The sequence below is a fragment of the Nicotiana tabacum genome, chromosome 1 (genome assembly GCF_000715075.1).
Source record: "Nicotiana tabacum cultivar K326 chromosome 1, ASM71507v2, whole genome shotgun sequence".
NCBI lineage: Eukaryota > Viridiplantae > Streptophyta > Magnoliopsida > Solanales > Solanaceae > Nicotiana > Nicotiana tabacum.
This window is the reverse complement of record NC_134080.1, coordinates 1,521,474-1,665,652: the sequence shown is the minus strand read 5'-3', so window position 1 is coordinate 1,665,652 and position 144,179 is coordinate 1,521,474. Positions and strand designations below refer to the sequence as shown.

The 144,179-nt window shown below is 38.3% G+C and overlaps 9 protein-coding genes and 1 non-coding gene across 16 annotated transcripts; 2 read left to right on the top strand and 8 right to left on the bottom strand.

Annotated features, from left to right (window-relative positions):
- Positions 1-931: 931 nt before the first annotated feature.
- Positions 932-8,265, bottom strand: LOC107769347 (putative late blight resistance protein homolog R1B-17). Its single transcript, XM_016588556.2, has 2 exons — positions 7,113-8,265; positions 932-5,162 (listed from the first exon to the last, which is right to left on the bottom strand). The coding sequence occupies exon 2, from the start codon at positions 5,142-5,144 to the stop codon at positions 3,663-3,665; it is 1,482 nt and encodes a 493-aa protein (XP_016444042.1). The 5' UTR covers positions 5,145-5,162; positions 7,113-8,265; the 3' UTR covers positions 932-3,662.
- LOC107769348 (putative late blight resistance protein homolog R1C-3) lies at positions 2,579-3,178 on the bottom strand. Its single transcript, XM_016588557.2, has one exon. It carries the CDS (start codon positions 3,176-3,178, stop codon positions 2,579-2,581), a length of 600 nt encoding a protein of 199 aa, XP_016444043.1.
- Positions 8,266-30,595: 22,330 nt separating the features above from the next.
- On the bottom strand, positions 30,596-34,931 carry LOC107825303 (putative late blight resistance protein homolog R1B-16). The gene is made up of 3 exons (XM_016652142.2): positions 34,712-34,931; positions 31,583-34,207; positions 30,596-30,906 (listed from the first exon to the last, which is right to left on the bottom strand). The coding sequence occupies exons 2-3, from the start codon at positions 34,191-34,193 to the stop codon at positions 30,896-30,898; spliced, it is 2,622 nt and encodes an 873-aa protein (XP_016507628.1). The 5' UTR covers positions 34,194-34,207; positions 34,712-34,931; the 3' UTR covers positions 30,596-30,895.
- A 3,539-nt stretch (positions 34,932-38,470) lies between these two features.
- Positions 38,471-49,064, bottom strand: LOC107759588 (putative late blight resistance protein homolog R1B-16). Of its 4 annotated transcripts, none has more exons than XM_075225906.1 (5): positions 48,415-49,064; positions 47,473-47,554; positions 43,825-43,948; positions 39,533-42,157; positions 38,471-38,821 (listed from the first exon to the last, which is right to left on the bottom strand). In XM_075225906.1, exons 4-5 carry the CDS (start codon positions 42,141-42,143, stop codon positions 38,817-38,819), a joined length of 2,616 nt encoding a protein of 871 aa, XP_075082007.1. In that variant the 5' UTR covers positions 42,144-42,157; positions 43,825-43,948; positions 47,473-47,554; positions 48,415-49,064; the 3' UTR covers positions 38,471-38,816. The 4 variants fall into 4 exon arrangements, with proteins under 4 accessions (XP_075082007.1, XP_075081998.1, XP_075081970.1 ...); XM_075225897.1 differs by having other exon boundaries at positions 38,471-38,816; XM_075225869.1 differs by lacking the exon at positions 43,825-43,948.
- LOC142161752 (putative late blight resistance protein homolog R1B-17) lies at positions 48,535-51,023 on the bottom strand. The gene is made up of 3 exons (XM_075222212.1): positions 49,221-51,023; positions 48,743-49,096; positions 48,535-48,627 (listed from the first exon to the last, which is right to left on the bottom strand). Exons 1-3 carry the CDS (start codon positions 51,021-51,023, stop codon positions 48,535-48,537), a joined length of 2,250 nt encoding a protein of 749 aa, XP_075078313.1.
- A 4,972-nt stretch (positions 51,024-55,995) lies between these two features.
- On the bottom strand, positions 55,996-90,556 carry LOC107759450 (putative late blight resistance protein homolog R1A-3). 3 transcript variants are annotated; one of them, XM_075226088.1, is made up of 4 exons: positions 90,217-90,556; positions 57,209-59,844; positions 56,708-56,823; positions 55,996-56,164 (listed from the first exon to the last, which is right to left on the bottom strand). In XM_075226088.1, exons 2-3 carry the CDS (start codon positions 59,826-59,828, stop codon positions 56,747-56,749), a joined length of 2,697 nt encoding a protein of 898 aa, XP_075082189.1. In that variant the 5' UTR covers positions 59,829-59,844; positions 90,217-90,556; the 3' UTR covers positions 55,996-56,164; positions 56,708-56,746. The 3 variants fall into 3 exon arrangements, with proteins under 3 accessions (XP_075082189.1, XP_075082149.1, XP_075082122.1); XM_075226048.1 differs by lacking the exon at positions 90,217-90,556 and adding an exon at positions 60,353-60,642; XM_075226021.1 differs by lacking the exon at positions 90,217-90,556 and adding an exon at positions 60,014-60,345.
- Positions 90,557-93,727: 3,171 nt separating this feature from the next.
- On the top strand, positions 93,728-94,417 carry LOC107794420 (serine/threonine-protein phosphatase 7 long form homolog). The gene has a single exon (XM_016616908.2). It carries the CDS (start codon positions 93,728-93,730, stop codon positions 94,415-94,417), a length of 690 nt encoding a protein of 229 aa, XP_016472394.2.
- A 17,582-nt stretch (positions 94,418-111,999) lies between these two features.
- On the bottom strand, positions 112,000-112,073 carry TRNAV-AAC (transfer RNA valine (anticodon AAC)). Its single transcript has one exon. It is a non-coding gene; the product is annotated as a tRNA-Val (tRNA).
- A 137-nt stretch (positions 112,074-112,210) lies between these two features.
- Positions 112,211-115,807, top strand: LOC107794419 (putative serine/threonine-protein kinase WNK10). 2 transcript variants are annotated; one of them, XM_016616906.2, is made up of 7 exons: positions 112,211-112,766; positions 113,364-113,401; positions 113,520-113,747; positions 113,836-114,056; positions 114,152-114,309; positions 114,397-114,799; positions 114,876-115,807. In XM_016616906.2, exons 1-7 carry the CDS (start codon positions 112,668-112,670, stop codon positions 115,619-115,621), a joined length of 1,893 nt encoding a protein of 630 aa, XP_016472392.1. In that variant the 5' UTR covers positions 112,211-112,667; the 3' UTR covers positions 115,622-115,807. The 2 variants fall into 2 exon arrangements, with proteins under 2 accessions (XP_016472392.1, XP_016472393.1); XM_016616907.2 differs by lacking the exon at positions 113,364-113,401 and having other exon boundaries at positions 112,230-112,766.
- Positions 115,808-117,708: 1,901 nt separating this feature from the next.
- Positions 117,709-119,764, bottom strand: LOC107794422 (protein yippee-like At4g27745). Its single transcript, XM_016616911.2, has 3 exons — positions 119,639-119,764; positions 119,389-119,522; positions 117,709-118,143 (listed from the first exon to the last, which is right to left on the bottom strand). The coding sequence occupies exons 2-3, from the start codon at positions 119,479-119,481 to the stop codon at positions 117,916-117,918; spliced, it is 321 nt and encodes a 106-aa protein (XP_016472397.1). The 5' UTR covers positions 119,482-119,522; positions 119,639-119,764; the 3' UTR covers positions 117,709-117,915.
- Between the last annotated feature and the right edge of the window lie 24,415 nt (positions 119,765-144,179).

Below are 144,179 nucleotides of genomic sequence, written 5' to 3'. Positions count from 1 at the left end.
CACCCTTGGTGAGTGTTTTACCGAATGTTTTGACTAATACTGATTTAATCTCCTGCTTAGTCAAATCGTTGCCTTTTACGCCTGTTGTGAATGAAGTTATGTGATCTCGTGGGTCTGTTGTTCCATCGTATTTTGGAATATCAGGCATTTTAAATTTCTTTGGAATTGGAAGGGGAGCAGCATTTGGCTTCCAAGGTTGTTGAGAATATTTATCCATATGTACCTTTGATTACGGGCGGCACCCGGGTATTTGCTATATGTGGTCACTTTGCTCCTTGAGCTGTTTCTGCAATGTTATTACTAAATTTTGCAAATCTGAATTAACTAAATTACCTGGTTCTCCCTCTTGCGATTCACTGGGGTTTCCACCGATACCTGAATTAACAAGCCCGGAACGAGGGTTCTCTAGAGTGTTGTTATTTGGAGTACGTGTGGGTGGTGCAGCAGGTAACTGGCTAACCAAGGCCTGAACGGCTTTATTGACTTGTGCGGTAATAAGTTTTTGCAAAGCCTCATCCATAGCTTCAACATTTTCGAATTGAGCATGTCCATCTGTATGAGATCTATTAGGAGTGCCTTCACGAGATCGCCGAGGAGAGCCTCGTGGAGAAATAATCAGTGCGTTATTATCCTGAGGGTCTCTCTGAAGTTGTTGGTTTGTATGGTTTTCTTGGTTTCCTTGAATGTTGTCATTGTTGTTCAACATAGTTGATGCAACAAGGAAAGTTAAGCGAAAAGAAAATAGATTATCAGATTCTCGGTAACAGAACCAATTTGTTTAACCAAAAAATAAAATTTTAGTCAAAGCTAGAGTTTAGAATAACACGAGTTACTGATAATCGAAAGAATATATAAAAAAGAGTAATTTGGGTAGCAAGAATACAATCAGGAGAAAAAAAGGTAAACCAAAGTATATTCCAATAGTGTTTCGTGTCCCTACAATTGATCAATTATCTCCCTTTTATAGCTATTTGGGAGATATGCGTTTTGCCCTTGTCTTAACAAGGCTATTATGAGTAATTAAAGACATTGAATGCTACGTTACACAATCATTGTATTTAATACAGATTCTCTAACGTATTCAGTATTTAATGCTCATTAAATACTGTATCTGAACTCTCATATATTGTCAGATTCATCCCCCTTGATTCCCTTACCTAAATGACTTAAATAGATACGGGCGCCGAGTCCTTTGAATATCTGTCCGTGTCTCTTCCTTTGCCTTTGCTCGTATCTGTTGCAACTCGTGCCTCTTTACCAGTTGTAACTTTTTGACTAGTCTACATATCTTGACACGTCATCTTTATATGTAAACACAATTTTTCCCAATACAACACTAATAGCAAGTAATAATAAGAAAAGATAGTAAAAGAGAATATGAAAGAAGTACTGTAAAGTGACTATGGAGTAAATGTAAAGTGAAAGTAGCACGAAAATATTAGAGTTCATAGCACTTCTTCTTCATAAGCAAGACATATCCACATAGCTTGTATGACTCAACATATCTAATTTCAACCAAGCAACAATTGTTCAAATTTTTTGTTGATGTGGGGAAGCCTTGGTATACAAGTAGTAGACAACAGATAAAGATATGGTTATCTAAGCAAGACACCTTTCAAAAGGTTTATTGTTCCTAACATATTGAATTCAGGTCTCTTTCTTCCATTGTAGAACTGAAAAGTACAAAATGTATACTACAATATGCAGTCTAAAGAATCGCACAAATTCACCGAGGAATCAGATTCACTGTGAGAGTAAACCTAATATTATTTGTGATTCACCTTTACATGTTTGTCTATTCAATGAGCAGTGGTTTAGTTTTCCTCTGATATCAGGAAGGAAGAACCAAATAATAGCAAGAACAAACTAAAGAAAATTGACAAGGATAAGCAAGCTGTACAAGGATCGACAGAGCAGGAATGGCCAAATTCAGAATATTAACATAGCCAAGCTGTACAAGGATAGTATGAGCTCAACAAAAAATGGCTGAATCACTGCATTTACAGAGACCATCCCCACAAAAAATTTCAGGCAACCAACATTTGTCGAACTGCCAGACATACATGACAAAGTGTAAAATTAGAAATATCAAACAACCACTACAATTAGACCACTTGATGGTTTGACTTTAAATGAAAATAGAGAAAAACATTCGAGACCGAACTGCAAAACAATCCCAACAGCAAATTTTGCAAACAAAACAATGATCTTGTTCTCAGACATTCTTGGAATTAGAGAAAATATTTTTGATTCTTCGAATCAATTGTGAAAGCCCTAAGACAATCACAAGCAACGAATGTAACAAACTCTTATCACAGTCAAACAATGTACTCCAATTCAGCAGTTATGCAGATAAAATCCTATCACTGTCAATAGGTTAATTCTCATCTACTGCTTTAACATAGTTCATCAGAAGTCAAAACAATTGATGGGTATTGAAAGTTCATTGTCGATGACATTTACTTACTGAATCAAATGCAAAAACTTTAAGCATGTTGTTTCCCATTTCCTCATGCGTTTCCTGGATCTGCTTGGCAAAAGTCACAAGAGAATAGCAGCATTTATGCAACTCAATTAGCTACAGCGTCACACTATCTGCAAATTCTTCTGGGATCTTTTGTAAGTTATCGCAATCTCTGATGTACACACGCTCAAGGCATTGGAAACAATCATCGGTGGATGTCCAATAATGAAGATCCAGATACTCAAGGAGTAAGAACTTCAATTTAGGGAATCCTGCCTCTGTTACTTCCCAATCTTCACCTAGGGAGGCAAATTCCTTCAGTTCGAGCACCTCGAGATTGGGCAACTTGCTAAAAATGTTTATGCAGTTCCAAGAAAGTTGAGTGCGGACAAGTTTCAACTTTTTGAGATTTGGTGGGAAAGAACCTATGCTTGGATTTATTAAACACGGCACATTGTCAGAACTTTCGCCGTACCGAACTGCAACAGTTAGTGCCTCGAGCGCTTCTAAATATTTAAGATTATTATGCCATCCAATCTCACTATGAAATTCCCCTGGTTTACCAGCAATTTTCAATTTCTTCACTTTCTTAAACCCTTCAAATATTTCCTTTGTGCAACAAGAAGGTATCAACCCAGAAACGGTTTGTAAATTTTCCAAAACCAAGTTCTTCACCTCATTTTCTGACGCCGTCTGAGGAGAGTACAAATACATACACCAACAATCGAGATGCCTTAACTGAGAGAGGTTCCAAATTCATTTGGTAAGGACATGCTCCAAACATTATTGTATTTTGAATTTGGACGAACAACAAGAGTTTGTAAATTCCGAAGTTCATAAATTGATAATCGTGCAGACTCACCAATCGTCAATGTTAAATACCTTAAAAGAACTAGACCTAGTATAGCTAAGGGAAAATCGGGATATTTATTTTGCTCCACGTATACTCTAAGAAGTTTGAATGAAAAGAATCTTAAATTAAGGTCCGTATCAAATTGGTGGAGAGAAAAGGAACGCAAATAAGGAAGATCATGAAATCTAAGGCGTCCATAAGTGGATAGTTGTCTTGATACCCACCTACAACCTTGAGGAAAAACGCATCCGGATCCTTTAATTTTGGTATTCTCAACATACAAAACACTCTGGCTGTCGGCTTCTCTCAAGCAGAAATCATGAACAAGATCATGAATCACACATGTCATGATTTTACCATCCATACCTTTACCTTTAGGAGTCCCTCTACAACCCATAATCTAATCAACTTTTCCACAGAAATATCGCTAGCTTTTGGAAAAATTCCAAAATACAGAAAGCAACCTTTCAAATAAGAAGGAAGATGATTGTAGCTTAAAGCCAGGATTCCTGAGCATTGTTGATAAGCATCAATTTTTGCTAATGAGCTCACACTTTCAGCTACTTTTCTCCACTCTTCCAATGTCCTCTTGCTGGAGAGAATCTTGGCAACCACAACAATCATAAGTGGTAATCCGTTGCAGTTTTTTGCAACCTCCTTTCCAACATCCTCGAATTCAACTGGAAAACCTTTTCCTACAAATGCTTTTTGGTAAAACAAATTCCAACTGTCATCTGAGTCAAGTAAATGCATCCTGAAAGGATCCTTCCGAGAGCTAGCATATTGAGCAACCTCAACGTCTCGAGTAGTCAACAGTATCCGACTTCTTTTACCATCGTCTGGAAGACACAGTCTAATATCATCCCAAGCTTCCTTGCTCCATATGTCATCCACAACAATTAAATACCTTCGACCCATTAAACTTTGTTTCAAGCAAACGGCTAAATCTGAATCGCTTTTCTTATCAAGCTCTTCTTTTTTCCCAAAATTAGCATCTGTAAGTAGGCCTAAAAGCATCTTTCTATAACTATAGTCCTCAGACACGATAATCCATCCACGGATGTCAAAAAAGCTCAAAACTGAGGGATGAGAAAACAGCCTTTTGGCAAAAGTTGACTTACCAATGCCGCCCATACCTGTAACAGAGATGACTTCCAGTTCAGTTGAGCCTCCAGTAAGTTGACTCATCATGTTTGATTGTTCAATGTTGTACCCCACCATATCGTTCTCAAGGGTTGAAGAATGCAATCGTAGTGAACTTGAATCACCATGCGAGGAATTTCCAGCTTGCAAATTGTTATTCTGAATGTGCGTGATGAGCTCTTCCTTGAGGGAATCAACATTTTCTATAGCTCGCTGTGAGATCTTAAAAAGACTCTCGAGGGCTTCCTTGAGAATATCCTCTTGATATAGTCTGTACCATAGTTCGTCCATAACCACATTTATTTGTGGTTTAACTTCGTCTTCTGCTTCATATGCTATGAATTTGACCTTTTCATACAAATTCTCCATTTGTTCACCATCAGAATGATCAAGAAACTCTTGCAGACAATCAACCTTCTCGTGGAGTAAATTCAAACTTTTCGCATTTGTGTCCCACAGATCCAAGTTTGATTGCATGTCTTCTGCTTCATTTGCTATGTGTTTGACCTTTGTGTGCAAATTCTTCATTTGCTCACCATCAGAATAATCAAGAAGCTCTTGCAGAGAATCAAACTCTCCGTAGAGTAAACTCAAACTTTCCACATGAGTGTCCCACATATCCAAGTTTGATTTCAAAAGCTCTATTGTTCCCATTAGAGAAGTCACTGCAACATAAGCAGCCATCTCTATCTATACTTCTGCCTGCAGTAAAGGACGTCCAGATTAGCGAATGAAGCACGTTGGACTAAGCAGCACTTAGAATGACAAACATGACTAATACTAACATTGAACTGTATCGCATACAATACAATACAAGTTGTCATTTTTTAGGCTTAATACATATTTCACTTCTCTAACATGCACAAAAGTTCCTTTTACATACATTTTCTTTGCAGACAACATATTACATACCTTAGGTTGCAATAGAGGCGGATCCAAAAGTTTAAGGTCATGCATGCACCACTAACCTATTATCCAACACAACCGTGGACTAAAAGTTTGACTATGCCTCATATGTTTAACGCATACCTTTCTATTATTTGGGATGCCCCCGACCAAGAACTGGTGTACTTCTATCATACACCATATAAATATACTAAGAGGCAGACCTATGTGTTTGGAGGAGAGGGGTTACCGGACCCGGTTAACTTCCGCAAAAATTCTGAATATGTGTGTGTGTATATATATATATATTGAAAACCATCATATATTTTACTTGAAACCTTTAAAATCAAAATGCAGAAGGAGGCACAGGTTGAGCAGTTCACTCATGTGTCCTTGCCACCTTTAAATCCTGGGCCCGTACTTATACTATTTATCACCAACTCTATAAGGCAAATTGGACAAATGGTACAAAATACTCAATTATAATTTAATAGAAGAAAATGACTCTACAAAGATCTAATTATTTTTACATTACCAGTCTCCTACATTTTAACACAAAGATCTCTTGTGAAATGGTTCATATCATATACTCCCTCCATTCTAATTTATGCGAACTTGTTTGACTGGACACGGGATTTAAAAAAAATAAAAACTTTTGGAATTTGTGGTCCTAAACAAGTCAAAAAAGGATCCAAAGTATTTGTATGATTATAAAAATTTCTCATTAAGGGTAGCATTGGAAGTTTAAGCTAAATTATTTCTAAATTTAAAAAGGGGTCATTCTTTTTGGAACGGACCAAAAGTGAAATAGGTTCACATAAACTGGAACGGAAGGAGTAACTATTGGACCTGGCAAATTGAGAAAATGGTGCAAAATAACCCATTATAATTTGAATAGACGAAAATGAACACACAACGATCTAATTGGTTTTCTTTTTCCCTTTCATTTTCTTTCTTTCTCCGTTTTTGTCCCCTCTTTTCTTTAATTAAAGTTTTCCTCCATTAAAGACCACCTTCACCAGTTCTCTGCCTGATTTGGTGTCATGTTGAAGTGTGTGACCATCTCATCTAAAAGTTTAAACTGTTAGAGAGAACACACTTTTATTTAGTAGTTAATTTCCTCTTCAATAGAAACCACCAATTAAATCTCCATCTCAACCAATAAATCACATATCTTCACCATTTCTCCATACAAGACACATTGCATAACCCAGGTTTTGGGTAGCACCTTTAGCATTACAATTCTGAAGGATGCATAACGGTGTTTTTACTGAAAATTAAAGTTTTCAGAACTGAATTATACTGAGAATTTGTGAAAGACCCAGTTGCAGATGATAAAACTATTTCTTCTTCGAAAATGATTTTATTCATATCAAACACATTTTTTTCTTCTTTTTAGAACCCAGAAAAACTCGCAGCCGCTACAACCTCTACCACAGCTTCTGCTTTTCGGGCGAGCACTCTGTACACACTAGGTAAACCGCCACTGAGTAACCTGCAAACTATACAGAGGATGTAAACTGCATACACTAGGCAAGCCTATGCGACAGGCTCGACCCAGAAAACATTGAGGGGATCCATCCCAGGTCATCTGTACGGATGACCGCCCTCCAAACGAACTGGGTCATCCCAAAGAGACATATCTAACACATTATAGACATGAAATTGCTCATTTTTTTAAGAACAAGACAGAGAACATCACAAGTCAAACTAGAGCTCCATATATAGCAATGCAATATAGTTTAACATAAACAGAATTTTGAGTACCTTAAAACGGAGATCTAACAGCTCTAGCTTTTTTTGGTTGTCAACCCCATTTGTTTCCCCTAGATGAAAGTCAACTTAAATCTCAGCAACTAATAATAGATATTTAGAAGTAATACCAACTTGTAGCTATTAATTAGTATTAAATAACAAGGGATGACACATAAATAGTAATTCATGATTTTAATTGCACATGCTTTCTTTCCACTTTGCTTTAGCTAGAGTCAATTGCTTCCAACATCGAAGCCAGAAATTTTTCAAAAGTGTTTAACCTTGAAAGAAGAGAAAATAAATTTTACAACAAAGGTTGTTCAATATAATGTTATGAATTTTTACCTCCTATAGCAAAGCTTAAGACCTTATTTATTTTAAATAAATACCATTTAAAAAAATTATATTCTATAGATATCTTTTAAGGTTTATAGCAAAATATTTAATTTTGATTACCTCCTAGCCCTAAGCCACTAAATACACTAATCAGTTACACTATTTTCTTTCTCTCTCTACTTTGATATATCCCATTCTCTTCCTCATCCCATTAAAATTTCCGATCTCCTCCTCCTTCCACCGGATTTGTGCAAAGCCCACTTCAGAAATTGCTCCAGCTCCCGCATCCGACGACTGCAACGGCATATTCCTAATGGTTAATCAATTATTCTTAGTGAAAGAATGTTTACTTTCTGCACACGATCTAGCAGTGACGAGCTCAACTGTGTATGCGATAGATTGGTAATTTGGTATTTGAACTTAAAGGACAACTCCACAAACAGGGAATAGAATTTTGGTTTTTCCTGATTCAATAGCATAGTGGTATTTTTTGTTCAATCGATTCGGGTTAGGTTAAGTCCTTATTTCAATTGGATTGGATCTTTCTCGTTTTCTTTTCTTTCTCCATTGTTGCTTATGGAATCATGGTCGGAATCTGATGAGTAGTCGGAAAATTATAGACTAAAATAGGTCGTTGAAGTTTGGGGTTGAGCAATTTGAAGATTTTGTTACCTTTTTTTTTAAAGCATTTCAATGTATTTCGCTGTATTTCTATCTATTTCATTGTATTCACTATCTTTTTTTTCTTTTTAATTCAATGTATCTCGTTGTATTCCATATATTTCATTGTATTCAGTGTCTTTTTTTCTCATTGTATTTCAATGTATCCCTCTGTATTCTATCTATTTTATTGTATTCATTGCCTCGCTATATGCTATGAATGTATTCGACTGTATTTTTTTAATTAATATAATTTATGTATTCAGATGTATTATATAATTTCTCTGAAGATTGCTATGTTTTTGGGTATTTTGCGGTTGAGAATCTTTTTTATAACTGAAAAATACAAAATTTGTGTGTTATAATTGGGTTTGTAGAGTTATATTAAGAGTCTATTATGTTAATTGATTCACTTTCCGTTTTAAAAACAGTGTCATCCCCTATTTCATGCCGTGAATACAGTTGAATACAATAATATGTCCAGCTGTAATCTCATGTTTCACTCCATGAATACAGTCGAATACACTCGAATAAACAACTGATTAGTTGGACTTCCCTAATTCACGTCTATTTTTGCTACTGTATTCATGAATACAATATCTTAAATACATTAAATACATCTTATAACCACTGTCACACCTCCTTTTTGCGCGCCCGGCCCCGAAGGGTAAAATGCGCGAGGGAGTTTTTCCAATTTAAGTGACAATATTCGAAATGAGATTATTTATTTAATTCAGAGTCGCCACTTGGGAAAGGTTTGACTTTTGGTGTCCCAAGTCACCAGTTTGTCTTGAATCCCAATTCGAGGAAAATATTCGACTTTCCAAATGAAGTCTGCGAACCAGAAATTCTAAGTAAGGAATTCTGTTGACCCGAGGGAAGGTGTTAGGCACCCTCGAATCCCGTGGTTCTAGCACGGTCGCTTAAATTGTTATAATGGCTAAATATCTGATTTCAATACATGTTGTGACTTATGCACTTTTATTAAGTTTAAAACCGCTTTTATTATTATCATTTATTTTTATAGAATTGCAACGTCGTGAAAATGCATCTCGAACCACGTCACAATCAACGCACCCGTAGTTGTTAACATATTTCGACTCTGTTGAGATTTGAATTTGGGTCACATAAATGCGCACCCGAATTTAAGAATGTAATTTAATCAAATCGCGCCTAAAGAGTCTAACGCGTTATTATCTTTGGGGAAGGCAGTGAAATTCACTAAACAGTCCATCCCAAATTCTAAGTATTTATTATGATCAATTATTGAGGGCCCTACAATTTGCATTTTTATTTGGCGAGGCTCGTGTCATTATTTTTAAAAGGATAATCTTAGCATAACTACATTTTCTATTTTTTTGTTTTCTAAAATAAATGAAGATAAGGTCCTACTTTATTTACATACTTTCGAGTTATTATGGTTAAGTTTCAAAAGTGAGTTGTTTAAGGAGTTTGTATGGCAACACATAAAACATTCTACATACAGACAGTAAAAGAAAGAAAACACTACATTAAATTACAACTTCAAATCTTTCTCATTTTTTGCATTCATGCTTCGAGTGGCTTACAAGATGAACCAATGTATCAGTTTGTATACCTGGTATTTGGAAAGCAAGGAATGAAAATGAAGATCAGTAGAAGCAGCGGTAGTGTAAATACACAGCAACAACAGCAACCCAACAACAGCAATTCGAATTAGATTCAAGGCCCAGAAAACTTTGAAGAAAAACCGAACAACTCAAATAGAACAAACCCAAAGTTTGTAAACCAACTAAACAGCAACAAACCACTCGTTTATTAAAACCCGAAACTAAACTCGTTTCTCACTTTGTTTTTGTTTTCTCTTTTTAAACTCTATCACACTCTCTTCAGATATTCAGAATGTGTTCCTCTCTCAAAATAATCCTCAAAAATCTTTCAAGTTTTAGTCTAAGTCTTCCTCTCTCAAGTCTTAGTCTTTTTTGAATGTTCAACTCCTCTCCCCTAAGAATGTGTCAAATGACTCTATTTATAACAAGAACTTAGTCTTGAATCTCCAACCCCAAATATTCCCTCATGGCATGCTTTGTCCCCTACTACCTTAAATAAATACATCAACCTCAACCCATTATATTTTGTCCCCCATGCCTAACATAAACAATTACAATATTTTCCTCCACTACATTATGTCTTGTCCCCCATTATATTAAACAATTATATCACCCACACCCCATTATATTTTGTCCCTCATTCTTAACATAAAGAATTATTCAAAATGTTCAATTACCAAACTAACCCTCCGACCTTATTGCGATTACCATTTTACCCCTGAACGTACTGCAATTTACCAAACTACCCTCATCAGCTCTAAACAAACAATTAATCAAACTTAACCAAAATATAGTCAATATGACCAATTTCTACACAAATTCGAACAACAAATCACATGAACATGATGAACAACACAACTCTAAATTAATGGAAATAAATTAACCATATCGGGAACCAATCCTGATTAACTTAGACCAAAAATGGATGAGCAAGGAAACAACGATATTAACAACACAATACATGATTTATCAATGAATCAAAAACATAAACTCACATTAAATCACTGGATTAAAAATGAACTTCAAACAAAGATGAACATGAACTAAATCTATTTTTAAACAACAAACATGACAGATTAAATGATTCAAACAACATTAATAATTTCTGGAAAATACATAAAACACATGAAACAAATTGAAGAAATAATTAATTAGATTTCAATTTGAATCAAACATTAAACTAACAAATTTTACCTAAACAATAAACAAGAACAATAAAACAAACATGAAACAAACTGAAAAATTCACAAAATAATGAACAAAACAAACATTTGCCGATTTTAGATTCGAGAATATCAAAACGAAATACGGATAAAATAAAACTCAAAATCTACTAACCGGATCGAAACGAAATATGTACGGACTGTTTTGACGACCCCAACCAAAACTCGAACAAACGATGACGAACACGAACCTAAAAAGCAACTGAAGGGACGATGAAGCACATGTGAAGCAGTTCGACGCAGCAGACGCGATGAAACAGAAGCAGCTGGGGTGAGTTTGGTTTGTTTGTGCGAAGAAGATGAAAGCAGGAACGTGAGCAGCAGTCTGGCTGCGTAAATGGTGGACGCGCAGCAAAAGCAGCGGCGAAGCAGACGGGGAGGTCGACGGACATGGCGAACAAAATCAGCAGCTGGACGCAGCTGAAGCAAGCTGCGAATGGAGATGCATCAACACTGTTTGGAGCAGCCATGGTCGTCGACATGTTGCTGCGTTCAACAACTATGGTTGTCGAGGAGGAAGAAAGCTGAAACAGTAGCAGCAGCTATATAAAAAACATGGAGCAGTAGCGCGAGCTGAAGAAGATGAAGTGACGACGCAGAATAGCTGCGTGAACAGCAGCAACAGCGGCTGGACGCGAGGAGGAGGAAGGCAGCCATGGACGTCGAGCTCAAACTCGATGAAGAAGATGAAGACGCAGCTGGGTCGTCCATGGCGAGGGTGAAAATGAAGTCGTGAGGGGTCGTTTGGACGTGAGAATGGAGGGTAGTTGATGAGGAGGCAGCCATGGCTGCTAGGGAGGGGAGCTTGGGGTGGTTTAGTTTTTTTTTTGGAGAAGAAGGAGATAAGGTGGGGGCGGATCTCTTTTTTAGGTTTTAGGGTTTTTTGGGTTTTTTTTTGTTTTTATTTTGTGTTTTGAAAAAATGAAAAATGAAGAGGGGTTAGGTATTGGGGTTATGGGGCGGACCGGGTCGACCCGGTTTGAAGTGGACCGGGTCATGGGGAAGGTTGGACAATTGTTTGGGCCTGGGGTTGAAATTTGAAGAAGTGGCCCAATCCGATTTTTCTTTGTATTTTTGTTCTCTTTTCTTATTTTATTTTTCTAAAACTAAATTATAAAAGTACTTAAATTATTATTAAGAACTAAATTAAGTTATAAAAGCGCAAATTAACTCCCAATAACAATTAACGCACAATTAAGTAATAATTAAGCATAAAATTGTACAATTGGACATTAAATGCTAAAAATGCAAAAGATGCCTATTTTGTAATTTTCATTTTTTGTAAAACAAACTTAATTAGTAACAATTATAGAATTAAATCCTACATGCAAAATGCGACATATTTTTATATTTTTTTGTTAATTTAACAAATAAACATGCACAAACAAATACAAATAATTATCCAAAAAATCACAAAATCTCACAAAATTGCACACCAAGGAAAAATCATTTTATTTTGAATTTTTGGGAGTAATTCTCATATAGGGCAAAAATCACGTGCTTACAGCTGCCCCTCTTTGCCCGAAGACACGAAGGGTTTTCGTGCAAAGATAAAGTGAGCGATTTTTGCCCATCCGAATACTCCGTGTGAAGCATTTTTTTTTTGAAAAAGATTTAACCGAACCTTTGCTTCAAAGGTTTCCTACATATCCCTAGCTAAAGGGGAATTAGGTTAATGTAGTTCGGGAAATTTTGGTAGCTGGGACTACCATGGGATTGCAATGCTTGTTGTTACTGTTGTTGCTGTTGCTACTATTGCTTTATTGATCGCCTTATTACAACCAAAGGAAATTGAAACTGAACTAACTATTTATGCCTGTCAACCGCTAGTTACAAAATTCCTATTTATAATTCTTTTGCAACTTGATCTTGGGTCTTAGCTGATTCTGCTTGTAGACTTCGATCCGAATCTTGATGCTTGCAAGTTGTAGGCGCTTGTTTATTTCTGCAGTATTGAATGAAACGGGATTGGCGGAGCTCGGGAATTTGATCCAATTTTTGAGCGACCTGCCCTTTGTTTGTTCCAATATGTGGGAACATCTTCTTTTTTTTTCTTTTGTTCTTTTCTTCTTTTCTTTATTCTGGATTGAGACTCATCCCGTAGGTCGTCTCGATCCACGCACCTCAGGGTCAGACCTGCTGAAACAACAAACAAACGAACGAAATTTTCTGCCCCAGTTTCACTAGGAAAATTTCGTGAGTTAATTGTCATGAAAATTTACAGCATTGATGAGGGGATTGGAAAAATTAGTCTGCAAAACGCAACTCAGAGGCTGGAGCCCTAATATCGCCAAAGGTAAAAATGCTCAATTCAGGGTTGGGGCCCTAATGCTGGCTAAACGGAAAATAAACGCTCAGTTCAAGGTTGGAGCCCTAATGCTGGCTAACAGGAAAATGCTCAGTTCAGGGTTGGAGCCCTAATGCTGGCTAAATGGAAAATGCTCAGTTCAGGGTTGGAGCCCTAATGCTGGCTAATAGAAAATGCTCAGTTCAGGGTTGGAGCCCTAATGCTGGCTAAATGGAAAATGCTCAGTTCAGGGTTGGAGCCCTAATGCTAGCTAACAGAACAATGCTCAGTTCAGGGTTGGAGCCCTAATACTAGCTAAATGAAAAATGCTCAGTTCAGGGTCGGAGCTCTAATGCTGGCTAGCAGAAAAAATGCTCAGGCAGATTCACGGGTTATGCCGGAAAAGGTCCACGGGTTATGCCGGAAAAGGTCCACGGGTTATGCCGGGAAGATTCATCGGGTTATGCCGGAAAGGGTCCACGGGTTATGCCAGGAAGATTCATTGGGTTATGCCGAAAGATTAATCGGGTTATGCCGGAAAGATTCATCGGGTTATACCGGAAAAGGTCCACGGGTTATGCCGGGAAGATTCACCGGGTTATGCCGGGGAGGTTCATCGGGTTATGCCGGAAGATTCATCGGGTTATGCCGGAAAAGGCTCATCGGGTTATGCCGGAAAAGGTTCATCGGGTTATGCCGGAAAGATTCATCGGGTTATGCCGGAAAAGATTCATCGGATCATGTCGAGAAGATTCATCGGATCATGCCGGGAAGATTCATCGGGTTATGCCGGAAAGATTCATCGGGTTATGCCGGAAAAGGTTCATCGGATTATGCCAGAAAAGGTTCATCGGGTTATGCCGGAAAGATTCATCGGGTTATGCCGGAAAAGATTCATCGGATCATGTCGGGAAGATTCATCGGATCATGCCGGGAAGATTCATCGGGTTATGCCGGAAAGATTCATCGGGTTATGCCGGAAGATTCATCGGGTTATGCCGGAAAAGGTTCATCGGGTTATGCCGGAAAGATTCATCGGGTTATGTCGGAAAAGATTCATCGGGTTATGCCGGAAAAGATTCATCGGATCATGTTGGGAAGATTCATCGGATCATGCCGGAAAGATTCATCGGGTTATGCTGGAAGATTCATCGGGTTATGCCGGAAAAGGTTCATCGGGTTATGCCGGAAAGATTCATCGGGTTATGCCGGAAAAGATTCATCGGGTTATGCTGGAAAAGATTCATCGGATCATGTCGGGAAGATTCATCGGATCATGCCGAAAGATTCATCGGGTTATGCCGAAAAGATTCATCGGGTTATGCCGGAAAAGGTTCATCGGATCATGCCGGAAAAGATTCATCGGATCATGTCGGGAAGATTCATCGGATCATGCCGGAAAATTCATCGGGTTATGCCGGAAGATTCATTGGGTTATGCCGAAAGATTCATTGGGTTATGCCGGAAAAATTCATCGGGTTATGCCGGAAAAGATTCATCGGGTTATGCCGGAAAAGATTCATCGGATCATGTCAGGAAGATTCATCGGATCATGCCGAAAGATTCATCGGGTTATGCCGGAAAGATTCATCGGGTTATGCCGGAAAAGGTTCATCGAGTTATGCCGGAAAAGATTCATCGGATCATGTCGGGAAGATTCATCGGATCATGCCGGAAAATTCATCGGGTTATGCCGGAAGATTCATTGGGTTATGCCAGAAGATTCATCGGGTTATGCTGGAAGATTCATCGGGTTATGCTGGAAGATTCATCGGGTTATGCCAAAAAAGGTCCACGGGTTATGCCGGGAAGATTCAAGAGTCCTCGGGTTATGCCGGAGATTTGGATAGAAAAAGCTCCTTGGGTTATGCTAGGGAGATCCGTGGTTTATACCGGAATAGTTGAGGAATGAGGTCCATGATTTGTTTCTCTTTTGGGGATTTTCATTTTTTTTCTTCTCGTCTCTTTTTTATTTCCTTTTTTATTTATCAAAATGCATGAAAGAGTTCTGGGGAAACTTACCTTCGGTTGTTCTCCCACTACAGAGTTGGTTCAATGCTCGCGCATTTCACTTCTTTCGGGTTGTACCTGCTTCTTGCATGGTTGCTTTGGATTGCACCTGTCTCAATTTTCCTAAACAAAGACAAATTGTCAGTTTGAAAACGGTGGTTGATTTGGTGGCCTTGATCGTTCCAATTGCTTGGTCTTGGACTAATTCCTGTTGAGAACTTTGCCATTGATTGGATTCACAGGCGACTTGTTTTAGACTGATCAGACTCGCATTTCCGGATTTGTGTAAGGCTTTGGTTCTTTCATCCCATTCTGCTTGGGGATTCTTTACGAGGCCAACTCAGTGGGGATTTTTTATTGGGGAGACTCTGTGGGGATTTGTACAAGGCAGACTCGTTGGGGATTTGCTGGGGGAGACTCTTTGGGGAATTGTACAAGGGGAGACTCTGTGGGGATTTGTACAAAGAGAGATTCTGTGGGGATTTTTTTTTTTTTTACAAAGGGAGGCCCTGTGGGGATTTACTTCGAAAGCAAATCAACGACATGATCAGTCGGGTTTGGACTAACGTACCATTAAAGCAGGGTATTTTATTTCTTACTATGGAGCTCCGTGAAACCAGTCCTGCCACCTTTTCTTTCCAGCACATTTTGGAATTTAGGGTTAAACGAAAGGGATTCAAAGAAAAGACAAAACAAAGAGCGGAGAAAAATGAATTTTAAAAAAAGAAATGTCCCTTTCGGGATAAGAAAGACTTATCTGAGGCAAACATGCTGACTTTAAGTTGACATGACATGTTTTTTGGACTGGATGCCCGACCTTCAAGAACTTCCATTTCCTTATGAACCAAAATGAATCTATGTTTTCAAACCCGGGAACCTTGCCAGAACTTTCTGAGGTGGGATCATCTTTTCGGCCGACAACGCCCTTTGCGGGTTTTCGCTAGTCGACCTCTCTCATTTCTCTTCTTACTGTCGCCTGATAGCACTCTTTGCGAGTTTTACTAAACAAGCTCTCTCATTTTCGATTTCTCTACTCGCGTCGCCTCATGGTGCCCGAAGGTTTTCACCGATAAGACTCTCTCACTTTATTCTTCTCAATTTGATTTCTATCAGATTCCAACAATGATGTTTTCCACTTTCCTGTTTTTGCCGATTGATCAAAAGGACTTGGACAAGGTTTGGGGTGAAAAGAATTTGGTATCGAACTACAACTTTGGAACCTTTTGGGCGGAATCCCTGTCGAACCATTATAACTTCTGCCCCAGTTTCACTTTTGGGGAACTTCTTGGATTTTTATTTTGGTGTGACTGAACCCCAAGGAGAGACTGCCTACGTATCCTTTCGGAATCAAGTCAAACATAGTTCAGGCAATTTTTGTTTTTTTGGATTTTTTTTTTGGTGATTTGCTTTGTTTTTCACTTCCCTTTTTTTCATTTTCATTGTCCTTTTTTTTGTATATATATTTCCTTATTTTTCCAATTATTTCAATTTCTTTCTCTCCTTTTTTTTTATTTTCAATAATACTTTAGGTTCTAAAGAGGGTAATCAAAGAAGAGTAACCGGCTCAAATGGGTTTGCAAAGGGTTGATAGTGTTTGGGTAGCGAGAATGAAAGCCTTCGTCATCTCAAACTGTGCAAAGACATCGCCGGAGTGATCTAGACATAGTGCTGCATCTGCCTTCACGCGGGGTTGGCGTCATTTCTTTCGACGTCGCCCAGATACAAATTCTCTTCTTGGCAATATTTTCCAATGACGTATGGACCCTTCTTCATCTGTACAATTGCTCGTGACAAACCGCAGTCATTAAGGTTTACATTCTGTACGGGTCTAAACCCATTTACTGTCCTCAAACTCTGCTTTAGTGACGGACATTTTCCAACCATGAACCAATTTTCTTTAGTTGTCCCTATTTTCTCAGATTCTTTATATTTCAAATTTTGACTCATTATTTGAAGTCTAACGGAGTTCTCGGGATCTGGGCATGAAGTCCGCAAGCATGTCATGTTACTTAAAGCTGCATCATCAGAATTGAAGAGAACAACAAAAAAGGAAAACATAGCAGATCTCTTGAAAAAGAAAGTGAGCGATGAAACATGATTTCATTTCTTGGAATTTCGGGAAGATAAAAAAAAAGGTTGACATTCAGGAAATTAAAAATAGGAAACTAAAGAAAACATCTGAGTCACACCCTAGGGTTGCTCGTGGTACAGAGAAAGTGGCAGGACAGGTCCATTAGGACTTCCGTTTGATCAAGAATGGCGTAGCCTTCCAGTTTTGAAGCTTGGTGCTTGGTCCCATGTACGATACCTCAGCGGTGCTAGTGCCCTCTCCTGGCTGGACCATGTGTGTTTCGCATAGCTTTTTCCTCATCGCCTCACATATTCCCTCACTCTCTTCGAGCGGGAACACCTTATCATCTTCCTCATTACTGTATTTCGGCTTCTGTGGTATGCGTCTAACAACCACTGGCTCGTTCGGCCGAGGTGGTTTGATCGTCCCCCATACCATATAGGCCTGCTTGGATACATCAATTTTCCCTTTTTCTTGCTCCGGGTTGCCTTGGGCTTCCTTTCTGTATTAGCAATAGCAATTATGGCCTTAAGCGCCGGATCAAATTCCTTGTCTTCACAAATCATACCAATTATCGGCCCGTTGTTATGGGCGGGCAACGGATTATTGGTCACATTTGGGACATCCTCGTCTTTCAACACAATCTTCCCTTGTTCCAACAAATTCTCTACGGATTGTTTCAATGTCCAACAGTTGTTGGTGTCGTGCCTTTCTACCCCTGAATGGTATGCACACCTGACACCCTGCTGATATGATGGTGATCCCGTGTTCTGCCTGTTTGGTGGTATGGGCTGCAACAAATTCATCTGGACAAGCTTAGGGAATAGGGTGGAGTAAGGTTCACCGATTGGTGTATAGTTGGGTCTCCTGGGTGGTTCCCGAGGACGGAAATTATTCTGGGAAGGTCGAAGATTGTAGTGGTTTTGGTGAGGAGGCTGATTTCTAGGATGTGGAGCTTGTCCCCGATTGGCTGGCCGCGGCCGCTGGACGTAAGGCTGGGTGCTCATGACCATGTAAGGCTGAGGAGCGTAGGTCACGTTATGGTGGGGGAAATAATGTTGCGGGGTTCTTTCTGGAGAACAAGGCCTGGGATTATGATATTCTCCTGCCTCTGATGCCGCCATAGATGTCTCTTCCTTTTTCTTCCCTCTTGCCACTCCTCCGGTCCCGCTTTGGACGGCTTGGAGGTTGCCCTTATAGCTGCCTGACTCAAAATTCTACCTGTTTTCAAACCATTATCCACCATCTCCCCGATCTTAATCGCTTCCGCGAAAGGCTTTCCCATGGCTGACATCATGTTTTGGAAGTAGTCAGACTCTTGAGCCTGGAGGAAAGTAGTGACCATCTCTATCTCGTCCATGGGAGGTTTTACCCTTGACGCTTGCTCGCGCCATTTGATGGCGTATTCTCTGAAACTTTCCGAGGGTTTCTTCTTTAAGTTTGACAAGGCATTTCTGTCTGGTGCGATGTCAATATTATATTGAAACTGCCCTACGAAGTCTCTGGCAAGATCATCCCATATATGCCAACGAGATATGTCCTGGTCCATATACCACTCTGAAGCGATTCCTACCAAACTTTCCCCGAAGTACGCCATCAACAATTCTTCTTTGCCTCCGGCTCCCTGCAGTTGGTTGCAATACTTTTTGAGATGAGCAATGGGGTCGCCGTGCCCGTCGTACTTCTCAAACTTTGGAGTTTTGAAACCCACAGGTAGATGCACGTGAGGGAACATGCATAGATCGGTATAGGAGACGCTCTTCTGTCCGCTCAAACCTTGCATGTCTTTCAAATTTTGCTCAAGGCTCCTCATTCTTTTGGCCATCTCATCTTGTTTAGCAATTTTGGGGTTTTGGTCCTGCTCAGGTGCAAACTCGTATTGAGGTTGTTGAGGGAGAGTGTTGGTGGTGAACCGAGTTGGTTCCAGTGCTTGAAAGGTGAATGAGGAAGAGTCAAAATTGGGCCTGTGTGTAGTGGGTTGTGCCATGATTGAACAGGGCGGTGCAGTGAAGATGCTTGTAGCGACATCCGTCGTTGACATCCAATGGCAAGACTCAGATGGTGATCCTGCGGAGGGGGCTGAAATGGCCGGGTACCCGAACGGGGTAGCTGGGTAGCTTATGGGAATGTTTGAAGTCCCACTTGTTCTGTAGAGCAACTCAGGGAAACCTGGGATAACACTTGATGGTTCCCTTCCATTATGCCAGTCATCCAACATCTCCATCATGCGGAGCCTCAGGATCCTGTTTTCCTCAGCAGTTGCTGACTCGAAAGTTGGGACGGCTGAGATTGAACTCTCCTCAGAGACAGGAATTGTCGGCAAAGGAATTTCCGAAGACATTGCTATATTCCCCTTCGATCTTGTGAAGTAAGTGTGAATACCCCCTTTTGTCTTAATAACGGGTAACTGAACACTCCCTTTTGACCTCGTGAAATATGAATGCGAGGCCAGACTTCCACCAAACCAACCACCTTTTACAAACCTGGAAAGACTCAGCGATAGACGAACGGTTAGCTCGAAACAAATAACAGATAGGCAATTTCACGTTGGGGCATGGTGCACCTATACAGTTAAGTGAATTCCTACGTGTTTGCAACGAAAGCATGTGTCATTCCGGCTTCTTTTAGGCTCCCATTTATTGTTTTTTTATTATTATTATTTTTCATTATTTGCAGTTAAAAATGTGACCGGATCCGATGAGGATTGCCTACGTATCATGACCCCGCATGAATCAGATCTTGCGTAGTTCGGGACTAACAAGTGCAAAAATAAAGAAACAAGTGTTCATTTTGCATTGTGCTCATCCTGCACATTTATTAAGGTGATTTAAGGAAAAATGATTTGACTCAAAAATGATTTGACTATATTTTAGAAAGAAAGATCCGATTTTCGAACACGGCCTTTCAGCACTTCGGGGATGAAGATTTTAAGGTTGTGAGGGTCAACCGATCAAAACTCTAAAAGATGATCGAAAGCGGCCGTTTATGCAAAGTCAGCCTTCCGCCGTCCCTTTCGGGAACATTTGGCTGTTTTTGACAAAACAACATCACTTGATTTATTTATGACTCTTTTTTTCCAGAATGGTGACCCAACATTGGGAACATGGCCTCGCAGAGCCTCGGGGACGAGGATCCTAAGGCCATTGGACAATTTGGTCAAATTTTTTTTTTAAAAATGACCAAAAATGGCTGTTTATGCAAAGTCAACCTTCCGGCGTCCCTTTCGGGAACATTCGGCAATTCTTGACAAAACAGCATCACCTGACTCATAAATTAAAATTCTGACATTTTGGCTATTTCTGAAAAAGGGGAGGTTGGACCCGATGAGGGTTGCCTACGTATCTCATACCCTGTGAGAATCAAACCGGCGTAGTTCGGTCGATCGTGAATAGAGTAAGTAAACTAACTCTTGTTTTCTTGGAATAATTTTTTTCTATTTAAAAAAAATGCTTTAAAAGAATAAAGGTTTTTTTTTTATTTTTGAACTTGACTCTTATTTTTTATTTTGAAAGAAAGACTTCTAAAAAAAATAATTCCTTTTCTTTGAGAATTTTAAAAGTAAAAGAGAAAATATTTTTGTTTGAATTTTCATTTGTTCTCTCTTTTTCTAAATAAGAAAGAAAATATTTTCTTTGGATTTTGGCTGTCGTCAGAGGCACTTTTAAGAAAATATTTTGGATTTTCGAGTTTTTTTTTTTTAAATTTACAAAAGTACTTATAAAGAAAAATAAAAATATTTTTGGACTTTTGATTTCTGAGTTTTTTTTATTTACAAACGTACTTCTAAAGAAAAGCGAAAATATTTTTGGACTACAAATTTTTTTTTGACATTTACGAAAGAAAGACTTTTAAACAAGGAAAAGAATTTTTTTTATTCTTCTTTTCTGATTTTTTTTTTTGGAAAAAATATTTCAAAATAAAGGAAACACGTATTTTGGATTTTGATTTTTAATTGACTTTTCTTTTTATTTCTTTTTTTTTTTTGAGTATGAAATACTTCAGAAAGAAGGAAACTACCCCTTTTTTTTGAGTTTTAAAAACTTCTTTTTTTTTTTTTTGAATTTTCTAAGGAAAGATTTCTAAAGAAGGAACTAATGAAAAATATTTTTTTGGATTTTTTGAAAATTGGGGTCGGAACCGATGAGGTTTGCCTACGTATCTCACATCCGGTGAGAATCAGACCCGCGTAGTTCGGTACGATCAGGAGTAGAGAAAATAAACTAAACCCCTTCTAAATACAATCTTTTAAAGAAATGGAGAAAAATATTTTCAGGATTTTTATATATATATATTTTTTGAAAAAAGATGAAGACTAAAGAAATATTTTTTCTTTGAACTTATTTTTTTTTTTACCCTTTTTTGAAATTTCGAAAAATCTTTTAAGGAAGTATTCGGACTATTAGTCTGAATTTATAAAAGAGATACTACAAAAGGAACAACATTTTTTTTTTTTGAATTTTGAAATTTCCCTTCTTTTTTACTTTTAAATAAATATATATTTTGGATTTTGAAAGTGATTAAAAGGAATTTTTTATATGTTTTTTTAATAAATCAAACTAAAAGACAAATTTTGTTTTCATTTTTTTTTTTAAGAAAATTCCGGCGAGGTTTTGACACTACTTGGACATTGGTTTTATTTTTCCAAAAGTAATTATCTCCCTACGCTGCTATTTTTCTTTCCTTTTTGATTTTTTTTTGAAACTGGTCAGCATGCAGATCTGAAGCAAATAAATGCGCAAAACAAACGGGATGCAGCAGGATGGTCTTTTCATTTCAGGTTGCCTGTCCTAGACGGACCCAACCCCTGTGTTGAGTCCCCTATGTCAAATGCAACATGATGCAAATAAGCGTTCCTACTAGGGATCCGGCATGAGGTTTCGTTATACTAGGTTTATAACCTGGGTATATGTTCTAGACTGTGTACCCGAGCGGACAACTCGAGTCGAGGAGGGGGCAACTTACCGGGAACCAAAAGGCCATCCGGCTTCGTAACTTGTCCGAGCCTCTTTTTTATTTCAGGGTATGACACTAACAGAATAGGGAGTCTCAACCAGTAAGCACATCCCCGGAGGTGAAGAGAGAAGGGTTCGGCACAGTTTATATATACAGTCAAATAATATCAAAGCGGTAAAAGACAACATTTAGCACGTTATATCAAAACATGTAAATATCAGATAATAAAGCCAAATATAACAATTATTCTAAGCTCGAATTCTTGAACCCTGAACCAGTGGTTCTGGGTTAATTCCCCAGCAGAGTCGCCAGAGCTGTCACACCTCCTTTTTGCGCGCCCGGACCCGAAGGGTAAAATGCGCGAGGGAGTTTTTCCAATTTAAGTGACATTATTCGAAATGAGATTATTTATTTAATTCAGAGTCGCCACTTGGGAAAGGTTTGGCTTTTGGTGTCCCAAGTCACCGGTTTGTCTTGAATCCCAATTCGAGGAAAATATTCGACTTTCCAAATGAAGTCTGCGAACCAGAAATTCTAAGTAAGGAATTCTGTTGACCCGAGGAAAGGTGTTAGGCACCCTCGAATCCCGTGGTTCTAGCACGGTCGCTTAAATTGTTATAATGGCTAAATATCTGATTTCAATACATGTTGTGACTTATGCACTTTTATTAAGTTTAAAACCGCTTTTATTATTATCATTTATTTTTATAGAATTGCAACGTCGTGAAAATGCATCTCGAACCACGTCACAATCAACGCACCCGTAGTTGTTAACATATTTCGACTCTGTTGAGATTTGAATTTGGGTCACATAAATGCGCACCCGAATTTAAGAATGTAATTTAATCAAATCGCGCCTAAAGAGTCTAACGCGTTATTATCTTTGGGGAAGGCAGTGAAATTCACTAAACAGTCCATCCCAAATTCTAAGTATTTATTATGATCAATTATCGAGGGCCCCACAATTTGCATTTTTATTTGGCGAGACTCGTCTCATTATTTTTAAAAGGATAATCTTAGCATGACTACATTTTCTATTTTTTTGTTTTCTAAAATAAATGAAGATAAGGTCCTACTTTATTTACATACTTTCGAGTTATTATGGTTAAGTTTCAAAAGTGAGTTGTTTAAGGAGTTTGTATGGCAACACATAAAACATTCTACATACAGACAGTAAAAGAAAGAAAACACTACATTAAATTACAACTTCAAATCTTTCTCATTTTTTGCATTCATGCTTCGAGTGGCTTACAAGATGAACCAATGTATCAGTTTGTATACCTGGTATTTGGAAAGCAAGGAATGAAAATGAAGATCAGTAGAAGCAGCGGTAGTGTAAATACACAGCAACAACAGCAACCCAACAATAGCAATTCGAATCAGATTCAAGGCCCAGAAAACTTTGAAGAAAAACCGAACAACTCAAATAGAACAAACCCAAAGTTTGTAAACCAACTAAACAGCAACAAACCACTCGTTTATTAAAACCCGAAACTAAACTCGTTTCTCACTTTGTTTTTGTTTTCTCTTTTTAAACTCTATCACACTCTCTTCAGATATTCAGAATGTGTTCCTCTCTCAAAATAATCCTCAAAAATCTTTCAAGTTTTAGTCTAAGTCTTCCTCTCTCAAGTCTTAGTCTTTTTTGAATGTTCAACTCCTCTCCCCTAAGAATGTGTCAAATGACTCTATTTATAACAAGAACTTAGTCTTGAATCCCCAACCCCAAATATTCCCTCATGGCATGCTTTGTCCCCCACTACCTTAAATAAATACATCAACCTCAACCCATTATATTTTGTCCCCCATGTTTAACATAAACAATTACAATATTCCCCTCCACTACATTATGTCTTGTCCCCCATTATATTAAACAATTATATCACCCACACCCCCATTATATTTTGTCCCTCATGCTTAACATAAAGAATTATTCAAAATGTTCAATTACCAAACTAACCCTCCGACCTTATTGCGATTATCATTTTACCCCTGAACATACTGCAATTTACCAAACTACCCCCATCAGCTCTAAACAAACAATTAATCAAACTTAACCAAAATATAGTCAATATGACCAATTTCTACACAAATTCGAACAACAAATCACATGAACACGATGAACAACACAACTCTAAATTAATGGAAATAAATTAACCATATCGGGAACCAATCCTGATTAACTTAGACCAAAAATGGATGAGCAAGGAAACAACGATATTAACAACACAATACATGATTTATCAATGAATCAAAAACATAAACTCACATTAAATCACTGGATTAAAATGAACTTCAAACAAAGATGAACATGAACTAAATCTATTTTTAAACAACAAACATGACAGATTAAATGATTCAAACAGCATTAATAATTTCTGAAAAATACATAAAACACATGAAACAAATTGAAGAAATAATTAATTAGATTTCAATTTGAATCAAACATTAAACTAACAAATTTTACCTAAACAATAAACAAGAACAATAAAACAAACATGAAACAAACTGAAAAATTCACAAAATAATGAACAAAACAAACATTTGCCGATTTTAGATTCGAGAATATCAAAACGAAATACGGACAAAATAAAACTCAAAATCTACTAACCGGATCGAAACGAAATATGTACGGACTGTTTTGACGACCCCAACCAAAACTCGAACAAACGATGACGAACACAAACCTAAAAAGCAACTGAAGGGACGATGAAGCACATGTGAAGCAGTTCGACGCAGCAGACGCGATGAAACAGAAGCAGCTGGGGTGCGTTTGGTTTGTTTGTGCGAAGAAGATGAAAGCAGGAACGTGAGCAGCAGTTTGGCTGCGTAAATGGTGGACGCGCAGCAAAAGCAGCGGCGAAGCAGACGGGGAGGTCGACGGACATGGCGAACAAAATCAGCAGCTAGACGCAGCTGAAGCAAGCTGCGAATGGAGATGCATCAACACTGTTTGGAGCAGCCATGGTCGTCGACATGTTGCTGCGTTCAACAACTATGGTTGTCGAGGAGGAAGAAAGCTGAAACAGTAGCAGCAGCTATATAAAAAACATGGAGCAGTAGCGCGAGCTGAAGAAGATGAAGTGACGACGCAGAACAGCTGCGTGAACAGCAGCAATAGCGGCTGGACGCGAGGAGGAGGAAGGCAGCCATGGACGTCGAGCTCAAACTCGATGAAGAAGATGAAGACGCAGCTGGGTCGTCCATGGCGAGGGTGAAAATGAAGCCGTGAGGGGTCGTTTGGACGTGAGAATGGAGGGTAGTTGATGAGGAGGCAGCCATGGCTGCTAGGGAGGGGAGCTTGGGGTGGTTTAGTTTTTTTTTTGGAGAAGAAGGAGATAAGGTGGGGGGCGGATCTCTTTCTTAGGTTTTAGGGTTTTTTGGTTTTTTTTTGTTTTTCTTTTGTGTTTTGAAAAAATGAAAAATGAAGAGGGGTTAGGTATTGGGGTTATGGGGCGGACCGGGTCGACCCGGTTTGTAGTGGACCGGGTCATGTTGAAGGTTGGACAATTGTTTGGGCCTGGGGTTGAAATTTGAAGAAGTGGCCCAATCCGATTTTTCTTTGTATTTTTGTTCTCTTTTCTTCTTTTATTTTTCTAAAACTAAATTATAAAAGTACTTAAATTATTATTAAGAACTAAATTAAGTTATAAAAGCGCAAATTAACTCCCAATAACAATTAACACACAATTAAGTAATAATTAAGCATAAAATTGTACAATTGGACATTAAATGCTAAAAATGCAAAAGATGCCTATTTTGTAATTTTTATTTTTTGTAAAACAAACTTAATTAGTAACAATTATAGAATTAAATCCTACATGCAAAATGCGACATATTTTTATATTTTTTTGTTAATTTAACAAATAAACATGCACAGACAAATACAAATAATTATCCAAAAATTTCACAAAACCTCACAAAATTGCACACCAAGGAAAAATCATTTTATTTTGAATTTTTGGGAGTAATTCTCATATAGGGCAAAAATCACGTGCTTACAACCACAAAAAAAGATATCTATATTCCTTAATATAGCTAATGGTATCTATAAATTGCTAATTACTACTAAAAGATAGTGTTTTATGAAAATTTCTCTATATGTTACATACCTCTAAAACCTAATATTTTACTTATATGCACAATATAATTTGTCGATGAAGGGTGGTTAATTGACCTCCCTTAACCCAAAGTAGGTCCGCCCCTCTACTACTATTATTGTATTTTCTTATTCTTGGTTTTTTATTATTACGTATTGTGTCATTTGCTTCCGTTATCCTATTAAAAATTGTTGTTGCTACTGTTTGTTACTTTATTTTCGTTATTTCTTGAGCCGAGGGTCTATCGGAAAGGTTTGAGTATACATTATCCTTCTCAGACCCCACCTATAAGATTACACTAGGTGATTTGTTGTTGTTCTTGTCAACTAACAAGATAAGTCCCGACTGCTATAATGGTACTCCCTCCGGTCTACTTTAATTGAGTTTTTGGCTATTTTCACATATATGAAGGAATTCATCTTTTAGCATTAATTAATAATAAAATTGGCCATATTAACCTTAATGTGTTCATTGTAAATAGAAAAAAAAAATATTCCTTGGCTCTTTACTCCAAGGACTATTTTGAAAAAAAAAAAGAGCTAATTTCTTCTTGATATTTGAAAAATCAAATATTGTGGGCAAAAAAAATGCCAAAAAATCAATTAAAGTAGACCGGATGAAGTATACGACTGTCATTCTACCAATTGGAACACTAATTAAGAGGAAATACTCTTATGAAAAAGTTTTAAGATTTTAATAGAGGTTTTGACACCGTTACCCACAAAAATAAAATTATTTACCTTTGTCTATCCATTTGTTTTTCTACCCATAGTAGTTTTTGTGAAGAATTATTTCTTTATTCTCCAATTCTTTTTTATTTCTATGCTTTTTTTCTTTTTCTTTTTTCTTTTCTCCTTTTCTTTTTTCTCGTTTTCTTCTTTCCTTTTCTAATTTCATGTAACTTCTTTTTTTTCTATATTCTTTTTCTCTTCATAGTCTAATTTCATTTACTTTTTTCACTATTTTTTATTATTCTTTTTTTATACTATTACTAAAGAAAAATCAAGTTGTGTACCAATTAAATGTAGCTAATACAATCAACAATTTTAACTAACATATGATACCAGTATAGTATATAGATATACCAACAGGGTATATAATTGTACGTAAATAGTTAAAAAAAAATTAATTCAATTATTAAACTGAAATAATATCAGTTGTCAATAAAAATTTTAAAAAAAATTCTAAAAGGATCTAATTGTAAGAGTATACTATTACATTATATAATATATTGTAAATAATATCGCATTTTCAATGTGCCCCTCACTTTGGGTAAAAACTTAAAGCAAATTAAAAAGAAAAAGGCAAGTGAATTTAGGAGTAATAAGTATATTATTATAGTATATTGTATACTATTACAACATACTATTACAGTATATTGCATATTATTATAGTATACTATAACAATATATTGTATACTATAATAGTATACTGTTACAGTATAACTATATACTCTTATAGTATATTATATACTGTAGCGGTATACAGTTAGGTAATTGTGTTCTTCTTCGATTATTACAATATACCATTGTAGTATATTGTAAACTATAATAGTATACTGTTGCAATATAGCTATATACTCCTACAACATATTGTATACCGTAGCAGTATACTATTGGGTAGCTGTGTTCTTCTTCGATTTTCAGCTGAAAATTTCGATCTCAATCATCTCAAATCAGCTCCAAATGCTATCAAATTTCAGTATGAACTTCCAGAAGGTATTATAAGCAATATTTAACCGCACCCACTTTGAATCAAACAAGAAATCTTCAAAATAAAAATTTTAAATTCAAGGGCCAAGGCAAGAGCGAGAGCTAGAAAGAACAATCAAGAAAAAATGAAGCAGAATTGAAACTAGCCAGAGGTCAACTTCTCAGATAATCAGATCTAATTTCTTTTTGAAGAAGGATATAAGGGAAATAGAAGAACAATTTTGTAAGAACAAATTACAAGTCAAGAAGTAGCAAACAAGGAAATAATCCAAGGATCCGGAGTTACTAAATTAAGACCAAGCCTTCTTTAATCTTGAGTTTTCACCCAAATTTCTACTAGGGGTAACCTGAAGTTGTGCCCTCGTCCAAATTCTCAGTGTTGAAAGAAGAGCTATTTTAATAGAATAGAATAAATGAATAATCGGGTAAATAGTTTGGGCCACATGGGTAGAAAAAATGAATAGTTTGGGCCCAGAGATTAAAGAGTAAATAGTTTGAAATTAATGGGTATAAAATTAGATTTTCTCATTTTAATATAGTTTCTTCCAATTCTAGCTTAGCTAAAGTCAATTGGCGAACTAAGTCTTAACTGCTACTCCCCATGTCCAAACAAGATACAATAGCTTTTGGATTTCAAGAGTTAAACTTCTTAACTTTGAACATAAATTCGAATTTTTAACTTATTTTAAGTAAAATTTACATATTCAAAAATTACATTAAAAAATACTATAAGTCACAAACTAAAAATTCAAAATATTTAAAAAGGTATATGAAAAAGCCGTGGTCAAAGAATAACTCATTTGACTCTCGAAATCCAAAAAAATATCAATCTTTTTGGAACAGAGGGAGTTATCAATTTAACATTTATTCATGATTGAATTGCACATGGCCTTTTAAACTATGGCTTAGGAGATGATTTCTTAAATGGTCCTCCACTTAAATCTAGCAAGATGTATTTGAATGAAGCTCCTTTTTAACATAAGCTTTTAACATAAGGCGATCTGCACAGATAGCCACTAATCGCTCATGTCTTTATTTTAAAGCCAACGTTTTAAATGTCTTTAGTCTTTAGCTACTGGTTTAATAAACTTTAACTGCTCGGACGAAAATACCCTTCTGCTCATGTCCTTAACTTAAGGACTTCAGGACTACATGTCCTTAACTTTTGAACTTGAAACTCTAAGTTCAGGACTTCAGGACTACATGTCCTTAACTTTTGAACTTGGAACTCTAAGTTCAGGACTTCAAGGTTACATGTCCTTAACTTTTGAACTTGGAACTCAAACTTCAAGACCAAGCGTCCTTAACTTTTGAACTTGTAAGTCAAAGTTAAGGACCTATTGTCCTTAACTTTTGAACTTGTAACTGTAAGTTAAGTACTGCTTGTCCTTAACTTTTGAACGTGTAACTGTAAGTTAAGGACTGTCTGTCCTTAACTTTTGAACTTTAAACTCAAAGTTAAGGACAGACAGTCCTTAAGTTTTGAACTTGAAACAATAACTTAAGGACTGTCTGTCCTTAAGTTTTGAACTTGAAACTATAAGTTAAGGACTGTCTGTCCTTAACTTTTGAACCTGAAACTCAAAGTTAAGGACAACAAGTCCTTAAGTTTTGAACTTGAAACAATAACTTAAATACTGACTGTCCTTAAGTTTTGAACTTGAAACTATAAGTTAAGGACTGTCTGTCCTTATCTTTTGAACCTGCATATCAGATTTAAGGATTGTCTGTCCTTAACTTTTAAACCTGCATGTCAAACTTAAAGACTCATGTCCTTAACTTTTAATCTTTGAACTCAAAAGAAACAAAAACAAGGTAAGAAGAAAGAAATTACTGTACGTAATTAAGACATCTGCTCAAAAATTCAGAACTTGAAAATTTTGATGATGCAAAAGGAATTACTGTACGTATTGGTAAAAGAAATAGTGAAGCAAAATCAGAAGGATCTCGTGATGGACCTGGTTATGTCCTAGTAATTGGGGCTACTAATAGACCCGATGCTATTGACCAAGCATGGAGGAGACCGACCTTGAAATCACCTTGGGTATTCCAGATGAAAATGCAACGCGAAAGAGAGGAAGAAAGGGTAAAATTGTCTTTTTTCTATTAGTAGTGGCTATTTTTGCTGAGCATTATAATTAGTGGATAAAAACTAAAGACACCCTTAATTAGTGGCTACTACACGCCATTTTTACTTTAACATAAGCCTTTGAGTAAATTTGATTCTCCCTCGTCTAATACCTCGTCTTACAAAATTTAACTTGACCCGCTTAACATCTCCCAATGCTTTTATGCGTGAAAATTTATCATGAATTGACTAGTTTTATATTGTTGTAGCCTACCGCAATGTTTTTCCTTCATCCGAAATTGGGACCGCGAATCGGCAATGGAAAAGACTTTGAAAAGACCAAGTATATTTGCATAGGTGTAACTCTAGGCCTGCTTCCTACCTATCTTAAGGACCACACTTGTATGATCATTTGTAAATTAGGAAAGACAACATCTGAAAGACATCGTCACAATATTCTTCAAATACTCATTCAAACAAGCTGAATTTGGCTATAAAATCCAAGGCATTATTACAGAGTCACATTAATATTCAATCTTGAGAAGTTTTGAGCAATACAAATCACCACAATTTTTGCTAGAAAAATGACATGAAAAATTTAAAGAAAAAACAAGAAAGAGAACACAAGCATATCATAAGTTACACAACACTGGTCATATCTTGCTCTTGTTGGAATGACAATATCTGTGTAAATCAGTCAGCTGCAACTTGGTACTAGCAGCTAATCTCTTTTAAGGAAACCAAAATATCTTCCTCACAGCAAAACTCAAATTATGCATCTTCCTCTCAAACTTCATCTGCATGTTCACAAATGTAATATGTTAAAAGAAACTACCAGCTGACTATAGAGTAAATGTTAAGTGAAAGTAGCGAGAAATTGTTCGAGTTCATAGCCCTTTTCAGGAAGGGCTAGTTTAGTTTTCCAGCTGGTTTAGTTTTCCTCTTATATCAGGAAGGAATAAGCAAATAATAGCAAGAACAAACAACCATGAACCCCCCACACCCTAACACACCCAAAATTTTGCAATACGCACAAAAGGGTACTAAAGAAAACTACAGCAATGACAAACACTACGAAGCCCTCATAAAAATGAATTTTTGACAGGATTGACAGAGCAGGAATAGCCAAATTCAGAATATGAACATAGGCAAGCTGTATATGGACAGTATGAGCTCACGAATGAAATAAGATAAACACAACATAAAATGGCTCAATTACTGCATTGACAGAGACCACACTTAGAAGAGTTTCATAGAACCATTTTCTTAAATATAAATATTTGAGTACTTTATGCAATGATTTTTCTAAATCTTTTCACTGACTATGTATATCATAATTAAAAGGCACTACAACAAGCACATGCAACGATTTAGTAGTTATGCAGAAGAAATCCTATTACAATCAACAGGTTCATGATCAGAAGTCAAAATATTTGATGGATATTGAAAGTTCATCGTTGATGATTTACTTACTTGAACCAATGACATAAACTTTAAGCATATTGTTTCCCAATTCCTCATGATTTTCCTGGATCTGCTTGGCAAAAGTGACAAGAGGATGACAACATTTATGTAATTCAATTAGCTGCAGCGTCACACTATCTGCAAATCCTTCTGGGATCTCTTGTAAAAGTCTGCATTCTCTGATGCAGACACGCTCAAGGCATTGGAAATAATCATCGAAAGCTGTCCAATATCTAAGATACAGATCCTCAAGGAGTAAACACTTCAATTTAGGGAATCCCATCTCTGTTATTTCCCACTCATCGCCTGAGAAGGCATCATCCTTCAATTCAAGCACCTCAAGATTGGGCAACTTGCTAAATATGTTCATGCAATTCCATGGAATACAAGTACCGCTAAATGTCAACTTCTTGATATTTGGTGGGAAAGAACCTGGACTTGGATTTATTAAACATGGCAGCCGGTCGGAAACAAAATCAGTCGGAACTGTAACATTTAGTGCCTCGAGCTCTATTAAATATTTAAGATTAGTTTCCCATCCCGTCTCGCTATGAAATTCCTCTGTTGTACCAGCAATTTCCAGTTTCTTAACTTTATTAATTGCTTCAAATATTTCTTTTGTGCAACAAGAAGGTATCAACTCAGAAACAGTTTGTATGTTTTCCAAAACCAAGTTCTTCACCTCATTTTCTGATACTGTCTGAGGAGAGTCCAAATACATAGACCAACAATCGAGATGCCTTAACTGAGACAATTTCCAAATTCCATCTGGTAAGGAACGGTAAGCTTTTTTTCGGAATATTCGGGGCGAAAGAACAATGAGAGTTTGTAAATTCAGAAGTTTAGAAATTGGAAATTGTCCACATCTTGAAATGCACAATGCCAAATACCTTAAAAGAACTAGGTCTTGTATAGCTGTGGGGAAATTGAAGATATTTATTTTCTCCAAGTCCAATACCCTAAGAAGTTTGAAATGACACCTTTCTACATCAACGATTAATGTTTTATGATTGACAGAAAAGGAACGTAATTTGCTATAAGCAAGATCAGGGAATCGACGTTGAGACAAAAAGCCCCATGATTGTTGTGATACCCATCTGCAGCCTTCAGGAATAACCCATAAAGGTCCATCAATATCGGTATTCACAATATACAGAAGATTCTGGCTGTCGGCTTCTTTCAAGCAGAAATCATGAACAAGATCATGAATAATACATGTCATGATTTTACCATCCATACTTCTCTCGCTAACAATAACTAGACTTTTATCGATAAGATAATTTAAATGACTAGCGGCCACTTCTTCCAATCCCTCCATCCCCTTTACCTTTAGGAGCTCTTCTGCAATCCATAATCTAATCAACTTTTCCATAGAAATTTCACTAGCCTTTGGAAAAAGTCCAAAATATAGAAAGCAACCTTTCAGATAAGAAGGAAGATGATTGTAGCTTAAAGCAAGCACTCCTGAGCATTGTTGATAAGCATCAACGTCTGCTAATGAGCTCACACTTTCAGCTACTTTTCTCCACTCTTCCAATGTCCTCTTGCCGGAGAGAACTTTGGCAACCACAGCAATCGTAAGTGGTAAACCATTGCAGTTTTTGGCAACCTCCTTTCCGACATCCTCAAATTCAATCGCAAAATCTTTTTCTACAAATGCTTTTTGGTAAAACAAATTCCAACTGTCCTCTTGGTCAAGTAAATGCATCCTGAAAGGATCCTTCGGAGAGCTAGCATATTGAGCAACCTCAATGTCTCGAGTAGTCAACAGTACCCGACTTCTTTTACCATCATCTGGAAGACACAGTCTAATCTCATCCCAAGCGTTTTTGCTCCATATGTCATCCACAACAATCAAATACCTTCGACCCATTAAACTTTGTTTCAAGCAAACGGCTAAATCTGAATCGCTTTTCTTATCAAGGTCTTCTTCCTTCCCAATATTAGCATCTATTAGGAGGCCTAAAAGCATATTTCTATAACTATAGTTCTCAGATACAGTAATCCATCCACGGATGTCAAAGAAGCTCAAAATTGAGGGATGAGAAAACAACTTTTTGGCAAAAGTTGACTTACCAATGCCGCCCATACCAGTAACAGAAATGACTTCCAGTTCAGGCGAGCCACTCGTGAGTTGACTCATCATGTTTGCTTGTTCAATGTTGTACCCCACCATATCGTTCTCAAGGGTTGAAGCATGCAATCCTGGTGAACTTGAATCATCAAGTGAGGCATTTCCAGCTTGCGAAGTGTTATTGTGACTGTGCTTGATGAGCTCTTCCTTGAGGGAATCAACATTTTCAATACCTCGTTGTAAGATCTCAAAAAGACTCTCGAAGGCTTCCTTTTGATGGAGGCTGCCATGTTGTTCATCCATTACCACCTTCATCTGCGATTCAACTTCATCTTCTGATTCATTTGCTATGTGTCTGACTTTTGCGTGCAAATTCTTCGTTTGTCCATCATCAAAATGGTCAAGAAGTTCATGAAGAGAATCAACCTTCTGGTAGAGTAAATTCAAGCTTTCCACATGAGTGTCCAATAGATCTAAGTTTGATTGCAAAAGCTGAAGCTGTTCTATTGTTCCCATTAGTGAAGTCAATGCAACATATGCAGCCATCTCTCTCTGTACTTCTGCAGTAAAGGAATGAATTATTGGAATAGGTAGACAGATAACTATACCTAAAAACATCTGTAATGGGTCAGATAAGCATTATTGAACTGCGGCAAATTGCCATTTCAATCCGCATAGACATACTAAAAGAAGAACAAAATCGAACTAAATACAGAATCTCCATCATGATATCACATTAACCCACAAAAATGATGCTCTTTCGAAAAATACTAGCAACAAAACACAAGAAAATGACTTTCTGATAGAAAATATTTTCTTAAAAAAAGATTTAATTCATACCAAACACACTGTACATAAACTTTAATTGCTCATTTTTAAAACACAACTAGCATTGCACTCAAGAACAACACAGAAGGTTTAGTATGATCCTTCAAATCATGTAATTAACTAACATGCAATGACAAAATATCATGATCACGACAAATATCAAACTCCCTATGCAGCAATCCAAAAGAGTGAAGCATAAACAAAATGATATGAAAATTGTAAAATAAGAGAAGCACCTTAATTAAAGCAGAGATCTCTGGCTTATGGCTGTTCTCCCCTTCGACTGTGAAGGAATTTTGGATTGAACTGTGTATTGGTGGATATCTCTCTCTTGGAAGTTCTTGAATGTGGTAAATTTGTTTGCCTCACTAATGTTGTGAAAGCTTCTTTATAAGAGAGTAATGTTTTTTCTTTGGGGATTTAATATATTATTCATCAACTGTGTCTGACCTCTACTTAATTAATGCCTCTAACATGGATGAGTCATGGAATATTTTTATTTGCATATCGTTTTCTTAATATTGGGTTAACTAGAACCAGTGCGGAGGTAGAGCACAACTTATGGGTTCACGAGAATGCAGTAGCTTTTGCACTGTCCGCGTATATATATTAAAAAACACTAAATATATGCAGATATTTGACTGTTAACAGGGTTATTATTGTTTATTAACTTGAGATTGTTGTATCAGCCCATAAAACTTCAAATTCTGAATCGACCGTAACGGAAGCAATTAGCCGGTCAAAAATCAACTTAACTCTCAACAGCTATATATAACAGTGAGCATTAATTAAGGAATAACACTTAAATAATGATTATGCATATGTATTTTTAATAGGCGCTAATAGAGAAGGAATGTATCCGGAATTGGGGAATTTGGCGGTGGCGCAGCCGTCGGTAGGTGGAAGCATTGCCGGAGATGGAGTTTCTTTCTTCAAGCAAGTGCCACATATGCCACGTTCATTTAAGTAATTTTTTTTTTTTTACAAGTTTGGGTGTGTAAAAGGTTGAAAGTGATTACCCCTGGACGCTGATGTGGCAAAGAGTGTGGGTGCACTCGCCTGCCACGTGGAATTTTTTGTATATGTGGTATTTTTTTGAAAAATAAAATATATTTTTACCTTTTTAAGTATGTTATTTTTTTAGATAATTTTTTTCTAATACAATTTATAATAAAACTTCTATAGAACTATATTATTTAGACCAAATTTTTTAATTTGGCTAAAAATAATAAAGTTTTAGTCAATTTTTTTTTGAATTTGATCTGAAAATAAAGATTTATACAATTGAAATAAATAGTCAAGGTTTCTAAAAAGTTATAAAAAATACATAGTATAATGTAAGTGATTTGTTTTATTTCTTGCAATTGTACACTCTTTTTATTTCTTCTTTTGATGCAATGACTATTTAATTCAATTGTGTATTTTTACTTTTTCAGGTAATATCTGTAAATATATTTTTACTTTTTCAGGTAAAATCTGTAAAAAAAAAATATTATTTTTTAGAGCACCATAATTTAGAGCTATATAAAATATTATAGCCAAAATAATTAATTTCAAACTATGTATTTTTTATAATTTTTTATAAATTGTATTCGAAAAATATTATCTAAAAAAGTAACATACTTAAAAAGGTAAAATATATTTTATTTTTCAAAAAAATGCCACATATACAGAAAAATTCACGTAGCAGGCGAGTGCACCCACACTTTTTACCCATCAGCGTCCAGGGAGTAATTTCTCTCAAAAGGCCAAGTTGAGGGGGTAATTAAGACCACGAATAGTTTAAGGCTGTAACTAATAATTCATGTCTAAGTTTATGGGGGTTTTAAAGTATTTTGCCTAAAAAAAACTATTGATATATTAGTTCACTCTCAAGTTTCCTAGAACTTAGCTAAATAGAAATTTGTAATTTTAAAAATGGTTATCCTCTACTTAAGTAAGGAGAAAGAAAACACAGCTAGGGAACATTGTCTCATAATCCCTAGTTGTACAGGTAAGGCCGAGGTTCCATGAATGTTCGACTTGTAGCATTTTGTCTCACGATTAATTCTGGATTAGATATTGCTCTACATGACAATTATTATGTGGTAAGAAGTGAAATAAGCCTTAAAAGGCCAAACTCCGGACAAGTCCTCTTTCTTCGCGCTTACTAAAAACCATCCTAATCTCCACTTTACTTAGTTCGGCATTTGAAGCTACCTCCATAGATTTGAATCGTGACATCTTGATGTGGTAGCCTTCTAATTTAATGTTTGATACATCAATTATATGTCACACCCCTTTCTAACAATTTGGCTAATGTTTCAAATAGGTTTTAGTGGATAAAATATTATTGCCCTTATTTATTTATTTATTTTTATCTCTCAATTTTACTTTTTACTTTAGCTCTTTCTTGAACATCTATTAGTAAGAGTAACAATTAAAAAAAATTAATTCTTTCTTGATTTTTCAATTACTTTAAAAAAACAACAAGTAAATAGGACCAGAGAGAATAGATAGATTCCACCAATATAGCCCAATAGAATATAATAAATTAGCTATTGGTTCATCTTAATTAAGTAATTTGGCTTAAACCTTATATTTGTATTTTTAGAAACTCCACCAAATAGCACAAATAATAAATTTCGAACCTAGAGCCATGATAGAATTCTACTCTTTGCTCACTTTTTATCAAACTAAGATGTTGATGTAACACATATCTAGGTGGGCACGTCTAAATATATTTTGTATTAAGAGAAAATTCATCATCAATTAACTACTCCCTCCGTTCACTTTTACTTGGCATGTATACTAAAAATAAAATTTTCATTTTTACTTGTCACTTTACGCATATCAAGAGAAGACAATTTTTTTCCCTGTTATATACACAATATTTATTACTCATTTCAAATCATTTTCTCAAATACAATAAAATATGCATCAATTAATATGGGTATCATAGTAAATTATGCACTTTATTTATTATTTCTTAAGGGGCGTGAAAAGTCAAAACGTGCCAAGTAAAAGTGAACGGAGAGAGTAGTTTATACTAATTGTCAACCAACCTCAACCTTCCTCTTCCGTCCAGACTTGGGATCGGCGACAAGACTTTGAAAAAGGGCAAGTATAATTGCATATGTCGACAATCGTTTTCTAAAATAAAATGAAAGAAATACTTTTTTATATCATTTTGTTAAAATGAAAAAAAAATTACTTTTCTATATCATGAAAAGAAAGTACTACTTTTTTTGCATGAAAAGAAAATATTTATTTTGTTGAAATGAAAAAGAAAGTACTCTTAGTAATATCTCTATTGTGTTGGATGGGCGTTGGGATGGTAGGACCGCAAGGGTGGGTGGGGTAGGGTGGTTTGGGGGGTTTGCGCGGTTCGGGTATAGGGGGCGGGTTGGTGGGGATAAGGAATATAGTGGAAAAGATTGAAAGAGAGTTTTGGAAAATGTTTTCCCTTCTCTTGATAAGGAAAATATTTTCTTCTAACTGAAATATTTTTTCAAAATATTTAAGCCAATCAAATATAGTAAACAGTAGTTGCAATGTTTAGAAGGAAAAAAAAATTACTGATATAGTCAACCACAGTGAGAAGAAACATACAAAGAAAGAGGAGTTGGAATAGTAGCATTTTCAGTTTAAAAAACGATATCATGTATTTTGAGGGAGTAAAAGTTTGAAAGATAACTTACTAGGCTAACCCAAATTTTACCCGCATTTTATCCATGAATACCCATATTTCTACTGGTTGAATATGAGTTGAAGCCCAAATTTTACCCTACTTAAATACCACTCATTTAACCCACTAAAATAGGGGCGAATTGAGCGGGTTGACAAAATATGGGCTGATTTTGGCAGCACTAGTTTGACTCAAATGAACCAATCAAGAATGCCTGCTTCCTACCTACATACCTTAGGGATAACAGGTATATGAACATTTCTAAATTAGGAAAGGCATAAATAACTCCAGCAGATTATTGATATAACATCTGAAAAACAACAAAACATTGTCGGAATGATCTCTAAATACCCGTTCGGACATGCTAAATATGAATATAAATCCCACACATTATTACAGAGCACATTAAAAAAAGATTACCACAATTCTTGCTAAGTATGACTATAGAATCCCACACCTTATTACAAGAGCACATTGAGAATTTGATCTCTGAGAAGTTTTGAGCAAAAAATCACCACATTTCTTGCCAGAGAAATGACATGAAAATTTTAAAGAAAAACCAATAAAGAGAACACAAGCATATAGCAGGCATAAATTACATCTTCCTCTGTATCTTCATCTGTGCATGTTCCTTGAATATTTCTCCACTTCTTACAAGGCCGTGCTTTCTGAAGCTACTCTGTTAAAGAAAAATCGTCAAGATGACTCTTGAGTAAATGTAAAGAGAAAACAGCGAGAAATTTAATTTATATATAAGCAACACATATCCACATAGCTTATATGATTCAGCATATTTAGTTACAAGTAGTAGATAATAGGTAATGATATGGTTCGCTAAGCAAGGCACCTTCCCAAAGGTTTGTTGTTCCTAACATATTTCTATTACCAAATCTACCTATAATTAGATTTAGGGCTCTTTCTTCCATTGTAGAACAGAAAGATACACAATGTACATTAAAATACACAGTTTAAAGAATCGAACAAACTAACCGAGGAATCAAATTCAATTTGAGAGACCTAATATTATTTGTAGTTCACCTTTACATGTTTGTCTATTCCATGAACAGTACTGATTTAGTTTTCCTCTTATATCAATTACTGCATTGACAGAGACCACCCTTAGAAGAGTTTACTAGAACCATGCAATGATTTTTCTGAATCTTTCCACTGACCTTGTATATCATAATTAAAAGACCGTAAAACAAGCACATGCAACGAATGTAACAAACTCTTTATTACAGTCAACAATATACTCCTATTTAGCAGTTATGCAGAAGTAATACTATTACAATCAATAACTTAATTCTTCCCTAATGATTCAACACAGTTCATGATCAGAAGTCAAAATATTTAATGGATATTGAGAGTTCATCCTTGATGATTTACTTACTTGAATCAAAGGCATAAACTTTAAGCATGTTGTTTCCCAATTCCTCGTGCGTTTCCTGGATCTGCTTGGCAAAAGTGACAAGAGGATGATAGCATTTATGTAATTCAATTAGCTGCAGCGTCACACTATCTGCAAACCCTTCTGGGATCTCTTGTAAGAGTCTGCATTCTCTGATGCAGACACGCTCAAGGCATTGAAAATAATCGTCGGTGGCTGTCCAATATCTAAGATACAGATCCTCAAGGAGCAAACACTTCAATTTAGGGAATCCCATCTCTGTTATTTCCCACTCATCGCCTGAGAAGGCATAATTTTTCAATTCAAGCACCTCGAGATTGGGCAACTTGCTAAAAATGTTCATGCAATTCCATGGAAGACAAGTACGGCTAAGGGTCAATTTCTTGAGATTTGGTGGGAAAGAACCTGGACTTGGATTGATTAAACACGGCTGCCGGTCGGAAATAACAGCAGGCAGAACTGTAACATTTAGTGCCTCGAGCTCTTTTAAATATTTAAGATTAATTTCCCATCCCATCTCGCTCTGAAATTCCTTTGCTTTACCAGCAATTTCCAATTTCTTTACTTTCTTAATCGCTTCAAATATTTCTTTTGTGCAACAAGAAGGTATCAACCCAGAAACAGTTTGTATGTTTTCCAAAACCAAGTTCTTCACCTCATTTTCTGATACCATCTGAGGAGAATCCAAATACATACACCAACAATGGAGATGCCTTAACTGAGATAATTTCCAAATTCCATTTGGTAAGGAGTACATTTTCCCTGAACTAGTGTATATTGGATGTGGACGAACGGTGAGAGTTTGTAAATTCAGAAGTTTAGAAATTGGTAATATTCCAGACCTCCTAATCGTCAATGCCAAATACCTTAACAGAACTAGGTCAAGTATAACTATGGGGAAATCGAAGATCATCTTTTTCTCCAAGTCCAATACCCTAAGAAGTTTGAACGGAAAGCTTTCTACATTACGGACTGTTCTAGAATTGACAGAAAAGGAACGTAATTTGCTATAAGCAAGATCAGGGAATCGACGGCGAAAATAAAAGCCCCATGAATGTTGTGACACCCACCTGCAGCCTTCAGGAATAACCCATAGAGGTCCATCAATATCGGTATTCACAATATACAGAAGATTCTGGCTGTCGGCTTCTTTCAAGCAGAAATCATGAACAAGATCATGAATCATACATGTCATGATTTTACCATCCATACTTCCCTTGCTAACAATAACTAGACTTTTATCAATAAGATAATTTAAATGACTAGCGGCCACTTCTTCCAATCCCTCCATCCCATTTACCTTTAGGAGCCCTTCTGCAATCCATAATCTAATCAACTTTTCCATAGAAATTTCACTAGCCTTTGGAAAAAGTCCAAAATACAGAAAACAACCTTTCAGATAAGAAGGAAGATGATTGTAGCTTAAAGCAAGCACTCCTGAGCATTGTTGATAAGCATCAACTTCTGCTAATGAGCTCACACTTTCAGCTACTTTTTTCCACTCGTCCAGTGTCTTCTTGCCGGAGAGAATCTTGGCAACCACAGCAATGATAAGTGGTAAACCATTGCAGTTTTTGGCAACCTCCTTTCCGACATCCTCAAATTCAATCGCAAAACCTTTTTCTACAAATGCTTTTTGGTAAAACAAATTCCAACTGTCCTCTTGGTCAAGTAAATGCATCCTGAAAGGATCCTTCGGAGAGCTAGCATATTGAGCAACCTCAATGTCTCGAGTAGTCAACAGTACCCGACTTCTTTTACCATCATCTGGAAGACACAGTCTAATCTCATCCCAAGCGTTTTTGCTCCATATGTCATCCACAACAATCAAATACCTTCGACCCATTAAACTTTGTTTCAAGCAAACGGCTAAATCTGAATCGCTTTTCTTATCAAGGTCTTCTTCCTTCCCAATATTAGCATCTATTAGGAGGCCTAAAAGCATATTTCTATAACTATAGTTCTCAGATACAATAATCCATCCACGGATGTCAAAGAAGCTCAAAATAGAGGGATGCGAAAACAACTTTTTGGCAAAAGTTGACTTACCAATGCCGCCCATACCAGTAACAGAGATGACTTCCAGTTCAGGTGAGCCACTCGTGAGTTGACTCAGCATGTTTGCTTGTTCAATGTTGTACCCCACCATATCGTTCTCGAGGGTTGAAGCATGCAATCGTAGTGAACTTGAATCACCAAGTGAGGAATTTCCAGCTTGCGAAGTGTTATTCTGACTGTGCTTGATGAGCTCTTCCTTGAGGGAATCAACATTTTCAATACCTTGTTGTAAGATCTCAAAAAGACTCTCGAGGGCTTCCTTTTGATGGAGTCTGTCATGTTGTTTGTCCATTACCACCTTCATCTGTGATTCAACTTCATCTTCTGCTTCATTTGCTATGCGTCTGACCTTTGTGTGCAAAGTCTTTGTTTGTTCACCATCAAAATTGTTGAGAAGTTCTTCCAGAGAATCAACCTTCTCGTAGAGTAAATTCAAACTTTCCACATGAGTGTCCAATAGATCTAAGTTTGATTGCAAAAGCTGAAGTTGTTCTAGTGTTCCCATTAAAGAAGTCAATGCAACATATGCAGCCATCTCTCTCTGTACTTCTGCAGTAAGGGAATGAATTATTGGACTAGGTAGAAATTTAAAATGACAGATATGGCAAACACTAACATTGAATTATTGTATCGCATGCAATAAAAGTTGTCATTGTTTTAACAATTGACGTGCTTCACAGTCTCGTTAGTGAGCTTACTAGGATTCTTGTAGTTTTGTCAGAAACTTATATGATAGTAGAGAATTTTTAAAACTCTAGAGCTTTTTATTTTTATCCTATTTAATATTGGATTAAGACGAGTCCAAATGGACTGATATAGACAATGAAAATTTATATAATGGACTCTAACTTGGCAGGGATTGTTGCAATTGATGTCTGTCACATCAATGCTATTTCTCAAGTTTTGCTAGAACTTAGCAAAGTAGCATGTTACAAAATCCTCCAGTGATTTTGTAAGAAACTGCAAATGCGACTAGTGGTAATAATTAACAAATACTCAATCCGACAAGAAGTTATCTATAATTCTGCATATATATTCAAGTTGTTGTTCCCCCAATAACCTCTCAAAGTATTGATTGCCACCCCACATTTTTTTACCGCCCAATCTCAGTCCAACATATACACACTGAAAATACAGTAGATAGATTTCACCAATGCAACCTAACACGTGCAGGGCTATTGCAGAATATAAACTGCGGATTAATCATATTGATTATACCCAAAATCAGATCTAAGTATCTAACATATTTAACAAGCCCTTCATTTTAACGCATACCTTTATAATTACTCGGGACACCCCAACCAAGAACTGGTGCGCTCCTCCGTACATTATATAAAGAATAAGCTACGTATCACCAAGGCAATCGGAGGAAAAGGTACAAGATATCACATTAACCCACAAAAATGATGCTCTTTCAAAAAATACTAGCAACAAAACACAAGAAAATGACTTTCTGACAGAACATACAACAACAACAACAACAACAACACAGTAAAATCCCACTACTGGGGTCTGGGGATGGTAGTGTGTACGCAGACCTTACCCCTACCCCGAAGGAATAGAGAGGTTGTTTCCGAAAGACCCTCGGCTCAAAAAAACAAAAAGACAAAAGGAGACAATATTAGTATCAGCAAAGAAATCATATGAAAAATAGGAACAACATGAAATTCAGAAGAAAGATGCAAAGCAAAAGCGATAGCTAGTAAATAGTTCATGCGCTGAAAAGTGAAATAGTAACACACAACATTGCCACTAACTATCTTAGACAAAAACCCTACCAGACTGGTCTCGCAATGGTACAAAGTAAGGAAAGACTCAAACTACCTCCTAACCTACAACCCTAATACTCGACCTCCACATTTTCCTTCTAAACAACATGAAATTCAGAAGAAAGATGCAAAGCAAAAGCGATAGCTAGTAAATAGTTCCTGCGCAGGAATAATGTTCTGATAGAACATATTTTCTTTAAAAAAAAAAAGATTTAATTCATATCAAACACACTGCACATAAACTTTAATTGCTCATTTTTAAACCACAACTAGCATTGCACTCAAGAACAACACAGAAGGTTTAGTATGATCCTTCGAATCATGTAATTAACTAACATGGGATGATAAAATATGATGATCAGGACACATATCAAACTCCATATGCAGCAATCCAAAAGAGTGAAGCATAAACAGAATGATATGAAAATTGTAAAATAAGAGAAGCACCTTAATTAAAGCAGAGATTTCTGGCTTATGGCTACTTCTCCCCCTCGACTGTGAAGGAATTTTGGATTGAACTGTGTATTGGTCGATGTCTCTCTCTTGGAAGCTCTTGAATGCTTTTGCCTCACTAATGTTGTGAAAGATTTCTTTATAAGAGAGAGTAATGATTTTTTTCTAGTTTCTGGTGAGACAATAACAGCAACAAATATCATAATCATAATAGTAGTTGTACTTAATTATTTCCTCTCTATTTTATATTATTATTGTTGTTATTATTTATTGAAATTATTTGAGCATTTAAGATTAAAAATATTCCATGAGTCATGTTAGTTGGCTTATAAGTTGAGGCTAACCACAATTAAGGAACAACATTTATATTTAAAATATTATCCATCAACAGTGGATTAAAATATCATTCATCAACTGTGGCTACCCACTACTTAATTAATGCCTCTAACATGCATGAGTCATGGGATATTTTTATTTGCATATGGTTTTCTTAATATTGGGTTAACGAGAACCAATGCCGATTTAGAGCACACCTTATGGGTTCACGAGAATGCAGTAGCTTTTGCATAGTCCGTGTAAGAAATTTACTAAATATATACAAATATTTGACTGTTAATCCAGTTATTATTTTACATTAACTTGAGATTGTTGTAACCAACCCATAAAACTTCAAATTTTGAATCGTCTATGACGGGAAGCAATTAGCCAGTCAAAAGTCAACTTAACTCTCAACAACTATATATGACAGCTTTTTAATACCAACTCGCAGCATTAATTAAGGGATAACACTAAACAATGATTCTGCACATGTAATTTTTAATTCTGCTTTTGCCAGTTCAACCAGCAAGATAAGTCTAAACAAATATAAGCATTAATCAAGGAGCAACACTTGAATGAGAAGTCAGATTTTAACATAAAACTTTTCCCTGTCTAGTATAGCTAAAGTCAACTGGTGAGCTAAGTCTTAACAAGTATTATTAGCTAATTGTAGCATTAATTAAGGAATAATAATTCATGACTTAAATGCAATGCTTCCATATATTGTTGTAATTCCACGAGCACCCATTCTTCACCAAAAAATCAGCTGTCACATTTGCTTCTCTGAAACACTAAACAAATATAAAGTACAGCATAAATATAAGCTCTCTTATCTGCTAAACTGCTATTTTAATTCTCCAAGATGTAATTACCGAATCCTCAATTTCATTACCTAAGAACCTGCAGGAGGCAGATTCCTCAATAATCTGTTTAATACAACTCGAGATCCTATAGATTCGAGTATCATTCTAGTAATACTTTGTTCAACATGAAAATACTGAATACTACAAAGCATTATCATAGTAAATTATCAGTCAATCTCTAGGAGGAAAGTTTCAAGTGATCCTCAGAAATAATCAGCTAACTCCAAGAGGAGTTCATACTACAGAAGATAAAACTGAAAACCTGTTACAGACATGCTAATTGAGCAATATGATCAATCCCTTCACTGAATTGTCATGCACATTGAACCTAATGTCGCAACATTAAGCTAATTAGGCATATTACTGCACCGAGCGACAGCTTTATCTACATTAGATGTTCTAGGCCATAGAGGTGATGCAAGTGCAAAAGTTTAGGCCTCTTGACATGTCAGAACACCAATAACTCTCTCAAGCCTCTGTCTATAGAGTGTATAGTAATTCTACCATAATATGAGAAGTATAACCACATTTCATGTATGAAAAAGACAAACTTTGCAGAACCTTTCGCTTAATCGATCGTGGCGAAATCAGCAATGGATTCAGCGGATCGATGTTTATATATAGCTCTCTCTTATTTTATTCATTGCCACTTGTGGGTAAGGAGAAATAGAAGTACGCAAGAAAGAAATGACTCAACATCAAGAGTCAATTTTCAGAGACTTGCGCTGGCATGATGATTACTTAAGAAAAGTGAAGAACGGTCTGATTTAGCTTCCAATTCTATATGGACAAACGACATATGACTTGGCAATTTTCATACATATTTCCTAGTTGAGGTACTTTATATGAGTACGAAAAAAGGACGCCAATATGTTAGAATTGCCTTTTTTTTTAATCTATGATCATACTCCCTTAAATTCATACCGCGCTGCAATGAAACCCTTCCCTCAAATCGAACTGGTTTTGCCAGTTCAACCAGCAAGATATGGCTAAACAAATATAAGTGATAGAAACTAAGCGTCCACCAAACTGTATAGAGAGCCGGGTTCTCTATCAGTTCCCACTATAAGCAACAAACTGTAAAATTAAACAGTATAGGAAATTAGAGTCCATAGTCCTATTCTTTATAAGCAACATATATATCCACGTAGCTTATATGATTCAGCATATTTAATCTCAACGAAAGGACAATTGTTAAAAAATGATCTCCCCTTCTTATTGATGTAGTAGTAGACAATAGATAAAGATATGCTTTGTAGTTCTCCTTACATGTTTGTCTATTCAATGAACAGTGGGTTAGTTTTCCTCTTATATCAGGAAGGAATAAGCTGCATTCAGAAGTACATAATGTACAAGGATTGTATGAGCTCAACTAATGAAAGAAAATAAACAAACATAAAATGGCTCAATTACTGCAAGTAACACTTTGACAGAGACCACCCCTAAAAGAGTTTTCTGGGATGAAATTGATAAATAGCTACTTTTTAGGTCGGCTATTAAAATTTAGCCGTATTTTAAGTTGTCATGGCAAAGTAGTCACTCATTAATGCTGAGATACAAGTCTGGACAAAAATACCCCTATCTAAAATATGGAAGAACTCCAGGAACGACTAATGGACTTTATATTTATAAGTTCAAAATTCAGGAATTGTTCCTGGAGTTTGAATGACCTGAAATAGTAACTCTCAATTATTGAACTATAATGTGAATTCAAAAATTATGAATCTTTCCTAGATTTTCCTTGATTTTGTACTAGTAAAGGTTCAAAAACCGAGTAACCTATCGTGGATTTTGTATTTAAAGGGAAAAAATTGTGAAATGTAGTGTGAATATGCAAAAATCGTAAATCGTTCTTGGATTTTCCAAGAGTAAAGGTTCAAAAAAAAAGTAATTTATCTTGGATTGTGAATTTTGTACTAGTAAAGATTATTGATAAAGTACAATGTGCATTCAACAGCAAGGAATCATTCATGGATTTTTAACTAGTAAAAGTTAAGAAACCATAAGTCGTTCCTGGATTTTAGGTATTGTACTAGTAAAGATTTAAAATTTATAATTATAATATGAATCCAAAAGCCAGGAATTTTTGGATTTTGCACTAGTAAAGGTTCAAAAACCAGGAATCATTCTTGGGTTTGAAAATTTAGCAAATCTTTGAATTCCAGCATATTTTACTGGGGTTCCACCTGTCAAAGCTTTGAACTCCAACACCGATTGCTGGAGTTGTGTTCCATGTTTTAGTTGGGGGCAAAAACGTCAATTTAACTGGACATGTGGTTCCTTTGCCATGACAATTCAAAATATGGCTAAACTCTAATAGCCGGCCCAAAAAGTGGCGAACCCAGCTAATTTTTGCAATTTTCAGACAACCAACATGTATAGGACTGCCAGACATAACAAAGTGTAAAATTAGAAATATCAAACAACCACTAAAATTTATGAGAAGTGAAATGCGTCTTACCGGCAAGATTCCATTGAATTCCCATTTTACACCATTCTTGATCTGATTTACTTCGAGGGTTTCTTTGGAAAGTATGGTGTGACTGGAATAAATGAAGTAGTTGTATCAGTAAATGGAATTGGACCCCTTTATGGTTTGGCTTTAAACGAAAATAGAGAAAAACATTGGGGACCAAACAACAAAACATTGTTCTTGTTCTCAAGCATATTTGGGATCAGAGAAATTAATTTTATTTCTTAAAAGCAATTGTGGAAACCCTTTGGAAGAAAGCATAGAAAAATGATTTATCTCATTTCTGTTTAAATGGAAGGAGAAAATATATAATTTTCTACACTAAAACGACAAACATCTCGACCAAATCATTTGATTGATTTGGGTAATTGCTATATTAGGTAAAACTTACCCCCATGGCCCCGACATGTATTTACACTAAATCATATCAACTTATCATAGTTAAGTAATTTTATGAGGTAAAAATATACACACATGCCATGCATCTATTGATTTGGTATACACAGTATGAACATGTATTTACCACTACAATATTTTAATTGCTTCATTGTTGATTTGGTTAGTGGACGAAGCCTCTAAAGATGGTAGGTACGATTATCCGCTTATCTATTTGATGAATTTCACTCTTGCAATTGATGAGTCATTCTTACAAAAATGATGAGTTAAATACAAATATTAAGTACTTTGCGCAACAACTTCTTTAAAAACATTCACTGACCCTGCATATCACAATTAAAAGTCTATACAACAATCACATGCAACGAATCTAACAAAATCTTCATCACAGTTGAACAAAATACTCCTGTTTAGTAGTTATGCAGAAGAAATCCTATCACAGGTTAATTCTTATCTAATGATCCAACACAGGTCATGATCAGAAGTCAAAATATTTAATGGATATTGAAAGTTCATTGTTGATGATTTACTTACTTGAATCAAAGGCATAAACTTTAAGCACATTGTTTCCCAATTCCTCGTGCTTTTCCTGGATCTGCTTTGCAAATGTCACAACATGATGACAGCATTTATGTAACTCAATTAGCTGCAGCGTCACACTATCTGCAAATCCTTCTGGAATCTCTTGTAAGTATCTGCATTCTCTGATGTATACACGCTCAAGGCATTGGAAATAATCATCGGTGGCTGTCCAATAATCAAGAGGTAGAAACTCAAGGAGTAAGAGCTTAAGTTTAGGGAATCCCATCTCTGTTACTTCCCATTCCTTGCCCACGAAGGCACGATCCTTCAATTCCAGCACCTCGAGATTGGGCAACTTGCTAAAACTGTTCATGCCGTTCCATGGAAGACGAGTGCCGCTAAGTGTCAGCTTCTTGAGATTTGGTGGGAAAGATCCTGGGCTTGCTTTTATTAAAACGTGCATTGCAAAACTGATAGGATGGTACCTAACTGCAACATTTAGTGCCTCAAGCTCTTTTAAATATTCAAGATTATTATCCCATCCCCTCTCATTAAGAAATTCCTGTTCTTTACCAGCAATTTCCAGTTTCCTCACTTTCTTGATCCCTTCAAATATTTTCCTTTGTGCAACAAGAAGGTGCCAACCCAGAAACAGTTTGTAAGTTTTCCTAAATAAAGTTATTCGCCGTTTTTTCTGATACCGTATGAGGAGAGTCAAAATACATACACCAACAATCAAGATGCCTCAACTCCGATAATTTCCAAATTCCATTTGGTAAGGAGTAAATGTTCCAAGAACCTGTGCGTCGTGGACGAACAGTCAGAGTTTGTAAATTCAGAAGTTTAGAAATTGGTAATTGTCCAGAGTCAGAAATCCTCAACGCCAAATACCTTAAAAGAACTAGGTCCAGTATTGCTTGGGGGAAACAGAAGAAACTATTTTTCTCCACATCCAATACCCTAAGAAGTTTGAAATGATACTTTGCTATATCAACGTATCTATAAGAACGATAGAAAGAAACGGAACGTAATTTGCTATGAGCAAGATCATGGAATTGATAGCGATCACTATCCAAAAGAAATTGTTGTGATACCCACCTACAGCCTAGAGGAAAAACCCATCCGCGTTCATTAATTTTGGTATTCTGAATGTATAAAAGACTCTGGCTGTCGGCTTCTCTCAAGCTAAAATCATGAACAAGATCATGAATCATACATGTCATGATTTTACCATCAAAACTTCGCTTGCTAACAATAACTAGACTTTTATCAATAAGATAATTTAAATTCAAAGCAGCCACTTCTTCCAATCCCTTCATCCCCTTTACCTTTAGGAGTCCCTCTGCAATCCATAACCTAATCAACTTTTCCACAGAAATCTCACTTGCTTTTGAAAAAACTCCAAAATACAGAAAGCAAGCTTTCAAATAAGAAGGAAGATGTTTGTAACTTAAAGCGAGCACTCCTGAGCATTGTTGATAAGCATCAACATTTGCTAATGAGCTCACACTTTCAGCTACTTTTCTCCACTCTTCCAGTGTCCTCTTGCTAGAGAGAACCTTGGCAACCACAGAAATCATAAGTGGTAATCCTTTGCAGTTTTTTGCAACCTCCTTTCCGACATCCTCAAATTCAATCGGAAAACCTTTTTCAGCCAAAGCTTTTTGGTAAAACAAATTCCAACTGTCATCCGTGTCAAGTAAATGCATCTGAAAAGGATCCTTAGGAGAACTAGCATACTGAGCAACCTCAACGTCTCGCGTAGTCAACAATACTCGACTTCTTTTATCATCATCTGGAAGACACAGTCTAATATCATCCCAAGCTTTTTTGCTCCATATGTCATCCACAACAATCAAATACCTTCGACTCATTAAACTTTGTTTCAAGCAAACGGCTAAATTTGAATCACTTTTCTTATCAAGCTCTTCTTCCATCCCAATATTAGCATCTTTAAGGAGGCCTAAAAGCATCTTTCTATAACTATAGTCCTCAGACACAGTAACCCATCCGCAAATATCAAAGAAGCTCAAAACTGAGGGATGAGAAAACAGCTTTTTGGCAAAAGTTGACTTACCAATGCCGCCCATACCAGTAACAGAGATGACTTCCATTTGAGTAGAGCCACTCGTGAGTTGACTCAGCATCTTTTCTTGTTCAAAGTTGTACCCCACCATATCGTTCTCAAAGGTTGAAGCATGCAATCGTGGTGAACTTGAATCACCAAACGAGGAATTTCCAGCTCGCAAATTGTTGTTCTGACTGTGCTTGAAGACCTCTTCCTTGAGGGAGTCAATGTTTCCTATAGCTCGTTGTAAGATCTCAAAAAGTCTCTCGAGGGCTTCCTTTTGATGGAGTCCGCCATCTTGTTCCTCCATTACCACTTTCATCTGTGATTCAACTTCGTCTTCTGCTTCATTTGCTATGTGTTTGACTTTTGCGTGCAAATTGTCCATTTGTTCACCATCGGAAATATCAAGAAACTCTTGCAGAGAATCAACCTTCTCGTAGAGTAAATTCAAATTTTCCACATGATTATTCCATAGATCTAAGTTTGATTGCAAAAGCTGAAGCTGTTGTATTGTTCCCATTAGAGAAGTCAGTGCAACATAAGCACCCATCTCTCTCTATACTTCTGCAGTAAAGGACCTCCACATTAGGGAATGAAGCAATTTGGACTCAGTAAACACTAAAAATGACAGACATAACAAATTCACATACAATACAAGTCATCATTTTTTTTTTTTTTTGGTAAGGTAATAGGTTTTCAAATTTTTAAGGCTTAATACATACTCAACCTTGCAAATTTGGGGCAGAGCCGACGGAAGCGGGAGTGGAAGTGAGGCTTGATTCTCAAGTCATCCCTAAGAGGGGTAGTTTCAAGTACCTGGTGTCGTTTATTCAGGGGTCCGGGGAGATCGACGAGGATGTCACACACCGTATAGGGGTGGGGTGGATGAAATGGAGGTTAGCGTCGGGAGTCATGTGTGACAAGAAAATGTCACTATTACTAAAAGGTAAATTTTATAGGGCAGTGGTTAGACCTGCTATGTTGTATGGAACCGAGTGTTGGCCGGTGAAGATCTCACACATCCAGAGGATGAAAGTTGCAGAGATGAGGATGTTGAGGTGGATGTGCGGGCATACAAGGAAGGATAAGATTAGAAATGAAGATATTAGAGAGAAGGTGGGTGTGGCCCCATGGAGGACAAGATGCGGGAAGCAAGACTCAGATGGTTCGGGCACATTCAGAGGAGGAACACTGATGCACCGGTGAGAAGGTGTGAACGACTGGCGGTGGTGGGTACGAAGAGAGGTAGATGGAGACCTAAGAAGTATTGGGGAGAGGTGATCAGACAGGATATGACGCGACTTAGGGTTACTGAGGACATGGCCCTAAACAGGGAATTGTGGAGATCAAGCATTAAGGTTGTAGGTTAGGGAAATTGTGATGTCTTTTTTACAGCGTACTAGAGTGAGACTAGCCAGTTAGGAGTTAGTCTTAAGATGCTATTGATCAACTACTGATGATGGGCTTTATCTGCTGTGTATTAATACCTTACATCTTTCTCGTATTTCATATATCTCTTATATTGCTGTTACTTTATTTTTATGGTATTTATGTTATGTTATGGATTTAATGGTATTTTATGTTGTTTTATTATGAGTCTATTGATAGTACTAATATAGTATCTATTGTTAAGTCTTTGAGCCGAGGGTCTCCTGGAAACAGTCTCTCTACCCGAGGGCAGAGGTAAGGTGTGCGTACATATTACCCTCCCCAGACCCCACTTGTGGGATTACACTAGGTTGTTGTTGTTGCTGTTGTTACATACTCAACCTCTCTAACTTGCACAAACATTCGTTTTCTACCCACTTTTTCTTTGCGGGTAACACATTACATACATAAGTTTGAAACTTCGGTAGCTAAGACTCCCTGAATGGCCTAAGACTACTTTATTCTTGTTTTCTGCAAAACCAACCATGCTCAACCACAACCCTCAGCGCTCAAAGATTTTGATAAAGCAATCTAATATCAAAACTACAGCAGTTTTCTCCACTCAGAAACTATGGAAAAGCTTTACCTATTCCTTATAGCTAGTAAAGATCCGGCGAAGGTGACAGAAAATTTGGTGGCGAGGTAAAGAGTAAAAAGGTTACAGGTGGATTTGGGATCGGAGATGGTGAGGGGAAAATTTGGTAAAAAAGCTTTTGTCTTTAGCTCCAACGGTCTTTATTTCTGCTTCTCCAGACCACTTGGTTTAAAACATATTCTCACCGTTCATAAACAATTATTAAGCAAATAAGACTAGCCTGGTTTCCATATTCATGTAGGAGAAAGAGATGGAGTAATGTTTCTGGAATTGGGAGGATTTGGCGGTGGTGGACCGTCGACATAGGTGGACGCATTGGCGGAGATGGAGTTTTCGTCGACGGAAACGACGGTGTAGGTGACGGCCGGACCTTTTTTCTGTTTAGGTGACCGTCGGACTTGGGTATACAACAAAAGCCCCAATTTTTAGTAAATCCGCGTACACTTACTAAAACAAGACATAGATTTAAATTCCATTAAAGGTGTGTTACATGTTGGGGGTGTGAAAATGATATTTAAAAAATGACTAAAACCGATCAAATTGTACCGTATCGAATCAAATTTTAGGTTTTTTTAAAAATAAAATTGTAATTTTTTATATAAATTTATAATCGTACCAATAATTAGGATATTTTTTTATTTTATGAAAATAAACTGAAAAATAATCGAATTGTATCGAATAAATTTATAATGTGAAATATATATTTATATATTAAGTTAAAAATAATAAACTATTAAAAAAATTCTTAGGCCTTCGAATTATTTGCAAGCCAACAAGTAATTAAGTCCTATAAAAGTACGTATGTTATTGCATTCTACTTCTACTATTGACTTTTACATGACATTTAAAATAGTTAACGAAAATTAACCGAACCGTACCAATATCGAAGAGAAACCAACATGATTGGGACGGTCTTGAAAATTTAATTTTGGTTATATATAATAGAATAACAAAAAAAATTATTATGGTATAAATTTTATAAAATAACCTACCGAACCATTGACACCCCTAGTTACATGCTATGAAAAATACTTTTCGAGAAAAGAGTTATCTTTTTACTTTGACTTTGAGGAAAAAATGGAGAAAATAATTTTCACCCAAAAAGAGGAAGATGATCACTTTGCGCAAAAGTTATTTTTCTTTACATTATCTCAAGCTTTTATTTCATATCATGCCTATTTTGTATATAAAAATATGGTGAGTTGAGGTGTTGGTTAAACTTTTAAGGGAAAAAATAAATATGTTTGGGTAATAGCAAAAGCTGAATAAAGTAACTTTTTTTTTCTAAAGCACTTTTGGAAACTTATCGAAACACAAAGTATTACTTTAATATTAGCGAAAGTATTTTTTTAAATTAATTAATCAAACATAATTTGTTAATCTCGAAAATTACTTTTTCGAAAATCACTTCGGACAAGAATAACTTTTCAAGGATTTTTGCAGCTTGGGCAAATATATTATTTAACATTATTATCAATTTTTAATTAAAACATAAACAGAATTAATGATATCTAAAAATTAGAGAAGCGCCTTAAACCAGCGACCTTTTGGATTGAACTTGTACGTCTTAATTGGTAGATTTCTCTCTTTGAAGCTCTTGGTATATAGATATTCTTTTCGGGTTGGGAAGGGAATTTTCTAGTGAAGAACAATGTGAATGAGAGCACCCTCGGAATAATAACAACATCAACTACGATCGTAATTATTGTTATTATTTTTATTTTTCAAAGGTTATTTGAGCATACATTAAAATATTCCAAGGTTCATGTTAGTGTCATTTTTAATTTCCAAATGTTGTTCCTTAGTTGTGGCTGACCTCAACTTAGCAACAACAACAACAACGACCCAGTATAATCCCACAAGTAGAGTTTGGGGAGGGTAATATGTACGCAGACCTTACCCCTACCCTGAAGGGTAGAGAGGCTGTTTCCAGGAGACCCTCGGCTCAAAAAAGCAACAGGAACCGATATATTAGTACCATAAAAATGCATAATAAAATACCAGCAATATAAGAGATATGAAATACAGAATACGAAATACGAAATAGATGGTTGGTATAGTACAACTAGCAGGTAAAGCTCTGCATCAATAGACGACCAATGACATTCTTAGTCTAACTCCTAACTGGCTAGTCTCACTCTATTATGCTGTAGAAATATTCACAAGTTTCCCCTAACCTACAACCTTAATGCTCGACCTCCATAATTCCCTGTCAAGGGTCATGTCCTCAGTAATCCTAAGTCGCGTCATGTCCTGTCTGATCACCTCTCCCCAATACTTCTTAGGTCGCCCTCTACCTCTCCGCATGCCCACTATAGCCAGTCGCTCACACCTCCTCACCGGTGCATCAGTGCTCCTCCTCTGAATGTGCCCGAACTATCTGAGTCTTACTTCCCGCATCTTGTCCTCCATGGGGGCCACGCCCACCTTCTCTCGAATATCTTCATTCCTAATCTTATCCATCCTTGTATGCCCGCACATCCATCTCAACATCCTCATCTCTGCTACTTTCATCTTCTGGATGTGTGAGTTCTTTACCGGCCAACATTCAGTTCCATATAACATGGCAGACCGAACCTTGTTCTTAGCGTAAGTACAAATTGTTGCATTAATTAAGAGGCAATACTTTAATAAGTATTCAAGATTTTAACATAGTTTCTTTCAGAAATAAAACAATAAACCTCCTAACGTAGACCTTGTAATTTTTTTATAAAGTGTATAGCATTTTACCAATGTAGTATCAATACAACTGTCACAATATGAGTACTATAATCACGCCGCTTATATGAAAAAATAAGCTTCGCAAAATTCTTTCACCTTATCTATCGTGATAAAGTAAGCAATGTATTCGGTGGATCATAGACCTTAATTACCCTGAGATTTGGGAAAATATTTATGGGGTCGAAGTGATTTCTGAGAGAAAGATGAGATGGCTGTGAGCATGGAAATTTGCATTGCCGAGTAGATAAGAATTTGGTGATGTAGGTAAGGTCGACCATTAGCTCATAAAGCATATAATTTCAGCAATTCAAATATTCATATATGTGATTATTCATGAAAATTATGTGAAGGTGAACACAAAGAATCAAGGAAATGATGAGTTTGGTTGGCTGGCTTATCTAGTGCAACCAAACACCACGGTTGTAATTAAATTTCATCACTGCCCGCTACGTAAATATATAGTGCATGTCATTGATTCAGACTATCCTCTCTTCTTGTAACACCACCATGGTTCGTGTCTTTCTTTGAACATCTACAACCGTGGTTCAGTGAGACCTCTTTATAATAGCATCCCAATATAACAACATTTCAGGAAATATGACATGAAAAGTTCAAAGAGAAACCAAGAAAGAGAACACAAGCGTATACCAGGCATAAGTTACATCTTCCTCACTCGTCTACCGCGAAACTCATTTGCGCATCTTCCTTTGTATCTTCATCTGGATGATCCTTAGGAGCAGAGCTAGCTTCAATATATAGTTTCGGCTGAACACAGTAATTTTGATCCAAACTCTGTATTTATCTTAAGAAATTTATTTAATATGTGCAAATTGTTAATTTAGAACCCACTAGAATTCCGAACTCATAAACTTCAATCTTGGCTCCGCCTTTGGTGTTCCTTGAATCTTTCTACACTTCTTCTCTAGGCCATGCTTTCTGAATGTAATCTGTTTAAAGAAAAAAACCTCCAAGATGATTCTCGAGTAAACATAAAATGAAAACAGTTAGAAATTAGAGCTCAAAACCCTTTTCTTTATAAGCAACACATAACCACACAGATCATATGATTCAAACATATTTTATTTCAACCAAGCTACAATTGTATAAAAACGTACGATCTCCTACTTATCATTGATGTAGAAGACATAATTCCTTCTTTTTTCTTCCAGCCATTTTACCCTCCCCCCCCCCCCCCCACAAATCCCCCACCCTCGTACTTTCACAAATCTCCTTACAATTTAAAATCAGGCCTCTTTCTTCCATTGTAGAACTAATTTATATAATGTACATTAAGAACATAAGCAAGCTGTACAAGATAGTATGAGCTCAATTTATCAAAGAAAATAAAGACAACATAAAATGGCTCAATTACTGCATTGACAGAAAGCAACCATAAAAGAATTTTCAGACAATCAACATGTATCGAATTGCCAGACATAACAAAATGTAAAATAAGGAATATAAAAAAAAACCAGTGAAATGCGTCTTACCGGCAAAGATTCCATTGAATTTCCATTTTACACAGTCTCTCATCTGATTGACTTCGAGCGTTGCATTTTCATTCGAACCAGCTTGAAGAAAAGAGTTACTCCTTCATGCTGAAGAACTGAAGTAGTTGCGTTCAGTAAATGGAATTTATCTAGTGTTTGGGATCAATTAATTGAACCCTGTTATGGTTTGCTTTAAATGAAAATAGAGAAAAACATTGGGGACCGAACTGCAAAAGAATCACAACAGAAAATTGCAGACAAAACATTGTTCCTGTTCTCACTTCTCAGAAAATCATTTGTTTCTTAAAAAACAATTGTGAAAAGCCTATGAAAGAAAGCATAATTATCTCATTTCTATTTGGTGAAAACATTTGACCCTTAAAACAGAAGAAATCCTTAATCTTATCACAGTCATTAGGTTAATTCTAACCTAATGCTCTAACACAAAAAATAAAACACTTAGTGAGTACTGAAAGTTCATTGTCGATGAGATTTACTTACATGATTCAAAGGCATAAACTTTAAGCAAGTTGTTTCCCAATTCCTCATGCATTTCCTGGATCTGCTCCGCAAAAATCACCAGAGAAAGACAGCATTTATGTAACTCAATTAGCTGCAGCGTCACACTATCTGCAAATCCTTCTGGGATCTCTTGTAAGTATACGCAATCTCTGATGTATACACGCTCAAGGCATTGGAAGTAATCATCGGTGGCTGTCCAATAACTAAGAAACAGATGCTCAAGGAGTAAGAACTTCAATTTTGGAAATCCCATCTCTGTTACTTCCCACTCAATGCCAACGAAGGCATGATCCTTCAATTCTAGCACCTCGAGATTGGGCAACTTGCTAAAAATGTTCATGCAGTTCCATGGAAGACAAGTACCGCTAAGTGTCAACTTCTTGAGATTTGGTGGGAAAGAACCTGGACATGGATTTATTGAACGCGGCATAGCGTTGGAACTGAACATGGCAAGACGGTGCCAAACTGCAACATTTAGTGCCTCGAGCTCTTTTAAATATTTAAGATTAGTTTCCCATCCCTTCTTACTATGAAATTCCTCTGCTTTACCAGCAATTTCCAATTTCTTTACTTTCTTAATCCCTTCAAATACTTCCTTTGTGCAACAAGAAGGCGTCAACCCGGAAACAGTTTGTATGTTTTCCAAAACCAAGTTCTTCAACTTATTTCCTGATACTGTCTGAGGAGATTCCAAATACATACACCAGCAATGGAGATGCCTTAACTGAGATAATTTCCAAATATCATTTGGTAAGGACACGCTCCAATCACTAATATATGATAGTGGCCGAACAGTGAGAGTTTGTAAATTCAGAAGTTTAGAGATTGGTAATTGTCCAGACCTTTTAAACGTCAATGCCAAATACCTTAAAAAAACTAGGTCTAGTATAGCTATGGGGAAATCGAAAAAACGATTTTCCTCCATGTCCAATACCCTAAGAAGTTTGAAATTAAAGTGTGCTATGTTAAGGTACAAATCAGAATGGTAAAGAGACAACGAACGTAATTTGCTATGATCAAGATTATAGAATCGACTGCTAAAATGAGTGGAGCGCTCTGATTTTCTTAATATCCACCTACAACCTTGAGGGAAAACCAATCCAGCTCCAGCATTATCTGTATTCTCAATATACAAAAGACTCTGGCGGTCGGCTTCTCTCAAGCAGAAATCATGTACAAGATCATGAATCAAACATGTCATGATTTCCCCATCCATACTTCGCTTGCTAACAATAACTAGACTTTTATCAATAAGATAATCTAAATGACTAGCAGCCACTTTTTCCAATCTCTCCATCCCCTTTACTTTTAGGAGTCCTTCTGCAATCCATAATCTAATTAATTTTCCCACAGAAATTTCATTAGCTTTTGGAAAAAGTCCAAAATACAGAAAGCTACCTTTCAAATAAGAAGGAAGATGATTGTAGCTTAAAGCTAGCACTCCTGAGCATTGTCGATAAGCATCAACGTCTGCTAATGAGGTCACACTTTGAGCTACTTTTCTCCACTCATCCAATGTCCTCTTGCTAGAGAGAATCTTGGCAACCACAGCAATCATAAGTGGTAATCCTTTGCAGTTTAGTGCAACCTCCTTTCCAACATTCTCAAATTCAACTGGAAAACAATTTTCTGCGAATGCTTTTTGATAAAACAAATTCCAACTGTCATCTGGGTTAAGTAAATGCATCCTGAAAGGATCCTTAGAAGAGCTAGCATATTGAGCAACCTCAACGTCTCGAGTAGTCAACAATACCCGACTTCTTATACCATAGTCTGGAAGACACAGTCTAATATCATCCCAAGCTTCCTTGCTCCATATGTCATCCACAACAATCAAATACCTTCGACCCTTTAAACCTTTCTTCAAGCGATCTGCTAGTACTTGATCACTTTTGTTTTCAAGCTCTTCTTCCTTCGCAATATTAGCATTTTTAAGGAGGCCTAAAAGCGTCTTTCTAAAACTATAGTCCTCAGACACAGTAACCCATCCACGAATATCAAAGAAGCTCAAAACTGCGGGATGAGAAGACAGTTTTTTGGTAAAAGTTGACTTACCAATGCCACCCATACCAGTAACTGAGATGACTTCCAATGGAGTTGAGCCTCCGGTAAGTTGACTCAGCATGTCTGCTTGTTCAATGTTGTACCCCACCATATCGTTCTCAAGGGTTGGAGCATGCAATCGTGGTGAACTTGAATCACAAAGCGAGGAATTTCCAGCTTGCAAATTTTCATTTTGACTGTGTTTGATGAGTCCTTCCTTGAGGGAATCAACCTTTTCTATAGCTCGTTGTAAGATCTCAAAAAGACTCTCGAGGGCTTCCTGTTGATGGAGTCCGTCATGTTGTTCATCCATTACCACTTGCATCTGTGATTCAACTTCGTCTTCTACTTCATTTGCTATATGTTTGACTTCAGCGTGCAAATTCTCCGTTTGTTCAGCATCAGAATTATCAAGGAGCTCGTGCAGAGAATCAACCTTTTCGTAGAGTAAATTCAAACTTTTCAAACTAGTGTCCCCTAGATTTAAGTTTGAATGCAAAAGCTGAAGCTGTTGTATCGTTCCGATTAGAGAAGTCAGTGCAACATATGCAGCCATCTCTCTCTTTATACTTCTGCAATAAAGGATCTACAGATTAGCGAATGAAGCAACATGTACTCAATATACACTTGAATTGGCAAGCATGACAAATAGTAAGATTGAACTGTATCACATACAAATTGTCATTTTCTTTGGATAGGTAACAAGTTGTCAACTTTTTTAAGGCTTAATACATACTTTACCTCTCTAACTTGCACATTAGCACTGAAGCTCAAAACTGAAAAGCTTTTGTCTTTAGCTCCAAAGGTGTCCATAGTAAAGGGCAGCCTGGTGCATTAAGTTCCCGCTATGCGCGGTGTCCGGGGAAGGGCTTAACCAAAGGTGTCCAGAGTGTTGTTCCCATAATCTAATACATAAACTTATTTGTTTCTGCTTCTCCAGACCACTTGATTTAAATATTCTCAGTATTTCATTAAGTACTTAGCAAATAACAACACAAGAGTATACGAATACAACAGTGCGCAAAAATTACTTCTTCTAAATATCTTCCCCTTAAAAAGCACACGCAGTTAGGTTCTTACCTTAAGCCAACTACATTTCTTCAATCTCTCCATCGCTCTTTTCCCCTTGTCAATACATTCATGGTTCTGGATACGAATTCAGAGGCGAACCCAGGATTTAAAAATGGAGGGGGCACTACTATCTTTAATTTAGACGGAGGTGAGGACTTCACCTGTAGTTTTTGGGTCTCGGCGGATGCCGGCAAACTTCCGGTGATGACTGACATTGCGTGAGTGATTTGAGGTGAAGTTGGGTTTGAAATTTGTAAAAGGGATTCTGAGTTTTGTTCTTAGGGCCCGTTTGGACTGAAATTGATTTTTTTAAAAGTATTTATGTGTTTGGATACACGTATTAAAACTGACAAAAAGCAGTTGATATGTTTAGTAGAAAAGTGCTTATAAGATGTTCTTTTGTTAAAAAGATTAAAATAACCTTAAATTTTTTTACAAAAAATTATGAATTAAAAAGTTTCTTTGTAGAGAAAATGATAAACAACGAATATGGAACAAAGAGAAAATTGAACATTTTATTTTGGAAAAAATATTATTAAGAATAAACTAGTAAAAATCTTGGTCAAACTAAAAGTTCTTATAAACTGAAAAGTCATAAGTTGGGGGTGACCAACTTATGGCTTATGGCTGATTTTAGCTTATAAACACTTTAGATGTTTACCAAATACATAGAAAGACCAAAAATTTCTTATAAGTTTAACTGGCTTATAAGTTTAACCAAACACCTTCTTAGCAACGGGAAAAAACAAGTGTGATTTGGAGCTTTTTAGGGGAGGAGTTTAATCAAAACTCAAAAAGAAAACAAATTTGGGTTGTGGGGTGTGTTTGGGGTGGGTAGGTGGACCTAAAGTGACAGGCAAAAACAAATAAAAGCAAAATACGTTAAAACATTATTAAACTTGGCACAAATTATTAGTTTCCTTCCCAAATTATATCTAGTCTGAATTACCTCCCTACACTTGAATAAATGAAATTAAATACCCCCTCGATCTCATACACCTTGGTTAAGTGTATACCCACGTAGGCGAAATAATGGGTATATTTTATATTACCTATACTAAAACTAAGAAAAAGAAGAAAAAAATGAAAAAGAAAAGCGGACTAAAACCTAAACTAAAAGGACAGCTAAATTAATCATTCTGTCCAAACTCTTCTCTTTCTAAAATCCCTTAAATGGTTCTCCCATTTTCCCCTTCGATTTTTCAATAAATCTCAAAAAAATTCACTAAATAATTTTCAATAAGTTTCCGTTTATATTTTGTTTGTTTGGGTATTTAATCAGTGTGGGTGAGTTCCAATAAAGTGAAGTAGTATTCTAACTGTGGCGGGTCTTCGATCGACTAAGTGGGTTCATTTTCAATATCTTGAAATAAATTGGAAAGAAAACCAAGAAATGTGTCTAAGAACTTTTGCCATTAAAGAAGAAAAATCACAATCATCGGGAAAAAAAAAGAACACTAATTGTGCTTTAATGGAGAAAGTTATAACGAGGAAGAAATAGGAAGAATAGCCATGGGAAAGATGGAAAAAATAAAGGAAATCGTTAATTTGGGGGCTTTTACCGTTTGAGTTGCGTGGGTGACATTTTTTATACGCTCTCACGCGTCAAAGGTTGTCTCAGACCACTTGCTATGTCATGTGGTAGACCGAGGGGTAGTTAAATTTACTTATTCAAGTATAGGGGGGTAATTAGGAGTAGGCATAGTTTGGGGAGGAAACTAATAATCGGCACCAAATTTTGGGGTGCTTTAAGATATTTTGCCTAAATTAAAAAAATGAAAAGTTAACCTAGAAAGAAAAAATTTGGGTTGCAATTAGTGTTCAACTAAAAAGATAAAAACCTTAAGGAAGGAGAGGCAGTGAGGAATCGAACCCCGGACATTCCACCAAACTGATAAGCAAATAACAGACTCGGCCAGTGCTCCAAGCAAATTTTAGTGTTTCAGGGTGCCTAACTTAGTATAAAACAGTTTCTCCAGGTATACATACATATATATGTAGAAATGTTCCCGAGATTTACGGGGTCCGATGACCCCTTACCACACACATAGGTCCGCCTCTGAATACGATGCGTTGGCATAGGTGGAAGCATTGACAGAGATGGAGTACGTATTGGTGGAGGCGACAGTGTACTGTAAGTAGGGGTGACAAACAAGAGGATCGGGTCGGATATGGGACGGGTCAAAAATGGGTCATGAAAAAATGGATTAATTATCCGTACCAGACCCATATTTAATACAGATAAGAAATGAGTTAACCAACATATAATATGGGTAGCTATATTATCCATGGCTTCATCAATATGATCATTTTTGGGAGAATTACTAGTCTCCCAAAGTTGAGAAATCTTCAATTTGAGGTTTTACAAATGTAAGAGTTGAACTTATTAGTTATCCATTGGTTATCTATTTTCTAAATGGATAATATGTTCTTATCCATATTTGACCCGTTTTTACAAAGTTTATTAACCAACTCATTCTTAGTGGAAAATATGGGTGGTTAACTATTTTTTTAAACAATTTTGCCACCCTAACTTTAAGTGAGCAACAAAATGTTTTCCTTTTTCTTTCTTTTTTTGGTTGACCACGGGACTTGGGCAAGGTAGACAAATTCATGTTTACTGACTAGGAAAAGTAAACAGAATACGATCAGCTATTTATGTAAGATCCCCGTCTGAGTCGACTTAGAAGCTTAAATCAAATGACCTAACATCATACTTATGATACATGGAAAGTCATGGTACCAATAACAGACACAAAAGCATTACCATCCCACATTCAATCCAGATTCTATATTAAATTGAGTTAGCTTATATTACTGTTAGGGCTCCACCTCTTTGAGCTTGGCATGACAACGAGAGCACTGTCATGGGAAGCAAGAATGTTGCCAAGCTAAGGTGTACGAGTAGCACCGAGGCAAAAAGGGAAACATGAAAGTGATGACCAACGCATTAAGGCATCAAAGCATGCAGTAGTGATGCCAAGGCAAGGCAAAAACGAAATGGGCAAAGGCATGCGCGCAAGGCAGACTTATCATGACATTGGGGTGCATCAAAAGGCTATGTGCGTGGGTAATAGCATGGGGAAAATGCGGCTACAAGGCATTGGCGTCTGATTCAGGCCAAGGCACGCACATGGGAAGCAAGCTTCAGATTGGCCAAGTCAAGGGCGGTTACACGACACATGTTGTGCACATGGGCAGCATTTGGCTTTTGCTAAAAGCTGGCAAAATTGTTAGCATGTTTTTGGGGCTATGATTCCATTATTATTAGCATGATCTACATGATCCTAGTAGTTGGGTGATGTCAGCTACACTAGGCTAAAATAGTGGGTTGTGTGAGACAAGTGTCTAAGCCTAAGTGCGACAAGTGTAAGGCAAAGGGGTTGTTTCATGTTTTATAAATGGGCAGCATCCTTATGCTTGTGGGGAAGGAGAGAAAAATATGTATGAGTGCATGTTAAAGTCTGTTTTCAAGATGAAAACATCTAAGGCTAAGAGTAGTTTTGTGAGAAAATCTGAGGGTCAAGAGTGATCTTCTTGTATACGGCATTGTACTTCGAGTTGAATTTCTTTGTATGCGCTAAATACAAAGTTGGGAAAAGAGTTTCATGTAATTGTGCCTTGTGTTCTTGTTAATTTTCTGTTGTCTTTACTAAATTTCATTTCCAAAATCAATTCCTAAATTTTCTATGTTAAAGCTGCCTAAAAATATTCTAAGTTCAAAGTTGCTATAATTTTGGCCGAGTGTTGTGAGAAGACTGAAGTCAAGGTAGGACTTGGCTGCCGCTAAGGCTGGCATGTGGGCCGGTTAGGGCCGAGATCGGGCCAGGCCCACGAGCCCATATGGGTAGTGGGCCTAAACGGGCCTAACCGTTTAAGCCCCGGACCAGAGGTGGGCCTGCCAAGTGGGTCGGTTACGTTAAAAAGCCCGTTAGGACAGACCATTTGGGCCCGGGATGAGGTTCTAAGTGGGCCGGTTCAACCGGTCCCAAACGGGCTCAAGCGGGCCCAAGGGCTAAATTTAAAAAAAAATCCAAAAAATTTTCTGACTGTTGGGGGTTTAAAATATGGTCGTTGGCCTGCAAAAATAGCCGTTTGGGCTTTGTAAAATAGCCATTTAACCCCTCCCCCCTCCGCAACTTTGTTTTAACCCCAAACTTTTTATAATTACACTTTTTCCCTATTTTCAACTATAAATACCCCCTCATTCTTTCATTTTTCTCACAAAATCATCAATCTCTCTCTAATTTTCTTCTATAATTGGTTACTTTATTGTTGCAATTTCTGTGAAAAATTGTGAAGTTGGTGAATTGAAGTATTCAAGTTTTCAATGATAATTAATTTTCAACAAGTTGTTCGTCAATTCGGTAAACTCGTTCCAACTCTTTGGTTTTAATATTATAGTTTTGTTTGTTTTATTTACTTTGGATAATTATAATTAAGATGGCCTATTCCTTAAAAAAATAATTAGTAAACATAAGGAAAAATCCAAGAGTGGTGAATCTAGTGGCCAATCTATTCCTCCTCTAATTCCCCGGGCTCCCCTACCCAAACCCCATACACACCCTCCACCTGCTCCTATTCTTGATAGTGATAATACTTTATTACAATTTAATGAGAGTCAATATGTGCATAATGTTGGAGGTAGTGAACACTTAGATCATGAATATATGAATTCTCTTTATGGTAATCCAACTATTGATGAAGAAGATGAGCAGCAAATAGATTTGGATAAAACGCAACCGGATGATGATACACCTACTAGTCTTGTTGCTGAAGTTAACCCAACTAATCCAATGATGCCCCGGTTGACCCCCTATTACTACCCTTACTTTTTCTAGACAACCTTCTAAACGGGCCGAAAGAAAGGTTCCTAAACCTTGTCCAACTAGATGGAATTACATGTATGAAAGTTTAGTTGTTGCATATGAATATAGAAACACCATAAACTCAACGTTTAATGCTCATGTAAGTGATAATGATGAGCACCTTACAAATGCGGATTGGGATAATGTTAAAATGCTTGTAGATTTTTTAGAAAGATTTCATGTTGCTACAAATGAATTTTCTAGGCAATATTATCCTACTATTTCTAACTGTTTAGTTTATCTTGCAGAACTTGCAAATTTGTTTGCTTATTTTTCAGAGGGTGAAGAAATTTATGAAGACGTTATTAATTCTATGAGAAAGAAATTTAAAAAATATTTTTTCCCTATTCCCCCTATTTATGGTGTTGTTGCCTTGTTAAATCCTACTATGAAATTATGAGGTCCTCAATATTGGTATCAATCTATTTATAATGGTTTAGAACTTGAAGATGATGAGTTGTCTAAACTTTCGGACGCACAAGCCTCAATTAAAATAAATGCTCTAACTATTTATAATGCTTATCAAATTACAATAGATAATGCTAGACCAAATGTTCCAACTCCTTCTTTTTCTAGTTCTCAATGATCTAAAAGAACCGCAGGAGTAAGAGAACTTACTGCTTAGGCCGGGTTTAGGGGTTCTCAAGGTTGTAGCACTAGTGATTGTTTACAACTAAATGAGATTAAAGTTTATTTGTCACAGGGACTTGAGGAAATGAATCCCGACGGCTCATTTAATCTTTTTGGAATGGTGAAAAGACAAATAAAAGCACTTTCCCATACTTTCAAGGATGACCCGAGACATTTTAACCATTCAAGCTTCAACAGTGGCATCGGAGAGCGCTTTCAGTCAAGCAAGACTTCAACTCGGTGATTATAGAGCGTCTATGAGGGAGAGCTTGGAAAAATCAGTACTTTTCGGAGATTGGATCCGTTCGGAACGAAGAAATTTTGGACTTGCTGAATCACACCCATAGGTAGACGAAGCTTACGAAGAAATACTAGCTGAACTTGCGGAGGATGCAGCTTCGCCCGGAAGCGATGATGAACAAGCTTCTTTTCTGCCACCACCAACGAAAATTCCTCCGAACCTTGATGGATTTATGAAATTTGTAAGAGATACCATGTAAAATTAATATGTAACTTGTATTTTTGCACATCTTGATTAATTTTTTTTTCTTCTCAATGGTGGTATTAGCAATTTGTTATGCTCATTCCATTGGGGAGAAGGAAGACTAAGAAAGATTGAGCCATGTTTTGTTAGTGTTGTAAGCACGTGATTTTTGACCCTCCCCGAGAATTTTCACATTTTTAGCGTGAATATGTGAAATTGGGTCCAATATAGTCATTTTAACTATTTTACTTTATTTCGTTGCAAAAAGAAAAATCACAAAAAATATATATATAATTTTAGTTTATGTATTTCTCATAAACTTGAAAAATACAAAAACATTGTACTTTATTTTGGTACTTTATATAAATTCGAAAATTACAAAAAATATAGTTCTATTAATGTTTGCAGTCATTATAATTTTGAAAAATACAAAAAATATTACTTCATATTTTTGTCTTTATTAAAGAACGAAAATTACAAAAAATATAGTTTTATTAATATTCTATAGTCATTTTAACTTTGAAAAATACAAAAAAAATTACTTTATATTTTATCTTAATATTTAAAAGACGAAAATTACAAGAATAGTTTTATTAATATTTTGTAGCCATTTTAAATCCTTAAAAATATTTAAAAAGAAAAAAGATATAGTTTTGTTAAATACTAGTCTTATTTTTGGTAGTTATTTTGCTTACATAGGACTAGTTAAGTAGCGTGTTCCTATTTCTCGGGTCCGGGCAAAAGAATAATATTCGGGTTCAAACTACCCGGTTTTAGGCCTAATTTTTGGACCTAGCCCATGATAAACCGTGTCCAGGACACGTGGGGAACCCCACCACGCGTGGGGGACATATGCCTTGAACCCCACCACACGTGGGCTCATTTTTCTGGGCAAACCCATGCTAAATACACGGATGAAACAAAGGAACAGGGGACTTTTTTGAAAATTTTGGGGTTTGGACACTGTTCACGCTCCTTCTTCTTTAGAAGAAGAAGCAGAAAAACCTACCCCAAAAAGGACTCCATTTCCGGACTTCCCCCCAGCACCGGACCAACACCCCTACTGCCCAAAACCACCATGAACGACCACTAAGCTCCTTCATCCCTTCCGGCACCCCCACGCACCAGCCCCCTCGCCGGATCATCACCAAACGTAAGCTCCAAACCCTCCCGTAAAACCACCCACGAAAACCAGTGACACCACCAGCCCCATCGCCTTCTTCCTCACCACAAAACCCTAGCAAAAACCTAGGAGCCCTCCCCGTCAACCAAACAACCCGTCAGCCACCTTCCTCGTCGGAACTCCATCGTCGACCACGTCCAAACACCAAGCAAAACCCAGCAGCCATCGTCGACCACTATACACGACGACCTCCGTTGTCACTGTCACCCCAGCACCACGACCAACATCAACAACCCCCCAGCTCGTCGTCCACCACTAGTTCCCCTACCCACGACCACCTACTACCCAGCATCGTCCAAAACCCCCGTCGTCAACGAACACCCAAAGCTAAGCCCGTCAGCAGCCCCCCCTGGCGTCGACCTTACTACTGTCGGCATTGTCGAGCAGCTGTTGGTTGCCTCGATTCGACTTTGGTCCGAGCTTTCGGTTTTTCCGGTGAGTTTGCTTTTGCTCGTCGAGGTGTGCTGTCCGAGGTTCCGTCGTTGTTCTTCGTTCAGAGAGGTCCGGCTTGAGTTCCGTCGGAATCGTGTTTGTCGTTCTGAGTTTGTCGAGGTGCAAAGGTTAGTAAACCTCGATGTATTAGATAAATAAACTTTACGTTGAATGTTTGGGATGCAATATAAAAATTGGTATGGAAATTTTCTGCCTATGTTTCATTGTCTGCATTTTGGTTCATTTTCATGTTATGTTATTCTTGTTTATTTGATGTCGTTAATTAAGTTGGACTAGTCGTTCTACGACACAAGTTTGACGTTAATCTGTTCGTCCTTTCCTTCGGTTAGGTCATTCGACGCTCAATAGTATTAGTGCATGTTGTTACTACTACCGAAACACTCATTCACTAAACCCCTTTTATTAAACTTCTAACAAGTCATGGGATTTTAGTTGTAAAGAGGCCGTAAGTTTTAGTATTGTTAAAGACATAAAAATGGCATCCTTTTAAAAAATAAAAAATAAATAATAATAATAATAATAATAATAATAATAAAGAATAAAATGAGACGAGCCTCGCCGAATAAAAGGGACAAATTGCGGGGCCCTCACAAAATATATGTATTAAATACTTAGATTCCGGGATGGGCCGTTTAACAAATTTCACGGCCCTCCCCAACAATAATAATGCGCTAGTTGCTTTAGGCGCGCCTTTAATAATGTTATCTCCCTAAACTCGGGTGCACATTTATGTGACCCAAATCCAAATCTCAACGGAGTCGAAATATGTCTCTAGTCACGGGCGCATCGATTGTGGCGTGGCCCGAGATGCATTTCCATGACGTTGCAAATTCCTTTTAAAAATAAGAATGAGATGAGCCTCGCCGAATAAAAATACAAATTGTGGGGCCCTCAGTATATATTTGCTTTAAAAATTGTTTAGACTTCGGGATGGACCGTTTAGTAAAATTCCACGGTCCTACCCAAAATAAATACGCTAGTCGCTTTAGGCGCGCCTTTAATAATTTAATTTTCTTAAACTCGGGTGCACATTGATGTGACCCAAATCCAAATCTCAACGGAGTCAAAGTGTGTCGATGACCACGGGTACATTGATTGTAACGCGGTTCGAGATACATTTTCACAACGTTGCAATTCTTGATAAAAACAGTAAATGATAAAAGCGGTTAAAAGTTAAATTTTGCACATAAGTTCACACTTGTATAAAACCAGATAATCAAGCCGAATATAACAGTTGAGCGACCGTGCTAGAACCACGGAACTCGGGAATGCCTAACACCTTCTCCCGGGTTAACAGAATTCCTTATCCGGATTTCTGGTACGCAGACTGTAATATAGAGTCATTATTTTCCTCGATTCGGGATTAAAATTGGTGACTTGGGACACCCTAAACCTCCCAAGTGGCGACTCTGAAATAAATAAACAAATCCTGGTTCGATTGTCCTTTAATTGGAAAAAACTCCCCCTACGCCCCTCGGGCGCGAAAAAAGGAGGTGTGACAGCTCTGGCGACTCTGCTGGGGACACGACCCAGAACCACTAGTTCAGGGTTAGAATTCGAGCTTAGATAAATTGTTATATTTGGTTTTATCTGATTTTTACATATTTGAGCCTAATGTGCTAAATGCTGCTTTTACCGCTTTGATATTATTTGAACTGTATATAAACTGTGCCGGAACCCTTCTCTTCTTACCTCCGGGGAGAAGCTCGCTGGTCGAGACTCCCTATTCTGTTAGTGTCAATACCCGGAATAAGAAAGAGGACGGATAAATTACGAAGCCGGACGACCTTTTGGTTCCCGGTAAGTTGCCCCCTCCTCGACTCGAGTTGTCCGCTCGGGTACACTGTCTAGAACACTGACCCAGGTTTTGAACATAGAATAACGTGACTTCATGCCGGATCCCTAGTAGGAGCGTTTATTTGCATCATGTGCATTTGACTTAGGGGACTCAACACAGGGGTTGGGTCCGTCTAGGACAAGCAACCTGAAAATAATAGACCATCTTTTGGCATCCTATGTGCTACATGTTGTATTTATTCAAGGGTGAATGGGTCATTTGGCGGACCAATGATATTTGCGGACAAATGACACTCCTTATCATGCTGATCACGTTAAATAAGAAAGTTGCACGATTTTTGATAAGCATGCTATTATATTAATTAAGCACATGGGGAACATTGTGGAATTCAAGAAGCCTTGGTATTCCACATGTCCCCCACGCTTCGTTTTTGGGAAAAGCACATGGGGAACATTTGTGGAATCCAAGAAGTCTTGAAATCCACTATGTCCCCCATGCTTCATTTTTGGGAAAAAGCACATGAGGAACATTTGTGGAATCCAAGAAGTCTTGGAATTTCCCATGTCCCCCATGCCACATTTTTTGAAAATAATAACAAAATAATAATAAATAAAAAAGAGCATTGGAAAATTCAAAAAGATTTTGTATGTTGAAAAAAAGAAGGAATGTTTTATGTTTTTTGTTAATTTGTTTGTTTGTTATGAATGAAAAATAATAGTCTATTTTGATCGTTGTGAAAAATAAAAAAATAAAAAATATAAAATGGAAAAGGGTCTTCTCAAAAATAGTTTATTGGCCCGAACTACGCGGGTTTGATTCTCACCGGATGTGAGATACGTAGGCAACCCTCATCGGGTCCAACCCCACCTTTTGCTAAAATAGCCAAAAATCAAAAATTTTAATCTTGTCATAAATAAGTCGGGTGATGTCCAACCCCACCTATTGCTAAAATAGCCAAAAACAGATAATAAATAATAATCAAAAAATATATATGTCAAATTTTAGTTCTGTCATAAAGAAATTGGGTGACGCTGTTTTGTCAAAACATAGCCGAATGTTCCCGAAAGGGACGCCGGAAGGCTGACTTTGCATAAACAGCCACCTTTGGGTCATTTTTAAGACTTGGTCCAGTTGACCCACACAGCCTTAAAAATCTTCGTCCTCGAGACGTTGAAAGACCGTGTTTGCAATATTGACTTTTCTAATTTGAAAAACGATAAAAAGAGTCATAAATAAGTCGGGTGATGTTGTTGTCATAAATAGCCGAATGTTCCCAAAAGGGACGCCGGAAGGCTGACTTTGCATAAATGGCCACCTTTTGGGGTCATGTTTAGGATTTTTGGTCTAGTTGACCCACACAGCCTTTTAAACTTTCGTCCCCGAGACGCTGAAGGGCCGTGTTTGCAACACCACGTTTTCATTGTAATTTGAAAAAAAAAAAAACAAAGAGTCAGCGGTCAGGTGAATACCGTTTGAATTTTGTCATAATAAGCCGAGCCAGCTTCGGCCGCGTCTTAAACCGTTCTTGCCGAAATAGCCTTAGAGTATCTTTCAGTTGTCGAAAGGCTATTTTCGTAAAAGAATGGACAAGTTTGTAAAAGTGTCATAAAATAATCCTTCTCGGCCTCAAAATTCATGTGAAAGTTGGAAGGGGCCACGTTTGCAAAAACAACCATTTGGTTAAAATTAGCAAACGGAGGAAGGAAGTTGGCCATTTGTTTTTAAAGTTTGCAAATCTTATGATTAGAATATGTGAGTTGTTTGATTTTCGAGTTTGTAGGTCATCTTCAAACCTTTGAAACCCAGTTTGTTCTAATATGAAAATTGAAATGTTTATTATTGTTTATCTTTTATTGGCACGAACTACGCAAGGTCTGATTCATGCGGGGTCATGATACGCAGGCAATCTCCATAAGATTCGACCACAACAAGAAAATAAAAAAATAAGAAAAAAATTTTTTTGAAAAAAAGAGAAAAAAAGAGAAAACAAAAAAAATGAAAAATCTAAAGAAAAAGAAAATACAAAATATAATAAAATACAGGGGTTCCCAAAGTACTTCAAAGGGGAAAATAAGCAAGCCGGGATGACGCATGTTGTTTGAAGCAAAGCATGTTAGGAACCGTTAACTGCCTAGGGGCATTGCATCCTCAATGTGTTGTTATCAAATCTTTTAAACTCTAAACGCTAACAAGTTTGTTGTTTTCCGAATCTCAAACAGTTAGTTGTTAAAGAATTCTGGCAACACACCCTTACCAAACTAGATCCAAAGGACCGATAATAACAAGCATGACTACTTCAGAGAATAGTACCGAGGAAGAAAGGCTGATGAGCCAGTTGTTAAAGGAAGCGATGGGAAAGATAGAAAGGATGGGACTAGAGATGAATGCAATGCATCTAGCTCTAGCCAAAGCACAAAAGAGCCCTGAGCCATTGGGGCACATGCCGGAATACCCTCACTCCGGCCCTTCAACAAGCCTCCCAAATCCCCATTACCATCAAGAAAGAAGCCCTCATGATTCCCAGGCTCCACCACCCCATCAACCTCTCCCCACACCCGATATTCCCACTCTTGTGGGACCCACACCAGCCCCCTTGCACAGAACGACCAGTGAGCCATTGTTTCAGGCTCACGATACGCAATACTATCCCCCTGAGCCTACATTCCATGCCCCCGAACCACATGCTTACAATCCACACTTGGAGGTACCGGCAGAGATCGAAAAGCCGGTTAAATCCCCTGAACAGGATGAGGTGTTGAGAAAGTTCAAAAGCCTGGAGCAGTCCTTCAGGAACCTGCACGGTTTGGGCAACCAGGTCAGCGTAGCATACAAAGATCTATGTCCTTTCCCAGACGTCCAACTCCCGGCTGGGTTCAAGATGCCTAAGTTTGATTTATATGAAGGGCACGGTGATCCCATGGCACATTTGCGGGGATTCTGTAGCAAAATGAGAGGGGCATGCGGCAAGGATGAGCTGCTAATAGCTTGTTTCAGCCAGAGTCTGAGCGGATCTGCACTAGAATGGTATACCAGGCAGGATTCCAGTAGGTGGTATACTTGGGATGATCTGGCGCAAGCTTTCGCAGGTCATTTCCAGTACAATCTCGAGATAGTCCCGGACCGTCTCACATTGTTGAGGACTGGAAAGAAGCCTGGGGAAAGTTTTCGTGAGTTTGGTTTCCGCTGGAGAGAACAAGCGGCCAGAGTTGATCCTCCCATGAAAGAGGGAGAAATGGTGGACTACTTCTTGCAAACACTTGATCCAACTTACTTTGGTCACTTGGTGACAACGGTTGGGAAATCCTTCAATGAAGTGGTAAAGATAGGGGTCATGATAGAGGAGGGCCTAAGGTCTGACAAAATCCTAAATTACTCAGCGCTCAAGGCAACGACCCAAGCTATTCAGAGCGGCGCGGGAGGTGTGCTCGAGGTCGCATCAGTCGAAGCAGGTACTGGGTCCAAATTCAGAGGTCCTTCCCCTCACTACCAGCCCAGGCCCCACACTCCATACAACCTTCCACAACCCTACTATCCACCATCAGAGCCACTCTTTTCAGACCATCATGCCCAAGCCTGCCCCCGAGCTCCATATAATCCGCCTCAATATTATCCTCCGAACAAGGTCCGGTCGCAGGGTCAACCATCAGGTCACCCCCGCTGGCGAGAGCCAGCACCACGTAATGCATTCTTGCCTTCACAACGTTTTCAAGCACCCAAAGACCCTAGAAAATAGGGGCATGGGGGAAAACAAAGGCAAGGAAACAATTTCACGCTAATTGGGGAGTCCTACGCAAGTTTGTTTGAAAAGCTAAAGCTTTCAGGACTGATTGAGCCGCTCCTTGGCTATACTCCAGATCCATATGCAAAAGGGTTCAATCCTGCTGTACGATGCATGTACCACTCTAATGTCCAAGGACATAGCATTGAAGATTGTCGTTCTTTGAAAAAGGAAATCGAAAGAATGATTCAGGAAGGGGCAATTGTGATCGACGACAGTGACAGGGAGCAGGCGAATCATCTTGAGAACTTGTTGATTGATGTTGATAATACTGAAGTTGGGGATGGTCTTGGCAATGTTGATATAGAGCTCAATGGCTAAAATGTCATGCTTTGCAGTTGGAAGATACTCCATTTTGGGTCAGCCGGAGATGCCGTGCTTGGATAGTTGGAAAGACACTCCATTTTGGGTCAACCGGAGAGGATCTTTGATGGTCTATTTTGTTGTCATTTCCGTTGTTCGGATTATTAGGATTGTAATTCGGATTTGTTTTGTGTCAATGTCTTTCCGCTTATCTTTCCGTTTTGTCATAGCGGTTTGTTTAAGTTTTGTCCAAGTTGTTTAGGATTTTATTCCAGTTTGCTTTGTTTTTAAAACCATTTGTTCAGTCCAATGCAAAAAATTCAGTCTTTGATTATTCCCAGTCATCTTTCTGTTTAGTCATTATGTCATTTTTATTCAGCACCGATTCTAGTGACATGACATGCGTACACAGTTTGGGCCTAGTCTTTAAAGTTAATCATGAAACCCCAGAAAGGCGGTCAAACCATTTAAAGAAAATAAGGACAGTTTGAGATTATTTTGAGCCCGAGTCATGTGGAACTGGGGTAAGTTAAACACAAAGAAAACCGTTAAAGAAAGATTCGCCTAAATTGGCATGAGGGTCGTTCATAATAATGAGAATGAGAGTGTTGCCCAACGGTGCTTTAGAAGTGACAAACGAGCAAACAGATGTTGTATATAATTGTCAAGTCTGGCACCATCAGAAGAGACTACAAATTTAAATTGTGTTGTTTGCACTAAGCATGTTTTGAAGACTGGAATGACGAAGGCATTTTGTTCTGCTACCTAAACACTTTATCCTTCGTTACCCCTTTTGAGCCTTATTTATTTTTCTTTCATACCCCTCGTTCGGAATCAGTAACAACGAAAAAAAGAGAAAGAAAGAAAACAACAACGAAAAAAAGAGGAAAAAAAAGAAAAAAAAAGAAAAGAAAAGTGATAACAAAAAGCAAAAAAAAAAAAAAAAAAAGAAAGTCAAATGGAGAAGAGGAATTGGGAACTACGTTTGACCTGATTCCTCAAAGAGGATACGTAGGCGCTTCACGGCTCGGTCATAGTTTTGAAAAATGGAAAAAATCAATTAAAATATCCCCAAGCAAGAAACTGGGGCAAAAGTTGCGTTTGTTGTAAATAAATCTAATTCCGAAAGTTGTAACTAATAACCCAAAATTAATGTATTTTTTGAGCCTTTTATACCCTTTCTTTCTAGCCTATCCAAAACCCACATTACGGTCCAAAGAAAGACCTTCTGATCAATCTCCAAAAGATGCCAAGTCAGACAAATGAAGAGTCTTACCGGCGAACATAACATTCTGTTCCACAGCAGAAAGGACTCTAATCTCCGACAGAAAGAGTCATACCGGCAACACTCCAAATCCCCCCAGCTGGAAAGTGATACAAATGAGAGAGTCTTATCGGTGAAAACCTTCATAGGCACCATAAGGCGATGAAAGCTGAGAGAAAAAAACAAAAATGAGAGAGACTTGATAGTGAAAACCCTTCAGGCACTACAAGTCGAATAGGATTGAGAATCAGATGGGGAATTGCCAATTGAAGATCTTGAAATATGATTGGCGCTAGAGGATAGGACACATAAGCATGTCATGACCATTAGAGTCGGTATCTGCGTTTGATAGGGTTTTATTCATAGTTTCTTTTGTTAAAGAGTCGTCTTTTTCCTTTATCTTTTTATTCTGTTCCCTTTTATCTTTTTTTCCTTTCATAGAAAAATTCCTCAATAGAGTCTGTTTGGTCAGAACCAGTGGGAAATGACTTCAAAATAGGCCATCATCAGCTTTCCAATCAGGCAAGATGAGATCTGACTAGTACATCCAAGTGGTATAGTCAGCAAGGAACAAGCGCGCGGCTAGTGTCGAAAGATATCCCCAGCAAAGGGAATTGACAAAAGGATTGACAAGTGCCAAGAGGGTACCCTTGTCGAAATCAAAGGTTATAAACCTCAAGACCGAAGCCCCTGGACAAAGCAAGGAGAGCAATGAGCATGGTGTGGGAAATTCATATTAGACCAAGAGGTCAGGGAAATGCCAGTTTCCGAGCTATGCCACAAAAGAAGAGGGATATCCCCAGCAGAAAGGGATTATCCCCAACAAATAATATCATCCTAACAAGTTTTGGAGCGCAGAGCAGGAAAGGAGAAAGGGAAAAGCCATCCCCAGTAGGAGTATCACAACCAACCACCATGTTTTAAACTAACAAATTTTGTTTGATTTGAAACAGGTAAAGGAAATGGCATTGATGCCAAAATGCATGCCGCAAGGGATATTATAAAACTAGGGCAGAAAATTTTCCTTTCATTTAGAAAATTTTCTGAAAGTCAGATACCCATTTGGGGAAGGATAAAGATAACGCCAATCTCAAGGGAAGTGGTATTTGTACCAGTGTTGCCCCCAACATAATAAGTTTAAATGGAGGAAGTTGTTCCGCAGCGGACAACAAAGGGATGAAACTTGAGCTCAGTAAGCACTAGTTCTGAAGGAATCAGAATCCCCCGGCAGTGTTATCCACGACAACGTTATCCCCAGCTGATAACATTTTACCCCCAACAGGTAAGTAAATAATTCCCCAACAGTGTTATCCCTAGCAGTTTCGAGGAGTCCAACACAAGTTTGGTGAAAATCGGTATCCTCAGCGGTTCCTTTCAGGTTAAGGCAAAACAAGTCTCAAAGGAGTTAGTCTTCAAAGGAAGAAGCTAATAATAATAATAATAATAAAAAATAAAAATAAAAAATAAAAAAATAAAATGGGGAAGGTAGAAAGGGAAATCCATCCCAATCCCCAGCAAGTATTCGGGGTAAGACGTTTTCAAGTCTTAAGGATATTTTGGGTTCATCCGCCCTCGAATAGGATATTTTGGGTTCATTCGCCCTCGAATAGGATATTTTGGGTTCATCCACCCTCGAATAGGATATTTTGGGTTCATCCGCCCTCGAATAGGATATTTTGGGTTCATCTGCCCTCGAATAGGATATTTTGGGTTCATCCACCCTCGAATAGGATATTTTGGGTTCATCCGCCCTCGAATAGGATATTTTGGGTTCATCCACCCTCGAATAGGATATTTTGGGTTCATCCACCCTCGAATAGGATATTTTGGGTTCATCCGCCATCGAATAGGATATTTTGGGTTCATCCGCCCTCGAATAGGATATTTTGGGTTCATCCGCCCTCGAATAGGATATTTTGGGTTCATCCGCCCTCGAATAGGATATTTTGGGTTCATCCGCCCTCGAATAGGATATTTTGGGTTCATCCGCCCTCGAATAGGATTCTATTTTTAAAGTTGTTGTCCATACCAGGCACCCACCTGTATAACGAGAGGAATACGTTTCAGTCCTTAAATTTCATACCAGGTGCCCACCTGTATAACGAGAGGAATACGTTTCAGTCTTTAAATATACCAGGCGCCCACCTGAATAACGAGAGGAATACTTTTATGTCTTAGTTTAAACAGGCGCCCACCTGAATAACGAGAGAAATACTTTTGTCTGTGCATTTCATATTTTAGGCGCCCACCTGTATAACAAGGGAATACATTCCACGTCTTTACCCATAGGAGATGCATTTCCTCCTAAGTTTGTTTTAGTTGCACTCATAGAAGATGCATTTCCTCCTAAGTTGGTTTTAGTTTCACCCATAGGAGATGCATTTCCTCCTAAGTTTGTTTCAGTTCTACCGATAGGAGACGCACTTCCTAAGTTCAGTTCTACAAATAGGAGACGCACTTCCTAAGTTCAGTTTTACCATAGGAGACGCACTTCCTAAGTTCGTTTTACCCAATAGGAGACGCACTTCCTAAGTTAAGTTTCACCGATAGGAGACGCACTTCCTAAGTTTAGTTCTACCAATAGGAGACGCACTTCCTAAGTTCAGTTTTACCATTAGGAGACGCACTTCCTAAGAATAGGTTCACCAATAGGAGACGCACTTCCTAAGTTAAGTTTTACCATAGGAGACGCACTTCCTAAGTTCAGTTTATCATAGGAGACGCACTTCCTAAGTTCAGTTTTACCATAGGAGACGCACTTCCTAAGTTCAGTTTTACCATAGGAGACGCACTTCCTAAGCAAGTTTCATCAATAGGAGACGCACTTCCTAAGTCAGTTTCACCATAGGAGACGCACTTCCTAAAGTTCAGTTTCACCATAGGAGACGCACTTCCTAAAGCAAGTTTCACCAATAGGAGACGCACTTCCTAAGCAAGTTTCATCAATAGGAGACGCACTTCCTAAGTTCAGTTTTACCATTAGGAGACGCACTTCCTAAGAATAGGTTCACCAATAGGAGACGCACTTCCTAAGTTCAGTTGTACCAATAGGAGACGCACTTCCTAAGGAGACGCACATCCTAAGCAAGTTTTACCAGTAGGAGACGCACTTCCTAAGATAAGTTTCACCCAGAGGAGACGCACTTCCTAAAAATAATTTCACCAATAGGAGACGCACTTCCTAAGAATAGTTGTACCAATAGGAGACGCACTTCCTAAAATTCAGTTCTACCATAGGAGACGCACTTCCTAAAAATATTTCACCAATAGGAGACGCACTTCCTAAGTTCAGTTTTACCATAGGAGACGCACTTCCTAAGTTCAGTTTCACCAATAGGAGACGCACTTCCTAAAAATATTTCACCAGTAGGAGACGCACTTCCTAAGCAAGTTTCACCAGTAGGAGACGCACTTCCTAAGCAAGTTTTATCAGTAGGAGACGCACTTCCTAAGATAAGTTTCACCAGTAGGAGACGCACTTCCTAAGCAAGTTTCACCAGTAGGAGACGCACTTCCTAAATCCATTGTACCAGTAGGAGACGCACTTCCTAAGTTAAGTTTTACCAATAGGAGATGCACTTCCTAGATCCATTGTACCAATAGGAGACGCACTTCCTAAGAATAGTTTCACCCAGTAGGAGACGCACTTCCTAAGAACAGTTATCCCCAATAGGAGACGCACTTCCTAAGTTTATTGTACCCAATAGGAGACGCACTTCCTAAGTTTATTGTACCCATAGGAGACGCACTTCCTAAGTTTATTGTACCCACAGGAGACGCACTTCCTCAAAGTTTAGTTTTACCCGTAGGAGACGCACTTCCTAATCGAGATTTTATTCATAGGAGACGCACTTCCTAGTTTCTAGTCACTGAAGTTTTCACCCTTAGGAGACGCACTTCCTAGTTTAGCTCATTCCGATTCAACCATAGAAGACACACTTTCTAGTTTGAGTCGTTGAGATTTTTATTTTAGCAGACACATTTGCTAGCAAGAGTTTTGGTTTTACTCATAGGAGATGCACGTCCTAGCCTAGTCTTTAGTTTACTCTCATCATTGCATCAATAGTGTGAGTAAGTTACGATTTTGCTAACGACTCACAAACCTTCCCAGTGCAAACTGGGTTAGGAAATTTTGTTTGTTTTAATTGTCAGGGACCCGCCTGTAGAACGGAGGTTGTTGCGTGTCGAAGATAGAAGAAGTCAGGAGTCCGCCTGTAGAACGGGGAAACATTTTTCAAGATCAAGCAGTGACCCATTGGAAAGTAGAAGGTTACAACAAAAATCCCCAGCACTCAATCCAAGATAGAAGCAACAAGAAGCTCGCCCCAAGAATGCAAGTCAACAGTCTGGGATGATCAACAGAAGCTGGTCACCAAAAAACAAAAAAAAAACAAGAAGAAAAAAGAGAGAAAAAAAGAAAAAAAGAAAAGAACCCAAATTACGGAAGTGGAGAACAAATGTGGTCTGCTCAAGAACTAGCACCTACAACTAGCAAGTATCAAGGTTCAGATCCAAAGTCTGTATGAAGCACCATTCAAGACTCAAGACCAAGTTTCAGAAGACTTAAGAGATAGGAATCCTTGTAACTAGTAGCTGATAGGCTTAGTTTAGTCTTTTTCAGTTTTCATTTTTGTTGTAACGACAAGACCCCAGACCGGAACCTCAACGGAACGGCACCTCGATCGGCTCTCCACCTCGGTACACTTCACTATCTCTCTCATTCCCGAACTACACGTGGCCTGATTCCTGTATAACCAAGGATATGTAGGCAGCTCAGATACCAGGGCTCGGTCACATTCCCTCCCTTTCCTTAAGTGTAGTCCGTCCAAGTAATGGTCGGGTCAAAAACACGTCTAGTCGTTCTTTGTCGGAAAACTCTTCGTGTTTCCAGTCAAAGAGGGGCAGCTGTAAGCACGTGATTTTTGACCCTCCCCGAGAATTTTCACATTTTTAGCGTGAATATGTGAAATTGGGTCCAATATAGTCATTTTAACTATTTTACTTTATTTCGTTGCAAAAAGAAAAATCACAAAAAATATATATATAATTTTAGTTTATGTATTTCTCATAAACTTGAAAAATACAAAAAAATTGTACTTTATTTTGGTACTTTATATAAATTCGAAAATTACAAAAAATATAGTTCTATTAATGTTTGCAGTCATTATAATTTTGAAAAATACAAAAATATTACTTCATATTTTTGTCTTTATTAAAGAACGAAAATTACAAAAAATAGTTTTAATTAATATTCTATAGTCATTTTAACTTTGAAAAATACAAAAAAAATTACTTTATATTTTATCTTAATATTTAAAAAACGGAAATTACAAAAATAGTTTTATTAATATTTTGTAGCCATTTTAAATCCTTAAAAATATTTAAAAAGAAAAAAGATATAGTTTTGTTAAATACTAGTCTTATTTTTGGTAGTTATTTTGCTTACATAGGACTAGTTAAGTAGCGTGTTCCTATTTCTCGGGTCCGGGCAAAAAAATAATATTCGGGTTCAAACTACCCGGTTTTAGGCCTAATTTTTGGACCTAGCCCATAATAAACCGTGTCCAGGACACGTGGGGAACCCCACCACGCGTGGGGGACATATGCCTTGAACCCCACCACGCGTGGGCTCATTTTTCTGGGCAAACTCATGCTAAATACAAGGATGAAACAAAGGAACAGGGGACTTTTTTGAAAATTTTGGGGTTTGGACACTGTTCACGCTCCTTCTTCTTTAGAAGAAGAAGCAGAAAAACCTACCCGAAAAAGGACTCCATTTCCGGACTTCCCCCCAGCACCGGACCAACACCCCTACTGCCCAAAACCACCATGAACGACCACTAAGCTCCTTCATCCCTTCCGGCACCCCCACGCACCAGCCCCCTCGCCGGATCATCACCAAACGTAAGCTCCAAACCCTCCCGTAAAACCACCCACGAAAACCAGTGACACCACCAGCCCCATCGCCTTCTTCCTCACCACAAAACCCTAGCAAAAACCTAGGAGCCCTCCCCGTCAACCAAACAACCCGTCAGCCACCTTCCTCGTCGGAACTCCATCGTCGACCACGTCCAAACACCAAGCAAAACCCAGCAGCCATCGTCGACCACTATACACGACGACCTCCGTTGTCACTGTCACCCCAGCACCACGACCAACATCAACAACCCCCCAGCTCGTCGCCCACCACTAGTTCCCCTACCCACGACCACCTGCTACCCAGCATCGTCCAAAACCCCCGTCGTCAACGAACACCCAAAGCTAAGCCCGTCAACAGCCCCCCTGGCGTCGACCTTACTACTGTCGGCATTGTCGAGCAGCTGTTTGTTGCCTCGATTCGACTTTGGTCCGAGCTTTCGGTTTTTCCGGTGAGTTTGCTTTTGCTCGTCGAGGTGTGCTGTCCGAGGTTCCGTCGTTGTTCTTCGTTCAGAGAGGTCCGGCTTGAGTTCCGTCGGAATCGTGTTTGTCGTTCTGAGTTTGTCGAGGTGCAAAGGTTAGTAAACCTCGATGTATTAGATAAATAAACTTTACGTTGAATGTTTGGGATGCAATATAAAAATTGGTATGGAAATTTTCTGCCTATGTTTCATTGTCTGCATTTTGGTTCATTTTCATGTTATGTTATTCTTGTTTATTTGATGTCGTTAATTAAGTTGGACTAGTCGTTCTACGACACAAGTTTGACGTTAATCTGTTCGTCCTTTCCTTCGGTTAGGTCATTCGACGCTCAATAGTATTAGTGCATGCTGTTACTACTACCGAAACACTCATTCACTAAACCCCTTTTATTAAACTTCTAACAAGTCATGGGATTTTAGTTGTAAAGAGGCCGTAAGTTTTAGTATTGTTAAAGACATAAAAATGGCATCCTTTTAAAAAATAAAAAATAAATAATAATAATAATAATAATAATAATAATAAAGAATAAAATGAGACGAGCCTCGCCGAATAAAAGGGACAAATTGCGGGGCCCTCACAAAATATATGTATTAAATACTTAGATTCCGGGATGGGCCGTTTAACAAATTTCACGGCCCTCCCCAACAATAATAATGCGCTAGTTGCTTTAGGCGCGCCTTTAATAATGTTATCTCCCTAAACTCGGGTGCACATTTATGTGACCCAAATCCAAATCTCAACGGAGTCGAAATATGTCTCTAGTCACGGGCGCATCGATTGTGGCGTGACCCGAGATGCATTTCCATGACGTTGCAAATTCCTTTTAAAAATAAGAATGAGATGAGCCTCGCCGAATAAAAATACAAATTGTGGGGCCCTCAGTATATATTTGCTTTAAAAATTGTTTAGACTTCGGGATGGACCGTTTAGTAAAATTCCACGGTCCTACCCAAAATAAATACGCTAGTCGCTTTAGGCGCGCCTTTAATAATTTAATTTTCTTAAACTCGGGTGCACATTGATGTGACCCAAATCCAAATCTCAACGGAGTCAAAGTGTGTCGATGACCACGGGTACATTGATTGTAACGCGGTTCGAGATACATTTTCACAACGTTGCAATTCTTGATAAAAACAGTAAATGATAAAAGCGGTTAAAAGTTAAATTTTGCACATAAGTTCACACTTGTATAAAACCAGATAATCAAGCCGAATATAACAGTTGAGCGACCGTGCTAGAACCACGGAACTCGGGAATGCCTAACACCTTCTCCCGGGTTAACAGAATTCCTTATCCGGATTTCTGGTACGCAGACTGTAATATAGAGTCATTATTTTCCTCGATTCGGGATTAAAATTGGTGACTTGGGACACCCTAAACCTCCCAAGTGGCGACTCTGAAATAAATAAACAAATCCTGGTTCGATTGTCCTTTAATTGGAAAAAACTCCCCCTACGCCCCTCGGGCGCGGAAAAAGGAGGTGTGACAGCTCTGGCGACTCTGCTGGGGACACGACCCAGAACCACTAGTTCAGGGTTAGAATTCGAGCTTAGATAAATTGTTATATTTGGTTTTATCTGATTTTTACATATTTGAGCCTAATGTGCTAAATGCTGCTTTTACCGCTTTGATATTATTTGAACTGTATATAAACTGTGCCGGAACCCTTCTCTTCTTACCTCCGGGGAGAAGCTCGCTGGTCGAGACTCCCTATTCTGTTAGTGTCAATACCCGGAATAAGAAAGAGGACGGATAAGTTACGAAGCCGGACGACCTTTTGGTTCCCGGTAAGTTGCCCCTCCTCGACTCGAGTTGTCCGCTCGGGTACACTGTCTAGAACACTGACCCAGGTTTTGAACATAGAATAACGTGACTTCATGCCGGATCCCTAGTAGGAGCGTTTATTTGCATCATGTGCATTTGACTTAGGGGACTCAACACAGGGGTTGGGTCCGTCTAGGACAAGCAACCTGAAAATAATAGACCATCTTTTGGCATCCTATGTGCTACATGTTGTATTTATTCAAGGGTGAATGGGTCATTTGGCGGACCAATGATATTTGCGGACAAATGACACTCCTTATCATGCTGATCACGTTAAATAAGAAAGTATTTAAAAAGAAAAAAGATATAGTTTTGTTAAATACTAGTCTTATTTTTGGTAGTTATTTTGCTTACATAGGACTAGTTAAGTAGCGTGTTCCTATTTCTCGGGTCCGGGCAAAAAAATAATATTCGGGTTCAAACTACCCGGTTTTAGGCCTAATTTTTGGACCTAGCCCATAATAAACCGTGTCCAGGACACGTGGGGAACCCCACCACGCGTGGGGGACATATGCCTTGAACCCCACCACGCGTGGGCTCATTTTTCTGGGCAAACTCATGCTAAATACAAGGATGAAACAAAGGAACAGGGGACTTTTTTGAAAATTTTGGGGTTTGGACACTGTTCACGCTCCTTCTTCTTTAGAAGAAGAAGCAGAAAAACCTACCCGAAAAAGGACTCCATTTCCGGACTTCCCCCCAGCACCGGACCAACACCCCTACTGCCCAAAACCACCATGAACGACCACTAAGCTCCTTCATCCCTTCCGGCACCCCCACGCACCAGCCCCCTCGCCGGATCATCACCAAACGTAAGCTCCAAACCCTCCCGTAAAACCACCCACGAAAACCAGTGACACCACCAGCCCCATCGCCTTCTTCCTCACCACAAAACCCTAGCAAAAACCTAGGAGCCCTCCCCGTCAACCAAACAACCCGTCAGCCACCTTCCTCGTCGGAACTCCATCGTCGACCACGTCCAAACACCAAGCAAAACCCAGCAGCCATCGTCGACCACTATACACGACGACCTCCGTTGTCACTGTCACCCCAGCACCACGACCAACATCAACAACCCCCCAGCTCGTCGTCCACCACTAGTTCCCCTACCCACGACCACCTGCTACCCAGCATCGTCCAAAACCCCCGTCGTCAACGAACACCCAAAGCTAAGCCCGTCAACAGCCCCCCCTGGCGTCGACCTTACTACTGTCGGCATTGTCGAGCAGCTGTTTGTTGCCTCGATTCGACTTTGGTCCGAGCTTTCGGTTTTTCCGGTGAGTTTGCTTTTGCTCGTCGAGGTGTGCTGTCCGAGGTTCCGTCGTTGTTCTTCGTTCAGAGAGGTCCGGCTTGAGTTCCGTCGGAATCGTGTTTGTCGTTCTGAGTTTGTCGAGGTGCAAAGGTTAGTAAACCTCGATGTATTAGATAAATAAACTTTACGTTGAATGTTTGGGATGCAATATAAAAATTGGTATGGAAATTTTCTGCCTATGTTTCATTGTCTGCATTTTGGTTCATTTTCATGTTATGTTATTCTTGTTTATTTGATGTCGTTAATTAAGTTGGACTAGTCGTTCTACGACACAAGTTTGACGTTAATCTGTTCGTCCTTTCCTTCGGTTAGGTCATTCGACGCTCAATAGTATTAGTGCATGCTGTTACTACTACCGAAACACTCATTCACTAAACCCCTTTTATTAAACTTCTAACAAGTCATGGGATTTTAGTTGTAAAGAGGCCGTAAGTTTTAGTATTGTTAAAGACATAAAAATGGCATCCTTTTAAAAAATAAAAAATAAATAATAATAATAATAATAATAATAATAAAGAATAAAATGAGACGAGCCTCGCCGAATAAAAGGGACAAATTGCGGGGCCCTCACAAAATATATGTATTAAATACTTAGATTCCGGGATGGGCCGTTTAACAAATTTCACGGCCCTCCCCAACAATAATAATGCGCTAGTTGCTTTAGGCGCGCCTTTAATAATGTTATCTCCCTAAACTCGGGTGCACATTTATGTGACCCAAATCCAAATCTCAACGGAGTCGAAATATGTCTCTAGTCACGGGCGCATCGATTGTGGCGTGACCCGAGATGCATTTCCATGACGTTGCAAATTCCTTTTAAAAATAAGAATGAGATGAGCCTCGCCGAATAAAAATACAAATTGTGGGGCCCTCAGTATATATTTGCTTTAAAAATTGTTTAGACTTCGGGATGGACCGTTTAGTAAAATTCCACGGTCCTACCCAAAATAAATACGCTAGTCGCTTTAGGCGCGCCTTTAATAATTTAATTTTCTTAAACTCGGGTGCACATTGATGTGACCCAAATCCAAATCTCAACGGAGTCAAAGTGTGTCGATGACCACGGGTACATTGATTGTAACGCGGTTCGAGATACATTTTCACAACGTTGCAATTCTTGATAAAAACAGTAAATGATAAAAGCGGTTAAAAGTTAAATTTTGCACATAAGTTCACACTTGTATAAAACCAGATAATCAAGCCGAATATAACAGTTGAGCGACCGTGCTAGAACCACGGAACTCGGGAATGCCTAACACCTTCTCCCGGGTTAACAGAATTCCTTATCCGGATTTCTGGTACGCAGACTGTAATATAGAGTCATTATTTTCCTCGATTCGGGATTAAAATTGGTGACTTGGGACACCCTAAACCTCCCAAGTGGCGACTCTGAAATAAATAAACAAATCCCGGTTCGATTGTCCTTTAATTGGAAAAAACTCCCCCTGCGCCCCTCGGGCGCGGAAAAAGGAGGTGTGACAAGTGTCATAATAATAAAAATTATAACGCATTCCTTTGAATATCTTTTTACAATATTTTGGTCTTTTAAATTTGAATTTAAAAATTTTAAGTCACAATTATATAATATAATTTTCAAGAAATTGCCTTAGATAAATTTATTTTTAAAAAAATAGGCCAGACCCACTTAGGCCCATATATATATATATATATATATATATATGTGTGTGTGTGTGTGTGTGTGTGTGTGTGTGTGTGTGTGTGTGTGTGGCCTATCATGGCTTACAAGAAATTTCCTTAGATAAAAAACCTAAAAAAAAAAGGTCAGGCCCACATAGGCTCGAGACCGGCCCACTTAGCCCGGACCATTAGTTCGTGGTCCCGGTCCTGGTCCGGTTACCTCCAAAAGCCTACAAAACCCGGGACCGTTTAAGCCCTGCCCACAAAGTTCGGGCCCACATAAAATCGGCCCACGAGGCCCGTTTAGGCCTAGCCCGTTTGCCAGCCTTAGCTGCCGCACAGGCTGGTTTAGGTGGACAGAAACCACGTCCATGACAATTGGTATCAGAGCAGAGTAGTTTCGTGACAGAGACACAACGACCAATGGTAGATTTCGTGGTCTTGTTCGAGAACATAGCCGGTGGTAACAACGAACTGCAGGAAAGGCTAACGAGACTGGAGGCATTGATTGGTAATGTTCCTAAAGGTGACGAATTTCAAACTCCAGTAACAAGTCTTGCCTACCTTGAGGTAGAATTGGCAAGGCTGAGTCAAGAGAGTGCGGATCTGAAAAGCGAGACAGTGGTGTTACGACGTGCTGTGGGCGAGGATGCTCCTCAACGTGGTGTTGATCGTCTCATGGTAAAAATTCCTGAACCTAAGGCATTTGGTGGTGCAAGGAGTGCACGTGAATTGGAGAATTTTCTTTGGGGTATGGAGCAGTACTTTCATGCTATTTGTGTGCAAGATGAGAAAGAGAAAGTAACCCTGACTAGCATGTATTTGAGTGAAGATGCTAAGTTATGGTAGCGTACTCGTGTAGCTGAAGATGAAATTCTGGGCAAGCTAAAGATTGAGTCGTGGGAGCGGCTTAAAAGGAGTTGAAGGATCAATTCCTTCCTAGCAATACGTCTTGGATTGCTAGGGACAAACGGAAAAAGTTGTGGCAAACCGGATCAGTTAGAGCATATGTCAAAGAATTCACTTCTTTGATGTTGAACATAAGCAATATGTCGGAAGAAGATAAATTGCACGACTTCATGAACGGGCTGCAACAGTGGGCACAATTGGAGTTGCGTAGGCAGAATATTCAAAACCTCGCAAGTGTTGTGACTGCGGCTGATGCATTGGATGATTTTACTTGGGTGAAGAGATTTGTGCTTTAAAGTCCAATAACAGAAAGAAGGACAAGGCAAAGGAGTGGAAGAAATGTAAAAATAACAATGCTAATGAAGACAAGGGGAGGAAAGAGCAAGGAGAAAGGCAACAAATTCAGTGGTTGTTTCATTTATGATGGGCCACATCGAGCAAGGGACTGCACAAAGAAGGCAGTGTTAAATGGAATGAATGACGCGAATAAGAAGGCTGCATTGGAGGCAATAACCGGTGACAAACAAATGGCTGGTGTCAATGCAATTGTGGCTGAAGAGAGATGGGACCAAGTGGCGTTGCTTGTCAACCCCTTAGGACTTATAAATTGATCCAAATCGACACGGATGGTTTCTTAGGGCTCAGCCTCTTTGAGCTTGACTTGATAACAAGAGCGTTATCATGGGCAGCAAGAGTGTTGCCAAGTTAAGGTGTACGAGTAGCACCAAGAGAAAAAGGGAAACGGGCAAATGATGTCCAAGGCTTTGAGGGAGGCAATGCAGCTTGGCAAGGGCTTGACAACGAGATGCGGGCTGAGGGTGACACTTTAACATGACAAAGGAATCAAGGCATGAGGTAGTGATGCCAAGGCAAGGCAAAAACAAAGTGAGCAAAGGCAGGCCAAGTGCAACGGAAAGCATTCGCGCAAGGCAGACTTGTCATGAGATTGAGGCGCGACAAAGGGCTATGTGCGTGGGCAATGGCATGGGCAAAATGCGGCTACAATACACCTGAGTACAAGGCATTGACGCCTGATTCAAACCAAGGCACACACATGGGCAATAAGCTTCAGATTGACCAAGTCAAAGGCAGTTACACGGCATATGCTGTGCACATGGGCAACAGTTGGCTTTTGCTAAAAGCTGGCAGAATTGTTAGCACGTTTTTAGGGTCGTGATTCCATTATTATTAGCATGAACTATATGATCCTAGTAGTTGGGGGATGTCAACTACACTAGACTAACATAGTGGGATGTGTGGGACAAGTGTCTAAGCCTAAATGCAACAAGTGTAAGGCAAATGGGTTGTCTCATATTTTATAAATAGGCAGCATACTTATGCTTGTGGGGAAGGAGAGAAAAACGTGTATGAGTGCATGTTAAAGTCTGTTTTCAAGAGTGAAAATATCTAAGTCTAAGAATAGTCTTGTGAGAAAATCTGAGGGTCAAGAGTGATCTTCTTGTACACGGCATTGTACTTCGAGTTTGAGTTTCTTTGTATGCGTTAAGTACAAAGTTGGGAAAAGAATTTCCTATAATTGTGCCTTGTATTCTTGTTAATGTTCTGTTGCCTTTACTAAATTTCGTTGCCAAAATCAGTTCCTAAATTTTCTACGTTAAAGCTGCCTAAAAATATTTAAGTCCAAAGTTGGTGTAATTTTGGCCGATTGTTGTGAAAATGTTGAAGTCAAGTGCGGGACTTGGCTGCACAAGCTGATTTTGACGGACAGAAACCACGCCTGTGACAATTACCATCTCAGGCTTCTCAGCCAAACATACACACACAAAAAGGATTAGATAGATTCAACCAATTTAAATCCAGCACAAGCGCAGGCCTAAAAAATGGAATATAAACCGTGGATTTACGCCCAAAATCAGATCTAACATAGTTAACATTTAACAAGTCCCTAATGTTTAACGCATGTTTTTCTAATTACTCAGAACGACCCAACCATCATGTATATATGCTACTCTTTAGTGACCAACTCCATAAGTCAGATATAGTCGGAATCAAAAATATTTATGGGGTTTTAGTGACCTCAAGTTAATATATAATAACAACTAAGTTCACGCTCAAAAACTTATAAATATTTATTAAATTTCTTAATTACATGGTATGGATAAAACTAAAGAATTTACGTGAACCCTTAAACTTACTTACGTGATAGATCCACCCCTTCATAAGGCATATCGCCATCCAAACCGGCACACACATACAACAACAACAACAATAACAAACCCAGTGTAATTCTATAAGTGAAGTCTTGGGTGGAGAATGTGTACGCAGACCTTACTCTTACCTTCAAAAAGGCAGAAAAGCTGTTTCCGAAAGACCCTCGGCTTAGGGCAGCGCACACATACTAAAACAAGATAAATCCATCAAATACAGGATTTCCACAACATGAATCATATACTCATAGAGATGCTGATCTTCCAATTAAGAACACTATACGGACATGAATTCGCTCTCATCTTTAAACAGAACTAGCGTTGTACTCAAAGAACAAGACAGAAGGCTTAGTGTGTATAATCATTTCGATCATACCAGGGGAAAATAATCGGAAATAACCAGATTTATAATTGGTAATTAAAAAATAATCACAATTTCAAAAGTAAACGAAATTTAGTTATGTTTTTATAAAGATAAAATTTGAATAAAACATTCTTAAAAATCCGTAAAAATTCCAGCATAATACGATGGAGTTCAAATTTTTTACGTATAAGATTCCAGCATAATGTACTGAAATTTCATAATATGCTAGAGTTGCAACATAATATATTAGAAGTTTATATGCAGAAGCTCCATAATCCAGCTGGAACTTTTGATGTTTCAGCAAAATAGTAGTAACTATTTTTTAATGACCTTGCAAACTCTGACTATTTTCAATTACCAGTCCGAAAAAACTGGCTAGCCTGTGCTATTTGTCCAACATGCCATGACAAAATTAAATTTCATGATCCAAACTCCATGTAGCAATGCAAAATTTTGAAACATAAACAGAATGATATCTAAGGTTAAGAGAACACGCACCTTAAACCGGAGACAAGCTCTAGCTTTTGGTCTTTAATTCCCACAATTACCTCGTGAAGGAAAGGTGATGGAGTCTTAGGATTGAACTATATATATATAGGTAGATACCGTGGTAAAATGTGTTTGCGTGTGTGGTTTAGATGTGTAATGTGGGTGGTATATATTGTTTTTTTTGGTTTCCCACCCGGTGTTCGGTATTCGTATTGAAGCCCGACTATATCCGGATTCACGCCGGATAGAGCCCCATTCGGGAGATAGCACTTTCTACCAAAGATTTTTCCATACCCGAGCTCGAACTTGAAATCTCTGGTTAAAGAAGGAGCAGCCCCATCCTTTGCTGGTATAAATGGTGTATTTATAAGAGAATGAGAAGTAAAACGATGAGGCCGGAGAGTTGGATATATATATGTATATAATTATATATGTGGGAGGAAATTTCCTGTTAATTAGAACAATGTCAACGAGAGCACTCTCCTGGTTGAGGTGAATTAAAGAAATAACAACAGCATTTAAATATTGTGCCTTAATTGTAGCTGGTTTGGCTTATCTAACAAATTTGGGCAGACAATTTGAAGTGAATACAAAATTACCAAATACCAAAACTTAAAAGAGAGAACTTTGGAACAGTCGTTGGATCGTTAAAATAGCACGGGCTAGCCAGTTTTTGGACTTGTAATTGAAAAATAGCCAACGTTTGCAAAGTCATTGAAAAATAGCCATTATTTTGTTGTAACATGGAAAGTTCCAGCATAATATACTGGAGATTGGAGCACTTGTGTATGAACTTCCAGCATATTATGTTGGAACTCCAACACATTATGAAATTTCAGCATATTATGCTACTAGAGACTGAAGCACATGTGTATGGACTTCCAGCGCATATTATGTTGGAACTCCATCACACAGAAAGTTCCAATATAATATACTAGAGACTGGAGCACCTGTGTATGGACTTCCAGCGCATATTATGTTGGAACTCCAGCACATTATGAAATTCCAAGCATGTTATGTTGGAAGTTTACATGTAAAAAATTCGAGCTCAGCATATGCTGGAATATTTTTCGGATTTTAAATAGTATTTTTGTTCAAATTTATCTTTTACATGAAAAGTGGCTAAATTTCAATTACTCTTGAAACTATGATCATTTTTCAATTATCACTTGTAAATCTGAATATTTTGAATAGTTTGCTAGTATGTACCAACTTGCAGCATTAATCAATATAACACTTAAATAATAATTCAGGATTTTAATTCATGTTTTGTTAAATTCTGGTTTAGTTAACTAGCAAGAGAAGTCTGAACAGCTATTATAGCATTAATCAAGAGGCAACACTTCATGTGAGAAGTCTAAGATTTTTTTCCCAAGTCTAGTTTATGTATATTCAACTGGCCAGCTAAGTCTTAACAACTACCTAGATAATTGTAGCGTAATTAAAGGGATAGCAATGTATTATCAATTCATTTTTAATTGGGCGAAAATTATTTTGATCTCTTAACTTAAGTTTAAAAAGCAAATATTAAACAATAGGCATTTTGCTCCTCCAAAATCAATTGCGTTTTTAAAATACCTATTTTACGCTCAAGCTTATTAATCTTTGTCTGTTCTCTAAATAATAATAATAATAAAATTCAAACACACACACACATACATACATATATATATATATAAAATAGAGAATAAAGAGAAAGTGAGACTTAAATATGTACTTAATGCATAATATTAAACTAATAATCGTAAAAAGCAACGATAAAATTTGTTATGAATTCATAACAGTACAATTCTAGTTAAATTTTATGGACGTTAATTATTAAATTTGTAATAAGATGTTTTAATCGGTAAAACGCTTAGGTAAAGATAAAATATATCTTATATAATATAAGAAAACTATATGCATAGAGGAGGAATTGCAAATGTCAAGCGCAATATAGATAATGCATATGATAGGAGCCGTAGAATGTCGAGTCCGGAACCTAAATAATGTGTGTTTGGACTCAAAATACACAAATAAGTGTATTAAAAAAACGATATTTTTATATATAGCGTGCAACAACAACACGCTATATATTAACGGTAACGTCTGCCATTAAGTATAGTGTGTTGTTGTTACATGCTATATGTGTCAGACGATTTGACTTCTCGTATAGCGTGTTCAAATTAAACGCTATATATAGCATTTTCAAATCATTCGCTATATATAGCGTTTAATTTGAACTCGTCTTTTTCCTCGACAGAACCCTCCCCTATTTTTTTACAAACTCTCCCTTCTCCTTCTGGTCCCCCCATCCCCAACTGCTCGACAATCTAAAAAAAAAATTGTGGGCCCCTCCCGTCACACAAAAGGTCAGGAACGTAGGTCCTCCATTATAATAGAGTATTCTGGACTCGTGGTTTATCTCCTTCGTCTTCAAATTTTCACGCAATACACACACAACATCGAGGTATTTCGATTTATTTTATGTCCAAACTTGTATAATAATGTATATCACTGCCTATTGAATGTGTTTCCATGTTCTTTTGTATTGTATTTGCAAAACTAGTATGTTATATTTATCCGAACTTAGATATTAGTGTAAAATTTAGATTTAATTTTTTATGTTAATATAAGTATTTAGATATTAGTATTTCTATGTCATTATGTGTTTTTTATTTGCGAAACTAGTATTGTTGTAGCTATTTTTTTTAATGTTATGTGATTAAAATATATATGTTGTTTATATTTAGTTTATTTATTAGCGTAGTAAAATGTAGAAACTTTTAACGTAGTAAACTGTATAGTATTTTAGCGTAGAATCCTTGTAGTTTAAGTAATTTTAGAATGGCAGATGAAAATATATACGTTGTACAAATTTAGAATTTAAATTATAAAACAAACACACACAAAATAATCGAAAAATTAAATTTGACATACATAAATATTCACGATAGTTTGGTGCTACTGGGCCTTAAATATCGAGCCTGGAACCCAATTGTTACATATACTTTGTACAATTAAATCTCTAAAAAAATTTAGAATTTAAATTATAAAATAAACACACAAAAAATTATTAAAAAATTGAAATTGACACACATAAATATTCATGAAAATTTGGTGCTACTGGGCCTAAAATATCGAGCCTGGACCCAAATTGTTACATATACTTTGTACAATTTAATAATTAAAAATTTAGAATTTAAATTATAAAACAAACACACACAAAATTATCAAATAATTGAATTTGATACACATAAATATTCATGTAAATTTGGTGCTACTGGGCCTAAAATATCGAGCTTGGACCCAAATTGTTACATATACTTTGTACAATTAAATCTCTAAAAAATATAGAATTTAAATTATAAAACAAACACACACAAAATTATAAAAAAATTGAAATTAACACATATAAATATTCATGAAATTTGGTGCTACTGGGCCTAAAATATCGAGCCTGGACCCAAATTGTTACATATATTTTGTACAATTTAATAATTAACATACAATTAATGTTGTATAATTTACAGTTGACGACATGGACGCGCCTATACATCCCGGCCCTTACTCTCGTGAGCTATTAGTGCTTCAGGGCGATCATAGGTCCGCCCATATATGGGATGGAGAGTTACTTTCCCAGACTCTCCGCGCTAGGAGAGTGGACGACCTGTGGGATTTTCTTCATGACAGAGTTCTCCACGAGCGTGTAGTCCATCGCCTCCAGGCCACGGGATTCTATAGGATTATTGAGATCGGCCGAATACAGGTTGACTGGGCGATGATCACGGCGTTGATTGAGCGGTGGCGACCGGAGACGCATACTTTTCATTTGCCCATTGGCGAGGCTACCGTCATGCTACAGGACGTTGAGGTTTTATATGGCCTTCCCGCTGATGGCATGGCTGTTTCACTGCCTATTGCTATGAGATATATGTCGCGTGATCATTATTTGGACATGCTGCATCAGCTCACTGGTTTCAGGCCTCAGGACGAGGCTGCATCGTCTGGTGCTAGTGGATTGGCTTTGACCCCTATTAGACAGCACCTGGAGCTACTCCACCCCGATATCACTGACGATACAGAGAAGGAGTATATCACCCATTATACGAGGTTGTTGTTGCTTCTTCTATTTGGAGGGGTCTTGTTCCCTAATACTTCAGGAAACCTCGTCAGCCTTAGATTTTTGCTTCATCTTCAGCTGCTGGATGAGTTACCCTATTACAACTAGGGTGCTGTTGTTCTCGGCTACATATATAGGCAGATGTGTTAGGCGAGCATGGCCACTCAGAGAGATGTTTGTGGTTTTATGCCGCTTCTACAAGTGACAACATATTCCAATAAAGTGTTCATCATTTCCAACTCTACCTAGTTAGACTTTATCTTAACCATTACGTCAACTTTGTATGTTAGGTTTGGGCCTGGGAGCGGTTCTTGCAATTTCAGCCACCGCGACCACAATTACCTCCTACTGTAGCACCTCCCTTTCTCCCTCTAGCCAGGAGGTGGGTTCTCCGCCGTAGACTATTACGAGAGTATGATGCTCATCATAATCTCCCCCTCTGCAGGGACGTGTTGGATCTGCTGGAGGGCGCACAGGTAAATATGTACCTAAACTTACCTTGTGTGGATTAACTTAGTGTTGCGCATACTCACGTTTCATGTTCTGAGACTTATTCAGTAGGTCCTCCTTCCCTACAGAATGGAATTCCAGGGCGTCTTGCTTAGATCGCATTTGCTTTCCCTTACTCCTGAATAGTGAAAGATTGAGCCTTTTTTGTTCAACCCAAGTGTTGGAGTTCCAGAGCACACTCTACCTTTGCTTCCTCATTCTTCTGTGCCAAGAATGATCCAATTGAATCTTCTGAAGCTGATATGTAAAATTTGATAGTTCATCTGGATGCCATACAACGAGGATTTGATAGCTTCCCTGCCACCTTATTGCTCGGCTGGTCGACATATTTGGAGCACTTCTGCCCCACTCATATGCCTTGATATTGTGGAGCATCATGCCTCGGAGCGGGTACTTCGGCAGTTTGGTCGCCCACAGTATATACCGAGGGGGCCTATATGGGATACGCTCAAGCTTCCATTCAACAACCGTCCCGGGGTTAAACTGCTGCAGTGCAGCCATGTACCTAGGGAGATCTGCAAATGACTTATCCCAGTTACCATAGACTATTTCAAACGCTCTTTTCCGCTCGAGATATGCCTTTCTTTTAGTAATTGTATGGCCATGTTCCTGGTGGACTGCTGTAATGCACTCTTTGATTTTATACCTTATGGTTGCTTGGATGTGTGGAATAAGAACGAGAGAAATCAAGTCAATATCTAAGTTGAAATGATTCCCGTTGAATGTGTCCATTTCGCATGTGTGGGTGGGAATGTATTTACCCACTTTCCATAGACCTGTCTTCTTCTTCATCGCACGCAACATCCAATGACATGGCCAAAACCACCTGCGACAAACAACCTTGTATACAACCGGACTTGACTCCCATACCGTCATCTTACGACACTCTTTTACGTTGTGCATTATACAAGCCCTGCTTAGGCGCGCTTTATCAAGAAAAAGTATTCCCTTTGCCAGCACCGTTGGTCTAGACTCATCCCATATTGTTGTCCGAATTTCATCAAAATCCCTTGTTAGAGCTTCCACATCCGGCATGTTTGGCAAGTTATCAAGGTAAGGAACCTCCCTTGAATGAAACGACACTTGGGACTCATGCACTCTTCGTCTAGGGGGGTGGAGCGTACTCTCTCGTCAAATCAGGTCCTTCCTTCTCATCCTCCTCATCACCATCCTCACGATGAAAGGGTGTATCGTCTCCAGATTCATCAGCATTGTTGTCGTAATCACTCTTCTCTTCCTCACTCTGTGCATCTGCTAGATCCTGATTTAATACGTCGTCTTTGGGCAATTGAGTGAGTACATTTGCTTCAACTTGCTCGTTTTCACTGCACAATCAACAAATTAATAAGATGCTAAATTTACAAAATACTTTTCATATAGCCGTATCACTTCACTTACAAGTCGTAATGTGATAAAATTCCATGATGGACATTTTCATGTAGGTGATAGCTCCCGGATGGACCACTTTGATCCAACATACCAAAACTTTGCTCGGGTTCATTATTTATAAAACTCATATCCGGCCTGTACCTCATGTTAAATATATGAGCGTTAATACAAATTGAATACAACAAAATTGTACATCGTACCACAAAGGAAAATTGAAGCTTACCACTCGTCTTGTGAATTATGTAAAGCATGAGGGGATAAGTTTAAATCAAGAAAAACTCTTTCATCAGGAACATGTCCGGCAAAAACTCCTCCAGAATAGCCAGCCGATGACTGGGGGTTATCCGGAACATGTCCGGCCACCTCATTGTTTGGAACATCTTGGACCTTGACGTACATATCCAACATATTTATTACAAGATATTCCCGGTATTCATCCGGAGTCCTCAGAAAATCCCTCAAAGTTTCATCATCGTAGATGTTTAACTCCGAGTAAAAACAGCCCCTTGCGGAGTGACGGAATACGGATATCTTTCGGTTACTTTAAGTATCACTGAATATTTCCTCTTTCCCATTTTTTTTGCATAACAACGATATCAATTTATTGTACTCTAGTGTAAGTGGTAATTTAACATGACCCTGTGGAGATAAACTATACCTCACAGAGTTATTCTCCGTCACAACCTCACCCCCCAATATAATGAAACTCTTATTCTACTCTCTTCAGACATTGCAAAAAAAAAATGCTTCAGAGTTTAACAATAAGAAAATATTGAAGAGAATTAGAATTGTATGTGAACGATTTTTCCAAATACTCTGACCATTTTATATAAGAAATGGCTAGTCCGGGAGGTAGAAAATTTTGGATATATAGCGTTTTCTAAACACACGCGATACATTGAAATAATTATGATTGTCAGTTCACTTATTGGTGGGGCCAAAATCAGAGGATATCGTTTTCTGTTTGTGCGCTATACATATAGTGTGTAACAACAATACGCTATACTTAACGGCAGACGTTACCGTTAATATATAGCGTGTTGTTGTTGTACGCTATATATAGAAATGTCGTTTTTTTTAATACACTTATTTGTGTGTTTTGATTCCAAACACACATTATTCAGGTTCCGATTTCGTAGAATGTCTATTGTGCAATATTAGAGCAGAACTTTAATTAATTTTTAAGATAAACTTCTGTGATCAAAATGAATTTTCACCCTTTTTCTTTTTAATTGCACGTGGTCAAGGTTTAGTTAAGAGACTTTCTTTTTACAGGAAAAAGGAAAACATAAATCTCCTAGTGAACTTTATTTAACGTAGCTGTTGTGCTTACACATTTACCAAACTTCAGTACTGTAACAATGAACAAAGATAAATTATAGCATAGGTCTAAAATAAATAAATTATTATGGACTTGAACTTATTATGAGTAATATGATCTTTCCTTCCAATAGAATTGTACTATATCACATTAAACTCTAATGTAGCAACAGTGACGTTAGCCACGTAATGAACACCCTTCGTTAGAAAATTATACTATGCTATATAGAAAATTATACTGTTTAATATATGTAAAAATTATTTTTATACCTATATATTAAACTTTGAATACCTTTCACGAAAGTCCTGGTTTTGCCACTGTGTAACCACATTAAAAGCTAGGCATATTACAACCCCAAAAATGGACAGGGTCTTAAGCAAATTTGTTTACCTTTAAAATTGGATAACAATTGACTTTGTTAGTGATTTTAAGGATACGCAAATTAATGCTCAAATCGGTACCACGTCACCAAAAAATTATAAGAGTCTCCCGAACTAATAATGATGTATTGCTTATGAGTGTAAATTACAACATGTCCGATGAATTGTCAAGTCCTCTTTATATGTTAGGGGAGACCTACCTTTTAAGGTATTATTTTATGTTATATAAAAGACAAAAGTCCTTGATTTGCTGACCGTTGGTCTTTTTTTTGACATATTCCGTGATTTCTGCCGTAATGACCGGTTAGTTGCGGGAATTGCGGACCCCTGTCGGATAAGTTGGCAAGGCTTTCTTTGAGACCGTTAGAACCAGGACCCATTACGCCTTCGATAAACTAGAAGGCAAATATGGTGGTTTCGATGACTAATTTTGAAAATGCTTTGGGTCCGATCTCAATTACCACATTTCCATCTTGGCTGATTGTGTTGGACGTTAGATCGAACTTCGAGCTCAACTTTACCGAATTATAGATATTTCAACCCCGACATACCATTTTGGATGCTCGATCGAACATCGAGCTCGATTTTACCCGTATACAGATAGTCCCCTCGTTTTTCGGAGAGTATGTGACGAGAAACGATCTCAATTCTCACTTCGATAAATCATGACGTAAACGACAAAAGATAGTTGAAACATCCCGTCGGTAAAGTTTTCTTGGCATTAAATGTGTGTTAGTTAATGGTCCGTCACTCCAGGATGTGAACCGTCGTTTGGGAAAACTATAAATACCATTTCATCCATTCATTTGAACTTTACATTCAAACGTTTTGCTCTTGTGCTTTAAGAAACTTCATCACTCTCACTTTCTGGTTTAGATTCAAAACTTCTTCCCTTCTGGTTTTCTGAAAGCTTTCATAATCTATCTGCCAATCACAACTTTTCTTTTATCAACACCTTCTTTTCTCCTTTATCCAGAAGCAATGGCAAACACTTCAAAATCCGTTCCCAAAAAGAAAACCCCTCTTCCTCGCGACCGTCTGATAACGTTTCGCCTGCTGCTATCGAGGAACCGACATCAGAACCTCCTCTAAAAATGTTTGACCCTATGGGGTGCCCAACCAGAACCGATTTCGAGGTTAAGAAAACCTATCGGTATCGGGTCGGTGCGAGCCGATCTCGAGATATATATGCTCGGTCACCGATAGTGTCCTCACCAAGGCCAAGGAAGAGTGCAACTAGGCTGATAAATATGTAGTGGTCCCTACGCCTGAGAAAACGATTACAACTCACTTGGAGGTTTTTTAAGTGTTTACACTTACCCCTTCACGCTGGGCCCCTTAGACCCGATCATTATTGTCTTTTGTAAGAGGTGCGAGGTAACCCTCGGGCAAATTCATCCTTCGTTCTGGAGGATAGTAATTCTCCCCCACTTTTTCATGAGCAAAATCGAGGGGTTTCCCTTCACCATCAACCATTTCATGCGCTTGTATAGTCCCCGACTCTATCGAAAGGGATTAATCAAGCTTGCATGTCTGACCAATAAGGCCCCGTTCTCGAGCATCGATGAATACCGGGACCGAGGCTGGTTGGGCTGATTCGTTCGAGTGAAGACTTCGAATTTAATCCCTATCGAGTACATGCCATTTCTTGAGAAATGACACATGTCACGTAAGTACAACATTAGTTTCAAGGTTTTGTTCATTACTCTTCCCTTCCTTTTCTTTTCTCATTAGTGCCTTGTGGCGGTGCAGTTATCGCTCGGATTCCGGAAGTAGTTCCTCGACTCAAGCATTAGGTCGACGGTATTGCAACACAGAGATCATACTCCAAGTGTTCATAGCGTGAGCTTTCGAAGGGTCGATGGGAGGCCCGTTCCCATGGTGAGATTTTTCTTTAAGTTACATTTGACCTTAATTTCACACTACCGATTTCTAACTTGTTTTACTTTCTTTTTTTGTAGGTTTAACAAAAGATGTTAAAATGAGGCCTCCATCCGGTGATGATGATGTCTTCACAGAGTCCCCCGCTTGGAAGCAGGATAAAAAGAAGAAAAGAAAAAAGGCTCCGAGCTCTCCGGGCCCCGATAAGGACAAACCAAAGAGACGATTGGGTAGAAAACCCAAGGAAAGCAGCAGTGCTTGAGCACTGCCTCCGGATTCACTCCACCGATTGAGAGATGAGTCCGATGGGGGGAAGGAGGGGCCTATGACCTGATGGATAGCGTACCGCCTCAACCCGTAGGGAAAGGAGCTTCCGAGTCGGTGGGAGGGAGGGGGTGAGGCTAACCCTCATCAAATTAGAAAAACTGAGGCGGTCGGGGCCGAAGCCTCACAAGCTGTGGGCAACGCTTCGAAGGAAGCACTTAGCGGAATAGAGATTGCCGAGTCGCCCTCATTCACATAATCGATGTTTAACGAGGTGCTAGCTGCGAAAGAATGCTATGCCGAAGTGAGTCATGAAACGAATGACCTTGTCCGCAGTATCTTCGATAGCATGGACTCAACGGACACGGAAGATGCTACACCGCATATCGAGGATAATCCATTGCCCCGAAGCAAGCATACCCTCTTCAAGCTCGAGATTGGTCGGTAAATTTTCTGCTCCGAGTGCATATCCCGATCGGAAACGTTACCATTAATTTTTCCCTTTCGGAGGATGCCCGAATTTACTCCCCCCATAGGGGTAGCCAGCTATCTTCGGTGTCTGGTGACCGAGGATGATCAAGCTAAGATGAACGGGTGGATGCACCCTGTCTTTTCAACAAAGCGCAACAGGCGTTGAACCGGGTAACTTCATGCTTTCCTCAGTGAATTTTTGATTTACACTTAGAGTTTTTCTACAATTGACTTAGCGTTCCTTTTCTTTCGTAAGTTTCGATGCTCACCGCAAGGCTTTTTTGAGGTATCGGGATGACCTGAAATAACTCGAAGCCGAAGTGCGAGAGCTTATTGAGAAGAGAGACGCCTTTAAACTTCTCAGTGAACAGCTCGAAGAGGAGGCCAAGAACCTCCGTGCCGAGTTAGAAGTTTCCCGGAAGGATCATGCTGACTTGGTCGAGCAGGTAAAAATTTTTGAAGTAAGTATTGATGAATTTGATTCGGTGACTGATGGTCAAAATCCGCAGGTCCAGCAAAAACTCGATCAGATTGATCAACTCCGAGCCGAAATGGATATAGTCAAAGCTGAGAGCGATGAATGGAGAGGAAAAATGGATCGTTTGGCCTCGGAAAAAGAGGCTGCTCGGGCACAATTAACTTCAGCCAAAATTCAGGTAAGAGCGGCAAAGGAAAGAGACGAGGTTTAGACAAAAAAGGTTGAGAAGCTCCAATCTCGGCTTGGTTCGGTCGTCTCAGATCGAGATAATCTGGCCAAGGAGCTTAAAACGTCCAAGTCAGAGGTCGTCGTGGTCAAGGCCGAAGCTGATGAAATGGTGGAATAGTACAAGGCCAATGCTTAAGTGGCTCAAGACCAATCAAAAAATATAGTCGAGCATATGAAGTGGCAATCTCGAAGGTAGGCCCTTAAGGAAGTTCATGCTCGAGGCTTTAATTTATCGGCTGAGATTGAGGATGCCAAGGTGCTAGAAACCGATGCTAAGAAGCTAACCTATCCCGAAGAGGAAGATTCCGAGTGCTCAGTCAGGTCAGGGGGTGGAGAAAAGCTTGAAAATCCCGATGACGAGGCGGGATCCGGCCAAGATCGGGTTGCTTATGTTTGATTTTATTTCATTTTGTACTTAGTACTTTGTGTCAAGGCCTCTCGTCCTCCGTAAAGACAATACTTCATAAATATAATTTTTTTTTTGATAATTCTCGAGTTCTTCCTTTGCTTTTCTTTTTATGTTTTGCAAGGATTGAAATGCCTTAGCATTAATTAGTCATGTTCGGAATTTCGAACAGGCTTTGACTTTAATTTCATTATCTCTAAGGCATCGTGGAATCCGGCATGTCCGAGAAATTTTCCCCGAAACACATATACTTTTTAGAATATGATTTGCCGAGAGTGTGTTTTGCTTTTTCATAAGCTTTATTAACCTCGGGTTTTGTTAACCCGAAAATGGCCTTAGCCTTTAGTTTGGGCAATTCCAAACAAACTTCATGCCCTCGAGTTCTGTTAACCCGGAACGACCTCAACCTTTTAGTTTGGTCAATGCCAAATAAGCTTCAAGCCTTTGGGTTTTGTTAACCTGGAACAACCTTAGCCTTTTAGTTTGGGCAATGCAAAATAAGAATGACCTTGTCCGCAGTATCTTCGATGGCATGGACTCAACGGCCACAAAAGATGCTACACCGCATATTGAGGATAATCCATTGCCCCAAAGCAAGCAGACCCTCTTCGAGCTCGAGATTGGTCGGTAAATTTCTTGTTCCGAGTGCATATCTCGATCGGAAATGTTACCATTATTTTTTCCCTTTCGGACGACGCCCGAATTTTCTCCCCCCCATAGGGGTAGCCAGCTATCTTCGATGCCTAGTGACCGAGGATGATCAAGCTAAGATGAACGGGTGGATGCACCTTGTCTTTTCAACAAAGCGCAATAGGCATTGAACCAGGTAATTTCATGCTTTCCTAAGTGAATTTTTGATTTATACTTAGAGTTTTTCTACAGTTGACTTAGCGTTCCTTTTATTTCATAGGTTTCGATGCTTCACCACAAGGCTTTTTTGATGTACCGGGATGACCTGAAACAACTCGAAGCCGAAGTTCGAGAGTTTATTGAGAAGAGAGACGCCTTTAAATTTCTCAGTGAACAGCTCGAAGAGGAGGCCAAGAACCTCCGTGCCGAGCTAGAAATTGCCCGGAAGGATCATGCTGACTTGGTCGAGAAGGTAAAAGTTTTTGAAGTAAGTATTGATGAATTTGATTCGGTGACTGATGGTCAAAATTCGCAGGTCCAGCAAAAACTCGATCAGATTGATTAACTCCGAGCCGAAATGGATATAGTCAAAGATAAGAGCGATGAATGGAGAGGAAAAATGGATCGTTTGGCCTCGAAAAAAGAGGCTACTCGGGAACAATTAACTTCGGCCGAAATTCAGCTAAGAGCGGCAAAGGAAAGAGACGAGGTTCAGACAAAAAAGGTTGAGGAGCTCCAATCTCGACTTGGTTCGGCCGTCTTAGATCGAGATAATCTAGCCAAGGAGCTTAAAACGTCCAAGTTAGAGGTCGTCGTTGTCAAGGCCAAAGCTGATGATATAGTGGCACAGTACAAGGCCAATGCTGAAGTGGCTCAAGACCAATCAAAAAATATAGTCGAGCATATGAAGTGGCAATCTCGAAAGCAAGCCCTCGAGGAAGTTCATGCTTGAGGCTTTAATTTATCGGTTGAGATTGAGGATGCCAAGGTGATAGAAGCCGATGCTAAGAAGCTGGCCTATCCCGAAGAGGAAGATTCTGAGTGCTCAGTCAGGTCTGGGGGTGGAGAAGACCTCAAAAATCCCGATGACGAGGCGGGCTCCGGCCAAGATCGGGCTGCTTCTGTTTGATTTTATTTCATTTTGTACTTAGTACTTTGTGTCAAGGCCTCTCGTCCTCCGTAAAGACAATACTTCATAAATATAATTTTTTTTTGATAATTCTCGAGTTCTTCCTTTGCTTTTCTTTTTATGTTTTGCAAGGATTGAAATGCCTTAGCATTAATTAGTCATGTTCGGAATTTCGAACAGGCTTTGCCTTTAATTTCATTATCTCTAAGGCATCGTGGAATCCGGCATGTCCGGGAAATTTTCCCCGAAACACTTATACTTTTTTGAATATGATTTGCCGAGAGTGTGTTTTGCTTTTTCATAAGCTTTATTAACCTCGGGTTTTGTTAACCCGAAAATGGCCTTAGCCTTTAGTTTGGGCAATTCCAAACAAACTTCATGCCCTCGAGTTCTGTTAACCCGGAACGACCTCAACCTTTTAGTTTGGTCAATGCCAAATAAGCTTCAAGCCTTTGGGTTTTGTTAACCTGGAACAACCTTAGCCTTTTAGTTTGGGCAATGCAAAATAAGCTTCATGCCCTCGGGTTTTGTTAACCCGGAACATCCTTAGCATTTTAGTTTAGAAACGGTCCCCGAAAATAGTCATTGGAGTCCCCGTAAACAGTCATCGGGGGATGAACCAATTAAGCTTTTGATAAGCTAAACAAAAATAAATTTTTATTCATAAGGCAGAGGCTCTCTTTCAATCTTCGGAGTATATAAAGTTTATTGTGTATTTTATGTCTGGGCTCGGGCGATCTATGTGGGTACGGTTCATTCAACCGTTTGTCCCTTTACAAAGAATCCTACCGATCAAGCCTAGGGAATCATATGGACTATACCCCCTAGTGTTTGATAGAGAAGGCTCGAACATTGTTGACTTTGATTGTAAGTTAGCACGATCACTGTTGCCTAATTAAAAACCTTGCCGAAAAATCCCTTTATTAGAAAAAAATCGGATCAAAGAAAAAAGAGTGCAACACGTGCTTTCAGGCCAAGGAAATTATATCTTGGTACCTGCAAACGTTAGTTCAAAATGTAAATGAGAAGGTGATCGGGTTGTACCATAGCAGTAATACCGTTTTAAGTGAGCTATGTTCCAGTTGTTCAATAGTTGTTCACCACTTACTATCCCGAGTTTGTACGACCCCTTTTTGGTGATCTCGATAATTATATATAGACCTTTCCAGTTTGGTCCCAGTTTTCCTTCGTTCGGATTCCGATTGTTTGACATGACTTTTCTCAATACCAAGTCCCCGACATTGAATCTTCGTAGGTTTGTTCTTCAGTTTTAAAACCTCTCGATCTGTTGTTTCTGAGCTTCCATGCGTACAAGGGCGGCATCACACCATTCGTCCAGTAGTTCCAGGCTTGTGTTTAGGGTCTCATTATTTGTTTCTTTGGTATCATATCGAAACCTAAGGCTTGGTTATCCGACTTCGACCGATATCAGAGCTTCGATATCGTAAACCAGCGGGAATGGGGTGACCCCAGTACTAGACTTCGAAGTGGTACGATATGCCTACAGGACTTCGAGCAAGATTTCATTCCACTTTCCTTTAGCGTCGGCCAACCTTTTTTGAGGTTTTGGATTATGGTTTTATCTATGGACTCCGCATGCCCGTTCCTGCTAATGTGTAGGGTGTTGATAGGATTCTTTTATCTTATGGTCTTTGTGAAATTTTCTTACTTTGCTACCAACGAACTACTTCCCGTTATCACATACGATTTTGACAGGCATTCCTAACCGACATATAATGTGATCCCAAATTAAATTGATGACTTCCTTTTATCTGACCTTCTCGTATGCCTGGGCTTCTACCCATTTAGAAAAATAGTCAGTTATAAACAAAATAAATTGAGCCTTACCGGGTGACCGTGGTAGGGGCCAACGATATCCATTCCCCACTTCATGAACGACCAAGGTGACAAGACCGAGTGCAGCAATTCCCCGGCTTGATGAATCACCGGAGCATGCCTTTGGCATCCATCGCATCTTTGCACAAATTCCCTTGCATCCTTTTCCATGTCAATCTAATATTATCCGGCCCTGATTATTTTTCTTACCAGTGCTTCGGTGCCCGAATGATTTCTGCAAGTGCCTTCATGAATTTCCCTCAGGACGTACTCGGTATCTCCCGGTCCTAAACATATGACGATCGGTCTGTCAAACGTTCTTCTGAATAAAGTTCCATCTTCGGACAAAATAAATCGGGTTGCCTTTGTATGTAGGGCCCTAGATTCCTTTGGATCCGAGGGTAATTTTCCAATTTTCAGATACTCTACATATTTATTCCTCCAGTCCCATGTTAGGCTCATTGAATTTATTTCAGTATGGCCTTCTTTGACCACGGAACGCATTAATCGTATGACTGCCCCTGCTTTGAGTTCATCATCTTCTATTGACGACCCTAAACTAGCAAGGGCATCGACTTTATTATTTCGATCATGAGCCATGTGTTGTAGAATCCATTCCTTGAACCGATGTAATGTTACATGTGGCTTATCCATGTAACTCTATATTCGTTCTTCTCTTACCTCGAACGTTCCATTAACCTGGTTTACCACAAGGAGGAAATCACACTTAGCTTTGATCACCTCTGCTCCCAAGCTTCTGCCTAGTTCGAGACCTGCAATCATGGCATCATATTCGGCCTCATTGTTGGTTAGTTTTACAATTTTAATAGATTGCCTAACCATATTTCCCTTTGGTGGTTTTTGGACGATACCAAATACAGATCCTTTCACGTTTGAAGCACCGTCCGTAAAGAGAATTCAGACCCCCAAAGAGATTTCTGAGTTCAATAATAACTCTTTTTTGACTTCGGGTACTAGAGCCAGTGTGAAATCGGCCACAAAGTCTGCCAAGATTTGAAATTTGATGGCAGTTCGGTACTAATATTCAATATCGTCCCCACTGATCTCGACGATCCATTAGGCTAATCGTCACGAGAGTTTAGGTTTATGCATCACATTTCTCATTGGGTAAGCGATCACAACATATATGGGGTGATATTGAAAATATGGTTTCAACTTCCTAGAAGCGCTCAATAAAGCGAGCGCCAAGTTTTCTAGGTGACAGTACCTAGTTTCGGCCTCTCCCAAGGTCTTACTAACATAGTAAATTAGAAATGCGTACCTTTTTCTTCTCGAACCAGGACCCCACTTACCGCTATTTCCGAGATAGTAAGGTATAGGAATAACTGTCCATCTATCTTTGGCGTGTGGAGCAGCGGCGGGCTTGATAGATATCGCTTGAGTTCTTCCAAGGGTTGCTGGAACTCTAGGGTCCATGAGAAGTTACTTTTCTTTTTCAATAACAAGAAGAATCGATGGCTCTTATCGGAGGACCTTAAGATAAACCGACCCAGGACAACTATGCGCCCGATTAACCTTTGCACAACCTTTACATTGTCTACGATCGTGATATCCTCGATGGCTTTGATTTTATTGGGATTGATCTCGATTCCTCTGTTGGACACCATGAATCCAAGGAATTTACCCGATCCAACTCCAAACATACATTTCTCCATATTCAGCTTCATATTATACTTCTTCAATATATCAAAGGTTTCCTGCAAGTGTTTTAAATGGTCCTCTGCTCGTAGAGACTTAACCAACATATCGTCAATGTAAACCTCTATTGATCTTCCTATTTATACTTCGACCATCCGATTTACCAGACATTGGTAAGTGGCGCTTGCATTTTTTTAACCCGAATGGCATTACGTTATAGCAAATGTGTCGTACTTAGTGATAAATGATTTTTTCCCCTAGTCATCCACGTTCATCCGTATTTGGTTGTACTTGAAGTAGGCATCGAGAAAACTGAGAGTCTCGTGCCCGACCGTGGCATTGATCATACGATCGATATTGGGCAAAGGGAAAGAATCCTTGGGGCATGCCTTATTCAAAATTTTGTAATCTATACACATTCTTAGCTTATTCCCTTTTTAGGAACTATCACTACGTTTGCTAACCAATCCGGGCATTTAACTTCTCGAATAGACCCTATTTTAAGGAGTTTAGATACCTCGTCCCTGATTAAAGCATGTTTGACCTCAGACTGGGGCCTCCTCTTCTGCTTAACTAGGTAGAATTTTGGGTCCAGGCTTAGCTTGGGAGCGGTTACCTCCGGCGAAATTCCTGTTATATCGAGATGAGACCAAGCGAAAAAATATTTGTTAGTTATAAGAAATTGAATGAGTTTTTTTTTCGAGCTCGGGTTCTAGCCCCATGCCCAGGTATACCTTTCGATCAGGCAAGCGTTCACTCAACGTGACTTGCTCCAGTTCCTCGACCGTAGATTTCATAGAGTCGGAGTTGTCGGGTATTATGAAAGATCTGGGTACCCCCTTATCGTTGCCCTAGTCTATCCCTTGTTCCTCCGATTCTGTCGAGTCTTGCATTGGTGATATCTATTTAGTCTCATTTTGTCTCATCGGAATTGGATTCTTTGATATGGAGAGCGTGGATGTCGGGATCGCCTCATCGACCACGAATATTTCCCTAGCAGTCAGTTGCTCCTCGTACACTATTTCGATTCCTTTGGGCATTGGGAATTGACACCTGGTGTAATGTCGAGGGTACTTCTCTCATATTGTGAATCCATGGTCTTCCGAGCAAATCGTTGTACCTCATGTCCTCCTCGATTACATAGAACTTGGCTTCCTGAATAACCCCGACGACATTTGCCAATAGGGTTATTTTCGCTTTGATGGTCTCGCATGATATGTTGAACCCATTCAAGACTCGGACTGCTGGTACGATCTTATTTTGTAGGCCGAGTTGTTCTACAACCCTTGATCTGATGATATTGGCTGAGCTACCTGGATCAATTAACACATGTTTAATTCGATATTTATTTGCGAGTACCGATATTACCAGTGCATCATTATGGGGTTGTGTGTTCCCCTCTGCATCTTTATTATTGAATGATAAGGTTGTTTCCGGTAGGTAATCTCGAGTCCGTTTTTCCCTGGTGGTGGACAGTTTGGCACGTTTCAGCATCGGTCCTTGAGGAATGTCGACACCACCGATGATCATGTTGATGACATGCTCAAGTTCCTCTTCTTCGGCTCGTTTAACAGAATCCTTGTTCCTAAAATGGTTTTTGGCCCAATCACTGCGGAGTTCTCGGAGATACTCATTGTTGAATAACCGGGCCACTTCTTTCCTTAGTTGTCGACAGTCTTCCGTTCTATGACCGCGAGTGCCATGATATTTTCATATTAAGTTGGGATCCCTTTGGGCTGGATCAGATTGCAAAGGTCGAGGCCAATTGATATCTTTGATGTGACGAATGGTGAATACTATGGCGGAAACGTCGATACTGAAATTGTATTCCGATAACCTTGGTGCTTCTTTAGACCCGATGGGCTTGTCAAAATTATTTTTACCCATGAGACCCCAGTTGTTTTGCCTTCGGTCATTTCTTGCAGGGTTTCGTTCAAACCTACTGCTTTTTCTATCCTTATTGTATGGTTGATACCGCTTCCGATTCGATCTTGATTCGTGATTGACGTCTCTTCTGGCTCTGTCCATGATCCTAACAGGGTGTGGTCCGGAAGGGATCCCGAGCTGGTCATCCTCGACCCTGATTTTTTACTGATATCGGTGATGAACATCGGTCCAAGTAATGGCTGGATATTTTACCAAGTTTTGTTTCAACTGTTGTGAAACCAACGAGCTTCGAATGTTAAGCCCCTGGGTGAAAGTCTAAACGGCCCAATCGTCTGCAAATCCTTCCTCTCCATTTAGAATCGGGACACGAACTCTCTGAGCATTTCATTATCTTTTTGCTTTACTTTAAAAGTGTCTGAATTCCTGGTCTCGACCTTTATAGCCCCGGCGTGTGATTTTACGAACGAATCTTCAAGCATAGCAAAAGAGTCAATAGAATTAGGGGGAAGGTTGTGATACCATATCATAGCTCCTTTTGACAAGGTCTCATCGAACTTTTTCAGCAAGGCAGACTTGATTTCATCATCCTCCAAGTTGTTTCCCTTGATGGCGCACATATAGGAGGTTACGTGCTTGTTTGGATCGATTGTTCCGTTGTACTTAGGGATCTCGGGCATGCAAAACTTTTTGGGAATAGGCTTAGGAGCCGCGCTCGGGGGAAAAGGTTTTTGAATAAATTTCTTGGAATCCATGCCTTTCAGTATCAGAGGTGCTCTTGGAATTTGATCAACCCTAGAATTATAGGTTTTCACCTTTTTATCATTAGCCTCGATTTTCTTTTCCCCTGCTTCTACTTGTTTCGTCAATTCTTCAAGCAATTTCATGATCTTGGGGTTAACCCCGATTCACTCTCGTCCGTTCTTTTAGAGACATTTCTACGGATGGCTTCCCGATGGGGCTCGGGTTCTCTCCTGCTCGGTGCTCGACCTGGATCTGCAACTGAGCTATCGCCGCCTGTTGAGCCTGTAGCATTTTGAAGATCATACGCAGGTTGATTCCATCATTTTCGCCATCGTATGTGTCTTGGGCAATCAAACAGACTTCGTGTATGCTATTTTCGGGCTCGGTAGGCTGATTTGCATCGATGGCCACATTTGAACAGGCATCAACGGGAACCACCACCAGGATTCTACCAAGATCGACCAGGTTTACCTCATTACCGAGCACTGCACTATTTTTCTTGCCATGGTGACCAGACTATATGTCCATGTTTTGAGGGACATGTTGTAGGTTTGACATCTCGACCCTGACCTGGAATAAAAAATACTTCAAATAACAAGTGAAAATGGGCTGTGTTATGGTAACTCGTATCAAATTGCCTCTATTACCTTAGCCCCACGGTGGGCGCCAAACTATTTACCCTCAAAATTGATTAACAATTGAATTTGTTAGTGGTTTTACGGACACACGGATTAATTTGATAATGAAAGGTAAATTAAAATGCGATTAAAATAAATAATGACAGAATAAATGCAAATCACACGAATTGGATAACTTCAACCTAGGGAGGTTGGATATCCTCAAGCTGGATAAATGCTCAAATCGGTACAACGCCACCAAAAAATGTAAGAGCCTCAAGAACTAATAATGATGTATTGCTTGTGAGTGTAAATTACAACATGTCCAATGAATTGTCATATCCCCTTTATATATTAGGGGAGACCTACCTTTTAAGGTATTATTTTATTATTATATAAAAGACAAAAGCCATTGATTTGCTAACCTTTGGTCCTTTTTTGACGTGTTCCGTATTTTTTGCCGTAATGACCGGTTAGTTATGGGAATTGCGGACCCCTGTCGGATAAGTTGGCAAGTATTTCTTTGAGACAGTTAGAACCAGGACCTGTTACGCCTTCGATAAACTTGAAGGAAAATCTGGTGGTTTCGATGACTAATTTTGACAATGCTTTGGGTCCAATCTCAATTACCATATTACAATCTTGGCTGATTGTGTTGGACATTAGATTGAACTTCGAGCTCGACTTTACCCGATTACAAATATTTTGACCCCGGCCTAACGTTTTGGATGCTCGATTGAACATCGAGCCTAGTTTTACGTGTATACAAAATTGCAGAGCTGATGCAAGTGCAAAACTAGTGCAGGTGAATGGATGCATTTCTAGCCTGTTTGGCCAAGCTTCTAAAATCAGTTTATTTTGAGAAATGCTTTTCTCAGAAGTACTTTTGGTGAGAAGCAATTTATGTTTGTCTAATTAATTTGAAAAACACTTTTGAACAGTAATTAGTGTTTGACCAAACTTTTGAAAACTGCTTCTAAGTGTATTTTTCTCAAAAGTGCTTTTAAGAAAAGTGTCTTTGGAGAAAAACTGCTTTTTTTCTGCTTCTCAAAAACTATTTTTGCTTCTCCTCAAAAACACTTTTTTTTTCTACGAGCTTGGTCAAACACCTCAATTTTTGGCCAAAAGCACTAAAAAAATCAACGGTTACTTGACCAGAACATATGCAGTTAAGTATCATAGTCGGATCATATCCAAACTAAGTCTCAAACTGAGGAGCAAATGAGTGTAAAATAGAAAATCAACCAACGGAGATTACCTCTACTCATATATGCATATTATCATATGAGGACAAATGGTAAGCTGGAGTAAAGGCCACATGCAATTAGTAGTGTACACATGATATTTCCCACGTGCAATCAGTGGTGTACGCATGATATTTCATAAGCAGTGTCACAATTTGAAGAACTGAACTAATGAACAAATGACGAAGCGGTGTCTCGTGACCAAAGGCAGAGACATTCCGCTAAGGGGTTCAAAAAAGAAAAAAAAATTAAAAATTAAAAGAAATTGCGACCAATGGGAACTGAACTAGTGACCTCATAAAAGTTTTGGATTTCCTTGACCACTAAACTAAGCTTTTAGGTTGTGTCAAGGGGATTCAAAACATAATATATAGGGGTAAAAAACAAATTTTACCTTATATATAATATAATTTTTAACAATGGGGGTTCGGATGAACCTCCTTCCGCCTCTGCCCATGACACCGCATGCAACAACGTACAAATTGTTGTCGTACTCTAAATAAATGAGGTACCCAGATCACCAAAAGTACAGAGATCAAAGCAAGCGAATTGGCTAAAAGATGACAAGTATGAGCTTTCAGCAATTTCGAGTTTTAAAAAAAGATTAAAAACAACAAAATGGCGTCGCCCGGACTCGAACCGGAGACCTTCAGTGTGTTAGACTGACGTGATAACCAACTACACCACGACACCTTGTTGTGCCTTATTTCATATATTCTAATATTATTTACCACTAAATCGTAAATTACATTAAAATCAAGAGTCCTTAGCAGCTTGATTATCAAAAAAGCGAAAGCTTAGTTGTCAAAGTTAACAAACTATTAACCCTTAATCCAAATTGGCTATTTTGGAGCTGCTCCTCTTTTCTCCATTCCTCTCTCTTCTACGCTCTTTAATCACAATCTTCCCGTTAAATTTTTCCCCTAAATTTACCGGTGTCAATCCCCAATTCTTTGTCAACAAATTAGGGTTTCGGTATAGGGCGTTGAGGTTTAGGGTTTGAATTTTTTTTCTTGCCCTAATTAGTCTAGCTATATGCGTTTCAATACTGGGTTCTTGTTTTTGTGGTTAATTACTTGATTTTTGCAAATGGGGGTTCTCATTTTTTCTTTAATTTCCCTTAAAGTTGAGTTCTTTGAACGTCAATTCCGATTTGGAAGGGTTATTGATTCTTATTCAGTTGCCTGTGAAGCATTCTCTGAACCTTTTCTTTGATTTTACCGGATTTTAATCTTTTTTAGGATTTGGGTGTTTCAATTTTTTTGGGTTTTTTTTTTCGGTGGAGAGATGAATTCTTCTACACCATGGATTGACATGTCAAAATTGAAAGGTAAATTTGATGAGCCTGAGGTTGTTGAAGTGTCCCCAGACAAGCGATACATTCGGGTACATATGATTTTTTCTTTCTGGTGTCTGTATTTTTGGAAAGTTACTATTTTTAGGATTATTTGATTAAATCAACTGTTGTTGTACTTTGTTCCTTTAGTTCATCTTAGTTTAAGTTGTGTATACCGTCGTTGTAAAATATTATTACACAGGTTCTCCAAAGAATATCTGTAGGCAAGTCTCCTTAAAATGTGAGGTTTATAATCTTGAAAATAAGACAGGTTACCTGCTACAACAGTGTATATAACTTAAACTCTTGATTTAAAAGTGAGGCTTGTTAAAAATGGCTTACCCCATACCGAGGGTGAGTGTATATGCTTCTGCTTGCATTTCGGCAAAGAGCTGTTGTATCTTTTGATGCCTAGTTGAACTAAAGTGAGTGGGGCTTGCTATTGAAACAAATTGTAATGTAGGTAGGAATTTAGTTGGGTTTTCATTTATTATGATTATATTTTGCTCTTTTGCATTATCTATACATTTTGTTGAGAAATGGAGTGTGCTCGGTTATTACAGGATATTTGTTTCATTCTGTTTCGTTTATGTAATATTGCGGGTTTTGGTGGTATTGTCACCTTCTCTTTGTTTTTCTTCCTCCAGTATAATGAAATCTTGGGAAGTGGAGCATTTAAGACTGTGTATGGCTCCTAGACCCATCTCCTGTTATTTTTCTTGCACTTTAATTATGTTAAGATGTAGTTGGTCATTATACATTTTCAATAATTTAGCAGTTAATTTCACATGTTTTACGTGTAGCTATAAGGCATTTGATGAAATTGATGGAATAGAAGTTGCTTGGAATCAAATCTGCATAGATGATGCTTTGCAGTCACCAGAATATTTGGAGAGGATATATTCTGAGGTTCATTTGTTGAGAATGTTGAAGCATGAAAACATTATAAAGCTATATGCTTCATGGGTGGACGATGTGAACAAAAGTATTAATATGATCACTGAATTATTTAGTTCAGGAAGCTTACGGCAGTGAGTCCAATGTTTCTTGCATATTTCTCCTTGTTATTAACAATGCAACCTCCAGATTTTCTTATTCATATGTTTCTATGGCTTTTAGATATCGGAGAAAGCACAAGACTGTCGACACGAGGGCCATTAAAAAATGGGCTAGACAAATTCTCCGAGGTTTACATTATCTCCATGGTCACAATCCACCAGTTATACACAGAGACTTGAAATGTGACAATATATTCATCAATGGAAACCATGGAGAAGTTAAACTTGGAGATCTTGGATTGGCAACAATCATGGAGCAGCCTACAGCTCGAAGTGTTATTGGTAGTTATTTGGGTTGGACTTGCTGCCTTTGGTTCCATCAAAATTGATATATTAACCCCTATTACCATATTTTCTTTGTGTTTTCTGTTCTTCAGGTACCCCTGAATTTATGGCACCAGAGCTATATGATGAAGAATATAATGAACTTGTCGACATATATTCTTTTGGCATGTGCATCTTGGAGCTAATCACTTGTGAATATCCGTATAATGAGTGTAGAAATCAAGCACAAGTTTACAAAAAAGTCACGTCGGTGAGCTCCACTAGTCCTAAGCTTTACAACTATTACTTTGTTCAACTCTATAATAATTGCAATGCTTAGGAACATGTTTGATTTCAGGGCATAAAACCAGCATCATTAGCGAAAGTAACAGATCCTCATGTAAAGCAATTTGTGGAGAAATGTTTGGCCCCAGTATCTGTAAGATTGAGTGCAGCTGAACTTTTGGAAGACCCATTTCTTTCATCTGAAAGCTTGAAAAAACCCCTATGTGATCCTTTGCAGCACTCAAATTATGTGCCTGAAGCACAGAGTTTGCCAAAGCCGTGTTCTTTTTCCATGGACATAGACCTTTCACAGAAGAAGTTACAAAGTGACATGTCCATAGAAAGCAAGAATGGATGTCCACAGTTTTCTAATCTGGACTTTGTGAGAAGTAATGGGAGAAATGAATTTAGATTACAAGGTGACAAGCATGATGACCAATCAATTGCCTTTTCACTGCGAATTGCTGAATTGACTGGTATGTAGTCATGCTGAAAGAATATACATGGAGTATTTGTTGGCAAATGTTTAACTCTTTTCTTTGTTTTTAACAGGTCGGATTAGGCATGTGCACTTTGTATTTTATCTTGATGTTGACACTGTGATGTCAATTGCTAGTGAGATGGCAGAGGAGCTTGCGTTGTCGAACGACGATGTAGCGACAATAGCTGAATTGATTGACGGATTCATTTCCAAACTCTCAACAAGCCAGAAATATTCTCTTGGGAGTTTCGGTGCCGTGAATAACTCATCCAATGATTCAACTTTGATTAATAGTAACCCGGTGTCTGCAAGTTTTGATCAGGACTATGAATTAAAAGGTGCTCATAACCAGTTTCATGTTCTTTCTCAGACTCCTAAAATAGAGGATCACGCCATTGGAGAACTAGGCGTTACATCTTTGAATCAAAGGGGAACATCAGATTCAGATGTTGAGTATAACAACCTTTTAAGATTGTTCGGCAATGAGTTAGAATGCATCGAGGGTCCCAAGATCCATGTTCCAAGCTACAATGAGGGTAGTATTGGTGATGTTGTAATGAGTGATTGTACCAAAAATTCAGGGATATCCTTTGATAGCTCGCGGAATCTCATATCTAATGATTTGAGCTCTAACCTCTCTTCCATCTCTCTCATCGAAGGAGCAAATGACAAGAATCAATTGCAGGATCTCAAGTTGGAACTTGATGCCATCAATATGCAGTATCAGCAATCTTGCCGCGAACTCTTGAGAATGCGAGTGGAGGCAATTGAAAATGCCAGAAAGAAGTGGACTAGTAAAAAGAATATATGTACATAGCGTGTTTCTTGCTACTAATCTTTGACCTAGCAAGAGAAGTTCCATTTTATTTTAGGGAAACTGTTCATTCTCTTTTCTTAGTTTTACCTTTTTCTTTTTGTAACTGTCCAGTGGTGTTAATGAAATGAATTGTTTGTGTTCTTGCTCTCAAGTGAGCTTCTGCAAGCTTTGGTGCTTGTTTTTGACTTATGAGTTTGTCACAGGGAATTTAGTGCCTTTTAACTTCTTGGTTACTGTGATCTTATGCTAGTACTTCTTACTTTTGAGTGTTATTTCCTCTTCTTGGAATACTAGAGATTGCATTTCAGAACTAGTAAAAAGGGCAGCCCGGTACACTAATCTCTCGCTATGCGCAATGTCCGGGAAAGGGCCGGACCACAAAGGTTTATTGTACGCATCTGCAAGAGGACCACAAAGGTTTATTGTACGCATCTGCAAGAGGCTGTTTTGACGGCTTGAACTTGTGACCTCCTATTCACCTGGCAACAACCATACCACTATGCTAAGGTTCCCCTTGGCATTTCAGAACTAGTATATCACAAAAACCAAATTCAGGTACTCTATGATGGATTTCAAAAGTAGGTTCTAGTATAGTTTTTCTTTTCTTTTTTGGGAAGCAAACAACAAGCTATTAATGAAATCGACGCTAGAACGCCCCAGATATAATGCTGAAGAAATAAAAGAATAGTAAGCAACTAGCTAATATAGCAGGAAAGGACATTAATAGCCTGTTTGGCCAAGCTTTTCAAGACAAAAGAAGTGTTTTTTTTTCTTTCCCAAAAGCACTTTCTTTTCCTAATTTGAGGTGTTTGACCAAGCTTATTTGGGTAAAAAGTACTTTTGGGAAGAAACAGAAGCAGTTTCAGAGAAGCAGAAAAAAGTAGTTTCTTTCCAAAAGCAGAAGCAGTTTTAGCTTTTCTTCTTACGTAAAATACCCTTAACAAAATATAGTATATACCAAAATAACCCTTAAACCTAATACTTAGGATATTAATTTATAAATATTTCTTCTTATTTTTAGGAAACTTTCTAATATATAGTGTCTTTAGGGGTGAATACTTTTATATTTGTTGAAAGAATTTTAATATATTTAACTTATATTAAAAGAATTAAGTACTTTTTAATTTTATTTTCATATTTTACTTAAATAAAATGATTTTTTTTAATTATTGCATGTAATAACAAAATTTTGATATTATTTATTTACTTATAATATTAATTATTAAGTAAATCTATTCATGTCCTTATTCGTAATTTGACACTTAAAAGCACTTTCTAAAAAGCTTGGCCAAACACAAATTATTTCTCAAAAGTGTTTTTCAGACTTATTAGCCAAACACAAACTCATTCTTTCCAAAAGTACTTTTTTCAAAAGCACTTCTCAAAATAAGCTGATTTCTCCAGCGTGGCCAAACAGGCTATAAATCATGGAGATGCTGAGACCTGAAATGGTAATAAAAGCTTTCTTAGGCAGTTCTAAAACAACTCCATAGCTATATCTTTATACTTTGAAGATCTATAGCAGTTCTTTACTTTCTATTTTCTCTATGTTTTAGCTTCAAGATACTAGGAGAAAATTGAAGGGGAGCCTTGGCGTAACTAGTAAAGTTGCTGCCATTTGACCAGAAGGTCACGGCCTTACGAGTTCAAGCCGTGGAAATAGCCTCTTGCATAAATGCATGGTAAGACTGCATACTATAGACCCTTGTGGTCCGGTCCTTCCCTGGACCCCGCGCATAGCGGAAGCTTAGTAGTAAAGTTGCTGCCATTTGACCAGGAGGTCACGGCCTCACGAGTTCAAGCCGTGGAAACAGCCTCTTGCGTAAATGCATGATAAGGCTGCATATTATAAACCCTTGTGGTCCAGCCCTTCCCTGGACCCCGCGCATAGCGGAAGCTTAGTGCACCGACCTGCCTTTTTTATACTAGGAGAAAACTCTTATGTACTTTTGCTTGCAGGACAACTAACCATGTTCACATTGAGATTTCTCATAACAAAATACAGTTAGGATCGCGCAAAAGCAGGCCCTGGACCTTTTGCAATAACTCAGACATCATTTGCTCAAAGAAACCAAGTAAAGAAGATATGATATTCACAAGATTTTATTTTCAAGATAGAATATTAACAGGATTTTTACAGCATCTCAGATATTTCTTCCAATCGCTCAACACACACAAGAAATAGAAGCTGAGATCAGGCTATTGGCAACAATGAATTGACCTTTTGAATTGCTCAGAGTTGATATAACAAAATGAGCATGAATCATCCACACACTTTGACATAGCATGACGGACTACCAATTTTCTTTGACAATCTTCGACTTCTCAAGTATGAATTTGCCTTCCTTGTATTTCTGTGTCTCCTCATAAGCTCGTTCGTATTTCCAACCCAGCACCTCGCGACAGTCAGAGCAATAGACATCAGCAACTGTATGGAGACCAGTCATGAGTTGTCTATCCTCTTTGAGCCCAACAACAACGTTCATCGCGTGAGAGAACAAAAATGCTCGACCATTTCCTCCCTATATGTCAAATTCGACAAGAATATATTGGTGGAAACACTTAAGAAAAATAAATGTAACTCAACTTTTGAAACACCGTATAGCCTCACTTATTCTGTGGCACAGGTGACAACATTCTTTTTTCTTAATCAGGTAAAACACAAAGGGCAGTCCGGTACACTAAGCTTTCGCTATGCGCGAGGCTCGGGAAGGGACGGACCACAATGGTCTATTGTACGCATCCTTACCCTGCATTTATGCAAGAGGCTACTTCCACGGCTCGAACCCGTGACCTCTTGGTCAAATGACAGTAACTTTGCCAGTTACGCCAAGACGTCCCTTCATATTAGACAGGCGACAACATTCTTATATGCAACAAGATCATCGATTTTATCAGAAATATACAAAAGGAATTAGGCGAGACAACAGAATTTTATGTTCTATTACTATCTGTTTGAACATAGTATACACTAGTGGACATTGGCTAATAAGCTGACTGTAGCAAAGAACAAAGACCATAAAACAATTTAATCTGTTTGAACAATAGTACTCCCTCCGTTTCAAATTAGATGAGTTACTTTCCTTTTTAATCTGTTCCAAAATAAATGACACATTTCTATATTTGGAAATAATTTAACTTTAAACTCTTTATTTTACCCATTTTACCTTAATGAAAAGCTTTTATAACCACACAAATGTCACAACCCCACAAAATTTTTACTCCCTGAACTTTTAATACCAAAAGTTTCAAAAGTCTTTTTTTTCTTCCTTAGACTCCGCGACGAGTCAAATTACCCCATCTAACTTGAAACGAAGGGAGTATATGATTAGAATAGGTGTAGCATTCAAAACCCCAAATCGTAATCCCAAGCAGGAGTGACAAACGGGCTGGTCAGGTCACATATGGTTCGAGTCGAAAATGTCTAATAAAAAACGGATAAATTATTTGACCCAACCATATTTAATACGGATAAAAAACGGGTTAACCGGCAGATAATATGATTTCTTGAATATAATCACTTTTGGGAGAATTCATAGTGCCCAAGCTTGAGGATCCCCAATTTAAGGCTTTACAAATAGTAAAATTAAACTCACTCGTTACCCATTAGTTAACCATTTTCTAAATGGATAATATGGTTCATATCAATATTTGATCCGTTTTTAAACGATTTTTTAGTGTATAATATGGCTGATTAATTGTTTTCTTTTAACCAGTTTGCCACCACTAATCCCAAGGAAAAAGAAAAAAGAGCAAAAGTTACTCACTTGAAATGTTTTAGAAATAACATCATCGTGTACCGCAACTTCATTCCTACAATTGCAGCAACTATATAATCTTGGACCAATCACTCCAGCCATTGATGATCAGGATTAAAACAGAGAGTCCAAGTAGCTATATCCTGAGATCATAGTAAAACAGCATTTTCATCTACCAAAACTGAACTATCACACAATTATAAAGTAAAAAAAATGAATAAAGACTCTTTGCAGATATGTTAAGGGGAAAAGCTTGTACCTTTATTGCCAAGAGCCTAAAATCTTTACAATAGTTTCCTCAATTGGGTTGTTTTCTTTTTCTTTTTAATAACCGTGAAGTGCGGACCAGCTCAGTGCATCTCGATACCTACTACCTTTCACTAGCACACGGGGAGGGGAGGGTCTGTCGGGGTATTGTGGGTTTTGATCAGAGAAGATGACAAGTTGAAGTGGAGTTAATCAGGATAAAGTGACATCATTTTTTTGGTATATTATGCTACGGTTTCCTTTTTCTGAATGTAGATGTTACACGTATCGGCCAAAAATTAGTACTCCATCCGATTCAATTCATGTGAACTTGTTTGATTGGGCACGAAGTTTAAGAAAAAATAAAGACTTTTGGAATTTGTGGTCCTAAACAGGTTAAAAAGGGGTCCGGAATATATTTTAAATGGACCAAAAAAGAAATAGGTTCACGTAAACTGGAAGTAGTACATTGCGTAACAAAAGGCCAAAAATGATACATTGCGTAGGCCATATAAGAGAAATTACGACAAGGATGAAGCTCTGTTCAAGATCTCCGTAGGGTCCAAATCTTATTCAATATTTTTTGTTTTGTTTTTTGGTGCGAATCGTATTCAAAATTTAATTGTCAATAAATAAGCGCAGAATAATGTTACCTCACATAACTTGCTATGGTCCAAATCGTGTCTAACTTTATAAGTTAACAAGTGGAGCTGTTATATTGATGAACATTTAGTATTAAAATTCTCTTTTATAATTGATTGATTATGTGTCTCTCCATATTTTAAATAGAAAGGAAATATGCAATCTATTTTTTGGTTCACGTACTAACTATACTAAGATTATAATACATAAATTATTTATATATTAGTAAATTATATTATTGAGACAATTGCGGTTCTTATTTCACCTTCTGTTCCACAATATAATATCCAAATTACTACATGCAAGGTTTAATGAGGCTAGTTAGACGATATAGTGAATTATGCGACTGATTATTTGTTACTGTAATTATTTTTGTGGATCGTACCATAAAGGTAGAAACATGTAAAAATTGTACGGGGCGCCTTATTTGGTCGCCCCCATTTAACCTATACCAACTTTTTAAAAAAGTTTTAACTTGTACCCACTATTTAAACAACTTCAGACCTCTTTCTCATCCTCCTTCTCTTCCTTCATTTTCTGAATGCTAAAATTGAGATATTGTTATGCGTTCTGGCGTGATGATTCATATATATCTGCTTGTCCCATTATGTTCAGTTTGGTCTTATTCACAATAATTTAACCTCTTAGATATTTTAGCTTTACAGGCACATTGATTTTTGGTTCTAATTTATCTGTAGTAACTTGTTTTTATGTCGAAAATATTTTTCATGCTTTAATCTTTGAAATGAACAACATCAATCGTTGCTACTCATGATTTACTAAATTCATTGTTATTTTAGAACTTCAGCTCTAAGAATGCTGAAGTTCAGGAAATATAAACAAAGACTTCAGCTCCTAGGATACTAAAGTTCAGCAAATACAAAATAAGCTTCAACCTTGAAATTTATCACAAACAGATCAAAGCTTCAGCTAAAATATCACGACCCAAACCGATGGGTCACGACAGGTACCCGGTACCTTACTTAACCGAGCACCAACATAACGTATCTTTTCGTATCATACTATCATAGATAACTAAGTCGGAGAGGCTGCCGTGAAATAGGTAGAATACAACATGTAACACCAACTTATACATAAGACATATGACCTATAAGAACAAAATAAGCACTCGTATACTGAACATAGGCCGACAAGGCCATGCAATCTTTTACGTACATGACATCTGTCTACAAGCCTCTAAGGATACATAATTGTCATAAATGTCGGGACAGAGCCCCGCCATACCAAATGTCACTACCCCAGTTCGCCCTCCGTGAACTGTCGTGACGGCAGCTAGTCTCTACGACTAGGTAAGCCTAACAAATGCGGAACATAAACGAAACTTGCAAAAGAATTAATCAAAAAGCCAAAAATAACCGAAGGAAAACAATATTTAAAATGTCGCTCGGCATATACAATACAACTTCTCAGAATCTAATACACTATCCCAAAACTCAGAAACTCACGGAACCACAAGCCTTTGGATATCTAACAATGTCTAACTCCAGAATATCTAACAAGGAAAATAAATACAGAAGGGAAAATGTTTAAAATCTAGAATAGAAAGGGACTCCTCGGTCTGCGGATGCGGCAGATGTACCTCGAAGTCTCTAGAGCAATCGCCTCGCCTCACGGGTGGTAGGACTGAGTCGACGTACCTGGATCTGCACATGAAAAACATGCGCAGAAAGGGCATGGGTACACCACATCGATACTCATTAAGTGCCAAGCCTAATCTCGGTCGGGGTAGTGACGAGGAAGGTCAGGGTCATTGTCACACCTCCTTTTTCCGGCACCGCGAGGTGCGTAGGGAGTTTTTTCCAATTAAAGGACAGTCGAAACGGGATTGGTTTAATTATTTCAGAGTCGCCACTTGGGAGATTTAGGGTGTCCCAAGTCACCAATTTTAATCCCGAATCGAGGAAAAGAATGACTCTATATTACAGTCTGCGTACCAGAAATCCGGATAAGAAATTCTGTTAACCCGGGAGAAGGTGTTAGGCATTCCCGAGTTCCGTGGTTCTAGCACGGTCGCTCAACTGTTATATTCGGCTTATTTATCTGATTTTTAATACAATTATGAACTTTTACCGCTTTATTATTATAATTATTATTTTTTTAGGAATGTGAACATCGCTTAAAACATATCTTTGGATTGTGTCACATGAAATGCACCCACAATACGAAACATATTTTATTTGATGTTTTAGGATTTAGATTTGGGTCGCATGAAATGCGCATCCGAGTTTAAGAAGGTAAAATTAATTAAATTGCGCCTAAAGAGTCTAACGCGTCATTATCTTTGGGGAAGGAAGTGAAATTCACTAAACAATCCATCCCAAATTCTAAGTAATTTTTTTTAAATAATTAAATAAATAAATGAGATTGGAGAATCCTATACATTTGTATTATTTACATCTATTTTTTTTTAGCGAAATCCTTTAATAATATCCTTTAATGACTACCTTTTTATTATTACTAAATTTTTTATAAATATAAAATCAATATCTACATTCTTGAAAATGACATATTAAATAGAAGAGAAAAACAAATATTAGCAGAAAGTAATAAAATTATAATCATAGATACAACATGGAATTATCGAAAAGGAAAAGTAAAAAAAACAAAAAAAAAACTAATTATCCCATAGTTGGATTAAAATTCAAATTGTTAGTAAGACTATCTTATTGAAACTAATTATTTACAAATACTGAAAATTGAAAGAAATAAAAATAAAAACTTGAGTACTAAATCATATTTCTAAAAATTTAAACAATTTAACATTAACTAACTTTGTTTTAATTCATCATGTCCTAATACTTGTTTGCAAACTAATTCATGTTATAACTGAAATTGACTACATGATTCGGATTAACTTATCGTTGACGAAAAACCTTATGAATAAGGAACTTAGTTAATTTTTGCCAAACTGGTTCAATAACGCCATTTTTACGTTATTTCTTCTATTTTTTTATTTAAACAATTTTAATTAATAATCAGGTTCAAATATATTTCCTAATAATCTGGTAAAGACGTTATTTAATATGTCGCTATAATATGCCTAGTTATGCCGATGACAGTGATTTACGGAATAATAATACATGAATAACCTAAATACAATACAAAAAATTAAATTAAACTAAATTAAAAATTTAACACTCCATTCTTCATTTCAGCTTACAAAATGCCAAAATTACAGTTGTGTACCTGATATTGTCAATATAAGAAGAAGAAAGTCAGCAACGTAATACGTAACACAGCAACAGCAACAATAACCAGCAATAACCAGTCAACGAAAATCCCAGTGACAGCTTTGAAAAATTCAAAATAAAATCCAGGAATGCCGAAAATAACGGATAGAAACCAAGGGAAATTTTCAGATTTTTGAAAGGTTAGTTAATCTTCAACCCTTAATTTCTACACCTGTATACCAGAATATTTATCAGGTGTGTACTACTTTCTCTTCTAATTTTCAATTTTTTTTCTTTGTATGTTTTTCTTTTCTTGAGAGTTTCAATTTTTTTTTTCGGAATAAATGTTCAGCTTTTTTTTTTCAATCTTTTTTTTTTCTGTCTGTATTTTTTTCTCCTCTTGTGTTCAAGACTTCACATATATATATCCCATCCCATAAATCAATTAAAATCAATCCCTTTCTCTACCAAACCCATTATCTTCCCACTCATCCCCATTACATTAAATAAATATATCACACCACCCCATTATATTTTGTCCCCCATGCTTTATTTAAAATAATGCAAGATTCCCCTTTAATTTAAATCTTGTCCCCCCTTTATATTAAATAATCATATCACAACCCACCCCATTTCATTTTGTCCCCCATGCTTCAAATAAATAATTTCAAAATGTACAATTCCTAAACTACCCCTTCCGACCTTACTGAAATTACCAAACTATCCCTGAACGTATTACAAATTTACCAAACTACCCATCAGCTATAACACATCAATTAATCAAACTTAACCAAAATATAGACAATATGATCAATTTCTAACAATGTTCAAACAACAATATGAACACGGATGAACATCATAACAACAATATCATATGAACATGATTTTAACAACATTTCAACAACAAATCACATGAACACAAATTGAACAACCAAGAACAACTAAAATTTGATTGAACAATATTTTAGCAACAAACAATCCTATTTTCGGATTCAAACCAACAACAAACAAAGTATGAAGATTTCTAAATTCAATCATATTGAACTTAAAATCAACTCTAACAACATTATAACAAACAATTCTTATATTAAACTTTAAACAAGATTATGAGACTAATTCAAGAAATAATCACAAATGGTAAATAAGAAATCAAACTATACACATTTCGGATTCAAAATCAAATAAACATAATATGAACATGAATTAAATCTAAAAATAAAAACGACGGATTCAAATGACTAAAACCAACATACTTCCCTTATTGCAACTAAATTCTTTTAGGCAAATGACAAAACAAAACTAAGAAGAAACAATTATGAATTTAAACTTGAACTTTAACAATACTAACAATTTCTGGAAAATACATCAAATACATGAAACAAATTGAAGAAACAATTAATTAAATTTCAATTTGAATCTAACAAACATTAAACTAACAAATTCTTACTTAAACAATACAACAAACATGAAATAAACATGAAAACAACTAATTAAACTTCCATTTTAAAATCTGAAAATTGATTTAACAAATAACACATGAACATGAACTAAAAATTAATTCAAACGATAAACAAAACAAACATTTGTTGATTTTAGATTCGAAAATATCAAAACAAAATATGGACAAAATAAAACTCAAAAACTACTAACCGGATCGAAAGACGAACAACGACCAAACAAACAACGAACTTGACGATGAACTTACGACGTATAGTATCTTCACTTGACGAAAAACCCTCGACCTTTGCCGGACTTTAACTGGACTGTCTTGTGTCGTCAACAACAGTACGAAGCGGCGAGCAGCAACACGACGTCAAGACAGCGGTCACGGCGACAGGCAGTAGCAGTCCGGCAGCGACAGGCAACAGCACATCGCGGACAGCCATGGACGACGACATGGTCGACGTCGAAGCTCGTCCATGGTTGTGTTTGTTTGGTTGTTTGATTGAGACAGAAGCAGCAACAGCTGGTCGATCTTGGCAACGACAGTCCATCGAGGAGGATGACGGGAAGACGATGGGGAGCTGCCATGGCGGACAACAGTAACTCGGAAATGACGCAGAAAACTGTACGTGCGTGTGGACTGCTGGACTAGTTTGGGTGGTGTCGAAACAGCGGCAGCTACCATGTGAGAACATCGAAGCTCAGCCATGGTTGGGCATGGCGAAAGCTCGAACGGGGACGATGAAGCTTGGTGAGGGAGGATGTGCTCGTGTGAAGGTGTTGACGCAGCTGTGTGTGCGTCGATGAGGAGCTTGGAGGTGGAGGATGATGAAGCTTGGTGAGGGAAGCAGCCATGGACGTTGGGTTTTTTGAGAGTGTTGGGGAAGATGAAGATGGAGGGGGCGGGTAGGCTAGTTTAGGTTTTTAGGGTTTTCTTACTATTTTTTTTTTGTTTTTCTTTGTTTTATTTTTTGAAATGCAAGATAATAGGGTGTTGGGTTATGGACCGGGTTGACCCAGTTCGAAATGGACTGGGTCGTAGGGAAGATTGGGCCATTTTTTGGGCCTGTGGCTTGAAGTTGAAGAAGAGGCCTAATTCCGACTTTCTTTATATTTTCGCTCTCTTTTCTTCTTTTATTTTTCTAAAACTAAATTATAAAAATACTTAAACTATTATTAAGAACTAAATTAAGCGCAAATTAACTCCCAATAACAATTAACGCACAATTAAGTATTAATTAAGCATAAAATTGTATATTTGGTCATTAAATGCTAAAAATGCAAACGATGCCTATTTTTGTAATTTTTAATTTTTGTAAAACAAATTTAATTATTATCAATTATAGAATTAAATCCTACATGCAAAATGCGACATATTTTTGTATTTTTTATTAATTTAGCAAATAAACACGCACAGACAACTACAAATAATTATTCAAAATATCACAAAATTGCACACCAAAGAAAATCATTTTATTTTTGAATTTTTGGGAGTAATTCTCATATAGGGCAAAAATCACGTGCTTACAGCTGCCCCTCTTTGCCCGGAGACACGAAGGGTTTTCGTGCAAAGATAAAGCGAGCGATTTTTGCCCATCCGAGTACTCTATTGAAGCATTTTTTTGAAAAAGATTTGACCGAACCTTTGCTTCAAAGGTTTCCTACATATCCTGGGCTAAACAGGAATCAGGTCAATGTAGTTCGGGAAGTCTTGGTAGCTGGGACTACCATGGGACTGCAATGTTACTGCTGTTGCATGCTACTTTTACTGTTTGCTGACCTCCTTATTACACCATGCTTAAAAAAATAAGAAGCTAGACTAAGCTAGAAATTACAGAATCTTATCTGTTTTCCCCTTGCTCCGGTTGCCTTGCTTTTTGTCGGTTTGTGTTTCCTCTGGTGCCTTTTTACCAAGACTTCTGGCCCTTGTTTTTTTTTAATACCAGTTTTCGTCATTTTGTTCGGTCCGCTGGGGACATGGCTTTCTTCATTAAGCTTTTTGGCTGTTCCTCTTGGGACACGATTATCTTCATCAGATTCATCAAGACGCGTCTTTTCTTTATTTTGACTCATGCGCTTGAATTTGCGCTGGGACTTCTTGTTGCCACCTTCTGCCTTCCGGTGTTGAGATTTTTATTGTTTCCTGCTGGGGATTCTTGTTGTAACCTTCTGCCTTCCAGTGGGGTTACTGACTTCAAAATCTGCAGTATAAGACTGAAAAGTATTCCTCTCGTTATACAGGTGGGTGCCTGGAAATGGAAAAATGAAATGTACGCCCGCATTATACTGGTGGTCGACCTGGAAATGGAAAACTGAAATGTATGCCTGCATTATACTGGTGGGCGACCTGGAAATGGAAAACTGAAATGTATGCCCGCATTATACTGGTGGGCGACCTAGAATATGGAATGAATAGACAAAATGTATTCCCTCATTATACTGGTGGGCGACCTAGAACTTAAATGTATTCCCGCATTTTACTGGTGGGTGACCTAGAACTTAAAAGTATTCTCGCATTATACTGGTGGGCGACCTAGAACTTAAATGTATTCCCGCATTTTACTGGTGGGCGACCTAGAACTGAAAAGTATTCCTGCATTATACTGGTGGGCGACCTAGAACTGAAAAGTATTCCCGCATTATACTGGTGGGCGACCTAGAACATAAATGTATTCCCGCATTTTACTGGTGGGCGACCTAGAACTGAAAAGTATTCCCGCATTATACTGGTGGGCGACCTAGAACTTAAATGTATTCCCGCATTATACTGGTGGGCGACCTAGAACTTAAATGTATTCCCGCATTTTACTGGTGGGTGACCTAGAACTTAAATGTATTCCCGCATTTTACTGGTGGGCGACCTAGAACTTAAATGTATTCCCGCATTATACTGGTGGGCGACCTAGAACTTAAATGTATTCCCGCATTATACTGGTGGGCGACCTAGAACTTAAAAGTATTCCCGCATTATACTGGTGGGCGACCTAGAACTTAAAAGTATTAAATGTATACCCGTATTATACTAGTGGGTGACCTAGAACATGAAATAAAAAGAGAAATTCATACCCGCATTATACTGGTGGGCGACCTAGAAATGGAAAAACTGAAATGTATGCCCGCATTATACTGGTGGGCGACCTAGAATATGGAATGAACAGGCAAAATGTATTCCCTCATTATACTGGTGGGCGACCTAGAACTGAAATGTATTCCCGCATTTTACTGGTGGGCGACCTAGAACTGAAATGTATTCCCGCATTTTACTGGTGGGCGACCTAGAACTGAAATGAAAACATAAATGTATACCCGTATTATACTAGTGGGTGACCTAGAACATGAAATAAAAAGAGAAATTCATACCCGCATTATACTGGTGGGCGACCTAGAAATGGAAAAACTGAAATGTATGCCCGCATTATACTGGTGGGCGACCTAGAATATGGAATGAACAGGCAAAATGTATTCCCTCATTATACTGGTGGGCGACCTAGAACTGAAATGTATTCTCGCATTTTACTGGTGGGCGACCTAGAACTGAAATGTATTCCCGCATTTTACTGGTGGGCGACCTAGAACTGAAATGAAAACATAAATGTATACCCGTATTATACTAGTGGGTGACCTAGAACATGAAATAAAAAGAGAAATTCATACCCGCATTATACTGGTGGGCGACCTAGAACATGAAATGAAAACATAAATGCGTACCCGCATTATACTGGTGGGTGACCTAGAACATGAAATGAAAAGACAGAAATGTATTCCCGCATTATACTGGTGGGCGCCTAATTGGTAAAGAATAATTTGAATTTGTTTCCTCGATTCTCCGAGAAAATTTCCACTTGTGGCAGAAAATTTTCTGCCCCAATTCTGGCGATCTTTCTTATGGCGTATCTTTAGGCCATCATCGACACTTTATTTTCCTGTTCAAATCAAAGAAAATTTAGTTAGTTTTTTTTTTTTTTTTTTTTTTTTGAAATATGGCGAGTGGTCATGTCACTCCTGATGGGGATGATTGTTCCCTTTCCCTTATTCTTGTTCGGCGTTCTCAAAACTTGTTGGGGATGATGTTATTTGCTGGGGATAACATTCTGCTGGGGATGGTTTTTCCATTTATCCCTTCACCATTTTGTATCTCAAAAATTTCTGGAGGTTATTTTGCCGAAGATGAATTTTCCTTTCTTCCCTTCCCCTTCTGTGTTGTCCGACCACCTCGTAGCTTGGTCGATATTCGGTCGGAGTACTCTGGGGATCGTCTTGGAACTTGGCTTACAATTTCCTCAACATGTTTTTTTTTCCGGCTCTTCCCCGTACTTTCCTTGCCATTTTAGGACAGTATTATTCGGCCTAGCAACCAACGTCTTTTGCCTTATTGCCTTGTCTCTTGCCTGCCCTTTTCACTTTTTATGTTGTACCATTTTGGCAACTGGTAGTAAGCTCTGAAAGACCTTCCTTAAAACATAAATTTCTAGAAAAATTCTTTTAAACAAAGAAATGAAAAGATAGAAAAATGAGAAAATCTTTCCGAACAAATGATGGGGAAAAAATGAACTTATCTGGGTGATATAACCGATTCCAACGATCATGTTGTGCATTCCGGATTTAATCAACCCAGTCTATTTGTGTCGATCAAACTTTCTGATGTCTTCACTTGCTGGGGATAAATAGGTGCCCAATTATTCGCAAAATGCGGATCTTTTCCGTCAATCTATCTTGTCGCCTCATAGTGCCCTTCGCGGGGTTTTCACTAACAAGGCTCTCTCATTTCTCACAACTCCCGTCGCCTTATGGTGCCTGTGAAGGTTTTCACCGATAAGACTCTCTCATTTTGTATTTCTCAGCTTACGTCGCCTTATGGCGCCTGTGAAGGTTTTCGCCGATAAGACTCTCTCATCTTATTTTCTTAGCTTGGGATTGGAGTGTTGCCGATAAGATTTATCTCTGCCGGGAATTCTTTTGGCTATAAATTCTTTCAATTCATGATCCTCATTCAGTCAGGGACCGACGTTTTATTCTTGGTTTTCATTTGCCTATCTTAACACCTCTCGGATACTGATCGGGAGGTCTTTTTTGGATATCAATATAGGTTTTAGAAGAAAAGGATATAAAATTCAAAATAACTTTGATAGGTAAAGTATTACAACTTTTGGAATCAAACTTTTTTTTTCAAAATTTAGAAACATAATTTCTGCCCCAGTTTTCTTACTTGGGGATTTTTCTTTTGATTTTTTTTTATTACTTTATGACCGAGCCGTGAGGCGCCTACGTATCCTCTTTGAGGAATCAGGTCGAACGTAGTTCACTAACTCCTTTGTTTTCTTGCGACCTTCGAAAAGTTTTTTTTTCATACATTTTTTCATTAATGATTCCAAGCGAGGGGTATAAAAAGATAAGTATGGCTCAAAGGGGTAAAGCAAAGGTTAAAAGTGTTTGGATAGAAGAAAGAATTGCCTCCGTCATTTCATTATCCGATAAGCACTAAGTACAAACAAACAAATAAACAACTAAAGAACTTACACATAATATCTTTTGACTGCATCAGAATTGATAGCCATGTCGACGCATCTTCCTTCAACATCCGTCAGACGTAAAGCGCCATTGGATAATACTCTGGTCACAATATACGGCCCTTGCCAATTCGGGGCGAACTTGCCTTTTGCCTCAATCTGTTGTGGGAGGATCCGTTTCAATACTTGTTGCCCTACTTCAAATTTTCTGGGGTGCACCTTCTTATTGTATGCTCTTGCCATTCTCTTTTGATACAACTGGCCATGACATACTGTTGCCAATCTTTTTTCATCCATTAAACTCAGTTGCTCTAGTCGGGTTTTGACCCATTCATCATCGTCAATCCCGGCCTCAACGATAATTCGAAGGGAAGGAATTTCAACTTCCGCTGGTATTACTGCTTCGGTTCCGTATACCAACAAATAAGGAGTCGCACCTATTGAAGTACGAACAGTAGTGCGGTATCCTAACAACGCAAATGGTAGCTTTTCATGCCATTGTCTGGATCCTTCAATCATTTTCCTCAATATCTTCTTTATATTTTTGTTGGCTGCCTCAACTGCTCCATTCGCCTTGGGCCGATACGGGGTGGAATTACGGTGTGTAATCTTAAACTGTTCACATACTTCTCTCATCAAGTTGCTGTTAAGATTAGCACCATTGTCCGTGATTATTATATTTGGGATCCCAAATCTACAAATGATATGGGAATGGACGAAATCCACCACTGCCTTCTTGGTTACAGACTTAAAAGTTTTGGCTTCAACCCACTTAGTGAAATAATCGATGGCTACCAGAATGAACCTGTGACCGTTCGAAGCTGCCGGCTCGATAGGCCCAATGACATCCATGCCCCATGCTACAAATGGCCATGGTGCGGACATTGTGTGCAATTCCATTGGTGGAGAATGAATCAGATCTCCGTGTATCTGACACTGATGGCATTTTCGTACGAAACTGATACAATCATGCTCCATAGTGAGCCAATAATATCCCGCTCGCAGAATCTTCTTTGCCAACACATATCCGCTCATATGGGGCCCACAGACTCCAGCATGTACCTCTGTCATCACTATCGTGGCTTGACCTGCATCAATACATCTCAGCAATCCCAGATCTGGGGTTCTTTTGTACAACATTCCTCCACTGAGGAAAAATCCATTTGCCAGTCGTCGAATGACTCTCTTTTGATCTCCGGTTGCCTGCTCCGGGTATATCCCCATCCTGAGGTATTCCTTGATATCATAAAACCATGGCTCGCCATCCATTTCTTCTTCTATTATGTTGCAGTAGGCATGCTGATCACGAACCTGAATATACAATGGGTCAACATGGATTTTGTCTGGATGGTGCAACATCGATGCTAAAGTGGCCAAAGCATCGGAAACCTCATTGTGAACTCTCGGGATGTGTCTGAACTCCACTGATCGAAATCGCTTGCTCAGATCGTGCAAACATTGTCGATATGGTATAAGCTTCAAATCCCGTGTTTCCCATTCACCCTGGATCTGATGTACTAGGAGGTCCGAGTCTCCCAAGACCAAGACGTCCTGAACATCCATGTCTGCAGCCAATCGTAGGCCCAAAATACATGCCTCATATTCAGCCATGTTGTTGGTACAATAGAAACGTAGCTGAGCTGTAACAGGATAGTGATGTCCTATTTCTGAAATAAGTACTGCTCCTACTCCAACTCCTTTTGCATTAGCAGCCCCGTCAAAGAAAAGCTTCCACCCTGGTTCCTCATTCAGTTCTAACTCCTCTATATGTATCACTTCTTCATCAGGAAAATACGTCCTCAAAGGCTCGTATTCTTCATCAATAGGATTCTCAGCAAAGTGATCGGCCAATGCTTGGGCTTTCATGGCCGTCCTCGTCACATAGACAATGTCGAACTCTATGAGTAATATCTGCCATTTTGCCAATCTTCCTGTGGGCATAGGCTTCTGGAAAATATACTTTAATGGATCCAGACGTGAAATAAGGTATGTAGTATGTGACGACAGATAATGCTTAAACTTCTGTGCTACCCAAGTTAGAGCACAACATGTCTTCTCAAGTTAAGTGTACTTATTCTCATAGACTGTAAACTTCTTGCTGAGATAATAGATGGCTTGCTCTTTTCTTCCTGTGATGTCGTGTTGACCCAACACGCAACCGAACGAATGATCCAGGACCGTTAGATAAAGGATTAATGGCCTCCCTGACTCAGGTGGAACCAATACAGGTGGATTGGATAAATAACCTTTGATCTGGTCAAATGCCTCCTGACATTCTGCCGTCCATTCTATCGCGGCATCTTTCTTCAGCAATCGAAAGATGGGTTCACAAGTTGTTGTGAGTTGAGCGATGAATCTGCTGATATAGTTCAACCTTCCCAAAAGACTCATTACTTCTGTTTTGTTCCTCGGTGGCGGCAATTCCTGGATGGATTTGATCTTTGACGGATCCAACTCAATGCCTCGCCGACTGACGATAAATCCTAACAGCTTTCCAGATGGAACACCAAATGCACATTTGGCTGGGTTGAGCTTAATGTCGTACCTTCGAAGTCTTTGGAAAAACTTCCTAAGGTCTGCTACGTGGTCTTCCTGACGCTTGGATTTGATGATCACATCATCTACGTACACTTCAATCTCTTTGTGTATCATATCATGGAACACAGTAGTCATTGCTCTCATGTACGTTGCCCCAGCGTTCTTCAAACCGAATGGCATTACCCGATAACAATAAGTCCCCCATGGCGTAATGAAAGCTGTTTTCTCTGCATCTTCTTCATCCATCAAAATCTGATGATACCCAGCGTAGCAATCCACAAAGGAGCCGATTTCTCGCCCGGTGCAATTGTCGATCAAGATATGGATATTGGGCAATGGAAAGTTATCCTTTGGGCTTGCCCTGTTCAGATTACGGTAGTCGACACATACCCTGATCTTCCCATCTTTCTTTGGTACTGGCACTACATTAGCCAACCAATCAGGATATCGAGAGACCCGAATAACCTTTGCTTGCAGTTGCTTGGTTACTTCTTCTTTAATCTTCACACTCATATCTGTCTTGAACTTCCTCAGTTTCTGCTTGACGGGAAGACAGGCCGGGTCAATGGGCAATTTGTGAACCACTAGCTTGGTGCTTAAACCCGGCATGTCATCATATGACCATGCAAAAATATCTTTAAACTCAATGAGTGCTTTGATTAATTCTTCCCTGATGCCAGGCTCAATGTGGATGCTGATTTTGGTTTCTCGGACATTATCCGCATCCCCTAGATTTACAGCCTCGGTGTCATTCAGATTAGGCTTGGGTTTCTCTTCAAATTGGCATAGTTCTCGATTTATTTCTTCGAAGGCTTTATCCTCATCATATTCAGACTCATCGTCATAATCGATCTCTTGTATCATTAAATCAGAGTCAGATTGATTTATTAGACTAGGTCGAAGATCCGTCGTGCATGCCATGTCATTAGAACTGGTAAAAAGAGAACTGTTCAGAAAGAGAAAAGAATAAAACAAAATTAAAATGAGACAAGAAAAGAATTTTATTAAAATGCGAGATAACAGGGTTCACACTTTTACAAGATAAAATGAGATTTGGATTACACCCTGAATAATCCGAAAAATAAGAAAGCAAAAATCAAAGCCTACTACCAGGACTCTCCCCGAGTAGGAAGAGGAGTAACCGTCCAATTGTTGGTTTTGGCCTCAGGCCCCATAAACTGTATGTCTGTTCCGCTGGAACCCTCTCCGACTTCTACCATATTGACATTAGTGAACAATCTTTCGAAACTCTGATTCAGATCCCCGTCAATCCCAATCAATGGCCCGAGAACTTTCGGGACTGGTGACCCCTTGGCGCTTGCTCTAACAAAAGATCTTGAGAGACGTGGCACAGGTTTGGGAAGAAACCAAACTTTCTTCTTCATTTTCCGAGCTCGTTTTACATCTGCCGCAGTCGGTTTGAACCCCAACCCAAAGGTCTCCAAATTCTTGGGCAAGGAAACAGGTTGAACAATTCCCTGAAGTTCAGCTCCCAAGCCTTTTCCTGGCATAAACCCATTGCCCAGCATTTCTGAAACCATCATAACCGTTGCGGAAGCTATCCTAGGATGTTGAATGATTTCACCCTCGGGGATCTTGTTTGCCGACACTGCATCAAAAATCTGGTAGACCCAGGGACCTTTGTCATCATTGGTCTCTATGAAGGGTACAATGGCGCCTCCTACGGTGCACGCAGTGTCCTCGCCGTACAACACGACCTCTTGTCTATCCCACTCGAACTTGACCATCTGATGCAAGGTGGATGGCACTGCTTTGACTGCATGGATCTACGGTCGTCCCAACAGAAAGTTATAAGATACCGTAGCATCTAATACCTGGAATTCCATGGTAAACTGGACTGGACCGATGGTCAACTCAAGTACAATATCCCCCACGGTGGCTGTTCCATTTCCGTCAAATCCTCGGACGCAAATGCTATTCTTTTGGATTCTTCCGTGGTCGATCTTCAATTGGTTCAGGGTGGATAATGGACAAATATTGGCACTTGAGCCGTTATCCACCAATGCCCGAGTAACTGCCGAATCTTCACATTTGACAGTTAGGTAGAGAGCTTTATTATGCTCCGTGCCCTCCACTGGCAGATCATCATCTGAAAATGTTACCCTGTTCACCTCGAAAATTTTATTGGCAATCGTTTCCAGGTGATTTACAGAAATCTCATTGGGCACATGAGCTTCATTCAGTATCTTCATTAGGGCCCGACGATGTTCATCCGAATGGATTAATAATGATAGCAGTGAGATCTGGGCCGGTGTTTTCTTCAACTGTTCGACCACGGAGTAATCCTGCACTTTCATCTTCTTTAAGAAATCCTCAGCTTCTTCTTCTGACACAGGTTTCTTTATTGCAGCTGGATTGGGTCTTCTCAACTCCGCCGGAGCAAAACACCGTCCTGATCGAGTCAGTCCCTGCGCCTCACAACTATTCTCCTCCACTTGTTGTCCCTTGTACATCACCACTGCCTTCTCATACTTCCAAGGCACAGCCTTGCTATCAATCACTGGTGTTTGGACTACTGGTTTTATGATGACCGGTTCCCTGCAGACCCCTTTCACAACAACCACGGGTGCAGATGATGCTCCCGTTATTACCAACTTGGCTGGTTCTGGTTTCCTTGTAGCGGCAGATGGATTCTTCCCCAATATCACCACTGGCTTGACATCTTCCCCCTTCAACTGTACCCCTGCTTCCTCATTGATCAATTTTTCTTTCGGAGTGGCACGGATCATCATCACTGTCTGTGGGGGTTTCTTCGGCTCCCCTCCTTCGTGCACAAGCTCGATCATGTGGGCTTCAGGGTGCTTTGGCAATGGGTTCTGGTTAATGTTGGGTGCCTCCGGTGCCTGTACCTCGATCTTGTTGGTATCAATAAGATCTTGTATTGCATGTTTCAGCCTCCAACATTTCTCGGTATCATGTCCGGGAGCTCCCGAACAATATTCACATCTTACCGAGTGATCCATATTTTGGGGTAAGGGATTTGGTAATCTAGGCTCAACAGGATTTAATAAACCCAACTGCCTCAATTTGTGGAACAAGGCAATATAAGTTTCCCCCAACTCAGTAAAAGTTCTTTGCCTCTGCAATCTTTCATTTCTGGTGGCCGGATTTCCCTTGAAACCCATCCCTGGAGGGTTCCTGTAGGCTCTTGGTGGTGGATAGGTGTTTTGTGGGGGTGGGTATGTGTTATGTGGAGGTGGGTATGTATTGTGGGGAACCGGCGCGCGCCATTGTGGGCGAACCGGAGGTTGGGTGTATGTCTGGGCTTGATGGACGGTGAAATGTTGTTCTTGTGGTTGGTAGTAGGGTTGTGGAGGGTAATTTGGAATGTGTGGGTAGTTTAGACGATGGGGTCTGGGTTGGTAATGAGGGGAAGGACCTCTAGATCTGGACCAATTGTCGGCCTCTAATGTCGTGACCTCCTCTCTCCTTTTCTTCCCTAGCGCACCTCCCGTGCCGTTCTGAATGGCCTGAGTTGTTGCCTTAATTGCCGAATAACTCAGGATCTTATTAGACTTAAGTCCCTCTTCTATCATACCTCCCATTTTCACAACTTCATTAAATGATTTGCCAACTGACGTCACCAAGTGACCAAAGTAAGTTGGCTCGAGAGTTTGTAAGAAGTAATCCACCATTTCTCCTTCTCTCATTGGGGGATCAACTCTGGCTGCCTGTTCTCTCCATCGGAACCCAAATTCCCGGAAGCTCTCCCCGGGTTTCTTCTCGAGCTTTAGCAATGTGAGACGGTCTGGGACTATCTCAAGGTTGTATTGGAAATGTCCTGCGAAAGCCTGTGCCAAGTCATCCCAGGTGTACCACCTGCTCGGATCTTGTCTTGTATACCACTCTAATGCCGACCCGCTCAAACTCTGGCCAAAGTAAGCTATCAATAGCTCATCTTTGCCCCCTGCTCCCCTCATTTTGCTACAAAAACCCCGTAGATGTGCCATAGGATCACCATGCCCTTCGTATAAATCGAACTTGGGCATCTTGAACCCTGCTGGTAATTGAACGTCAGGGAAAGGGCATAGATCCTTGTAAGCCACGCTGACCTGGTTACCTAACCCGTGTATGTTCCTGAAGGATTGCTCCAGGCTTTTAAATTTCCGCATCACCTCGTCCTGCTCTGGGCTCTTAGCCGGCTTTTCAATCTCCGCCGGGACCTCAAAGTGGGGATTATAGGTATGTGGCTCGGGTGCTTTGAATGTGAGTTCAGGGGGGTAATATTGTGTATCGTGAGCCTGAAACAGTGGCTCACTAGATGATCTGTGCAATGGGGCTGGGGGAGGTGCCACAAAGACGGGAACATTTGGTGGAGGAGGGTTTTGAGTGGGTGGTGGAGCTTGGGAATCATAAGCCTCTCTTCCCTGATAATAGTGATGGCTTGGGAAACTTGTTGAAGGACCGGGAGAGGGGTATTCCGGCGTGTGTGTTGGTTGGAGGGTAGGAGTAACGGGTAGTTCTTGCCCCTTCTGGGCTCTAGCTAAGGCTATCTGCATTTCATTCATTTCTAGCCTCATTTTTTCCATTTTCTCCAGGGCTTCCTTCAGCATCTGATTGGCCGTTTTTTCTGACTCAACGCTGTTGTCTGACCCAGTCATGCTTTCTGGTATAGGACCTTTTGATCTTGTCTGATAATGGTACGGTGCCAGTACGCTCTAACAACTAACTGATATTGATTGGAAAAACAACAAACTTGTCAGTGTTAGAGTCTTAACAGATATTGTAATTGCATGTTAGGGGGATGCAATGCTCCTAGGCAGTTAATCATTTCTAACATGCTTTTGCTCTGACCGCATGCATCATCCCGGCTTATTTTTTGCTCTGACAAATATATATTCTTTTTTTTTTTAATTCTTTTTTTTGCTCTGACAAATATATATTCTTTTTACGGTCAAATCCTACAGATTGCCTACGTATCGTGACCCCGCACGAATCAGACCAAGCGTAGTTCGTGCCATAAGACCAAATATTATTTTTTTTATTACTCAAAATAATGCTATTACAAGCCATCACAAAAAAAAACAAAAAATACAGACTTTATATATATATATATATATTTTTATATATATATATATATATATATATATATATATATATATATTTTGAGAATGTTTGAAGAAAAGGAAAAAAAACATATGGGTAGACAACAGACTCGAAAAACAAACAAGTGCAAGATTGAACTAGGGATACATTAAAGCTTTGAATTTTGGTGCCCGCGAGGCATCATTCGGCCTTTCCGCGGGCTTGGGGGCCAGGCTTCTTTGCAAGCTTTTTAGTTCCTCCATGATCTGATGGACATAACCCATGATTGAGGCAAATAGGACATCACGAGGCATCTCTTCACATGTTAGGCACTTTGTGGTGATATAGCGCCCTATATCATTGATCCTACCCCTGATTCTATCCCTCTCTATGCACAGCTGTTCTATCCGTTGATTCTTTAGTCCCAATATTCGAGTATTGTCAATGAGCTGCTCTTGGAACCTCTCCATTTGTTCTTCCATCCGGGCTATCGACTCATGGTAGTGTTCTCTATATGTTCTAGCATCCTGGGCTTGTTTGAGGACCCGATTATTGAGAATGGAGTTTATCTCTCTCAATGTCGCAACACTCATTTCGTAGTCCCTTTTTACTTTCCATAGGTGCTCTCTCCGTGATGTTGTAACTGTAGCCCACCTGACCCGCATTCTTGTTATACAAGCCTGGGATCTCTCCAAGTCTTCTCGGCTTTGGCTGACTTGATTTCTCAATTCCGCTATCAACCTTTCATCAGAGCGACGTTTCTGTCGGTCGCTATCACTCTTACTGACTTGGCGAATTCGGGCTTTCAGTGCCTGGTTTTCTTTGGCTAATTTGTTCTTCTCACCCTGCTCTGAGGCTACTTGAACGTTGTTTTCAAACATAAGCCTTTCAATTTGTCGCTTCAGCTTCCCGATTTCAACCCGGTAGCCTTCCTCTCTCACTAACCAGCCCCACTGTTCCTGCGAATCATCCGTAAATTGTTGGACGTGAGCTCTTTTGGCAGGCCTCTGACGAATCTGGAACCTTTTCCCGAACCAAACATCGTATTTTGGGTCTACCTCACCCTTAGCCAGCTCTCGAACCATAGTCTTGGGTTCAAGGAATCTACATTCGTGCCACAACTTTTTAATTTTTCCTTCGGGGAACACGACTCCTGGACTCAACTCAATGGCGTGCTTGCTTAGATCCTCATCAGTGGGAATTACCTGAAATCTTCCTAGTTGGCGCAGTACCCGATGAGGAGCATATGGTTGGATGCTACGAAGTCCCATCAAAAGAACATGACATTCCTCGGCCGCCATGTATATTACCTCAGTATCATTCAACCACCCAAATGCCCATTCAACTTGGTCGGCTGTTGTTGACCTCAATTGTGCAAGCCATGCTTCGACGCCTTCGGGAAATATGACGCCTGTCATTCGTTTCTCAAAGCCGCTAATGCAGTTTCTCTCAGTCAACCCGTGGTTCATGTATCCCACTCGGTGATGGAGGTGTTCTTGCATCCACAGCTGGAGTAACAGATTGCATCCCTGAAAGAACTTGCCTCCTTCTCGGCATATAGTTAAAGCTCGGTAGATTTCGGACAAAATCAAAGGAACCACAGTACTGTCGGTTCTTTTGATTGCAACATCGGCCATCCCTACAAGGCCTATCTCTATTTTTTTATCTTTGCAGGGACAGACCACAACTCCCAGAAATGCTGTGATAAATGCCAAAGTACGTCTTGCTTCCCACTTGATTCTGTTCCCAGTGTGAATTAGTCCGAGGTTTGGTTCTTCCAAACCCTGAGGAATTCCGTACCGTTGATACAAGAATTGGAGAGTACAACATCCCTTCGACAAATCATCATTCTGTACCTTCCGACTAATGCTTAGCAAATCCAAGAACGCGTGCGGAGATACTGGTCTTGGTGAAAGTAAATACTGCCCTCTTAGTTTCCCATTCAACCCCGCATATCCGGCGACTTCCTCTAGTGTAGGTGAAAGTTCAAAGTCAGCAAAACGAAACACGTTGCGGGTTGGGTCCCAGAACGGTATTAGAGCCTCGATGATATCTGTCCTTGGCTTGATATTCAACAGATCGACAAAACCTCCCAAAACTCTTTCCACTATCTTTATACTATCCTTTCCCATATCATTCCACCACATGTGGAGTTGTGAAGGGACCTCGCTACACACTGAGAATGATTCATTTTGACTTGTGCTCATCCTGCACATTTATTATAGTGATTAAAGAAGGAAAAACTTTTATTTGACTTAAAAAACTATCTATATTCTAAAGAAATATTTTTTTTGGACTTAAAATCTTTTTTCTATTTTTAATTTTTGAAAAAAAAAACTTTTAAGGAGAAAGGAAATATTTTTGAACTAATATTCTGAATTTATGAAAGAAATACTACAGAAAAAAAAATATTTTTTGAATTTTATTTTGAATATCTTTTAAACAAATAAATGGGATTTTGAAATTAAAAGGAAATATATTTTTTTTTAAAAAAAATTGAGGTCTAAAAGAAAAACTTTCTAAAGAAGTGAGTAATGTTAAATATTTTTGGATTTTTTTTTTTGAATACAGTGAGCCGAAACCAAAGAGGTTTGCCTCTGATCTCACATCCGGTGAGAATGACCCGCGTAGTTCAGGCTATAAACTAACTAATTTTTGAAAACAAACAATTTTTTCCTTTTTCTTTTATAGCAAAAAAAACTATTTTCTTTTTTTTTTTTTGAAAATAAAGCAAATTAAAATAAAAGACTTATTCCTACACACTTTCTGCTTTCTAAGCAAACAAACAATTAAAAGTAAAAATATATATGTTTTTTTTTAAAAAATTCGGCAGCATTTCGATAGTACTTGGACACTGATTTTTTCTAAATTAATCATCTAACTTTCCACTTGCTATTTTTATTTTATTTTATTCTTTACACTCCCGAGACTCAGAAGCCGGTCAACATGCAAGACCGAGCAAATAAATGCACATAAAACAAATAAGATGCATCAGGATGGTCATTTTCATTTTTGGTGCACCTGTCCTAGACAGACCCAACCCCTGTGTTGAGCCTCCAAAGTCAGATGCACGTGATGCAAACAAACGTTCCTACTAGGGATCCGGCATGTGGCTTTGTTATACTAGGTTCAGAACCTGGGTGTTTGTTCTAGACCTGGCTTACCCGAGCGGACAGCTCGAGCCGAGGGGGGTAGCGTACCGGGAATACAGAAGCTTCACCGGCTTAGCAACTTGTCCGAACCTCGTTCTAAATTGGGATTTTACACTATACAGAAAAGAAGTCGTACGAAGTACACCCTTCTTCATGATTTAGAAGACTCAGAGAGGAGATGGGTTTCGGCACAGTTTATACACAGTTCATGTAATATCAAAGCGGTAAAAGCAACATTTAGCATATTAGGCTCAAACATGTAAAAATCAGATAAAACCAAATATAACAATTTATATGAGCTCGAATTTCTAACCCTGAACCACTGGTTCTAGGTTAAGTCCCCAGCAGAGTCGCCAGAGCTGTCACACCTCCTTTTTCCGGCACCGCGAGGTGCGTAGGGAGTTTTTCCAATTAAAGGACAGTCGAAACGGGATTGGTTTAATTATTTCAGAGTCGCCACTTGGGAGATTTAGGGTGTCCCAAGTCACCAATTTTAATCCCGAATCGAGGAAAAGAATGACTCTATATTACAGTCTGCGTACCAGAAATCCGGATAAGGAATTCTGTTAACCCGGGAGAAGGTGTTAGGCATTCCCGAGTTCCGTGGTTCTAGCACGGTCGCTCAACTGTTATATTCGGCTTATTTATCTGATTTTTAATACAATTATGAACCATGTGCAAATTTTATCTTTTACCGCTTTATTATTATAATTATTATTTTTTTAGGAATGTGAACATCGCTTAAAACATATCTTTGGATTGTGTCACATGAAATGCACCCACAACACGAAACATATTTTATTTGATGTTTTAGGATTTAGATTTGGGTCGCATGAAATGCGCATCCGAGTTTAAGAAGGTAAAATTAATTAAATTGCGCCTAAAGAGTCTAACGCGTCATTATCTTTGGGGAAGGAAGTGAAATTCACTAAACAATCCATCCCAAATTCTAAGTAATTTTTTTTAAATAATTAAATAAATAAATGAGATTGGAGAATCCTATACATTTGTATTATTTACATCTATTTTTTTTTAGCGAAATCCTTTAATAATATCCTTTAATGACTACCTTTTTATTATTACTAAATTTTTTATAAATATAAAATCAATATCTACATTCTTGAAAATGACATATTAAATAGAAGAGAAAAATAAATATTAGCAGAAAGTAATAAAATTATAATCATAGATACAACATGGAATTATCGAAAAGTAAAAAATAAAAAAAAATAAAATAAAAAACTAATTATCCCATAGTTGGATTAAAATTCAAATTGTTAGTAAGACTTAAGCTTATTGAAACTAATTATTTACAAATACTGAAAATTGAAAGAAATAAAAATAAAAACTTGAGTACTAAATCATATTTCTAAAAATTTAAACAATTTAACATTAACTAACTTTGTTTTAATTCATCATGTCCTAATACTTGTTTGCAAACTAATTCATGTTATAACTGAAATTGACTACATGATTCGGATTAACTTATCGTTGACGAAAAACCTTATGAATAAGGAACTTAGTTAATTTTTGCCAAACTGGTTCAATAACGCCATTTTTACGTTATTTCTTCTATTTTTTTATTTAAACAATTTTAATTAATAATCAGGTTCAAATATATTTCCTAATAATCTGGTAAAGACGTTATTTAATATGTCGCTATAATATGCCTAGTTATGCCGATGACAGTGATTTACGGAATAATAATACATGAATAACCTAAATACAATACAAAAAATTAAATTAAACTAAATTAAAAATTTAACACTCCATTCTTCATTTCAGCTTACAAAATGCCAAAATTACAGTTGTGTACCTGATATTGTCAATATAAGAAGAAGAAAGTCAGCAACGTAATACGTAACACAGCAACAGCAACAATAACCAGCAATAACCAGTCAACGAAAATCCCAGTGACAGCTTTGAAAAATTCAAAATAAAATCCAGGAATGCCGAAAATAACGGACAGAAACCAAGGGAAATTTTCAGATTTTTGAAAGGCTAGTTAATCTTCAACCCTTAATTTCTACACCTGTATACCAGAATATTTATCAGGTGTGTACTACTTTCTCTTCTAATTTTCAATTTTTTTTCTTTGTATGTTTTTCTTTTCTTGAGAGTTTCAATTTTTTTTTTCGGAATAAATGTTCTTTTTTTTTTTTCAATCTCTTTTTTTTTCTGTCTGTATTTTTTTCTCCTCTTGTGTTCAAGACTTCACATATATATATCCCATCCCATAAATCAATTAAAATCAATCCCTTTCTCTACCAAACCCATTATCTTCCCACTCATCCCCATTACATTAAATAAATATATCACACCACCCCATTATATTTTGTCCCCCATGCTTTATTTAAAATAATGCAAGATTCCCCTTTAATTTAAATCTTGTCCCCCCTTTATATTAAATAATCATATCACAACCCACCCCATTTCATTTTGTCCCCCATGCTTCAAATAAACAATTTCAAAATGTACAATTCCTAAACTACCCCTTCCGACCTTACTGAAATTACCAAACTATCCCTAAACGTATTACAAATTTACCAAACTACCCATCAGCTATAACACATCAATTAATCAAACTTAACCAAAATATAGACAATATGATCAATTTCTAACAATGTTCAAACAACAATATGAACACGGATGAACATCATAACAACAATATCATATGAACATGATTTTAACAACATTTCAACAACAAATCACATGAACACAAATTGAACAACCAAGAACAACTAAAATTTGATTGAACAATATTTTAGCAACAAACAATCCTATTTTCAGATTCAAACCAACAACAAACAAAGTATGAAGATTTCTAAATTCAATCATATTGAACTTAAAATCAACTCTAACAACATTATAACAAACAATTCTTATATTAAACTTTAAACAAGATTATGAGACTAATTCAAGAAATAATCACAAATGGTAAATAAGAAATCAAACTATACACATTTCGGATTCAAAATCAAACAAACATAATATGAACATGAATTAAATCTAAAAATAAAAACGACGGATTCAAA

Coding starts and splice junctions, on each gene's coding strand:
- LOC107794420 (XM_016616908.2), top strand. CDS start 93,728: ATGGACGCGCCTATACATCCCGGCCCTTACTCTCGTGAGCTATTAGTG.
- LOC107759450 (XM_075226021.1), bottom strand. Junction 56,824..57,208: donor AGTTTATGCCTTTGAATCAT/GTAAGTAAATCT, acceptor CAACTACTTCAG/TTCTTCAGCATGAAGGAGTA.
- LOC107794422 (XM_016616911.2), bottom strand. CDS start 119,481: ATGGCTGGAGTGATTGGTCCAAGATTATATAGTTGCTGCAATTGTAGG. Junction 118,144..119,388: donor TTATTTCTAAAACATTTCAA/GTGAGTAACTTT, acceptor TTTGACATATAG/GGAGGAAATGGTCGAGCATT.
- LOC107825303 (XM_016652142.2), bottom strand. CDS start 34,193: ATGGCTGCATATGTTGCATTGACTTCACTAATGGGAACAATAGAACAG.
- LOC107759588 (XM_075225840.1), bottom strand. CDS start 48,444: ATGTGCTTAAAGTTTATGCCTTTGATTCAA. Junction 47,555..48,414: donor AGTTTATGCCTTTGATTCAA/GTAAGTAAATCA, acceptor CATTTATTCCAG/TCACACCATACTTTCCAAAG. Junction 38,817..39,532: donor AGTTTATGCCTTTGATTCAA/GTAAGTAAATCA, acceptor TTAACAGAGTAG/CTTCAGAAAGCACGGCCTTG.
- LOC107769348 (XM_016588557.2), bottom strand. CDS start 3,178: ATGTATTTGTACTCTCCTCAGACGGCGTCAGAAAATGAGGTGAAGAAC.
- LOC107769347 (XM_016588556.2), bottom strand. CDS start 5,144: ATGGCTGCTTATGTTGCAGTGACTTCTCTAATGGGAACAATAGAGCTT.
- LOC107794419 (XM_016616906.2), top strand. CDS start 112,668: ATGAATTCTTCTACACCATGGATTGACATGTCAAAATTGAAAGGTAAA. Junction 112,767..113,363: donor CAGACAAGCGATACATTCGG/GTACATATGATT, acceptor TTCTTCCTCCAG/TATAATGAAATCTTGGGAAG. Junction 114,057..114,151: donor TACAGCTCGAAGTGTTATTG/GTAGTTATTTGG, acceptor TCTGTTCTTCAG/GTACCCCTGAATTTATGGCA.
- LOC142161752 (XM_075222212.1), bottom strand. CDS start 51,023: ATGGGTGCTTATGTTGCACTGACTTCTCTAATGGGAACAATACAACAG. Junction 49,097..49,220: donor TGAATTTACAAACTCTGACT/GTTCGTCCACGA, acceptor ATACGGTATCAG/AAAAAACGGCGAATAACTTT. Junction 48,628..48,742: donor GCAAGTTGCCCAATCTCGAG/GTGCTGGAATTG, acceptor ATTATTGGACAG/CCACCGATGATTATTTCCAA.